Source organism: Tetrao urogallus (genome assembly GCF_951394365.1).
Source record: "Tetrao urogallus genome assembly, chromosome: 4".
Classification (NCBI taxonomy): domain Eukaryota; kingdom Metazoa; phylum Chordata; class Aves; order Galliformes; family Phasianidae; genus Tetrao; species Tetrao urogallus.
The window spans coordinates 48,806,088-48,950,266 of record NC_136817.1 but is presented as its reverse complement, the minus strand read 5'-3'; the positions used below and the strand labels follow the sequence as shown (position 1 = coordinate 48,950,266).

Below are 144,179 nucleotides of genomic sequence, written 5' to 3'. Positions count from 1 at the left end.
AGTGAGTGGTGCTAGAAAAGATGTCAAGGGGTTGAAGAAATGTCCTTTACAGAGACAGAAGTTCGAGTGAGGGAGAGCAGGAAAGGAAGGAAGGTGAAGTGGCTTACTCAGCTTCTTCAGCTGTTTTGGATAAAAACAGTATTTTCCTCACATCAAGTCAGCAAAAGTATTTCCTGACAAGTTACTCTCTCCACTGTTTTTTTTTAATAAGCCAAAGAAGCTTTCAAAAAACATGTGAAAATGTTGATGCTGGTCAGGAAACAAGCAACCTCCAGGTCTCACACTGACTCCATTACCAGCGTCCTGGCACTTCCCTTAGGAATGCTCCCTGTGCAGAGGCAGAGCTCTGCTGGTGCCAAGCACTGGTGTGGGGAGTGGGAACACAGGGAAGGAGGAGATGCAGCCTCAGAGGCCCAGCAAAGCTGGGAGCAGGAATCTGCCTCGAGTTCCTGGTTTAAATCTGACACTTAGGCAGTTTTCATAGTAGCACAGAACAGCTGAGTCTGGCAGAGTCCTTCTGGCCCAGCTGTAGCTCCAGCAGGGACATCAGAGCAGGTGCCTAGGCAGCTTCTGAAGATCTCCAAGGAAGAGACCCCACAGCCCATAACAGAAGGGTACAGACTGTCTACATGGCTCAGTTGTTTCCTTCTTCCCTTCCAGGCCAGCAGAGACACAGGACATTGCCCAGCAGCTGCTCAACAGAATGTTTTGAACTCATTATGTCTACACGCAGTGGGCTGAGGAAATATTTCTGGGAGTGCACTGAGCAGCAAGGGAGGGCAGGGCATGAGGCAGGATTTCCCTCTGCTGAGCCTGAGGTGGGAAAGGCAAACGGGGATGTCTCCAGTGCCGTGCTGGGCATGGAACACCTTAACACTTAGAGGTGATTTCTCTTTGACAGCATGAGTAGCAAATCATCTCAGATCTTTCCTGATTATGTCTTTTATAATGTTTTTAGTGAGAACAGGTGAACTTTTGCAGTGTGGCTACCCAAACTGAAAAAATCTGCACGTTTCCTGGAACTCTAAGAAAACAAGCATTAAGAAAAAATGATACATACTTTTAATTAATGTGAACAACTTCACTCACTGTAAGACTCAGGCCCAGAACTCATGCTTATGTCATGGGTCACCAGAAGTTGAGGCCAGCACTGGCAGGAGGCTGCATGTCACCAGGCGGCCATGGGTGCCAGCAAGCAGACACAGTGCTACTCAGTACTGCTCAGCACTGCCAGCATGCTGTTGGGAAATGGCTAGCACTGCCACACCTTTACAGATTTGCAATGAAACCGTTGTCCCTGCATGCCCTGAGCCAGAGCAGTATTTTGAGTCTGGATTGCTAAGTGGTGAACATCCTCTTTCCCTCCTCCACACAACAATTTATGCAATTATGTTCTATTAGGACACTCCAAACAGACAAATTATTATGAGCACACGCAGTGCCCTGGATGACCTGAGTGAAATCATCACAGCAGGCTTTTATTTTATTACTCAGGGATGCTTAATACTTCTTTTAACACTAGACAGCAAATGGGAGATGCAGCAGTTTTCACCTTGCTGATGAAATACAGCATTGCTAATGTGTGATGTACCACGCAAACCTTACCAGGCTGATTTTGAACTTGGAGTGAACCTGGTTCGGCTGCATCTTCACGCTCTGCGTTATAAAAAAATGCCAGGCAGCAGTGCCATGTGATCTGATGTTTTAAGCAGATGCCTATCAATGAAAAAGTCTAAGGAAGAAAATAGACTTTTCCAAATCTGTTCACTATGTGTTGATTCTTTTATATGTTCTCAAACTAATTTTTTTCCCCTTCTGTTGCTAATGAGCACTTGAGAATTTGATTTAGCTCTCTGGAATGACTGCCACTCACTGCTAGAATGTTAATCTGCCTAAACCCATTCAGCTCCACTTACTTGGAAGTCAATCACCTGGAGCCTGCATTTCAAAGAGGTGCTGGCTAATGCACTCACAACAGAAGAGGTGTTCTGGGACAACTCCCACGACTGGTTGTAATCTTGGAGAGTTGAGGCTACTAGATGGCAAATAGATTGGTGTTGATTCCCCACGATAAACAGGATAGGAGTCACTGCGGATGGAGATTGGGAGCGTGAATGTCAGGCGGACAGGAGGTTGGTTAACTGCAAACACAATGCTGCAGATCACAGAAGGGATGCAGCACTTGCATGATGCACTGGGCAAACAAGCACAGTAGGTATGGCCGGAGCTGAAGCTTTAAGGTGCTGGAGGAGTCTGGCTGTCCAGAAGTAATTAAAGAACTGATCTATTTAGTTTGGTAATATCTGTTTTTTTGTTTCTTTTGTTTGTTTGTTTGGTTGGTTTTTAATTTTGTTTTTTTGTTTTCAATCCCTGTTTAGAGCTGAAGAAAATGCTACCTTGAGTAAAATCTGATCACCTGAGACAATGAATGACATGTGGGTTCTGGAACAGCATATCTGCAAATTATTCCTGTGCTCTCTCCTGGAAACAGTTCTCTTTTAGATTCTTTAGCATGCTCAGAAGCTCTGAGGTGTCAGATGGTGTTGCCCTGGTCAGAGAGATGGCCACAGCCAGGGGTGAGAGGGAGAGTCAGGGCCTGGGTGCTGCACTGAGCTGGCTTGCTAGCAGAGAGGACCATGCAGTCCACTGCTGTCAGAATTGCTCCTGGGCACCACTCTGCATCCATTACATAGGGAGAAAGGTTTTTTTCTCTGCCACTGTCTCCTAATTCTCTGGTGGCAAACTGTACAAGTGCTATTGAGTGTGAATAGATTTTCCACCAAAGTCTATACTGAAATATATATGCTTTATTTTTAATTTTTTTAGCATGAGTTTTTCCAGGTGCTCAGTTACAAGTGAGCTAAACCAAGGGAAAAGATTTCCTGATAAAGAGACAAAAATCAGTTGTGGCGATATAATAGGAATTGGTTGCTTTTCTGCTGTTGTGGAGAAGCAGACTGGACCTGTGATCTGCAATGAAAAAGCACATCTGGGGAAAAAGGCAAATATTCAAAGTTGCTAATTGCTTTAGGAACAAAACTTTTAGTTTTAATCTAAATTAGGGGTGTATCTATAGAATGCATTTCTAGAAACTTTGAAAATGCAAAATGTGTGAGGAGGTCAGCCTGTGTTCTGTCAGCATATAGCATTCTTTGCAAAGACAGAGAGGAAGATGCGATGTCATATTTCTAAAATGGGAGAACATATAAAATTAAAAGTAGAAAGAAATATTATTGTAGATTTGTAAGCAGAATGAAAGATTAAGTCCATAATGCTTAGAAACAGCACCTATATTGTGGTCTACTGTGACGTCTTACTAAAGATCTTGGAAAAGAAACAAAAAATGGCCTCATACACTCATGAAGTGTGACCAAAAGTATACGTTAGCTGTAGCCTATAAGCTTGAAGTATGTAGGTACTGTAATATCCAGGTACCTAAATTTTGAAATAAACTTTCTTAATGTTACTTATTAGTTAACAAAAGCGGTTTGAATTAGGATTAATTGCAGGAATGGCAACATGAATTTAAATCTTACTCTAGAAGTTTCCTTCTTTCTGAGAATAAAAGCTGCATTTGCGAACTTAATTTTCCATCAAATTAATGAGGAAAAACTGGGAGAAGAACAGTGCTTTTCCCTGCTGACAATTCAAAGAGAAATGATGGATTCAAGACTCAGGAGTTACCAAAGCCATCAGCACTTCCAGTCCCCAGAGGAAGGCCGTGTAAATGGTAGCACCGGTGGCCCGCTAAGGTCAAGAACGTCAGGGACACCAGCCAGCAGGCAGCCATTTTTGTCTCCTTGGCTGCCGGGATTATTCTAAGAACAAGACGTTTCCAGGAACGATATGTTGCTGGAAAAGAGAAAAAAAAAAAAAACATGAAGTGCAGCCACTACCTTCAACTAATGTGGATTGCTGGCTTTCTTTTGTGAAGGCAGAAACATCCACCCTTTGTTGTGCTGAGGATGTATTTACACCATAGCAAACAATCGGTTTTTGCAAAGAAATGAATGCTTTCTCTATTTATATCAGTGCTTGCTGAAGAGACAGAAGGATTGTAGCTGCATAAAGACATAAAGCTTTCTAAATTCTGACATATAGAATTTTTTTTTTTTAATTTATTAATATGCCCCTGGTTTATCTTGGCCCCTCACTGCAAGAAAGACATCAAGGCACTGGAGCGTGTCCAGAGAGGGGCAATGAAGCTGTTGAGAGGTCTGTAGAACAAGGCTTATGAGGAGCAGCTGAGGGAGCTGGGGTTGTTTAGTCTGAAGAAAAGGAGACTCAGGGGTGACCTTATCGCTCTCTACAACTGTCTGAAGGTAGGTTGTCGTGAGGTGGGTGTCAGCCTCTTCTCCCAAGTAATAGTGATAAAATGAGAGGTGAAAGTCTTAAATTTTACCAGGAAGATTCAGGTTGGATATTATGAAATGTTTCTTCTCAAAAAGAGTGGTAATACTTTGAAATAAGGTGGTCAGGAAAGTGGTGGAGTCACCGCTCCTGGAGGTGTTCAAGAAATGCAAACGTGCCACTGAGGGTCATGGTTAGTGGCCATGGTGGGCATGGGCTGACAGTTGCACTTGGTGCAAGATGATCTTGGAGGCCTTTTCCAATCTTAATGATTTTATGATTCAGCCCCAGATCCCTCCCCAGCAGTTCCTCTTCCAGCTACACTGCCAAGCAATGATCCCACCACAAATGTGGTACTGCTGTCAGAATAAGAGTAGAAAGAACATCTACATTTCAGTTATCCAAAACATCACAATACTACATTCTGCTTTAGCCAAATCATTCGTTTCAATGTGAAAATGAGGCCTATATGCCTACATTTTTCTTGATTGTGAGGGAAGACATACAAGTAAAAGGCAAAGGAAAGGCTATTAGATATTTTAAATCTATTTTTTTCATATTCTTAGGATTTTCTGATGCTTCTGCTTTATCTTTTAAGTAAGTACAAGCACAGATGGTGCTTAAAGATCTTGCCAATTTAGCTATGTTTTAAGAAGTGTAAAATTAATGACTTAGCCTGCTCAAGTAAAAGCCAGTGAGTTAGCAATACTACCAGCAAAAGAATTCTTTATTGTCTATTAGACTATATACTATCAATAGGTTGTTTTCCTCAGGTCATAAACTATACCAGCAAAGAAATACTCAGCTACTTCAAACTACATTCATAAGAGGATCTGCAACTCAACAGATGTTTCCTTCCTAATGCAAGCTCAGAGAGGACACTTGAAGTACCTAATTTTTAAGACCTTTACAAAGTATGTCAGTCACAGACTTGATCTTTCAATATTATGCACATTCTCTGAAAAGCAGTCATTGTTGTTAATGAGGGTTGTCAATGACTGCGGTTAAGCTGTAAGCTGAACTGGAATTTTTTTAATAAAGTGCCTATTATTTGTGGAAAACTGCTGAGTAATGCTGTTCGCTTATATAATGCTACCTTATATTTGAAAACATCACAAAAATGAAGAGTGATCCATGCATTTAACTGTGAGGTCTTGCAAGGGGCATGCACCAAACTCCAGCAAGTGGTTCTGGTATTCTACTCTTCTTACATGGGGCTGGTATGAGAAATGCAGTCAAACCTGACCACTTGCAATTTGCATGTATATTCTACAACGTCAGCAGCGTCCATTGACTTGAAAATCAGAAAGAGCCAGCAATGCTATCTGAACTTCAAGCATCTCAAAATTTTTGTATTGGGAAGTTGTCCTGAGTCTCCGCTGATTTACACATCCATTTGCAAACTCCTTCCAGCTGAACTTGATGTCTCCAGTACACACATTTCATCTGGGCCTGTTGTCTTATACAAACCTCATGTTTGGAATCTGATCTCATTTGAATTACCTAAAGAGAAAGGCATTCTGAAAAAAAAAGTTCTGTAATTTTTTCCATGCATTCTGGCCTGGTGTTTTGAATCCACAGGCCAAATCCCAGCCATTACCTTAGGAAAAAGCAGAAAACCAGTGCCTTTGTGAAAATTCTTATATTCTTCTCCACATTGCTCACCAAATTATTACTAGCAGACACTAATGACACTCATATTGGGATGCAAAACTTTTGCAGGACAGAAGCACAAACAGATGCTGGCAAAATCAAGAGAAAATGGATAAGGCTTAGGGGGAAATATAAAAGCCTGGAAATTTTTTTATTCTAAATATTTCTTGCAGTGAGAGCATGGGCATGTTTGCGTTCAAACATACCCTGGAGAAGGAATGGTAGTCACAGCCCTGCCAGAGCAAGCTGAGATCCCAAGTCTCCAGTCTGATGGGCAGTTGAGATTTCTACCACATCCAGGTGTTATGCCACACCCAGGAGCCCAGTGCCTTGTCTTGGGAAAGACCTCTTGCATCACAGCCCAGAGATGTGAGATGATAAGTTTTGGATGCAGCCCAGAGCCAACAAGATTCCCTGTGCAGCCTTTTCCTGTTGGAGGCACGTGTGAACAACTTGGCCAGGGCCAGGAGGAACTGTTCAGGAGTATCCTGCAGTGATACAGCTGCCAGGTGCTGGCTCCTTCTGCCCCTTAAACCAGGATGATGATGGCTTTTTGTTTTTAAGGACCTAAATGTACCTTCAAACCCTTTGGCAGGCTGCCCAGTGGTCCTTCTGCAGTGATGCTATCCCAGATGAACTCTCATGGTGTCATCCCACAAACTCTGTTTTATGACTATATGAAACAACAAGACAGGCCTTTTGTTTTCTTTCTCTGAGCTAAAAAATTCTATCTGGGGAGAAACAGAAGAGAGAGCGGAAGGCTCTCTTTTCCTTTTCCTTTCACTTTTTCTTACCTCATCTGGTTTTCAGAGTGAATATTAGCGCTGTTTTATTAACTAGTTGGCATGGCAGAGCTGCTCAGAATATGAACTCAGACAATGTAATGAAGAGGCCAGAGAACACCTATCAAATTTAAATCCTGTGTAAAAACAAAACAAAACAAACCCATAAGCATCCATTAATAATTATTTACATTACTTTTAAAGGCAAACTTATTAAATCAGACTTATGTTTTGCAGAAACAACGTAACTCACAAGCTTCAGTTTACATAGAAGTGACCTTGTTTTCCTCAAAATGGGCCACATCACATAAAAATGATATAACTCATTAGAGTGTCAGGGCAATCAAAACCAAGAGTGGTGTGTTCCTTTGCCATTGCAGGTGTTATGTTGTATATGCAATGTCCTTACTCAGTTCAGCTTTCCTGCAAGACCTCTGTGGATAGTTGTCACTGGTAGATTATTATTCTTTGGGGAAACGGGGAGCAGAGGGAGCTGCAGGCACTCGAGCCTTCCTGCATTCCAGAAACACTTCGGGAGCAGAACAATACACACTAAGCCTTGCAAGGCCTCCTGCACCCCATACCATTAACTAGATGGAGGGGAAAAAAGAAAACCAACAAAACACCAAGCTTAATATTGCCTTTACAAATGCCTTTAAAATGACCATTCTTCACTTTTCTGCGGGCATTCAGCACACCCATAAGCAGGTAGCCATTCTCATAAAGTGTATGAATGACAGATCTCAGAAATATGGCTCTCATGAAGGACTACAGAAAAACAGAACAGGTGAATAAAAGCTCAGTAGGGCCATTTTTGGCTTGATAGTTCTGTTTATAGACAGCCTTTTGTTTAGGCTCCTGGCATTTTGCAAAGGAGTAAAAGGGATCTGCTATATAGGAAATGTAGAAGATGGGGTTTTGTTTCTTTCTTTCTTTTTTTTATTTAAACATTTTTTAAAAGCATTCCAAAGCATTGACCTGGGTATAGATCATCTCACTCACAGCAAAAAGTGAAAACACAGCCATGCAAAAAAAATCCCTTCCTTGTAGAAAAACATTACTTTCCAGTGTTGCAAGCACATCATTGTATTAAACAATAGTGTCAAATTCCCCAGCTAAAGAAAGTATTTGTGAAGTACTTGGGGAAGCTTCATTGAAAGAAAGACAAAAGACATGCAAGACACACAATACCTTTATTAAATTACTTCTCAGGGCTGTAAAAATTATGCTGTCAATTTTTTTTTTTTTTTTTGAACCTACAGTTTTGCAGACTGTATTCACTCTTCTCAGACCTCTCAGCTGGCTTCAGGCTATGTGCTTGTTTTCACTGAACAGTAAAGAAAACTTCTAACCAGCAGCATTACTCGGCTTCTTCTCTTTTCTGGTGATTGTTGAAAGATAGATGATGAATGCAGACAAGCAAGCTATTCTAAGACGGCTCTAGGATTGATTCCTCTGATCCAGTGGAGTGGCAAAGTCCTTGTCACACGTCCTGCAACATCCTATACAAAAGCGGTGAAGATAAAGTTTAATGGAAGAAGAGCACGTGTTGAGTCTGTCAGTGTCAGGCAAAACGGGTCAAGAAACTCTGTACCTTTCCTCCACAAATACAGTAAAAGAATGAATCCATAAAATGGAAGATTTTGGACATGTTGAACTTCAGAAAACAGATTGGTAATGCCAAGAAATGTCATATGCCTCAGTGTGAGATTCTCACACGCAATTCTTCATGAGCTTTGGAATGTGATTTCTCAGAACAGGATGCTTTTCCTGGAAGCAGTTCTTTTGGTTCAAGGCTAGGTACAGGCTGTCAGTCAGCTTTGGCAGTTCAGCCACAGCTGCCATTCCAAGGAAATGTCCTTGCAGAAGGAGGGACACTACAAAAGAGAAATGAAGTAGGGTGCTGAGTAAGATTCCAGAATAACCCAAAACTCTATCATCACCTCTGTTGTTCTTTACAGATCACCGTGAAGGCCATACGGATTCTCCATTGTGATAGGAGTGTACTATCCTGCATCTTGGAGGCAAGTCAGTGTTCAGAAAACAGAATGTGTAAATGCATCTATAGGGGAATTCCTGAGTCACAGCCTGAACCACTGACTGAGCACCTGGGGAAAAGACCCAATCAGCCCTGGAAGCACAGGTGAAGGCAATTCTCCTGTGTGCCTGGAAGGGGTGGAGCCTGGCTGCACCTCTCTTAGAACTCATTTAAGGGCTGACTGCCACTGAGAAAGGGTTTCTTTCTGGGGATCCCTCCTTGGTGAAGCTTTCCCCTGTGGATCTAGGATCTTCTGGTACAGGTGAGCAATCTTCCTTTCCTTTATAGTACCTTTCTATTGTGCCAGTCCTTTTGTCATCACACCTTTCTTATCGTATGTATCTATTTAGCTATTACTGCATTCAAAGTACACAGGTAAGTGGCAGGTTTTCCCTACCCCAAAGTATCTCTCTGCATCACCTACAGTCAGTGGAAGCTTTGCTATGTGAGTTCCTTCACAGCTCCTTGAGCATGTTACCCTTTTTCATTTCCTACCTACGTACTGGAACTCAAGTACACTAATAGTAGTATAACAGCCTTTCCTTGCTCATGGGATGGTTGTGCTGTCCAGCAAGGCAGAATTCTGCCATAATATAATGCTGACTGAATATTCCTGACTTTTGACTTAAAGTGACTTCATTGTTTTCATGAGCTCGCCACACTTTGATGAACTTGAATGCACTTCAGCATTTTGGGAAACTTTCTGAAGCCTGTCTCATTCCACCTTGTGAAGTTGATAATTTACTAGTCCTATTTGGCATCATTAGCAACTCCTTTATGTACCACAGCTTATCTCAAAGTCGGCATAATGTTAGTTCCAGTCTAAGAGTTTAAAGCAGAGTGAGGGAATGTGAAGGGAAAGAACACAAAGGCAAACAGTTATGGGAAGGATCAGGAACATAGTTTTCTATTATTTCTCTGCATGCATGGTATCAGACAGACATATTTGCTAAAAATTTGTGATCAACAACATAGAAGAATGGGTACACTTAGTGATGATCAAATACACCATAGATGATGATTGACATGGAGATTTTGGAAAGGGTCCAGAGGAGGGCGACTAAGATGATCAGGGGGCTGGAGCACCTCCCCTATGAGGACAGGCTGAGGGAGTTGGGCTTGTTCAGCCTGGAGAAGAGAAGGCTGCGGGGCGACCTCATTGCAGCCTATCAATACCTGAAGGGAACCTACACCCAGGAGGGGAGTAAACTCTTCATAAGGGCTGACAATAGCAGGACTAGGGGAAATGGATCCAAGTTGAAGGAGGGAAGATTTAGGTTGGATGTTAGGGGGAAGTTCTTTACAAGGAGAGTGGTTAGGCCCTGGAACGGGCTGCCCAGGGAGGTTGTGGATGCCCCGTCCTTGGACGTGTTCAAGGCCAGGTTGGACGGGGTCCTGGGCAACCTGATCTAAATGTGTATGTTTGGTGGCCCTGCTAGGCAGGGGGGTTGGAACTACATGATCCTTGAGGTCCCTTCCAACCCGGGTGATTCTGTGATTCTGTGATTCTGTGATTAGCACAGAAAAAGGTTGCACTGATTTCCTGAATCCCTTTCTCTTTAGCTGAAGAGGTTATAGCTGGTTCATGGTGTTGCAACTTCTCAGTGGTTTTTAACCACCTTCTCTTGACTTGGAGAGTAAGAGACTAGGAAGGGTGGGCTCTTCCTTAGGAAATCTCCATTTGTAATGTTACCATTAATGGGGACCTCCAAAGTAAAAAGCTCAACTTATTACAATGTGGGTTACTGTAGTGGTGATTGCAGTTTCAACTTCACATGTTTGAATGTGGAGGAATGGTTGTGTAGCCCACTCAGGCAGCTCAGTAACTTATGCTGTATTGATTCACTCCTGACTACTAATGACTGCTTTGAGAAACAGATCTGAAACCTGCCCATCCAGATTTCGCTGTCCTATAGTGAGCTACCTCCACAGAACCCTCCAAGGCAGTGGTGTGCAATGCCATGCTCTTACACAACCTAGGTGGTTGGGACTTGTGAAGTGAGGAGCTGCTGGCACCCAGCCTTATGCTGGAGGAGGGGGGAGCTGAAGGATTTTCTGAAGGGCAGCAAGTTGCATGGCAACAGGTAGCACGTGTTACCTGTAAACAGAAACAATCTGAGACAGGGGCACTACTGGTGTGAGGATAAGAACTGAGAACAGAGACAGCAGTAGGAAGCTAGTACACTGTACTCTGTGCAGTATGGGAATGAGGAAAAAACCCTTCCATACATCAAGTACATCCGTGGCTTTGCTTTGTTAGGATGAGAAACAAAAGAAAATACCTTGATGCACAGCTTTATAGATCACTAAAAGCTTTCTGGGTGTTACTGTAACTGGTTTCCCCAAATTCCACTAAAAAAAACTTATGTTCTACCTTACCTCCATGTTAAAAAGGTGTGGCTTGCTAATTTTGTGGCAAAAAAAAGAGGAGGCATGTTGATACAGATGATGCATGAAAATGCATCTGGAAGTTCAACAGAGATTACTGTTATTAGGTGCATTTTAAGGCTTTATTTAATAACAAGTGACATTTCAATGGCTCCTACTAAACTAGCAAAGCCTTTGCTCTCCTGAATGTGTATAAGTGTACATGCATGTGTGTATGTAGTGATTTAAGGAATGCACAAGTAATTTTGATAGAATCGTGGAGTCCTCAGAGTTGGAAAGGACCTTTAAAGGTCATCTAGCCCAACTCCCCTGCAATGCACAGGGACAAGCACAGCTAGATCAAGTTGCCCAGGGTCTGATCCAGCCTTGCCTCAAGTCTCCAGGAATCAGCCTTCTCTTCTCTAGGCAATCTGTTCCAGTGCTTCACAACCCTGTAAAAGAATTTTCTTTATATTCATTCTAAATCTGTCCTCTTTGATCTTGAAGCCATTTCCCTTTGTTCTATCAACATAGATCCTGCTAAAGAGTCTGTTCCCTTCTTTCCTGTAGCTCCCCTTTAGATATTGAAAGGCTACAGTCATGATCTCTCAGAGCCTTCTCTTCTCCAGGCTGAACAGCCCCAGTTCTTTCAGCCTGTCCTCGCAGAAGAGGGATTCGATCTCTTGAATTATCCTCTCCTCTGGAAGTGCTCTAACAGGTCTGTTTCTCTCCTGTACTGAGGGCTCCACATGTGGACACAGAACTCCAGGTGAGGCCTCACCAGTGCAGAGTAGAGGGGCAGGATCAGCTCCCTCACACTGCTGGCCATCCTTTTGATACAGTCCAGGATATGGTTGGCTTTCTAGGCTGTGAGGGCACATTGCTGGCTCACATCCAGCTTCTAATCCACCAGTTCCCCACATGTCTTTTTCAGCAGGGCTGCACTCAATCCTTTTATCCCCCAGTTTGTACTGGTAATAATGTTCAAAGACATGACCATATTTTGACAAAGCCACACACTGTTTCTCATTATGTCAGGGCAAAATTGCAAGCGCAAAATGTTATGAGGCCAGATCATAAAACTAACTTCTTTGGTTAGTGTACTGGAGATGCTAAGTCATGGCTTCAAACAGTGACTGAGCACCTGGTGGGAAGCCAACTTAGGGGAGCTCATGTGCATACAAATGGAAGAGGTGCAGTTGGGATCCACCCATTCCCAGACCTAACTTAAGGGCTGGCAGTGGAGGTAGGGGTGTCTCATTTGGAGATCACTGGTTATCTGAGGACCTTATGAATGTAAGTAGTGTCTTTCTTTTATTTCTGGGCTTACTGTTATTATATCTAGGCAGATTCTCACTTGCTGTGGCCTATGTCCTTGCTGCTCAGCCATCTTGTGTTTTCTACTGTGTTACAGTTAGTCACCAGAGAACTCTACTAAACAACATAAACAAGTAAATAAGTGCTAGTAGGGAGGTAATTTATGGCCCTTATTTTGAAATCATTAATGTTCTACTTAGCTTGAGAATTCTAAAGAATAATAACCTTGTTCTCATAATAACTTGGGAAACGTGTCGTCCACATTAGCTATGATCCCTCAAGAGCCATGTTACAAATAAAAATATCTGAAATCCTGATATGTTATTAATTACCTATCAGTGAGCTAAAGGGCACATAGTGAAGAAAATGAAAAACTAGTAAATACTCAGCAGAAATTTACAATTTTCAGGGGAGGAAAGGGAATAGGAACTCTACCACTGAGCAAGCTGTTGTTCTAAATTTTCTTGCTAGAACAAGAGTCATCTTCAAATGGAGATATCTTCTTGCTAACTGAATACATATCAAAAAAGAATATTTGTTATCCTTTCAGTGCTAAATCCAAGCATTTCTGGTTTATTAGGTCTAGGCAGTCTATAGTAAGCTTGAGGAGCATAATGGCAGATATATATACCTGAGAAAACAGTTCTTCAAAAACTTTACACAGACAACTTTGCAAATTCTCCCTATCCACCTGCAGCTTAAAAAAAATTCAGATATCATTTTCTTAGCAATACTACCTGTCAACAATGTTAGTCCATGAACATATACTCTATGGCCTTTGATTTGTGATCCAAGCCAGATTCATAGATCACCTGGTATTTGAAGACATGTGACTTATCTTGTAAATGAAACACCACATAATTCTCATATATACATTTATTTTTGAGTCATGGAAAAAATGCTTCCTGTTTACATCCTGTCAATTTAAATAATTAAAACATCAGTGGTTAAAGTGTTTGTCCAAGCCTTAAGTGGTTTTAGCCTGTAATTTTGTAACCCTTACTTTTTATTAGAATCTTGCAACACAAATAACTATCTTTCAAAGGTAGACAGTTACTGGTCACAAACCTTTAAAACGTACCTATACTGAGCCTAAATTTATGGAGCAGGATCACTGTAGTGTTCTCAGTGGATGCCTGGAGCTATATTTAAATGAAGACAAAACTTACCCCATCTTTCATGCTGGAGATAAGGTGGATAGTTGAAAAAACACAAGTGATGAAAGGGGAAGGAAAATCAAATTCTTTGTAGTCTAAAAAGGATGGCAGATAAGTTCTGTTTTGGGAGTGGGCAAACAAAGGAAGAAAAAGAGTACGAGGGAGATAATGTCTCGCATTAATTCCTGGCTCTCACCTGGACTTTGAGGAACCAAATTCATGCGTTTTCTGATGACTCTTCAGCTTTGTCCTGGTTGCAGCCTAGGATTCTTGAAGATGGTCAGAATAGTTTCTCCAAAAAGATACTCAAAGATACTGGATCTGCAGTTCACATCTTAAAGTCAGTTTAGTGGTATATCTTACATTTATCAGGAACTCAGGAAGGCAGATGTTGAAGAATTCCTATAAGCTACTTAATATGGCATTTGTGTGGCCATGGTCTCCCTACATCAGCTTCTGGTATGAAAGCTTCCTAGTCCTGCCTTGTGAGGCAAAGGCAGCCAGGACCCACCCTCCGTAGTCTTTCTTCAAGGCTTGCACAGCTCTGCAGGCTTTTCTGTGGTTGACCCATGTGGCTGTTTCCCATTTGCACTTGTTTGAATAGCTCTAAACAAATAAGCATGTTCACACTGACACCTGCCAGAAGTTCATCTTTTGGATTAAAGGAAGCCGAGAGTCTAATGTTAAACTTAGTCTGGCTTGAGATGTTTGCAGGATAAGTTTCTGGTCTAGGCTCACCAGTTATTTGAAAAGGAGATTTCTTTTCCGTAATATGAATGAAACAATTCTAGATGGTTACAACTCTCTTGTGGCAAGACCTACACAAATTTATACTCAGTGAAGTGGTTGCTGACATACCTGATGACCATATGATGTAGTAGGCAGATAAGAAGCCAAATTTCATCTCAGCTAGTTCTTAATCTGTGTTTAGGAACATGCCAGGCTGATATACACAGCAGAGGGGAGTGGAAGAGTATTACTGATCTCCTCTCTTTGGTGACAGCAATGGGAACCAAGGTAACAGCATGGAGCAGCATCAGGGGAGGGTCAAGCTGTGTGCTAGGGAAAGGCTTTTCACCAGAGGGTGGCTGGCAACTGGAACAGATTCCTCAGGGCAGTGATTGTGGCCCTGAGCTGCTGGAGTTCATGGAGTGTCTGGACAGTGCTCTTATACAAATGCTCTGATCTCTTGGGTGGTCCTATGGAGCCAGGAGTTTGACTAGATGATTCTCATAGGTCTGTTCTGCCTTGGGGTATTCTATGAATGTATAATACTTTTAGGAGCTGGACAGACATTTTCCTTGTTATTAGGATGCCCATCTTGATGAATATAAGATAAAGTCTTGGTCTTACAAATATTTAGTGAGAGAGGAGGGAAAAAAGACCACTGTAACACTGTGTGCTTAGTCAAGAAGAACAAAGATAACAATCAAACCAGCTGGCAAAACCTAGCCAGAGGGAAGCTGTTGGATAAACCTGATAAGAATAAGGCCGATGTCATACAGAGAGCTTTGCATTTGCTAACTGTAAGCAAGTAAGCTGTCTATTTGCTGCCATTACTTCTTTGGTCTACTTGCATTCCTAATGCTCCAAAAAGTACAAAAGAGTTTGCAGTTACAGGGGTAGGACTGAAATCAAACTCACACAGACATCTTGTTGCAGAATCTGGCAGAGTATTGTGCTGGATAAATGAATAGTAAAACTTCCATGAAAAAGAGCAAGAATATTGGCCAAGATATAAAAACATAATTTCATATGTTTTGAAATGTATGTAATAGAAAATATATAAATAAGGTAGGTGAATATTATGTGCTAACATCTAGACTTTTATCAGTTGTAAGATATCTACTATCATGCACACTCAATGATTTTAAGCTGCCATTTTAATTTCCTTTTCTTCTGTCTCTTTGTTTCAAAATACTTCAATAAATAATTAAGAACTAAGCAAAACTGAGAATAAGATAGCAGATAGTAAATGAGATCCTCATGAATATTCTACATTTGAACTGTTGTCCAGTAACTTACACAGAGGGGAATTTGCCTTATCAGTGAGTGCAGGCATTTTTCTTCAGGATTAAATTTGGAAGAAATTGGCTGCCTTGTTCCTACAACTCCCCTTTGTGGACAAATTGTAGATATGCAGACCTTAAAAAAGTACAGCAGTTGCTCCTTGCACTCTGTGCTGTAACTGCCAAGACAAATCATTTTCCCCAGCTGAATGAAGCCTTTCATCCTTTAGTAAAGGGAGATGCCTGAAAATATATGAAGCCATAATGATAATGCTGAGTTAAAATATTGTGGTTGTACGCCTCAATCCTTCTGGCAGAAAAATACTTCCTTCTGGCTCCTTGCTTGTTATGTATGACAAGAAAAAATAGTACAATGACTTGGTAATAACAGTGGTATACACATTCATCAGTACCAACACAAGTTTCTAGTTTTGCAGGACTCAGGTGACTAGTAACAAAAGTAACAAAAAAAAAAAAGCTTAAAATATAGCTCTGTAAAACAGCTATTGACATGTAAGTTTCTAACTACTGCTAGGACTCAGAATGTATTTACACATTCAGCTCTCTGTAGTTAAATTTTTAGGCTTGTGACCCACATGCAGGAGGAAACAATGTCTGAGACGTTTGCTTCTTAGCTGTGATTACTGCTCTAAATAGCAGACCCATAAGTGTTTCCTACATGAAATGTTTTCTTAATGGAAAGGTGATGAAAGTGCTGAGCTGTCAGTCCTGAAGACTAACATGTACTATTTATCCAGAGGACGAAAGCATTCATGTGCTAGCTTTAGCTATGCCATAATACATCACAAAATCTTTGCTAAGCAAGGCTTTACTTTAGAAAACTGCATATAAAGCTCCTGATGTAGAAATTCTAGAATGATGTTTTCCTAAGGTGTTCAAATATATAAAGAACCTCAGTATGCCTCTTAGAAGTCTTCACACAAGCATTCTTTCTGCAATAGAGCTTGCAATGCTTTTTCCTGCATTGTAGTCAGGCTATAGAAAGTTCTTTTCTACCAGAACGCTGGCAGTGAATGATTTGTTTCTCTGTGATAGGGTATCTTTTGGCCTCTATTTGCCTCAGCCTTCACAGGTCCACAAAATATAATTTAAAAATCTAATTAAAATAGCTTCTCTGCTGCTGTAAAACTGGGCATATTCATCCAACCAGAGGTGGGAAAAGGTCACACAATTGCAACAGAATTATTTTTCTGCTGGTTTTCTTGTATTTATTAGACACCCAGCACTTTAATGTTTTGAAATATTTCTGATACTTAAATAGAAAATGTATCTGTAAAACTACAAGGAGAAATGCATTTTTCTAAACTTCATGCTGAAATGTTATGTTCATGGTAGGTTGAGAAAGATTCAAAATGCAGAGTCCTTCACTCTGCTTTAAATGAGACCAAGCTCCATGAAACAGCTCCATTAAAAACTTGTAGGGAAAGAGGCCGTACTCAAAGACAAGGTAGAAATCAGACAAAATTGTCACAGAAAATAGTATAGGAGATCCACAGTGCTGTGGCTTCCAGCTGTGTGCTGCCCTCTCTGAGCATGTTCTACTGATGAAAGAGAATATATGGGCATTTCCTATAAATCCATGAAAACCTGCAGCTTAGCTTGAACCACTTTCCACGATAGCTGAAGTTAAGCCACCATTTCTTTTCCCAGCTTCACAACAGTGGAACAGAACTCAGTTATCCCTGAGCTAACACTGAGCACTCACTTGACAGATCTCATCAATTCCTGCGAGTTTTCTGAATTGGTAACAGTGCTATTCCATCTGATTGCAGGTGCTGTTATTTCTTAGCAATAGAAATGATAACAGTGGACCAGAAATCTGGAGGGTAGGAGGGGACAACAAACAAGAGATAGGAATGTGGAGCTTGGAGATGCCTTGATTAAATTAATTTCAGCTAGAAAGAAGCTTAAGGCTTTTAATCATACTTTTAAAAATCATTCAAACCTGAATAAGTTAGATCTGCAGTTTTAGTGTGGGGCTGAATGCGAAAACTAATGCCAGGAATTGCATGATTAGTTTAGTTTTGGGAGAAGATCTGGATCTCAGGAGTTGGCCCTAATGCTGTTGTTACCATGTGCTGTATCTCTACTCTCACCAAAATGAGTGTTTTTCTACTCTCAGACCACAGCTGTCACTCATTGCTTTGATCCAAGACTTTCAAAGAGTAGGGGAAATCTTATTATTTGACTCCAGGGCTTGGATTCCAACAGGGAGAGATACAAAGACAACAAGGAGAATTTGGATATATAGCATTAATACAGTCTGATAACGGAGCTGTCTGATGAAACATTATCAGATTAATGGTATCTTCCATTGAATTTATATTCATGTTTTGAGGAGTACATTTAGTGCAGTGTTACAGAATTTAATTGTAAAGTTTATCTAAAACAATCTGTATTAATGTGGGAAAACTAAGTTCTGGAATAATGCTTTTCCTCTGGAATTTCTCGACAAGTGGTGGGAACTTTCACATCAGTGGGGTTTATTGCCAAACATCAGAGCCACCGTATGTTTAAGGAATATGAGAAATTTTGCTCAAAGTTCTGAATCTGTCACCTGGCTGTTTGCACTGTTAACTTGAAAGATAAACTTGAGAGACTAAACCTGGGATCTTTCTCAAGAGTAACTTGATGCCTGTATAGAAGGTTCAGGTTAATCTCAGAAATATCACCAAAATTAGCCTCACTGTAATTATTTGGTATTTCCGCTGGCAGACCCCAAGTTGAGATACGCTAATTAAGTGTCATGAAGCTGCTGGTGAATATCCTCAGGCAAAAGTAAAATGCTTTTCGTTTGCTCTAGAAACTCTTACCAGTTTTCATAAATGTCGGTTGTCTGAATGAATAAATGAAGAAATGTCTCAGCTCTATGGACGTGTTTAATTCAGACTTATAGCTAATAGAGTTTTAGCCTGAACTGAGTGGGCCAGGGTGTTCTGTGTTCATTAATACGCTGCTGAAGCTGAAGGGAGCTGATCTGAAGGAACAAGATGGGGATTCAAAAAACTAGAAAAGAAAGATTACAAAGTAGAGGTCTTGTCCTATAATTTTAGTATAAATTTATTTACAGTTTTGTTTTGAGGGGGGGAAAAAAATCTGGTTTCCCTTTGCATCCATCTATTTTCCTTTCACTGATGCTTCTGTGGGTACAGGGAAATTCAGAGGCACATACAGAACTACTATCAAGAGCAAAACCTCCAAATTAAGTTTATATCAAACCAATAGAGATTCATCTCATCAACAACGTCAAAACTCAGAGCTCCACAGTCTTTCTATTGTCATTAATACTACCACTGAGCTTTATAACAGTCAAAAGAACTCAGCAAATACAGCTTTCTATGTTTTTTTTTTTTCAAGTTCATACAAGTTCATGTTATGATACCCTACACTAGTGAAATAAAATGAGTACTTCAAAAAGAATTTTGTAGTAGATTTGGCAAAAATGAGATGGATGGTAAATGTGACAATATGCTTTTATTATTTTTAATTTGTTGTTTGGTGTTTTCCTTTTAGTTTCTTTGTTGTATTTTGACTAATACTATTTTTTTTCCATCAAAAATACCACATCTAATTTCAACAGCTTCTATTGGATCTCATAATGTCTGAGAGTGATTACTCACTTTTGAAATGCTAATGCACACAAGTCCTTTGACTTGAATCAGATTGGCATACAAATCCAGCATCAGTGAAATTTTGCATGGACTCAATACAATATGGTTGTTTTGATTTAGGGAAGATAAGCACAGTGGTATTCTTATTTAAGTAAGTTGTTTTTTTTTTTTTTTCAGAGAGCCAGTATGATCACAGTGACACACAGTTTGAATTTTGCAGCCCTTGTTATTAAAGCTAATGAATTTAACAGCTCAGGTTATACGCTAACATCAACAAAGTAATACAAAGAAGCAAATAAATCATGAAGTGCGAGATTGAATCCCCAATCCATCTGACAATAAGAACAGTAAGAGCAACTGTAAATCTTTCATGTAAAGTTGCGGGTAAAAAAAAATCTGTCTTTCTCTCTATGTTGACAAACTCAGTACTGAATTGATGCCTTCAGTCTCTGTAGAACAAACTGAAACCTACCAGCAGCCTTAAAAATGATTTTTCTGAGCTTATAGCTTGTATGTCTTTATCTGCTTCAACAATGAGATCACTTACATGAGGCATATGTACTATTTCTTGCCTACAAGGCTGTTACTAGAGGTATGAAAACAATGGAAGGGTTCTTTTCTGATACCTGCCCTATTTTGCACAGTATTTAAACAGTGTGGAATGTTGGCCAGGTAAGTGCCAGATTTTATATCAGGCCACTGATGTTCTTTGTTCCTTAAAAGGTATACAGTGAGGAACATAAAGGAAAGGATGGGCACTGTGAGGACAGGCTCCAAGCCTTAGCAGGATCTGTGCTGTTAGATAATAAAAAGCCAATTTTGAAAGTCATTGAGGTATGCAGGTTATGTGGTTGACAGACAATAGGTCTAAAAAGAGCTACCAATCAGTGTCAAGACAGAAGGCTCCCAGTGACAAGCTTCATCTAATTTCAAGTTATGTCCTGAGCAACACTTAACTCCAGCAAAAGACCAGAATGCAAACTATGATACGAAAAGTCTATGTTTTTCTTTACCTTCCTAACACTGATGAATACTCCTATGGATCCTGTTTGTTGAGTGAATATTTTTCCTCCCTGGCTGGGAGGGCTGTATCACTTTTGTTTGCTCAACAATATGAAAATGTAATTGTGACTTGTCAGGACATTTTCCTTATCTCTGCTGGGTAATGAATGCTGGGTAAAAAAGTACTTTGCAGAATGGAATGGTCATAATAATAAAAAAAAATTGTCAATATGTGTCATTGTCTGACTGATTTGTCATTATTGTTAGGTAGACCATGATAAAGCATTTAGAATAGAAAAACCTCATGCAAAGACACTTCAGTCACCTGCAGATGGTAAAAAGCAACAGCAGTGCAGTGTTTCTTGATCCTTTATGTAGCCATTGGAATAAGCAACCTCATTTCCAGCTGAAGATCCAGTGATGCATGTGTACTGCCACAGTATCCACATTTAAATTATATTGCTCAAAAAGCAGTTCTCATGAACCTGTCTCATATAAAATATATTTCAGATATAATGGGATGGTCTCATGAATAGGGCTGAGTTAAGTTACTTCTGAGGTTTAAAATGGTTGGCTTTATTCCAACAAGAGTTAGAATCACAGCTTTCTCTAAAATGTTCATATCTGCAGAGTAGTGCCTGAGATTTCTGAAGCAGGGCTCATCTTCATCACCAGAGAAAGATATCGTGCAGGCACTGTGAATGCTTTTAATCAGAAAGATGTTCTGTAGCAAAGATGTCCTGCATCTTCAATGGCAAAGTTGGCATGTTGGCGTTCAATTGAGCATTAGCTCTTCAATGAATCATTTTCAGTATGAAAAGAAAGCAGGCAAATAATGACGAAGATAGTAATTTTCTGACTTAGCTTACAGTTAATTGTTTGATCCAGTAAACTCCACAAGATTGCAATAAGACTGCAGTAATATGCACAAGCTGGTGAGAGTTTGAGCCCAGGAAGTAAGAATCTCCATCTTCTCAATTTTCACTTTTTTAACATTGTCTAAACTTTTAAGAGGCACATGAAAATAACCTTGGCTGAAAAATATGTTGCTAGAAGATAGTGAGACACAGGATAGAGAATTGGGATGCAGGGCTCACCTGCTGAATCACCCCAATGCTAGGCACAGGTGCCCTTGTATAAACAGGTAGAGTTGTTTGATCTGGCAGACAGCTCCACTTGGTTTCGTAAGTACAAGGAGCCTCAGCTGGAGACTGAAGGAATTTGAAAACTGGAATTCCCCTCCGGAAAAGGGAGGAAGCCATGTTCAGGAGGATTTTTTGGGCTTATCATTGATTATGCTGACAAAATTAAACCTAGAAAAAATGGGTACTTGTGGACAGTAGGTGTGTGTTCACTTGATTTAGATTTAGAGATATCTTAATGTCTTATTTATAGCTTACCTTCATCTTGACATGACTACTGTAAAAGAAGAAAGACCGGAGGAGAGATGTGGTCAGCAGTTAATTTGGATTTTTGTATGTACCAAACCTGAACCTCTCACTATGAGAGGGATATCAGCAGAAGTGAAAGACTGGAGTGGAGAAATAAATGTGTGTAACCTCCCACTGTCAGTTCTCCTATGCAACCAACTGGATGCTTTACGTTTCCTTGTGAATGGAATGGAAATGGTGACTTGCATAATGTGCTAAGGATCTCAAGCTCGCATCGTTGGAGGATGTTAACTGGGCAGAGGCACAAGGTAACAGTCTTTATCCTGTATCAGTGAACTCAGTAGGAGTATTTAAATTCAGTTTGATGAATACTGATCTCTAGAGGGAGGGCTGCCAGGATCCTACTAGCCAAAATCTGTTCTGACTTCCATTGTTATGTATGCAGAGGTACTGGGGAAGAACAAAGGAGTCCACTCCTGCTCCGGTTGTTGTAGACATTCAAGGATTGTTGTTCAACCTAAATTACAGGAAAAAGGAGGAAAATAGTATTGTTTGCCTCGTTAAACACATTCCACAAAAATCGTTCTAACAAAGAAGATTATAATTTTATTTTCAGTTGTAGTGACATAAATCTTTAAAGCTTCAGTTCTTTAAGTATTTATAGCTTCAGTGATTTCCATTCTGTATAGATATGCTCACCTTTGTACAAGATGAAGATTAAATGAGTTGTTTATGTCACTAAAACCTGAACATGTTGTCCCTGACAGGTAGAAAAAAAAAATCTCCCTTACATATTGGCAAACTGTATGATCGCTACTTTTTTTTCAATGTAAATTGTGTGGTTTACTTTTTTTTACTGGATCTTCTTGGATGTTTCTGGCTAACATCTTTGCAGCTTTATTAGTACATACACAATTCAAAATATTGTCTTGCACAAAGGGTTTTCTATCGCTTGTATACAATTTTGTTTTTCTTAATATACTGCAAATATTGGCAATTGATGTGACACATATCAGATCTTTACATTTGAGCCGTAATTAGATTACAGAAGGAAATATTTGTACTGGTTGCTCTTCTCCTGTTTTGAAATTCAAGGAATATTGTTTTAAATGCTGCTGCATTTATTTTAGCAACATCTTAGAAGATTTTTGTATGGATAAGTCAAACTTTAATCTGTTGAACAGTATTATTCTGAGAATTATCCATTCATGCTAAAAGGAGCTCTTGCCTCTGATGGAAATGTTTATGAAAAGTATCTGTGAATAGAAAATCACTGTTGAATCCTAAGGTTAGCAGTAAAGATTGTTATATTATTTCCAGTTCATAACCATCAGAACCAAAGAACTTAGCCTTGCACTTTTCCTGGTAAATAATAAAAAAGAAATATACATACATAACTTACAAACCAATGAAATTAAAGATAAATAAATACACTGGCTGTGTTTTTACCACAAATTTTAACCATACCATTTGATATCTTGGAAAGCTAAGGTCATTAGTGCCAAAATATATAATCACTACTAATGGTGACCTCTTGCCTTGTTTATTTGCGATAGGAAGCTGCATTTTTCTCTGCTCCTTTTTCTTTGATAGCCTCTGTCTAGCAACTTTTAGCTCTATTTGCTTGCTTCTATTTTCTGGAAGCAGTTAACTTTCCTCTAGTCCAAGCAATCTGCTTTCAAACACCTTTCTCTGCCTAAGCCAATGCAGCAGTGCTTTACAGTGCATACGTTGTGTTACCAGAAGAAGAGAATTTTTAGATCCTCATCAGCATCTCCCTGTTTATTCTGCCATGTCCCATTCCATTATGCTTTAATTTGAACATTTGTAATGATTTCATATAATCATCGGATGTTTGAATAGGAAAACTGTTCTCTAATCCTTTTTCAATTTTCTGCTCATATGAATCTGAAGAAATTATTTCAATATTTAAACTATTCAGATATTTGCAAATGATTTAGTGTCTCAGTAGCATATTTTTGAAGAATTCAGATGTATTCCAGTTAGAGGATTAAGCCCTTTCAGAACTATTTTAGTACAAGAAATTCTTATTGCCTTTAAAAAGGCAACTTGAGATCCATCACTGCACAGGAGATCCTTAGTGCAGAAAAGAAGGGTGAACAAAAAGTGGCAGAAAAAACCAGCAGTAATTGGTAAAATGCCACATGAGCAGAAAGTGAGCGTGGAGTGTGCAGAGTACTGCAGAGGCCAGAGAGCAGCCTGTTGTAGCCAATGGCCAGCAGCACCTGCCCTGGTGAGCAGAAGAGCAGTGGATCACCTGTATGTTTCATAAATAGTACCTTGACTGTGAGAGTAGTACAGAAACAGCTGTGAAATCAGGTAGTCATTTCCAGTCAGGCTTTTAAATAGTCTTGCCCTATCTATTTGGACAAAAGGAAATAGCAGAAAAACCTCATTTCCATCTATGCTGTTGCTGGTGTAGTTCTTCACTGATACGAACAACACAGTCATCATGTACTCCTCCCCTTCATCAGAAGGGATCCAATACTTGTTTGAACTGCTGTATGCAAAGTTTACTCAGCCTACATGATTGCCTTTGCAATTGCTGCTATAGTAACAGCATCACCGTCTCCAGAGCACACAGCAGATCCAAAACAGAGAAAATCAACTGAACTATTAGCAAACTAAGAATAATTCTTGTTTTGCACTTTTCAGCTTCCTTTTTTTTTAGTCTGGAATGTGGATTTTAACCAAATCAATTTTTTTTTTTTTTTTACTGTTTTCCTTTATTCAACAGAATCTCAATTTTGTCCTTAAGAGCAGTGATGTAAAGTGAACAAGGTTTATAGTAGTGAAGTGTATTTTTGGCAAGGTTATGGCTCACTTATTAGGAGTAATTTCAATAAAAGATTCTTGATGTAAACAATTGGAAAGTCTGGCTGCAAATAAAGGCCTGATCTGTCTATGTCCTTCAAGACCAAATCAAAGCAGAGGTTGAGATAGTTAAGACACCTGTGCAATTAACAAAAGCAAGCTGCTAATTTCAAGTACAGATGGATAGTGATAGGGCTGGTAAATGGGGTTACTCCTGTGTATTTCCAGGATTCCCAACCCTGTCCGACACTGTGGTGTTCTAATGCAATTATCTCTCCAAGTGTAGATAAGGTGTGTTTTTTTAAGCAGACACTGAATTTACAGGAATTCATGCTGTTTGGGGATTTAAATGTTAAAAAAAAACAACCGACCACTGACACCACAAAAAAGGGAGAGTGAGAGGCGTTGTCACCACGGAGAGACGGGGACTTCTGCAGAGCTCCTGCCATGGTAACCTTTGGGAAACACAGCTCCCATGGACACACGCATGCCGTTGCCAAGGCGGTTCTTGGCACTGCTTTGTGGCTTTTTGGTGCCTTATGTGAACCACAGAGAGCTCCAGCACGAGCTCTGCCTCTGCAGCCCCTCACATCACGGCCTCGTCCCTGCCACGGCACACCCCCAGAGGGGAGCTGGGGAAGCAGAAGCTGCCAGGAGAAAGCCCAGCTCTGCCCTCCCCACCCAGCCCTGGAGAGTGGTGCAGTCCGGCCTGGCAGCATGAGGCTGGGTTGGCACCTGTAGGTGCGGGCTGTTGGGACCCAGCAGGGCCAGCCGGGTGCTCGCTCCCATGGCTGCTGGAGGAGCCTGTGCCTATTTTTCTCCATTGGTAAGTGTACTAGCTGACAGGGCAGCGTGTCTCTCGTACTGGGAAGTGATGGTTGAAGAATCTTTAAAGGTTTGTACCTGCTGGTCTCAAGGCAGTTGTACAGGGTGGGTGTCCCATGGGGGCAGCAGGCAGGTGTTCAGCAGATCGCTCCTTCCCATGCAGCCTACATACAGCTCTGTGCTCGCTGCTTTCTTCCTGGAAGCCTGCAGCCTTCCTACCTTCCTGCTGCAGTTTGTCCTTGGGTAACAGTAACTGCGGGCAGGGAGGCTGCCTGCTTCTGTCATACCAATGATTTCAGAAGAAATTTTCACATCCCTTTGCACAGATAATGGCCACAACCAACGTCCCTCTTGCTTTGTGATGCTGCGGGTAATACGTGTGGAACTGCTGTGCTAACAGAACTTCCTGATCGTTGTAACTGGGACAGTGGGTTATGCCTTGGAAGCAGAAGGTGAGAAGACTCTTTCCTGTCCTTTTTCACAACCAACGTTGTCCTGAGCTGCATCTTTGGGAACCTGATGTTTGTCTTTATTTTTCCTTTCTCAACTGAGTAATCTGCTTGAGGTTCACTCATTTTTTCCACAGACAAATGGAATGGATCTTTTCTCCCTCCTCTGCTTATTCCCAGCTGTACTTCAGAGTCATTTGCTAGGGAATTATGGGCTGTCCTGGACAGACGCTGACTTGTGCCAGACTTGGAGAGGTTGGGGAGAGATGGCCTGAGCATCACCAATGCTGGGAAAAGAGCTTGAGCTCGGGACTGTTGGCTTAGCCAGGGGTATTTCATGGCTGCCTGCTAGAGAAGGAGCAGTTTACGTTCCGCCTTCTTCCCAGCCAGTGTGTTACTTTCCTCATTCTCTGGTACATTTTGTGTGAATGGGAAGAGTAAAGGGTAGAGGAAAACCGGATGCTAAGCAGGTATTATCACAGGAGAAGAGGCATGTAATTTGTCTCAAATGTTAGGGGAGCTAAAATACACACAGCTATTTTTCTGTGTGACAATTCAGCATGGTTCTGTTGTGTTTCTGTTCTCTAGTATTCTTCCCTAGACAGGTAAACTAATGTATGTATATCTTTGCTCTATCACTAGATTTGTCTTAGCATAGCTAGCCCTGTTCTGAACATTTGACCTGGCTTCTAAGCATTGTCATAAATGCACAGTACAATAACCAAAGCCTGTAGGGTAAATCAGATCTCTGTAATCTCTTTAGGGTTATTTATTATAATGCACTAGATTCTTGGAAACGAGTAACCAGTCTTCCTTGTATCTGTATTAGTGAAAACAAATAAGGTAAGTAAACTACTAAAAGTACTTCTCTAGGGTATGGAAGTTGATAGGCTTACACAAGTATATATGTATTTGCAGGGTTAGTGCCTAAAAACAAATGAATTCTATTGAAAACCTGAAAATGAAGGTAAAAAAGTATTCTAGTGAAAGAAAATTTCACAATTCAATGCAAACTTTTATTTTGTTTTGTTTTTTTTTGCAGGACTGTGACTTGCACTTGCACAATCAACAACTGCAAAAGTGCCGGGTTCTAAAAGTAACTTGGTGTCTTTTCATGAGGATGTTAGAAATTATACTTCAGAAACTTGAGTGAAAAGAAAATTTCAGATGAAAAAGGAGCTGCTGAGAAAAGAACAATGACTCTGATTAAAAAGAATGTCTGTCATGATTCTGTATACATAAACGCAGCTAAGATTTTTCAAGGCATTCATAATAAAAAGCCAAAGGATAGAATGTTAGTGCAATATGGTGATGACTCAGTATCCCCCATGCTGACTCTTAAAGATGAGTATTCCCAGCGTTTATCTTACGAACTCGCTTTCAGTGCTCTGAAATGTAAGTACAAAACTTTTTCAAGAATTGCCAGTAGAAATGATGTGGCAGAGAGAAGTACATGAATAAAACTATGTAGTTTCTGCCTGATGACAGAGATTTGGGCAATCTTTTGTAAATTAAGTAGTAATTTAGTACTAGACTAGTAGTATCCCTCAAATATTTAAATATAACTAAGTGTTGGTTATGTTTTATAGAATCAAACATTTAAAATCTGTACTTCTAAGGTAATTAGAGTTACTGTACATGAGTGAACTTTCACTTAATATTTATGATGTTCAAACTTTCAGATTTTTCTCTACTATTTTGTAAATATTTGCTGTTCTTGCATATAATTTAGTATTTCATAGTACAACTTGTCAATGTTTTCTTCTTCTTTTATTTTTTTTTTTTTTTTTTTTTCCAGATCAAGATCTCCTTGAAGAAATACTGCTAGATAGTCATGTTTACCCATGTCATTCAATAGTAAGTGAACATTTTATTTCAGATGGTTCTTTCCATATGGTAACCTGAGATCAAAATATGTCTATTCTTTTTCATTAGTTGTCCAAACTATGAATCTCCAGTCTTCTAGATGAGCTGTAATGAGATTCTTTGATGTTGCATCCCAATGCGGGGAATTATCTTCAGAAAAAGAAACTAAGAATGAATCATAATGCTTACTGCACTGTATTACTAGCTGTGTAATGTTGTCCATGAGCCAGGAAAAGTCACATAATAGGATACCAGCAACTGTGGTACTTGTCCAGGGAGTCTGACTCCTGGGTTCTGCCTATTTCTTGAACAAGACAAGGTAGTTCAAAATCTTATTTGCAAGCTCTCAGGAGCATCCTAACCAAACCTGCAGGCAAAGATCTTTTTGTCCTCTTCTCTTTCATGTGAAGCTCTCTGTTGAATGCATTGTATGGCTTGTCCGGTTTTAGTGAGTACAAAGAGCAAGGATTGCCCAAGTACAGAGACTGGGGCTTTTGAAGAAGCAAAGTGAAACTTTTGGATTCTATCTTGGTTCCCTTTGTCTTTACACTGAGTGGTGCTTTGGATAAAATAAAGAACAGCACTCAGTGCTTTCCATCCCACTTGAGTCACCTTGTGAGTGGTAAGTGTAGAGTGAACCATATCAGACAAAAGGAAACACTGAACCCAGTTTTCATTTCCTGGGCAAACTGTGTTATGAAAAGAAAATCTGGAGCAGGCAGAATAACCTGTTATTCTATTCTGTGGTGCCTTTGATGCTTTTTGATATTTACAAGATTAATTTGAACTGATGTTAATTGCATAGATTGATGTGATCAGGCAAATGATCCAGCAGTAACATTTGATTTTCAGCTTGTTTTTGCAAGGTGATGAGACTTAGGCAATTACATTTTGTGTTTGATGGTGTGCCTCTAGTAACTTGAGTTTTCTAGCTTGTATCAGTCATACTTGTGAGAAGGTAAGATGTATCCAAGGGTAATGGCAGCGCTGGTAATGCCTGTCTTTAAGAAGGAATTGCTGCCTACGTGTGTGGGAAGGAGATTTTACCATTGTTTTGAATGCTTGTGATGTAATGGCTTGAGCTCATCTGTTACTATATCCAAAGAATCCTATGAAAGAAACTGACAGAAAAAAATGTGTTTCATTGGAGTTGTTCTGTGTCTTACACAGGAGACTACTGCTTGATATGGACTTTTGTTTTCCAGAAATGTGGCAAAGTGCCTTGTTCTCTATTCAGCTGTTCTTCTGTTGCAGCCAGATGAATTAACCAGCCTGCTTCTTGTGATGCTTTATGACCTGCAAAACAGAGAGTTTGAAGCACGAGTGATATCTGATGAGGAGGAACCTATAGCAGAAGTTCAGGAAATAGAGAATTTTCTATTCAGGTACATGTGCTAAGAATTTTGTTGGTGGTGGTGGTATATAATAGCAGAAATACAGAATTTTATAGCAACTGCTTTTTTTCCCCCTGATGTTGAATATTGCAGATACCTTTTATCTTGAAATCTCGCAAAATTTCTTTTAATTTTTGATGAGAAAGTGATTTGAAGGGAAACTTTCTTACTCCTGTAATAAGAAAAACATTGCTAACAGCCTATATTGCAAATTATTTTACTAGAAATAGGTAGCTTATTCTGTAGCTCTTGAAACTACTTTCATATAATTTTAGGAAAAAATAAATGAAATATTTAGCAAACATTCATAAATATATCTACACTCATTCATAAATTGTATAGTTCACCATACATTTGCTAAACATTCATAAATACGTTGCACAAAAGGCATCAATGTGTATCATAAATGTTACACTCAAAAATGTGAATGTAATAGTCAAGTGCCAAAGGGTTATAGAATGGAACAGCGTTCCTTTATTTAGCAATATTGCTATTATGAAAGTTTGTTAAATACATATTAAGTAATTAGAGGGGGAAAAAAAAGACAATAGGTAAAATAAACATTTTAAGGAGTGTTCAAGTGTACATTTCCAAAGTCTCTGCCATTTCTTAGACAGAATTGTACTGCTAGATGTAGAATAGCCCTAAAATTTCAGGAGCACCCTATGTGCAAGGAGGGCAGACAGTGATATATCTTAACACTAATAAATTTTATTTGTTCTGAAGTATCACACATCATAAATAGGCATAAAGTTTTGGGAAGAAAAGGCCAGAAATATTCAGTCTGACGTTTTCATGTAATAACAAAACCACCTCCTGGCTGCCATCACAATTCTGTCATTTCTCTACTGGTTAGAGGTCTCCTTTCTTTATGCTTATATTTCAATCATTGAATCTCCAGCAAAAGTGTGATTATATTCCGTAGATTGCAGTTCTGAATCCATATTTTCTCTCCCCCTCCAATTTTTAATATTTTATTTTTCACAACTTTTGGAGATTTGTTTTGTATTCATCTGCCATAATTCCAGACCTGTGTACTGAAAGGCAGTAGTCTCAGCCATCTGCTCTGCAGTAAAATACCTGCACCTATATATTTTCTCTATGAGCTTGCAAAGCTAAATCTCGCTGTTGATGTCCAAGCAAGAGACTTTTAATAGAAATGTTGCCTGTAAGTAGTCGGTGCCAACATTTAAAAAACATAGTAAGCTTATGACTATATTTTTTAGGTTTAGGATCAAATTGGCAGCCGCACTAGCAAGATGTCGCATCAAGCATGATGCTCTTTCAATTGAACACTTTCTACCAGAAACTATAAGGAAGCACGAACAAAGAGCTTCTGCCTTGCCTTTATGTGCTTGGATAAACACATTGAAGACCAGGTAACATCTTAAAAGTGTCACCTAATATTTTAGTTTTTACATATGTGATCGGATAGTTTGCTGTACTCTTGTAACATTTCCAGGCTAGTTGATTGCTGGTAATTTAAATTTCTTATAAAAGTCCTGCTTAGTAGAACAATGTTAGACTATGCTGGTTGTTTGTTTTAAAGTTTCTATATATTGCAGTAACTGTATTAATGAACTGTAAATGGAAGATATGAACGAGTTTGTTACAGACTATTGCTTACGAGGATATTCACCAAACAAGTAGGTTTTTTTCCTGACTTGATCTCCCTACGAGAGCAAATAAATTCCGTGATGAAAATAAGAGAAAATTTTGTAAAAAGCAGGTGATATTCAAGTTCTTTTCCTACCTAAGCCATTCTGTGCATATTGGTATAAGAAATTATAAGAATTGGCAGAGGGTGCTAAGACAGATAAAATGCTTCAAAGCAGTATTTATTATGTAAAGATTGTGTCAAATACTAATGATTCTTTTAATCATCATTCACTGTGTCATTGAGTGTGTAAGGCTGGTGTTTCCAGTCTCGTTATCCATTCTGTTATTACAAATAATGCATTTTATCGTGTATTCAGGAGTTTTTAATACTTTTGTCTTGGACCAATACTCTGTGCTTATAGGTGGTTATGGTGTTCTTAAGAAAAAGTATCTGATTGCAATCTTTCACCCTTTAGCTCAGATTGAGATTTAAAGGCTGCAGTGTTGACCCTACCTTTGAAACACCACGTAAGCTCATAGCACTGTCTAAAACTGCAATTCAACATTCAAGTTTTGGTATATATGCCTTTAAACCTTCATGATATTTGAATTGCAAACCTCAGCATTTATGCCTTTATTACATTCACACAAGGATTACTTCAGATAGTAATTGTTAAATTCATTGGCAAACTGGGATATGTTAAAAGCAATTAAAAGAACCAAGCTATTCTGGCAGTAAATTTGTTACAGGGTCTCCTGAGCTCAAGGACATCTATATATTGCTGCTTTGAATCATTCTCTGGAGACACACAGCTCCTTCTTCATCTGTGTTATCTCACTTACTAACCTAGGAGTCAAAACAAGAACCTCAAAGCCTGCAGTAGTGTGATTTCCCCTCCTGTGTCAGATAGTACTACTATTTTATGTGTGTGTGTGTAATCTATACAGATGTTTTATACACAGATGCAATATGCCTTATACAGCCACAGGTGTAGGGATGTGTACACCAGTGTAGACATCGAAGAAATAAAAGTCAGTGATCAACATCAGTGTGAGTGATGTTGCTTATGAAGGTGGTGTATATTTAATGGTCAGAACTGTATGTTAACAGCCTTCAAGATGTCTTCAGAGATCTGAAGAGTAAGGGATTCACTGAAGTTGAATCTGTGTCAGACTTGAGCGGTTACACATACTGTTTGGACCAGCATTGCCACAACGTCTTGTTTTTCCCTTCCTCTCTTAAAGACGAACTGCTTAATTTAGATCTATTTGCAGATTGCAAGCTCTTACTGCAGGTGAGTTGGTGCCGCCCTTGAGTGAGTAATATCAACCTGCAAAGCAAAATGATGCTTTGCATTCAAGTAAGGTCATGTGCTGTGTGCCTGCCCTATTACATTAGGCAGGCAGAAACATACTCTGAGAAGTTTTTGGACATGTTTAAAAATCAGAAGTTCAGAAACAGAGTTCATTTATTAAGATTTGCATGACAATATTAGTACTCATAATTCATAATTACAGTTATAATAATAAAACGTTGTAAAATTAATTTTAAAAATGCCAAAAGTGATTGAAAATGTGGCTGCACTTCTGAAAATATGAGGAAAGTTTCTGTGTATCTCAGTGTACATTATCCCCAGTTAGAGGATGACAGTATGCAAATATTCATGTCCTGCAGCTGAAGAGGAATATTATGAATATTTCTGATGGTATAATGATAAACAGAACAGAATAATTCAGGTTAGAAGGATCATAGAATCACAGGAATGATAGAAAGGTTGAAGTTGAAAGGGACCTTTAAAAATGCAGTTCCACCCAACTTGCCATGGGCAGGAGCACCTTCCATGATCACATTGCCCAGAGCCTTCTGATTTAAGTGAAATTTAGTGATTTTGACTTAAGATGCTTGATTTTGTCTTCTTAAAAATTCCATATTAGCCACTGTATGTGATTAGTTTTTTCTCCTCCTCTCTTTTCTATTTATCATGAAAATAGCAAATTAATTTCCTAATTTGGAAAAGATTGATGCTCAGAGAAACCCAAATAGTTGGTAACACTGAATTTTTGCGTCACTGTTTTATAGGATAAGTCTCGCAGCCTTGCTGTACATTCTGTGCAGGCACTGTTGAGTACGGATGATGATGTTATTGTGGCTCACCTGGGTTCCCACCTCACCGTCGCTCATATGTCGGCACTGAGAAATCACAGCACGTCCACAGTTTTTGTTTGTGGTATAAAAACTTCTGCAAAAGCAGCTGAACTGGGAGACTTGTTCAGTCACATGGGATGTAAAAGTATGTGTTGAAACAGTTGGTATGTTGAAGGTATTGTAAATAGATTTTGATGGAGTTTGTGATAACTATAAACGGGTCATAAATCTATCAGAATTTAGAGATCCCTTCTTTGAAGATTTGGGAGGGTAGTAATAGATTATTTTTGTCATAGAGTGAACTGACAACTCCTTAGCTACAATCAGGCTCAACAAGGTTGCAGATTATCCAGATTCCTGAAATGTTACAGTGAAGTTCTCCACATAAGTAGTTCCTGTGTAATGGCTGGGATCTGCAAACTGCGGCATCTGTGTATCTGGTGTCATGTCTGTTGCTTTTCAGGTTGATTTCTACCTGTTTCTGAGATTGCTAATCCAAAATTTATACATTTGTCCAGTTTACCCAGAAGATGTGATCAAACAGTAACAAGATGGCAATGCCAATCAGCAGTCTCTTCAGTGGAAGATGCTAAGGCTTAATCACTCAGTCTGCCTGAAATCAGTGGGATGTTGGGGGGTTTGGTCCAGCAGGCTGTAGCTTTGTGGAATTTTGTGTAACATTGCTGTCTCTTCAACCCCATCACTTTAAAATTAGGCAGGCTTGCTTTAGTGTTGAACTGCTGAGTTAACCACCCCACCTTTTTGTTTTATTTCAGATATTCAGTTGTTGCATGAAGACTTCACTGAGATTGAACCGAAAGATCCCAGGCTTCAAAATGCAAAAGTCATTTTGTTGATACCACAGTGCTCTGGGCTGAGTTTTAGTAATCCAATAGATTTTATTTTGACTGAACATGGAGGTAACTTCTGATACCATAGCTAATGCATGCTTTCTGGTAGAAATATTTCCTTAGCTATTGTGATTTGAACAATACAGCTGCTCTGATAAAATGTAATCTTTTTAAAAGACAAACAACACGCACAAAACTTCCTTTAAACTACTATAAAAGATATATTAATGACTTGCATAATTCTCTGTGTGTGACATATATGCAGACTACAATGGAAAAACAGAAGAGAATAATGTATAATCAATTACTCAGATTTTTCCATATAAAGTGAGCAGGATGTATTTGTCCTATTTTAGAATTCTTAATAAGAAAACAAAATCTTTCTGTGTGGTACTGAAGGGCTAGGAGCATTTTGTGAAGGCAATTTCAAGTCAGTGGCATGAAGTTTGAGGGTTATTCTGGGGAGAAGAGTATATATTTATATTGCCTTCCTTTTCAAGCAAAAAACCAAAATTTATGTCAATATACGAGTACATGATTTTTTATTAATCACACTCCTTTAATGACTATTTGTAATACTCATTGTTCAGCTTTCATTAAACAGAAACAAAGAAGAGGCAGTAGCAATTAGAGGTAAACTTGACAAGGAAAGAATTGCTTAGGCACTCGTAGTATCGTAATCCATAAGGCCTGCCTTCTCACTGTACCAGTGACCATCAGGTCTGCTACCCAAGCCTTTTGTGCAAACTGAATGTTAAGACAAGACCAAGAGCAGCCATGTTAATAAATGACAACTCTTTGTATATAGATGCAGGATTGCTGAAAGACCTCTACCAAGGATCTGTGTCTAAGGACAAGCTCTGTATTCTCGCTGAGAAGCAGCTGAATGAGTTGATGCATGCAATGAAATGTAAGTGTGCTGGCAAGCAGGTTCCTGAAAAGATTTTCTTATACTGTCAATTTGATTGTACTGCAACCAGATTTATATCATTAAAGATACACCGATTAGCCTATGAGTTAACAGTAAATGTTTAACTTCCAAATTATGATTTCTTCAAGCAAGGGTTTTTGTGTTGTGATATTCACCAGCCATTAATACAACAGCATAAACAACTGCCTGAGTCAGGCTCATTTTGGCTAAGTTGTAAATGTAGTCTATCTTCAAACTGCCACTTTCTTCTGCCTTTTCTTTAGCAGATGTGTGAAAAGACAGCCCTGAATTTGTGCTGAAATCTGCTAGTATTTGAAAAGATTTCAATTGTTAAAAAGCTCACATGCAGGAGAGCGTATTTTATTGGTAAAAATAGCATACAAGCATAATTTTCATACTGGTTTTAGTCCTTACTAAACCACTGTGTTTCAAGGATTTTAACATTGAAGTCTCTTAAAATCTTCTTTTGTAGTTCAAGTACAATCTATTGTTTACTGCACTTCTTCAGTTTACCCAGAAGAGAATGAACAAGTAGTGCAAAAAGCACTGGAATTTTGTGTGAAAGGAAAAAAACTAAAAGCATTCAGGCCATTCAGGTATGGTATGAATAGTTTTGTCTATATAAAACTTGAAGTAGCATAGTTCTTAACCTAGTCCAATCTGTGTCTTGTATTAGATTAACAATATCAGCTTCAGCTGTCCCTGATTCCATTCTTTTTGATAAGAGATATGAAGTTGTTCCTAATGTTTTCATTTATTGCTTTCCCCCAATAGAAGAGAACTTATATTTCTTTATATCACAGAATAATTTATTAAAAAAAAAAAAAAAGTTTTTTTTTTCAGGAGGTTTGATTTTTTTTTTTCTTCAGGAAAAAAATTTTGTCTGAGACAAAAAACCTCCCATAAGAAATTTTCTCAGAAATCCTAAAACCTCTTCAGTGTTTTGTAGAAATATCATGAAACTTGTCATAGCACCACATCACACTTTTGCTTTGAAATACTGGATGATCACAGATAATAGGTAATGTAAAAGTGCATTGGAATTTTTTGCAAAACTCAGCAATTTTGTGGCTGAGGATGGGTGGAACTTCATAAATGATGATTCTAGAATTAGCTCATCCTTCACTGTCATGCACAGATCTTGGATTTTTGTCCCAGTACCATGAAGGTGCTGGCAGCCAGTGTAGACAAAGCAGTAACAGAATACCATAAATGAGATACAGTGTGATCATGCTTGTCTTAAGGTGAAAGCTCAAGCTTTCCTTATGTAAGTATTCCTTATCATCGTTCCTCATGCATTTCTCTTAGCATGAGGTAACTCGATTTACTAGAAATACAGAACCCAGTGAAAAATTCTGAGCACCTGTGCTCAGAGTATAGCAGCTCTGAAAGAAACAAGTCGTGCTGATAAAATGTCCTTTGGGATCATCACAGATACTCTTCTGTCTTGTGACAGACTTGTTCTTGGCCTTATGAACCAAATCACTGCCATCTGTTTTGTAACAGCTGGGAATTGCTGGAGTGTAGGGGGAATGTGGGAAAAGGAGACTTCCTTCCTTCCTGCCTTGTTGATGCATCACAAAACAGTAAATTGAAAAAAAAATACAACTGGAGCCCTGGTAGTTGAGTATGGCAAATAGGATATCTAACTTACCTAAATTATTTATTAAGAGCATACAGTTATTGACTCAAAGTCAACCTCTTTATAATTTCTATGTACTGCTGAGTGCCTTCAGAGCATTCCCACGTTCCTGGACAACTCGATTATCCAGCTATGGCAGACTCAAGAAAGAATGCAATTCTTAATTATGTTGATATACATTCATTATTTGGTGGTTAATGTAATTTAATATTGAAAATAACTCTCAAAAGATTAATTATCATGTCTTGATTAGCCCTTCTGTTTAAAAAAGAATGAAGATAGGTTTTATAAAACTTTCATTTGCAAGACATGCTTTACAAATCACTTTTAATGTATCCGTGGTTTTTTTCCTTGTATATTCTTATTTCTTGGTCATTTCTTCCTTTTTGTCAGACTGATTCCTCCTGTTCTTCCTGCTTGCTCCAACCCAGAGTCCTGCACTGATTCTTTTTTCAAAATAGAACCATCAGAAATTTCCAGCGGCTGTTTTCTGGCTGTTATAGCAAGAGAGGTAAGAAAACTAAAATTTAAAATCACAGAAGAGAACAATTATCATTTTCCACAAAAAGAATACATAAATGGAACATGTGAAAATAATTAATTTTTAAGATTTCTTGAAAAAAACGAAGAGTTGGTGAGCAAAGCTACAGCTTTTCTAGAAGTACCTTCAATTGAAATGTGCACAATATTTTAGGCTGAACACAGCTCTTCTACGTGTATTTTCATTTTGGAGCAGTTGTGGTCAGAGCAATCTCTTTATCTAGGTCTGTGCAAGGAATATTTGGAGGAAATGTTTGTTTCAAACCTTGGAATGAGCTAGACAGCTTGGGATTAGATTCGTTCTAAGTGGTGTCTAGTGAAGTTATTGGTTAGGTCTGTATGTATCATCAGAATGTGCCAGTATGCAAGCAGGCAGTGTCACCAGCATGGATTAAGACTGCATTACAACTTGCATTAAATGGATAGGAATGTTTCCTTTCTAAACTAACTAATGCAAATCTGGGCTGAAAGGCAGGGAAACTTTGCTGAGTAAACAGAAAAGCCTTAGCATGATTTCCTGAGGAAAGACCTTAGAAGGATGATTTGCATTTGAGTATCAAGCTTTTCATCTTGTGGCTGAGAGCAGTAGAGCTTTTTCACCAAAAAGGGGGAAGGGGCTTTCGAAGCCCACAAGGTTTAAATAATCATGCTGTGCAGACATTTGTCTACCGAAGTCCAGAACTCATTTTCCCTCTTCTGGCCCGTAGAGGGCAAAGTCTCTGGAAGAGCAAATGTTCAGACAGCACTTAACACAAGTCAGGGCCTTTATTTATTGAGCAGTGATTCTGCCATGCCTTTCTTGTGGAGTAGATATTGAGGAATCTGGGCTTACTGAATTGACTTTACAGCTGTTTCCTCAATTTATTATTCTTTCCTTTGAAATTTGCAGACAGACTCTTCCAAAAATGTGTCCGCTAAAGATATTTTGTCTCAAGCTGCAGCAAAAGGACTACTACTAGACAGCATTCTAGGTAAATCAAAGGAAGAAGAGAAGCAAGGGAAAGTAGCACAACATGGAAGTGATGCTACTCATACTTGCATAGAGCCAAAGACTGCTGCGGTCCCTCACCCTGAAGCTGTATCTAACAGGAAAGCTGCAGTTGTAGTATCCAAAGTTGAAAGCAAACGAAAAAAAAAGAATTCCGACCAACCAAGAGGTCACATTCAGCTGAAGAAACCTACCATCAACCCAGCTTCAGACACAGGTGTTTCTAAAGTGCCAAAGCACACATCTGTTGTCAAGGTGCACAGAAAGCAGACACAAGCTAGAAAGCCACGTGCAGAATGTAAAAAAATGGTCAAGCCACGTGCAGAATGTAAAAAAATGGTCACAGTGAAGCTAGTGGAAATAGTTTTTCCTCCAACGATATCACCATATGGACATCCTCAAGGAAACCAACACAAGATGCCAGCTCATATCTCTCTGCTCCAGTCCAGACAGAGGAATAGAAGTTTGAGGGACAGAGAACCTCCTCAACCCATGTCTAAAGTGGTCAAACCAACAGTGCTCAGAAATTCTAACTCAGGGCTGTAAGAATCTTCAAACTTTCCCCTAACTTTTTAGAAAGGTAAAGATTCCTCTATGTATTTATTCATGCACGTAGATTGCAATATACCTTTATTCATTACAGTCTTACTGTGAGACTAATTCTCAGATATTTGCATGGAAATAGCTATGTTAGCCATTTAAAACCAAAAATTACATTTTAAAGTAAATGCAGCTCAGTTGCGTAAGGCTGGGGGAGTCAGGTGAAAAATACTGCAGCTATAGCTATTTGCTATAGACTTTTAAATGACAAGTTATAGCACACCGTTTTTGTAAATTACCTTTTGGGCTGTGACACACAGAAACTAAGCCTTACATAGTAAGCTGGTTCAGTTTTATCTCTCAAGCTGGATGTGAATTTTTCTACAAACAGCTGGCCAAGTACATTTGAGCCCATGGGCTTTCCAGTATTAATTCCTTTGGTTTCCACTCACAGGTGCTTAAAAATATTATAAAGGGAAACTATATAAATATTACGATGCATTATCATGTCAATTCAGTATTTTTAGTAACATCAACCAAAACATAGCTCTTTTCACATCAGATAAGCAGCTATTATCTAAGTTATTTTTATAAATAGTGTAACTATTTATTTGAATAATGACTTGAACACAAGGACTGAATAAGTTTTCCACTGTTGAGAAATCAGCAGTGGGAACCTAACCTGTTCCCTGTTGCTAACAAATGCAGAATAAATGGTGAATATCTACATTCGTCTGAGCACAATGTAATAAGTGACTTAGTACTAAATATGGGCAGTATGAACAGAAAAAGTAATTCAGGATTTGTTAGCAACTGTTCGTTATGACAGTTGGTAAGAGTTTATTGAATGTAAACACACCAAGTGTCAGCAATATGATATGGAATCTTAAGGATTTAGACCCATGCAGAGAAAATGTTTTAACATCTTTATTTTCTTCCTGTCCACATCAGCCAACGTAGATGAACAAGCTTTAGAAGAAGGGACGTGTTACACCATTGGCACAGAGAACTGCTTCTTCTTCATCAGATAAATATTACTACTCCACTGAATCAGTGAAAAATTCTGTTCATGTTTTTAACCAGAGTCGCCTGTTGTACTCAGAGGTATCACTCACCTGCAGTACATCGCTGTGAGTAACCTACGCTCCTCACCTGGTCCAATAAAAGGAAAAGCTCTGTTTTTGTTTCTGAACATACTTACCTAGACCTGTTTGTTTGCAGTGTATAGAACTGGAACAAAAACTAAGCATCCCACATTCTTTCAAACCACCTTCAAGGAGGATTCTACGTAATAGACAAAAGGAATGGAAAGAAGGGTTTGTTTGTTTTTTTAATATGGTTGTTAAATGCCTAAAAGAAGCTTAAGAGATTCTTAAATTAGAGAAGTGAACTTGCATATTTTTAAAAATAGAGCCCAGGGTCTCTCATTTACTAAATATTGATTAAAATGACTCCAAAATGAACATGCTTTGGGCTTACACGTGATGTTCCACACTTGGCCTTTTATCTTGTTTTGAGGGAGCTGAGTCCTTCAGATGTTACGGAGACCAAACGAGTGGTGACCTTGATATCTTACCTAGAATACAGAAGAGCTAGCAGGGAAGATTTTAGTTCAGCAGGTTTACCAGCTTGCTTGGTGAGCACCGAACATCACCTGCTGGCAACATCTGATACTGACTTCAAATGGCTTGTGGATAGGAGCCTGAATGCTCAATTAAACACTTTTTAAAAATAAAGTGAAGTAAAACTGTATCATACATAACTAGTTCTCAGTATTCCACTAAAGTATTTGTAATTTTCAACTAGAAGCCACTGATTCAGTTTTATACATACAAAAACCTCCATGGCACTGCTACTGTCTCTAAACAGCCATCATATATTTTTCCCTTCCCTCAATTTAGAACAAGAAAAGAAAGAATTTCCCAGTTCCCTGGACCAGCAACAGTTGAGACAATCATTTTATGCAGCCAAATTTATTCTCAGAATAGATTACATTTAGATGTGTAGAAGTGGACAACAGCAGGGGAAATTGCACTTTTCAGCATCAACTGGGTGCTCTATGCAAGGCTGAGCTCTGCTAATAACCAGTAGGTGTGGGTCCACCTACTTCTGCTGACTGTGCAGCACCAGTTTTTAGCAACATATGAATTAACTTGCCCAAGGAAGGAATAATGGCATTTAAGGCTGAACCCACATGAGCTGCTGAAATAAAAAAGCGCTGTTTTGCATGGATGCTTTACCAACAGTTGTACATCACTAATAAAATAATCATCTATGAAATACTTGATAAGACTAAAAATAAAAGAATGCAGAACTCTTAGGAAATGACACAGACCTGACCTGGAATAAGCTGTCAGACACTCCAGAGCCTCTCTTCCTGTCACAAAAGGGCATGTTGCTTCAGCAGGCACAGGTATCTCCACGCACAGTGTTATTGTGAGTTGGTCCCAGGCCGCTTCTGTGCAATTTTTGTTATGCCTATTTAAAGTCCCCATAGTTGTCTCTGTAGCCTTGTACCTCCCACACCACTTCTCTCCCCCCTTCAAGTGAAACAAACAGTGACTTAAAGAAAACCTACAGCCAGCACTGCGGATTTCAAAAGAAAGGCTTTTATCTCTCATTTTTGATGGCGAATGTAAATCTCCTTGCTTCTGCAAGGGAGCGCATTAATGACGTGAGTGATGTGTGATACTTACCTCTAGTTTACTACTTGCATTGAAAAAAATAAGAAATTAGCTTCGCTTTACATGATTTTTCTACAGACTTCAATAAAAATGTGACTACAAATAATTACAAAGCTGCCCTTTTTTAGGCAACCTATAGTATACAGCATAGAGAACGTTACAAGATCACGTCCAGTAAAGACAATACATCGACATCATAATGCAGGATATTTCAGTAAAAATAGAATAAATAAAATAAAAATATTTTAAGCTGTATTTAACAGGTTAATTTAAAATATGGCATCAGACATACAAGGCATAGTGAATGCATGGCTGCCTGCTTACAGAATCGCTGGGTATTATAAAAAATGCATAGATAACTGAAGGGTTGCTACAACATCAAATAAAACAGTGGTAGTTACTCAGACACGTGTATGCCATACACACATTTTTAGCCATGGTTAAAGAGTGCCTCAGTACATTGTTTGATAAAAGACAACGAGCTCTGCAATTTTAGGTGTTGATTCTACAAACACCTGGGTGTATATTTAACACTTTTTAGAAACTCAGGAGTTCTACTGAAGCCAAAAGGCCAAATATTTTGGCCCATTAAGCAAACTACTTAATTATTTGCAAAATCAACAGCATTTTGGTAACAGACAAGAAATTCAGGGGACCTACAGCTTTTCAAATACCTTTCTCTCTCTTTTCCCTCAGCCCTTCCTGCAGTGGCACATTTTTGCCAGTGAAAACTCTGTGTTCAGAGCCTTGTCGACACAGATGTGTAAAGACTCCTGCCACAGCTTCTTACCTTTACACTGCTGTTTCCCAAGTGTTGGTTTGGTTTAAACTTGGACTGTTTCTCTCTTGGGGAAAAGCAGCACTGTGTAGACAACACTACTGAACTTGATTATACTGTTAAACATTCTTTGTTGTAAAGCAAATAAAAATCCTGGAGTTTCCACCTGGAACTTTAAAAAGAAAGACGCTGTCAAAATATTTTCAGTATATAAAACAAAGTTGGATTCAGTAGTTTTCTGATTAACGAGGAAACATCCTTCAAATTCATGATCTTGCTTAGCGACGTTGTGAGACACTGCATTTTGATAGCAGCCATGAGAGGAAGCAGGATTTTTTTTTTTACACTGTTCCCATCAGACTTAAGTGGGATCAGCACTAGAACCTGGAGAAACAGGACTAAGCCAGTACACAAGCTGTCATCTCCACGCTTCAAAATCTGGCTTCATGGGCAGTTCAAAGGTTGCTACTGCTGAAAGGGGAGGGTTTGCCTCACCTCCCCTCCTGCTCTCCCTGTCATCTGCACAGCCACGTGGCCAGCTGGATCAATTTTGGAGTTTACTCACATTATGCAGACTGGCCTTCTCTCCTCCAACTGCACAAGCAATGGAGCTGGTTCCAAGCAGCAGGAACGTGAGACTTGGGATGGGACAGAATTACCTCACTGCCCAGGGTGCAAAAATTCTATTATGCAGAGGTTTGAGATCATAGAACCACCAAGGTTGGAAAGAACCTCTAAGACCATCCAGTCCAACCATCCACCTATCAACATTTCCCACTAAACCATGTCCCTCAGGACAACATCTAAACATTTCTTGAACACAGTGCAGGATCAGCTTCTTAGAAGGTATTCTGAAGAACTCCATTTAGAATATTACAGCTGCATGGCTAGCCTTCACTACATTCGCTCATACATCAGGCTAAATGTGTTTTAATAATTCTTCTACATTTCTAATAAAGGCATTTCCTGAATCATCACTCTTTCCCCTTGTATTCTTAACATGTTTTGCCCAGGTATTGCTGTTGACCTTTTAAAATAAGAAAAAAAAAAATCATTATTTGCTCATAACAATCTTGTTTATAACAATCTCTGGCACAGTAACGTAAAAAAAAAATGGTTCTTGTAAAAACAATGTTGACAATGTCCTTCTAAAATTACAGCATGACCAAATTTGCAGATTTGGGAGACAGATACAGTTTGGAACACATATATAAATGCAGGCAAAACATTTTTAACATTAGTTAAAAATATCTTTCATGTTCCATTTCCAAAATTTGTACCAATCTGCAGGTCTAAACAGAAGATGGCAAAGAGAGAAAGATGAAGCTGCATTTGAAGATCAGTACAAGACAAAATTTTAAAGGGGCATTACTGTGCTGACTTTGTCAGAATCTGCAGTTGTGTGGATCAAGGCTATTACAGGAGACCTTTGGAGCAAAAGCACTGACATGAAGTTGTCCCACTTGCAACAACATCCTGTTAGAAAACAACTCTCATGATTTTGTCACAGACCACTAAAAGAATTTCCATTGAACTTAGTAAATAATCAGAAACATGATTGTTCTTTTTGTGGCATGCTAACAACCATTTAGCAGCAAACTCAGAGGGGGAGTAGTGCAACCCAACACTGAATGGAACATTTGATCAAACACTCATATAGAAAACATCTGTAACATTTTTGCTTCTGTGAGAGTATTAAGACAGTAAAACTGCTGACTAACTCTTTCCTGGTCAGTGTGAGCTCTATGTGGAACAAACAGTATTTTTGATCAATTAATGACAATTTGGGATGACATATTTAGCATCCAACACGTGCATCTGTATGTTTAAAGATGAAAAGCTTCAATGGATCACCCTGTACTCAATTACAGAAAACACTCCCAGATTTTTCAGCATTGGTTTGGTATCAAACAATTTCTGTCTACAACTGTAATGTACAAACAGAGATCAAATGACAACGATTCACATGAGTGTCAGGCAGACCAATGCTGACAAACAATTTAAAATTAACAGGTTAGTTCTGTAAAAAATAAAAAACTTGGTATTTAATCTGCAGTAATTCAATGGTAGCTGATCCTTGGTATCTACTCCAGTGTTGAGAACCAAAGTGCTGTAGGACTTAAGATTGGTTTGTGACAAATCCAGCTCAAGACGGTGAAACTATCAACTCAAGCATCATTCACTCCAAGGACTTTAGCACGAGTTCACTAGGAAGGACGTGGCCATACTCTTTCTTTGTGTGAGTTCAGATAATGTTTACTTATTTACAATCAAACAGACCTTCCATTGCTCATGATGTAACTTACTGACAGGAAAAAAATTATTCATGCTTCTTTTCATATCAAACGATGGTGGCAAGAACGAGATAACATGCTTGTCTAGCATTGTTTTGATACGGATAAATTCTCTTAAGACAAAGCATCAGCAATTTGGAATGGAAGGCCAAACACCATCAGTTCATTTCCCTTAGTGTAGCTACTGTTATCTGCAGTTAAATGTTAGGAGAATCTTCTCTCTTACGCAGCTACGGCATGTCGGTGACTGGGCGTTTCTGTTTCAAAGTGTCAATGAGGGACAGCACTCCTCTCTTTACGTTGGTTGTGACTCTCCTGGTCACCGAATCTGCAGGTGGTGGGGGAGGCCGAACTTTCTGCGAAGGAGGTCTGGCCACTAAGCACTTCTGATACCGTAACTGCAACAAAGCAGAAGCATTCTGCACTCCTTACTGTAGCTATTACCTTCAGTGCATTTAAAATACATTTAAAATTCTTACTCATGAAATACAGTCAAACTTTCATTTTGACTGTGACAAACAACCCTGATCAAATTAATAGGATATTGGTCTGACTTTTAGCAGAAACTGTTCTTTAGCACATGACAAATACTACATCATAGCAACAACTCACTTTGAAAATTGAAAAATAAGTTTTCTTAAAGAAGGACTATTTTTCACTACATTGTCACTGGGTTACATAGAAATATTCTTCCAGTGTTAGATAACTTCTGTAACTACAGAACAGATCTTACACAGGTGTTGAGGAGTTCAGGAGATCAGATGTTAAAGGAGCAGAGTTCACTAAATCAACATTTCAAGCTTATTTTCAATTTACCAGACATATCAGAATCCAAATTGCAAATTATATCTCAGGAAATTAACTGCACATTTGTAAATACATATACTGAAGTAGTAGAAAATCTAAGTACTATTAAATGCCTTTTCAAGAAAGTCACTTACCATACAAGCAGCCTGAACAGCTTCTGATACATTGCCTGCATTTGGTTCACACCAAAACACATGGCACTCAAAATGCTGGTTTCCTGTATCCATAATGAAGGCAAATGTATGAACATCCTTGCCTACTCCCATGAAGGACAGAAACCGCACACGACATTCCACCACGATTTCCTCTTCATTCTGGTTATGAATAAAATGATTGTTCATTACTAACAGATATTCTATGAAATTTCACTTTCAGTGTTAGGTTGATTAAGTAGGGAGAGAACACTGATACAGTGAAATTTCTTCTGCAATCTGTGTATACCTGGTGTGCAAGGGCCTGGGCTGAGTTCTCCCTTCTAGGCTACCAGCAGAACACAATGGCTTTGAGCCTTAGAACTGAAGCATATAATGCATTATAGTACTGCATGTTTAAAATGGATGTGGCAGTTTTGTGAAGAAATGCATGGCTATTGTGACTTCTAAAGATAGTCCCCTATTACTGGTACGTAGAGATGTGGCTTTAGGACCTAATCAACAGATGCAAATGTAGAACATTCTTTGCAAGTTTCATTTTATTCTATGAAAAATGCTCTACTAAAGGACAGTGATATGAAACACAAGTTGTAGTCTTACTCTTGGCTTTCATAGAAAGAATAAAGAAAATACAAGTTAGAACTTGGGATTGCTCCTTACAGCTTAACCTACAACATTTTACACTCAAAATTTCTAGGAAGGATAATACTGTGTTCGTTTTAAGCATCTAAAGGTTACTTATAATTTATGTTTGTGAGGACATGCTTGGAATGGTAAATAAAGCTGAAGCTGACACAAATAGTTGTAAAACAGTGATACAGCCCGGCAAAGAAATAAAATGCAAAAAAAGGTAAATGAAGTCCAGGAAAAATGAACACTCTCTTCTAATGCTCATGAGTTCCTGGTTTTCAGCACTTGTGTTAAACATGTTTTGAACAGGACATTCTGCCTTACTCTTTCACTAATGACTGTGACAGTAGCATCAGCAACATTCATGGTAACTGGCATCCAGTCTTCCTTGCTAGAGGAAGCCATCAGACTTTCAATAGCACTGTTCAGGGTATCCATTCCTAAAACAGAAATAAATGTGTATGAGTAAACAATATTATTTTCACACAGTAGTACACAGTAGTAAATTGTTCTGAACTTGGTAAAATGAATATGGTGATGGATTTTGAAGCTGGTTTTCATCATCTGCAGAAGCAAATCAGGTGCCTCTGGCATACTAAAAAAGCATTAGCATCTTGTTTAACTGCTGCACCATTTCAGTTATCCAAGGCCCTTCTCATTAGTAACAAAGCTCATATTCAGAGAAAGCAGTAAAAAGAAAATGCTTTCTTACCAGCTCCCAGAGTACTCTGGTTGCACAACACACATTTATTTGAAGCGCTGAATGCTAGACATTTTCATCTCTGGCTCTTAAGACTCTGAAGTTCAGGAACTGCTCCCATTCCAAAATCATGCTCTTACACTTGGCTAGTCAGAATCCAGCCCTTAAGAGTTTATGCAAGTTCCCTCTGAAGTCACAAATATATGACACATACCCACAGGTTTAGCTACAGGTAGCATTCCCAGGTACTGGACGTGGAACTTCTGCACCAGCTCTGTCTTTGGTGTTGGGAAATCTACTGCATGGGAACAAATATAGATTTCTATTTATTGCTACTCACAGCTCGGAAAAAGACTTTCATTTCATCAATAACCTAAAACAGTTTATCAAGTAATTATACTCTGAAGGCATTGTACTAATTAAAACAAATCTCTACCCCCTCTGACAAGACTAATACCAAATAATTTCTAAGGGAATTAGAATGCTGCATCATTTAATTCTTCATCTACACTAAAAATAGGGTCACATTATGCTACTGGCATATTTAAAAAAAAACAAAAACAAAAACAAAAAATATAAATGAATGTGCCTTTGAGACATACAGACCTATTTTTCACTGCATAACTATGTAAAATCTGGAACCTTTTTAATATCATCCATTTTAATATGTTCAACACAAGCTATGAGTAATCAATACTGCTGTCTAGCAGAAAATTACACAAGTTGATGTATGGATTAGGAGTTAGGTAATCAGGATGAAGTGCTGCATCTGAAAGCATCTAGTTTCCTGTAAAGCTAACACGTGGTACATTTGTTCTGGAGAATTTTCTAAACAACAGCTAATAACTTTTGACTAATAAAGCATGCAAAGGCAACTTTCTTTTGCCATGCAGTAGTAGAGTGTGCAAAAGCCCCTCAAGGTAGATGACAACCCGCTTGTATCTTTTGCCTTGGAAGCTGCCAAAACCATGCTGAAACCTGGAAGGAGCACTCCTATGTGAATCCATGTGATTAACTGGAGCACATTCTGCTTTTAGGGCAGATTTGGCTGATCTGTGCCATCTCGAGAAGTACTTTGATATGAACTGGACAATATATGCAAGTAGCCACAAGCATGACAAACTGTGTTTGCAAAAGCTGTATTTTAAAATAAAAGACAGTGTGCAAACTGACATAACTTAGCAGGACTGTGTTACTGTGAACAGGATCAATACATTAAAATGTTTAATACAATACCACCTTAGAGTCAGATACAGTGGTTAAAAGACTCTCCAACCAACAGGCACCATTTTGGTCAGAAACAGCATCAGAAATAAAACATATCTGAAATAGCCCCATCCCATGGACATGAGCAGTAATGTATGGTACCTTGCAGAGGAACATCAAGGGTGACGTTTGTCCTCTCCTGCATTGAACTGCAAGCCATAGCTTTAGCATTCTTCCGTTCAGCCATAATCTGAATAAGATAGTGATAATGCAGCATTTTTTTCAAAGATGTTGTAAAATAGTAACTCCAAGTATCAGTCTACTCCTATTAGAACTCTAATTTCCCAAATTAGCCAGAAACTACGTGACTAAACAAGTTATTCTTCATAAATTACTTCAGCTTGCCCATGGCTTATTCACCATTCCTTATCTACATACTAAACTTACGAGCTGTTCAAGACTAGATGAAAGAAGAATGGAAGCGTTAAAAAACTAGCCATTTTTGTCAACAGAAAAATTGTGAGGAGTAATATTGCAAGAAACAAATATTTAACACACAGACAAGTATGTTCATTATTCATATACCTCTCTGATCTATCCTCTGCTGCATGTCATTTTTTTCTTCCATTTTTATGTTTCGTCTGACATTAAAAATTCCATGCAAAATGCAACACGTTCCTCTCCCACAATACTAACAAAAGAGGAAAACACTTCCAAACAATCACTTTGGATGATCATTCTCTACAAATACACATCTGAGGAGGGTCCCAGGGAAGTTAAGGGAGGTTTTCCAAAATATGAAATTGCGATCTGCTTCTTTAACACTGATGACTATTGATAGTAATTAAGCTGTGGAGATGACTAGAGTTCCAGTGAATGACACTTGGTCTGAAGATACTTCTGGCTAATTTATCTTTTCATTTATCTTTGCTTTCTTCCCTTTTATTTATTTATTGCTAGGTTTCATATTTTGGAAGTATTATCTTTTATGGGACACATGGCAGTATTCCCACTTGAGGATGAAAATTGATACTTGCTAGCTTAGGGAGAAGCCCTGGCTCAGCAAAGAGGTCAAGTGTGTCAGATAGCAGATGCTAGGTGCTTTGCTGAATCAGGATTTCATCTACTGCTGAATTATGAAGGAACAACTCTTTGCTCAACAGCACCATTCTCTTTTACTCTCTGTTACTATTAGCTGTAAATGTTCAGTCACTCTGTGATCCAATATTGCCAGGAATTTCATGCCACAATTACATGACAGCTTTCCTGCCTTTCTGACAGCACAAGTCAGATACCCCCTGCATTTACTTGATGTTGTGCTTACTGGACAAAATAAACTTTTGTAGAAATTGTTTTTCCCTGCTAGACTTGCTAGAAAAATCTGTGAGAGCTGAGTTGGAGGAGAAAGATGAGAGACAGCAAGTCCAGGCATCTCCAGTGAACCACTGCTGCAGTGATGCTGTGCAGCATCACCCAGAATGGCCCCTGCCACTCCCAGCCCCACCACCAGCTGGGGCAGCTCGTCAGCACATTCTTAAAAAGGTGAATGCAGCCTCAAATCCATAGCTCAATAAAAGAAATAAAAACAGTTTCAAGCACTCTGGCTTAAGTATCTCCCTATAAAGCCTTTTAAACATTTTTTTCAGCTGTCAAGGATGTGCTGTCACAGCACTACAAGACATTGCTGTACTGAGGACACTCATGAACTGATCACGCAAGAAAATCAAAATTAATAACTAGGGAATGTTGGCAGATTAATGTAAAATGACTGAAGAGAACAGCTGTCTCCAGTATTACAGACAGTGCTGCTACGGGAACGAAGATCCTTCTACTGTTAGTCAGCTTAGCTCTCCCCCTTCTCCCTGATTTATTTTAATTGGGCAGCATAACACTGGCAACTATTTTCATGCCTGTCCTGCTTGAAGCATACCATTCAAACAAGGTCTAATTTATTTACAAAGTTACACACCACCACTGATCATTAATTAAAAGAATGTGTTCTTTTTCCCTTTTCAACACACAACTTCTTTATTATACAAGACGACTCTCTGTATATATGCTTATCAATTAAATACAAGTATCACCATCCTCAAATCTAAATGCACATCCTCCCACTATTCCCATTCCTTTGTATCTTTACAAACTCCCTGTCTCATTTCTGGTTGCCAGAGATACAAAGCTAACAGCAGAGATACAAAGCTAACAGTGTCCAGCAGGTCGAGGGAGGTGATCCTCCCACTCTACTCTGCCCTGGTGAGGCCTCATCTGGAGTACTGCGTCCAGTTCTGGGCTCCCCAGTACAAAAAAGACAAGGATCTCTTGGAAAGAGTCCAGTGGAGGGCCACGAAGATGGTGAAGGGCCTGGAGCATCTCTCCTACGAGGAAAGGCTGAGTGAACTGGGTCTGTTCAGCCTTGAGAAGACTGAGAGGGGACCTGATCCAGGTCTATAAATATCTAAGGTGTGGGGGGCAGAATGGCGAGGACAGACTGTTTTCAGTGGTGAGCGGAGACAGGACAAGGGGAAACGGCCGGAAACTGCAGCATAGGAAGTTCCACACAAACATGCGCAAGAACTTCTTTACAGTGAGGTGACGGAGCACTGGAACAGGCTGCCCAGGGAGGTGGTGGAGTCTCCTTCTCTGGAGATGTTCAAGACCTGCCTGGATGCCTACCTGTGCGACCTGGTGTAGGGAACCTGCTTTGGCAGGGGGGTTGGACTCGATGATCTCTGGAGGTCCCTTCCAACCCCTACAATTCTGTGATTCTGTGAACAGTGTGAGGTGGCTGACTGTATATTATGCTCTGAGGCTCTCAGCAGGCTTGTGTGGATGACTTTACATCCACTTACCTTTGAGCAGATCTCGTGTAAACTTGTGGCGATGGCTTTTGCTGGCGTGTCACATCGAAACACATGACATTTCAGAATTCTGGTGTCTTTGTCTCTTGCCACATATGCAAAGTCTCTGCACAAACAAAATGAATTGACACATTAGAAGCAGTAATACCTGCAGTCATCTGTCCTTTACCATGTGTATGTTTCAGCTATAGAGAATAAAAGACATCTTAGACAATGCAGATCTTCAAATTTAATACATTGCACACCTATGAAAAAATACATAAGCGTTGATGATTAATCTATATAATTAAATAGCTCATTACAGTTTCATAACAATTTATTGAATATAACACCCATAACTCCAAAAGCAATAGTAAATACATAGAAAAATACATACTTACTAAAGGCAAAGGAGAAAGATTTAGAGGATAAGACTAAAAACACATGCAGCTTTTAAATGCTGAAAAAAAATGAAAAATGGCAAATGGTGGTCTAGATAGAAAAAGAATGCATTTAGGACTGTATAAAAGTGTTTAAAACATGCAGATAGTAATTAGAGATCTGGTTGTATAAGGGAGATGTGAACCTGCTGAGTTTTGCTCAAAGTAATTGGCCTAAATAAATGACCTTATTTTTTCAAAAGTTAAATAAGGATTCCCTATGAAAGAGATTTTCTACACTGTTCCAACTAGTCGCCTCAACAGAGTACAGTCTTTGAAAGTCAGTACGGTGCTTCCTCGTTCTCAGGCTGTTGAAGTGCTGATGTGCTTCTTCAGAAGTCAAAGCATGAGCATGGTGTAAAGAAAGCAACAGGGTTGACATGTTCCATTTGGATACTGAATTCAGGGCTGTCTCTGCTCTAAGAGCTCATCACTCTCCCTGTAGTGCTAATTTGTTTCATGGCCCTCCTGGGATGGAGGCTAATTCACCCTTTCACAGAGGAGGAACCCGAAGCTGGTTCTACAGCACAGGAAAGCACGCCAGGATGCTGATGGCTGATGGAGAGCTGGACTTCCAGCCCCACACTGGAAGCAGGAGCACTACCCTGAAGTTCAGTACATTTCCGTACATTTCCTGTATTTAGTGTGGCAGCACTACGTTTTGTCCATGATGAATCCTCACAACAAAGAAGTGGCTGCCCCTCGCCTGGATGCTTACAGACAGGTTGGAGCTCTTCCTCTGCTTTGGTGTGCCTGTATGTGTGACACAGGCACCTACAAAGGGACAGTGCTGGAGTAACAACATAGGCATGTCTTAATCCAATGACTCATGACTTGTGGCAAACCCCACAGCAATAATCCCAGAAGAGGTTGTCTGTTAAGATGCCTGGACGTCTTGCAGCTCCAGCCCCACTCCCAATACTTCAGCCACAATCTACAAGAACCTTTCAGCACTTTCTTCCCTTTTGCTGCACTGCAAGTTCACCGAGACACTGAGCATCCTGGGAATAACTGAAGCACTTTTTCTACACAAGCAAAGCCTTGCTTTAGAAGGGCTCCTTCCTTCCTGAACACTTTGAAAATAAAATAGAGATTTCCATCTGGAATTGCATGCAAAACAAACATGCTGGCTGTGATCTTAGGCACTGGCTAGCGAAGATGCACAAGCAAGCAACCTGCTGCATATACCTCATTGCTGGATCAAGGCCTGTTCTTTTGGAGTGACAATGGCTATTTATCACTATTTGGAAGCATTAACCTCAAATCAATAAAAGCCCTTCAAGGATGTGTAAATGAATGATTTACGGGTTCCTTTACAAGAAGAGTAGTTGTATACCCTGCATTGTTTTGCTGAATTGCTTGTGCTGTGCAGATCCCCATTCAAATAAATAGAAACCTGGAGCCCAAGGAACACTGTGAAGCATCAGGATGAGATCGGGCCATCACATGTGAGGGGCTGCACAGACAGAGCATAACTTGCACCTCCTGGTAGCTTAAAAGCTGTTAGCTAGAAACTTGTCATTAATAAAAATAAGATGGGACAAAGCAAGTATTGGAGGTTTGGATGACATTGCCAGCCAAATCCAAGTTCAAGCAGCCTATGAATGGCTGGTCTGACTTTTGCCTAGCAGTGAAATGACAGAGCTGGTAGGCAAAGCCTTCACACACGTCAGGAAGCACTCTGCACCACAGATGTCTTCATGCTCCTACTGCTTGCTCTGGCATTTGCCCAGGGATACCAGGAAATGCCTTCTTCACCCTGTGAAATCCTACTCAGGCACCATCAGCCTGAAGGAGCAGGAAAAGCAGCCCTTCGCTGAGATGCTGTGTGTACCATGCAGCCAGGAGGCCTCAGCCTCAGACAGTGGTGTCTGTTCCTGCTGCTACAGTAAATATTCCTGAATTAACAGGACACGTGTATAAGCCAGGTTGTGTGAAATTACAGTGCAATTACAGCAGCAAATGAGACACCAGCTAGCACATCAATCTTGACTGCTGAGAGCTAATAAAGCCCGTGCAGTGGTGGTTGAGACACATGCACCAGTGCCTTACTTTAAATACCTGAACAGCTTGAACAAAGTAAATCAGCTAATTACATATGGAAATTGTGAACATGCATAAACCTTTAGATGATCATCTGTAAGCCTGCTGAGGCAGAGAAGGAAATCCAAGCTCCTCAAAACCAATGGCAGTGTATCACACACAACCCTGCCAGCACCAGCTGTTTCCAAGTCATCAATCAAAATTAGCAAGCACATCATCCACTTCAGTTTTGACAGAGCACAAACAATACCACTGATTCCCTTAATTCCTGAAGTCACCTACCTGCCATGCTCTGAGAAGCACCTCAGGAGACAGGCTGGCAGCAGGGACCTGGTGCAGCCTGGTGTTGTGTAGCACAGGGAGAGCAGAGCTCTCTGGGAAGAAGGGCATGGCTTTGATCACTCTGTAGTAGCTGCTCCCAAAACCGTGGCTAACAGAATAAAACTCTGGAGCAACATTTCCCTACACAGGACCAGAAGGCAACAATTTATCTGTCCAAAGCCTTGAATACCAAGTAAGCCCCAAGACTGCTCTCTGATGCTTCTTCTACTTCAGATCCCTTCTGGGTCGCTTACTCTGTAAACCTTCATTCCACAGCAGCTCACTTGAAGCTGATTAACATTTAAGTGAGATTTATGGGCAACCAGTCCCTTCAATAATGAAGAAGTGCTGAGTAACGTGCTTGCAATAGAAATTTATGGAAAAGGGCAAATACCTCCTCACACCGTTCCCTTGCCTTTACTTCTTGCTAGGAAAACAAGAGAAAGAATAAACTGAGAAGCCTTTAAGAAATCCAGGGAAGGATACAAAGCTGCACAGAATGAACAGATCCCCATCTCATCCAGATGGAGTCTTCCCATTTTCCATGGGATGTGGGCACACGTGAAATTAGCAGGATTTAAACCACAGCTCCCAGAAAAATTCCCTTCATGTCAGTGGGGAGAGCAGCATGACGTTTAGTGGAAGAACAGTGTATTGCATCTCTATATTCCCTCAAGTTCACAGCACAAGCAGATCGTTTCTGTTGGTATGGCATTACAGAGAAGGGCCAGGATTTATTTTTTAACCATTTGCACATATAGTACCTTATCCACTAGTACATTTCAGGACATAGGAACTTGTTGTAAATTAGTAGCCTGGAAAAAGCCAGAAAACAGATAGAAAGTGCACTTTGTTGCACAAGCAGGTAAGAATGGCTCTGCTGAATAGTTTAAAATACAACGAGAGACATTTTAAAAAGTGATTAGAGAACCGCAAAGATAATGTAAGGTGCTAAGTGGAATGGAATTTCATTTTTATTTGCTCCCTTACCCTCCTTAATTGGCAAATGTCTACAGTAATTGACTAGAACTTAGATAGCCATACCTATTTAACACCTGGCTAGGCATCACTTAGCTGCTCAACCCTGGATGAATATAATCACACTGAATGTGATTTATGCTAATGCTGTTCTGTTTGAATAGCAGTCATGGCCATTTGCCACTATTAGGCTACAGTCCTAGGAGACATCCCAATTAAGTATGGCCTGAAAAAACATCACATTCTCCACTGCCTTTTCTTACTTTTCCAAAGGACTGTAGAATTGTATTAACCCTTACTAAAAAAAAAAAAAAAAAAAAAAAGCCTTGAATCTGGAAATAAGAAAATTTCTACTTTTAGCAATGATAATTGAATTGCAGGTATTTAGAACAACTGTATTAAAATAATACATATGCAGGAAAATGTAAATTGCTTTGCAGATTTATGTACCACAAATTTTAACAAGAATCCTTGAAGAAGAAAATGATATCCTCTAGGCTCAGCTTAAAACCGATTCAAATTCACCTAAAAGTGCCTCCAGAAAATGACTATTTCTATGTAACAGTGTGCACTGTATGTACATCTTGCTCCTGTGGGGTCAAAGAGCACACCCTGCTGGGCTGCAGTGAAACAGGCTCCTGAGCCCATAATCTTCAGATTTTGCTCTGCTTTACTGCAAACAGATGCCCAGAGATTTGTGGAAAAGAAAGGAGAAAGGGGAGAGGGGAGGGTTGTGGAAAAAAAAGAGAAAGAAGAAAAAAGGGGGAGAGCAGCCGCCATAATGGCAGAGTGGGGTCAGGAGCCGTCTGGCAGGAGGCTGCCATTCACACACAGTGGATAGACAACACAGTGTCCATGAGAGCAGAATAAATGAGCAGACAAGGACAAAAGCAAGGAAATCGAGAGAGGTCATACGGGAAGAAAAGGGGATAAATTTTAACACCAACGAGCTCATTCTTTCAAGAGGCTTTTTCCAAGACACAAGTATTCTAATGTCACAAATGGCAAGCAAGGATAGGTGCAGGAAACCATGCAGCAAAGATACATTACAAAAATTTAAAGATCTTCTGGTAATTCTAAAAATGTACAAAAGCTTTGCAATTCTTTACTCCAACAGCTCCAGCTTGCAGAGCTCTTGCTGCCCAATTCCAACCCAGTATAGCAGGCAGGTCCACCAATACACATCCTGGTCATGAGTTTCTGGCCTAGGTAGTTAAGATCCTCTCTGAAGCAGACAGAGACTTCTAGGAGTCTTTTCTTATTTCAGTCCTCACAGAACTTTAAAAAAAAAAAAAAAAAAAAAAAAAAAAGCGTACCCTTGAAGCAATAAATCAGTTCTGCATTTATTAAATTCTCCTGAAAGGGCACTGGAACAATGTAGCTTGTTTTTCTAATTCATGCATAAAATGCATAGTGCAAATTATCCTCTGCTGAAAGGCTGAGTGTGCTTCATTTCTTGACAACGTCACTTGCTAGCTTTGTGCAATACTCAGAGGCTTTAATCTGGCAACCCTAAAACACACAGCCTCCCGGTTACTCTTTGATGTCTTATCGTTGTCACAGCTCTTTGCACATCCAAGTTAGTTTGTTAAAACCTTCCTCAAACCAATATGTCCAAAACCCAGCCCTCTGGAGCCCAGCACTTCCAGGCTTGAAACTATTTGCACAATTTCCACTCCAATTTCCTTCCAACATCCTGAACCTGACACAGCTGCAGAAGCCATTCCCCATGTACCAAGGCTGGCTGCCACCTCACTATGCAGGGCAGGGGACATGCCTGCTGCCACTGCCTCTCCAGGCACAAGGATGCTACAAACCATGCCCCTTTTTAATACCAAGGTCTACATTCCACCCTTTCAAAGAAACACAGATCTACATGGCCACGTCATGAGTCGAGGTCTTGAGCTATGCCAAGGTATGACTTAATATCCACACTCTCCTGATCTATTCACTGTGTCAACAAAGTGCACCAACAAATACCACGGAGTTAAGATTTTTGTTCCATGCTAGTCTTCCTTGCTAGCCTCATCTCATGATCACATGGCTAAAATACTGTTTTAATGGACAAGACAAGGAGGACAGCCCATCACGTTTGTTGGGATCACCACCAAGACTGCCCTTGACAGTCCATCTCAAAGTGCTGGCAAGGCGCTGGCAAGAGGAAGGCCAGGGGCACAGGCCATCCCCAGTGGAGCACGGCTGCTGCTCAGCTGCTGGGCAGACACGGCAAGGCAACAAGAGGAGCAGCAGCTTAGGCTTCAGCCTGGTTTTTACAAAGACTTAAATGAAGTCAGACCTTCAGCGACAGATCCTATGAAAATCAGCGGAGACAATGACCACTGACATTTTACTGCCACCAATTTTTCACGGTGAATTTTTTTCTGCTTAATTGCTTCACAACATTAATGAAATATGCATGGGCGGGAGGCTACCCTGCGCAGCATGATTTTCAAGGAGAAAACACACAAATGAAGCTACTTGTCAAGTCCACTGCAGCTGCTGCTTCTACTTGGTAGCATCACAGACTGCTGGTTTGACTCCTCAGGATGGCCAGTCTAGCACTCTGTGAATGCTAAATTTCCTAAAAATAGATGAACGTGTTATTATGCCTATGAACCTCTAAACAGCCTCTCTGCAGGAGATCCTGCAAATTTATTTTGACAAATTAGGATTTAGATATTTTTAACAACACTTCTATCTTCCAGATCTAATTGGTAGATATAGGCTTTTGTTTATAGGGAATATTTGAAGATTTAATAAAGAGATACATCAAGTTGAGCTCAAAGCACTACCACACATTTCAGTGAAGAGAGCAGACTGCGCTAGAACAGTTAATCTCTCCACTGAGAATCTCTTTATCAGCAGTGCTCACTAGTTCTCCTTTGCTCTTTATTATGCAGACAAAGAACAAGCAATCATGCACAGACACTACCCACGAATCTGCTTGCAGCACACTTCTGCTAGTGTTAGTCTGGGAGGATCATCACTTCCTACATGCATGAAATCTACATTAGATTGCAAAGCCATAATGAAGGAAGTTCAAACATTTCCCTGGGCCAACTCTGCCTAAAGAACTGATTAAAAACCAGTCAAGCCTGGAAAGCATTCTCATTATATTCCACAAAGCAAACCTGAGCATCTGCCTGCATCTCTCAGCTACATTCTTTCCACGCAGTCTCAGCACCAACTCCTTACAATTTAGAAGAGCAAACAAAACCCGCGCCACATCCGTGAGACATGATTCTATGAGAAGGAGGCCCTGGCGTGGCTGCAGCCCTTGCGCTGCAGAGCGCGGGACTACAATGCCTCGCTGTGTGCGCTCCCACCAGTGGGAAGCGGTGTCAGGAATCCCAAAGGGTTCCTTTGTGCACCCAAACAAATCAAACGTGCTGGTGACAGTTTTTCATCTGACTCCAAGGACAAGTGACCAACCCAGCTGCATTCAAAAATCAAATGCCAAAAATTGGAAGTTAAATGTCAACATTTCCAACTGTTGCTAAAATTAGTTCTTTAAGTCCCCAGCAGGCAGTATAACTTTTTTTTTCTTAAAGAAAAAATTATAATGAATTTTCCTTCATTTCAGAACACACAGAATGATAGTGTCTAAACTCAAACATCAGAAGTCAATATCAAAATCCACTGCATAGCATAAATTTAAATTGTTCTAGTACTTGAGGGCTTGAGATACGGAAAAAAACACACAGTTCAACTTGACAATACTGTTAATAGCAAGCTGAAAAGGTGGCAGAGACATAAATGCACCTCATTGCAGTTAAGTTTCTGAATGACAGTATATGACAGTATTCACAAGCAAACTGATATGAGCACTGTTTGGTGCATGCTGGAAAGATAAACACAAAGAATAATGGGAAAATGAAAATCATTTACCTCTCTCTGAATCCACGAAAGCATGAAGAAAAAGAAAGAGCAAGTTAGAAAACACTCACACAGACAGAGCTCCAGCAAAAGATGAGACAGAGTAGCTGAAATGTGCTGTACATTTAATATTCATTATTTGTTTGTAGCACAGTGTATCTAGGTGTCCTGCAACTATTTGCCTTCAGTGCTTATTTTGGTTGAATCCCGTTGCTCTCAAGCTTGTATTTTTGGCAACATGCAATGAAGCCAACAAGCATCAGCTGAGTTTATCGTGGCAGGACAGACATATCAGCACTGGGAGGTAATCGAGCTTAAAATATCACACACAGAAAAGGGAAGTAGTAAGCAGTAAGCATAAATGGATACACAAAGTGCATGAATCCTCCTTCCAAAATGACACTACTTAAAGCACACAAACAAACAAAGCAAAGAGAAAACAAACAATTCTTCAGACCATGAACACTTTATGTTGTTTAGATTGAAGGAGTATACAGATCTGCATGAGTTTTCTGAATGCCTTTTCCATGAGCTCAGGCTCTGAATTCACTTGTGCTGCTACATGCACTGCAGAAGTCACAGCCCGGTGACCTCCTCATGAAGACACTGAGTTGATATGAAAAGTATAAAATCCTTGGGCACCCTCATCCCTGAAGCACTGCAGCAAACTCAAACTCTCTGTACACCCTTTTCCTGAAGGACAGGGACAGACTCCTCTGCTTGGGGGGGCTGCTGCCCCTTGGCTGGGACACAGCTCCCCACCAGCTGGCCTTGCTTCAGGTGGGGCAAAGGAAAGCACAGGACCACTCGTGTGTGGAGGTGTCAGTTAAAGACAGTACGTGGTTTCGCATGACATTTCCACAAAGGGGTAACCGCACTGGGAAACTAGATAGGCTGCAGCCTGCTTCTCCCCAACCCTCCCTGAAAGCATGACAGCACTTCACACACATGGCAGTGCTGTCCCTATGGAGGTAAACACCATTCTCAAGAGGAGAGCTACTTTCCACAACTTTTAGTATAAGACACGTGCTGAGGAGCCATCTGCTGCAAAGCATATCTGTGCATCCAGCCCTCCAACAGGTCCTTGCAAACAGTATCCTCTACTCCCCTTTCTCCCCATGCACTACAGAAGTCAGCTCTTGTAAGAGCTCACCTCTAGTGACCACCTGAGCATCATTCAGGCACAGTACACAAACCTGTGGGATCCTACATCATCCAACTTAGCTCTGATTGAGAAAAAAGTAGTGAAGCGGAAAAATCACCCTTCCTACTTAAGGGCAGGACTAAAGATGGCATGCTGAAAGAAAGGGAACTGACTCCTGTTAGACATCTCACTTCAATGAGTTTGTAAAGCTTACAGAAATTGATCTGTTGCTTGGAAATGGCTTAATGAGTAGATTCAGAATAAAAGCAGGCTTTCTAAGTCAGATTTTAACTAAATGTGCATATGGTTAGCTAATGCACCCATTCACTGTGGGAGCAGAAGCTGTGCATGGATGCATACGTATACAGTCAAGGGTTTAATTGCTGGATACCAGCTCCATGAGCCTTTTGCAAAATGGTGGCACTTAAATAATGTTTAAAGGAAATGTTGGATTGTATTTTTAAAACACACTTTTTCAACACACAAAAAAACATGTCATAGCCAGGAGCTTGAAACTTCAGGCTTAAGAGAAGCATGTGTCTACTTCAGCAATGACATTTGAGAAGAGCTAGTGACAGTATCTACGCAAAGGAGACCTCTATGGACCTCTAGAAATCCCATTTTTTACACCTGGAAAATATAAAACTGTGAAGTATGGAGTTCTACTAAGATTTCATATTCACACCTTAGAAACATAGCACACACACATACACATACCCCTTAAATTGTTTTAGATCAAAAATAAAGCATTCAGTAAATACGAATATTCAAGCACAGTTAATCCTGTTGTCATATTTGCCTAGAGAACAAATTCACATTTTACTGAGATATTTGCCCTTTTACTACCTAGATTGTAAAGGAAAAACAAACACATTAAATCCCCTTTCAATACCCCGAAACAAAATTAGTAAGCTTGGCAGATACAGTTCATAGTGCATGACATTAAGAACTGCTGAAGCTCTAGATGTTATGATTCTTATCCTCCCTCATTTAACCTTACTTCCATTAAGTTATGCATTTATGTCACAAGAGTAAACATAGGTGGCCAATAGAAATTAACAACCTTGGCAAAAGGATTCTGGTTTTATTAATGCTTTGATCATAAACATCTCCCAGTTTTATCAAGGTAGCACAACAACATACAGATACTTCAGAACATTAACCCTCTCCCAGGTTTCCTTCAAATACTTTTATAGTATTTTTCTTTTGGTACTTCTTGAGCATGTGCATATTATACATTGACCAATCTTGTAGATACTGTGCACAAACTCCAACATACCTAAGCAAACAGATGCCAAATTTTGGGATGCTTTAGAGACTACCAGCAGGCATTAAGAATGCAAATAGCCAATGTGAGCCAGGACTATTCTCAAAAATAGTGTGAAATGTATGCACAAAAAAAAAAGTGTACTCAAGAATCCCCCAGCTTATTTATTTATTAATTTTTTTTGAGGCAAGCAAAAAAGACCACTTTGCTCTTCTGCTCTGGAATCTTGGCTGCCATCCTCCGCTGCCAAAGAGCAGGGTACACAGTTTTCAGCACACAGAAAATGGCCTCAAGTATGAACGTATCTTTCTCTAATGAAACCTTGTGACCAGCTTTTTTTCCTGCCCCTTAATAATTTTTTGTTTGTTTGTTTCTTCATTTGCAGTCTCTAAATTGTGACCTCTGTGTTTAAGAACAAATTCAGGCTTCTTTTTTCTCTTGGACTCACTCATTTGCTCTAAGCAGAAGGCCAAGTTCCCAGTAGAAAGAAAGGCTGCAGCTCCTTAAGCTGCTGGCATACAGTTGCTTTTAGAACACAATTCATCTCTGACCTATTTTCCTTGTCAAAAGAAAACAGAGGTTGCTCCTGAGAGAAGCTGATGACAAATTACTCTATAAAGGCTTGATTCAGCCATTTAAATAATTGTTATAGTTACTTTCTGATCCTGTAATGGTTTTTTTTTCCTACTTAAGGACTCCTTCATCTTAGCGTAACTGTTTTCTGCATTTACAGAGCAGTGGTGTATCTTCATTGCCCAACACACTCTACAAGGTAGCTAGTGAAAGCAGCTAGGTCAGACACAAGAACTGCATCTGTATTTCTGTAATGATCATTCTCAGATATTTTACAATGGAAACATGAGCCTCAGTCTCATTACAAAGAAGAAATAACCCAGGGCCCTCTGCTCTGCTTCCTTCCAGGTGGTGAACTTGGCAGTTTCTCCTTTTCAATATCCAGTGGTGACCTGTAGTGATCTCCTCAACCAAAACCCTGCTCACACCTTCCCTTCAGCTCCATGGGCTTTCTACTGGGCTTTGCAGAATCAGTAAAGATTTCACCATGCCTCTCATGAGCACTTGATAATTTAAGATGCTAAAAGTAGATCTCAATATTGCAAATAGTGAAAGATTTTTTGAGCATGGACAGCCCTGGATTCTGTATTTCAATGCTAATTTGACAATGATAATCATAGTAGCATTATTTTAACTTCCCAGGAGAATATAGTCAGTTTCTCCATGCACTAATCACTGTCTTCATATGAAACTGGACAAACAGTGATTACTTCTCAGAACAAAGCTCATCACTGGAAAAATCTTTCAGCAACTTAGATACAATGTATTTTAGGAGGAAAAGAAAAAAAATAAATAAAAGAGAGAGAAGAAATGTCTTAGCAGATTTTGAACGTAACAGAATAAAATACAAAACATGACCTGTGGGTGCAAACTCTTGAAGGAAAATCTGTTAATTCCTCTACCATTAAGCAATGTACAGTTGTACAGAATAAACAGCATTGTAACTGCAGGAGTAGACACAGAAAAAAAGAGAAGGAAATGCAGAAAGGTGACAGAAAAATATGATCAGTCAGGCTGCTGGGTATTGAGGAATGACTGGGCTGTGGCTGTACGACTTTCACACAGTGGGATGCAAGCACATCAAGCAGGAATGCAGCCTGCTTCTAACCAGTTAATTACAGCTTTCAAATTAATCCAGTAGCTCTTCACAGAGTGCTTTGTAATTAATGAATTAATTTCACACAGAAAACTACTTGCCTGCATTCCCTTTATATTCTGGGAATACAAATAGAGTTGAATGATTTATCTTTAAGCTTAAAAAAAAAAAAAACAACAAACCAAACCAAGCCAAAAAAAAACCCAAAAAACCCCAAACAAAACACTAAAAGAAATGCACCACAAGGCTAAGAAGTAGCCATGGAAAGTTTTCAGTTTCATGACAGATTATACTGATGGCTCAAAGTGCCAGAAATGCCCTAAATGCAGCTGTGTAAGTTCTTCAGTATGGTGCTCTATATTCTTTTCTACACTGATTGAGTTAAAAGGGTCAAGCCAGAGCCTGACAATAATGTGAGGAGATGATATCTAGAGAATCATGTGAGGACTGCTTTGCAGCATTTGAGATTCATTTCTGAGGGAAAAAGACCAAGACCTCTGAGAAAAACAGCCTATGACCTTCCAGCAGCCAGAGATGCAAGAAAGGAGCACCCCTTCCAGGGACAGCCCCAATGGACACTTCCTTCTTATTTATCCCCAAAAACCCTGGGTTTGGCCCAGCAGTAACATGCAAGTTGCACCCCTGGGCAAGCTGAAGCGTAATGCAGGCTCTACTGGCAGGTGAATAATCTGTGTGGCTCAGTGGCAACAGCCTGCTCTGCAAACCACATCCTCCACCTGACACTCATGAGGCCCTACCTAAATTTCTGCAACCTGTTTGGGCTCAGCAATTCAGAAGAGAGACAGACTGGAGCAAAGAGGCTCGATGCTACGCGTGCAAGCATTAGTACTTCCTGAATCTGACAGAGTGAATTTAAACCTATAGCCTGACCACTTCTGTGACACGTTCAGCTAACAGTGTCGAGAGGTTAACACTTTACGTATCTTCATTACTGTAGCTTCCCTTGGAGTCTGGCTAACTGCATGTTCCTCAGTTGGCTTTTTTGAGCAAAAAAATACAGCTACCACATGTCACCCACACCACAAGTCCTACAGTCCCCAGACAGCTCATGTGGGATTGCACACAGCAGTCAGCACTGGCAGCCTCTCTTGTGATAATGACCAACTGAAATTTCTCTGCTTTCAGTTACTGGGGATTTTATTTCTAAACACATTTTACTTGGATAAAAATAATGATGTGTGGCATAAGCCTTTCTTCTTTATCTACAGTTGTGAATACTTGTCCATGCATAGCCGCTGAGGCACAGAAGAGGTGTTACTCTGGTTTCCTGGTTTGTGATTACAAACTACAGTAGCACTCCAAGCAGCAAAAGGTTTATGTAAAATTTACTTACACCTCAACAATGTAACCTGAACAAATAAAGGGAGCAACCTTCATTTTTTGCGTATCTGAAAGTCTCTCTGTTGCTTAGAGAATGATTTTGTTCTCCACTTAGGCATGCCATTAGGGAAATAGATCTGCTTTCACTGAAAGGAAATTGGCAGCGGTTTATAATATTTTGAAGGGTTTATTAAATCCTTAACCTTTTCTATACATGATCCTAAGGACTTTTGCCTTCCAAAGGGTATCAAGACTATTCCAACATGCCTTGTGGCCTTGTGTTTCTGTGTCTCTCACCATAGCACAAAGACAGAGCAAAGCACCCTCTCCAGAAATCCCTTGTTTGCTGGGGGCCAGATTGTGCCATCAATTTTTAAGTAATTCACCACTGGTAGCAAAGAAGATTTCTGCTTAAAAATTGAAGGCTTCATGTAGCCTTCTGTTGCTTCATATATTATGAAGACTGCAATAACCCAGTCGGGTTCTATTTTTAAAGAAGAAAATAAGAGGCAGCCTGCCACATTAAATGAATTCACATTCTGAAAGAATTGAATTCTACTCTTAAGACTAGGGGCTCTGAATTTTTAAATCACACTGATGGTTTGGGTGCTACACATTACATCGATACCTGACAGGCAAGCTGGTTCCTTATTGCTCCTCAAGCCCTCTCCATAAATAATCACAGAGCAATCCCAGGTCACTTCACCATTTCTTCACTGTTTCCCTCACCTGTGCACACTAAATGACAGCAACCGTGATGAAAGAGATGTGTCCTTTATAGCTTCATGCAGCAGATGGCCACCCCAGGCATCTCCTTTCCTGGGGGACTTTCCTAACCCACCGCAGACCATCGCTCTCTCTCTCCTTGGGAAATGTTATGTTTGACTTGTAGGGAAAATGTACATTTTTTTCTGGCAGTAGGAACCGAACTCTGAATGGCAGGCCACCTCTTCCCCAAATTACCAGACCATCATTTGAGATCTACCAGTTGGGTATGAGGTTTTCTGTTTTAATTTTTAAAGAATGATTCAATTCAGACACAAAAATAGTCCAGCATATCAATTTGGAAACTTCCTAAAGCATGTAGAGGAGCCTTTAATATTACAGCACAATACAAGAAAAATGAATGTTATTTTCTTTGGCAGATACCAAACCAAATTCAGCAACACAGCAGCTATTTTCTAATAAGAGGAAATTCAACTGAATGCTTATTAACGAATTGACATTCCCTGATCTAGAATTGTTAAATTTAAGTTTTTGACCTGGATTGACTTCACTCATCTCAACCTATTTTAAACTACAGTAGAGCAAAGTCCGCACTCTGCCACAAATCAAAGCTCCACAGGGCAGCTGAATCAATATCAGGCACTCTGATGTCATTTAGATCAGAATGTTGTCCACAGTAACACAGTTTTACTTCGTGTCATGAAACACAGGCAACTCCAATGGCAAACCAGAACAGCTTGCTGAACAGGACACCCAACAGACTCTTAACAACCCAACAAACAGCAGAGACATCTAATAGGCACACAGCTTCGTTATCTAAAATACTAGCCCCACAACTCATTTGACCTTCATCTGTATTTCGACTGATTGATGTTTAAGATAACTTCATACATAGAGATATCTAATGTATACATCTGTTATTGTAGAAAGGAAAACTAATCTGTACTTAAAAAAAAAAAAAAAAAAAGCCAACTAGTATTACTTAATAAAACCACAGGATCTTTTCCCACTAAATCCTTATGAAAACAAATAAGCCCATTCTTACTGAGAAATGCTCCAGGGCTAAATAATATTATTTTCCTCACTCACAAGTTGTTATAATTATATTAACTGTGAAGCAACAGCTACAAAAACATAATTAAAGCCATAGTTCTAAGAGAATAAACACTTCATATATTTCACTGACAAATATCAGGAGTCAGTAATGTTTAGTATCCTTTAAGAAAGCAAAAACTACTGCACAGGAGAGCAATGAGGTTCCATAAGGTAAGAGAGACCTAATTTAAGAGCAAAGCTGCTGAGTTTAAAGAAAAAGATGAATGTGCTTGTCTCTCTTCCCTTCCCTCAGTATGCAACATAATGAGGATTCAAAGCTATATATCAATTAGCAAATCAATGAAATTTCTCCTGCTGCAAATTCTTTATGAATACAGATAGGATTAAGCAAAGCAGAGACCTCAAGGCAATATATTACATTTAAATAATGAAGTTTCCTCTTTTGCAGAAATGCCATTAACAGTTTCTCCTCAACAAAATATATTTTTACATGCATGCATCCCTACACACTGTGTAACACTTCTGCCCTTAAAAATGTCAAAGACTTTTGGACCTCTACAAAAATTTCAAACTAAACAATCTCCATTGGCAATTATGAGTTTAAAGAAGCCTAGACTAGCTGACTAGAAGTTAGCTGGGAATTACTCAAAAATCATTACGGAGGCACTGTTTGAAGAAAAATACAGGAAGTTTCTTCTTTTGCAGTAAACAAGGTTTCTGCTTTTCATAACAACAGCATCTATTTGGTTATTAATGCAACATTATCAGTAAAAACAGCTGATGATCACTCTCTACAGTATCAGACTGGCCAATATGCAGTCAGTAAATTGCAGCTAGCTTGAGAACATGAAATTTTGAGCTGAATACATAGCACCCCCCACCAAGATCCTTAAGCATCAAGATCCATTAGTTAGCTTCTTGCTCAAATGAGCAGTGTGTGGGGGGATAAAGGAGGGAGAGCAGCATCAAACACTCACCGCTCAGCACACAGCCCAGCCACGGCACTCTCCGAAGGTTTTAAGTGGCAGCTCTTGGAGAAAAGAGATCTGACTTGCCTTTTGTCACACCAGGAGCTGTGATTTGCCTTACAGGCACCCACACAGAGGCTTTAGACTAACGGACCGTAGCTTTGAAAATACAGCAAGAGACAAAGGCTAATCCTACCATGAGACTGTTGTCTGTGGTGGGGGGGGCGGGGAGAGGGCGGGCTGAGGGTTTTTCATGTCACTTTTTAAGTTTCTTACCTCGTTCTTGTAGCCAACAGCAACGCAAGCTACGCAGGTCACACACAGCCCCCCAACTCAAGGCGCTGCCCGGTGCCGTCAGCATGTATCCAGGAGCTGGTTGATGCAGTGTGCTCGATGCAGCCACGCACTCACGTTTCACCCCGAGAACAGCAGCTCATTCATTCTGCATTGAGCCGGAGCGCATCGCGCCAGCTCCCCACTCCTGACGGACTGTGCATGCCTGTGCTCCTGCTCCAGCTGGGAGCCAGCAGGTGCTCCCCGAAGGGCACAGCTCCACCGAGGTGGGTGTGTCTTCTCCTCCCTTCCTGCTGGATTCACCATTTGCACACTCTGACCTGCCAAGCAGGCCCTCTCCTCCCTCTGCAATGTGGTTTCACCGATGCACGGTGTATTTCCAGCCTGCAAACTTCCCAGAGCAATCCACTCCAAAAGAAGCAGTCTTTGGGGGAAGCTAAAGCACACAGGACTCTTCCCCCTCCCAGTTTTCCCCAAGCAGAGCAACGCAACGCGTTTGCAACGTGACTCCAGCTGAGTGCCAGCAGGGAAATCTCTTTAAAAGGCAGACAGGATATACTGCCAAATTCAAGAATTTGGACAGGACTATGACAGTGTTTGCTTCAATGAAATTACACCTGCTTATACTAGAAGGGGGATTTATCCTTGATCTATAAAAAACAAATGCCCCAAATAATTCTGTTTCCCAAACTGCATGACACATGCAGTAACAATAATTTTAATTTAGAGGGGTTGCTTTGCTTTGCTGTAACAGTGACAGTAAAAGCGGTGTTCTCAAGCTCCAGCTTTTATACTTTTGGCAAACATGAAAGAAGAAAGTCGGTGCCCCCAAATACACTTCTGGGGTGCCCCCAAATACACTTCTGGGAACTGAGGGAACAAACAGCACCAACATCATGTGGCAATGCCAACACCGTGGCTGCTGCTGGCTAGCTATGGCAGCAGCCAGGGGATGAGCTGCGTGAGTCCCATGTCCCATCCTGGGGCATTCAGTGAGCATTCCCAGCCACACCACAGCAGCTCCTGAGAGCTTGCCTGCTGGACGTGGGTGGGTCATGTCCCTGCTAAGCACTCTTCTCCATTTAAGAGACTCTCTTTCACAGGTGCCCATGGAGCTGCTCTTGGAATCACACCTTGTCTTGCACATGGACAAGGAGCCAGTATGGCTAATGTACACCACCTGTCTCTTTGCAGTGGCTGAGCTAGCCACTGCAAGCAGGGCAAGGAACACAAACATGGGCTGTTCTACCAGCAGACAGGAGAGAGTGATAGGCAGTCAAGGACAGTTTGCTGGCAGTCAATGCTTCCAGCCATGCAGATGCACTTGGAGCAGGATGTTTGTTCACAGCCTAAATATACCCTGAGAGTCCAGTGAGACTTTTTCCTTCCTTCCTGTGTGCCATGCACAAGATTTGGCAGGATGAATTATGTTCAAGTGGCAACCTGTGCTGTCCTGAAAGCTTTCCATTGATTTCCATGGGACTAACAGGCTGGAATTTAATAAACAAATCTGTTGATGCTGTCTAAGAAGAAACAGATCCAATTCCTTCTTTCCTGGATGTGCTGGATGCCCAGCAGTCACAAGAATTCAAGGCCATGTAGTAATTTTGGCACTGAACTATAAGTTCTTGAAAGGCTTGACTTAAATACAGAACTTCATTTGTGGGGAAGGAAAGTAGCACGGACAAGCAAAGCTGCACTTGAAAGTGGCTAAATGCTGTAAGATATAAGTACTATACACTGTTGGTCCCATTATGCATTCCACATAGCTTTTTAACCTTGAAAATGAAGATAATTAATCTGATAGCTGTTGACAACTACTCTGCTCTCCTCCTTCTTTTTCAATAACCAGAATACTAAAGGATATGGTACTTTTCCAGCTGGCCAAGTGACAGCATTTGTGAGACAATGTTAGACACCAACTTGAAAGCTTCCAAAGAAGGAAGCCAAATTTCACTATTTTAATGTGCTGAAACAGTTTATAGGAGAGAACCACTGCTTCCTGAACCTTCCTTCAGTACAAGAAAGGAGATTCAGTAGAACCTTGGAGATAGGTAAAAATAAAAGAGACAACACTACATCCCAGGCCTGAAGTTTCAAGTTGGCTATCCAGTAAATGAACCTGGGACTAATTTTTAGTCCCAGGTTTTGATGTATTGGTACATTATACTTCCAATCAGTGCACCTTTCAGTAGAGGCATGGCTAGGTGTAACACGCTGGCTTCATTACTGAGCCCCAGAATCAGCTTCCCTTCACCTCATCTCACTCTCTTTTCTCCTCTAAGTTTACTCCTTCTGGAGTAAACTCTCTTCATATATAGTCTTTGGGTGGTAGCTCTCTAAGATGATTCCTTAGATTTCACTTGGTCACATATATGTATTGAGAAAATGAAAGGTGAAGCTGAAATGAAAGTTTTTTTCACAAGCTGGGTTTCTAAGAATACTCATTGGGTACGCAAGTTTTGACACAAGTCAAAGTAGCAGCACTGTGTTTGGCTGACAGGCTTTCCCCTCCAACAACAGTTACCAGAAATTAGGTAGAAAAAACTTCAGCACAAACTCTGTTCCAAGCCACATTCTCCATTGCCAGCCAAGGAAGGAAGCTTGCATCCAAATCCCTTAGAAGGGAACAGGAGGACTGTTGATAGTGCACTATTGTGCTGTGTGTACCTGCACACGGCAGGTAAAGCAAGCTTGCAGCAGGCAATGGGTCCCATTATCAGCTTTGGCAAGGTAGAAACTACCCAAGAGAGCTTTCAGCTGATGAGCACCCAACAAATTCAACTCTTGCACTGCCAAACATGCTGAATTCAAGACAGCAGGGATGTTTTGGGGTAGGCCTGGTATGGAAACACAACATGAGTCATTCCAGCCTCTCCCAGCTGATGCATGCTTGCTCTCCTGGGTCCCCAGCCAGTTTATACATCTCCAGGCTGCTGTGCTCCCCACTGGAGACAAGGTTCAGCCAAGCTAACAATTATGGAACAGAAATTTAACATGACAGAGAAAGTGAGCAGACCTCCACACACTTGGCAGTGATGGCCTGTCTAGGCCCCCCGTTACTCTGGCGGTGAACAGCAGGGTGACCTAGTAAAAGAATTCAGCATATGCTCCAGGTACAGGAAGGGGGCCACGCTTTCCTCAGTTGATCAGCTATTCCTACTGCATGGTCAGAAGCTGATTTATCTCAGAGCAAAACACTACATATCTCATCACACAGCCCTGATTACAGAGCTATGGCCAGACTAAAGAAAGGTAAACATTACCAGCAGCTGACATCCTTGTTGGACCCACCCTAGAGATGCTGGCAGATCTTCAGAAGCATGGCTTTTTGGAACACTGCTTTAACACGAGGCTGCACATCCAAATTACAGCAGAGCTGTAGTCCTATTCTCACACATCCTTCTATGTAATTTCATTCACAAATCATTTATAATCATTAATTATCAAGCAGCAACGGCACTGCCAAATCTTCTAATTTATCTGACCTTTCATTTTGTTTTCAGAAAGATGGAAGAGAATATGAGGGATGAGTGAGGGAACATTTCATAACAGTTAAATCCTGGATTCAGACAGGAACTGAGAATCTCCATATATGCTACAAAACACAACTCCCACATGCCGGGATGGATGAGGGAAGTTAGAAATGCTACCTTGAATCGTAAAGGCTCAAATTTGACAAAACGAATACCCTTTACCATTGCCTTGATTGGCAATATCCCATAGGGGCTTGCTTTGTTTTTTACACTGAGACCCTTGAAGCTATGTATGCACTTCAGAAATGAATAGAGGGCACGAGCAATTGCTCAGTTTGCTTTGTCTAATTCATCTCATCATGTTCATATTAGTAACTGTGCAATAGCAAGATTAAAGGCAACTTTCCTAATAAAATACAGACAATGCAAAAAACATTCTTTCTTAGTGCATCTGTTTTCTTGTGGCTTTGGATATTTATATTAAATGCGCATCTACATTTTTTTGAGACATGCAAATGTAATTAGATTCTTCAGACAGCACCAAAAGGAACGTGCAGAAAATGAACTTCTCAATCAACAAAGACTTCTCTATCAACTACAAATTCAATATATTCTTATTATAGTAAACTGACCTAGACCTACTATCAGCTTGCCAAAAGAAGCACCTTCACTATTAAAAGATTGTTTGCAAATGTGAGGACAAGCCATAAGGACTCAGACAAACCATCCACTTCGGGCTACCAAAAAATTATTCCTTAAGTAATCTGCTGTTCCTCTTTATGCATCTTCTTGACAAGAACAAACACTGACACATGTCAGTATAGGCACCGCAGAATGAAGGCAAGCTCAGTTTTCACAGGTGGCTTGGCTAAAGCAGAAAAATTCACTTATTTCATGTTTGTTAAAGATAAGATCAGCAGGATACCAAATCAAATACTGAAACCAGCCACCCTGCCTGACGTTACAGCCATCAAACCCATTTGTATTCTTCTGAGATTCATCATATGCTCCTCAGTGTCCTGTTCTTTTCTTCTTTTTCTTCTTTGCTCTTCAAAAAGGAAGTCTTAAGGGCGCAGGAGCAGGCAGTCCCCCTGAGCTGCAAAATGAGCCGGCGGGGAAGAAGACCGGCGTGGATGAATAGGGAGCTATTCCTGAGGCTCCGGGAGAAAAAGAGAATCTACCGCCTGTGGAAAGAGGGACAGGCCACTCAAAATGAATACAGGGAAGTTGTTAGGATGTGTAGAGGTGAAATCAGAAAGGCAAAAGCCCAGCTTGAATTTAACCTAGCTGCTGGTGTGAAAAGGAATAAGAAACTCTTTTATAAATACATTAACAGTAAGAGGAGGACAAAGGAGAATATCCACTCTTTGCTGGACGAGGCTGGGAATGTGACCACTGAGGATAAGGAAAAGGCGGAGGTTCTGAATGCCTTCTTTACGTCTGTCTTTAAAAGTCAGACCAGTTATCCTCAGGATACCCCTCTCTCTGACCTGGTAATCTCGGCTGGGGAGCACACTAACCCCCCTGCGATTCTGAAAGAAACAGTCAGAGACCTACTGCTCCAGCTGGACTGTCACAAGTCGATGGGGCCAGATGAGATCCACCCAAGAGTGCTGAGGGAACTGGCGGAGGTGATAGCCGAGCCGCTTTCCATCATCTGTCAGCGCTCCTTGTTGACTGGTGAGGTCCCAGATGACTGGAGGCTTGCCAATGTGACTCCCATTTATAAGAAAGGTCGTAAGGAGGATCCGGGGAACTACAGGCCTGTCAGCCTGACCTCGGTGCCAGGGAAGGTTATGGAGCAGATCGTCTTGAGGGAGATCATGCGGCATGTGCAGGGTGACCGGGGGATCAGGCCTAGCCAGCATGGGTTCATGAAGGGCAGGTCCTGTTTGACCAACCTGATCTCCTTCTATGATCTAGTGACCCATCTGGTGGATGAAGGAAAGGCTGTTGATGTGGTCTACCTAGACTTCAGCAAAGCCTTTGACACTGTCTCCCACAGCATTCTCCTGCAGAAGCTGGCAGTCAGAGGCTTGGATGGGTACACTCTTGGCTGGGTAAGGAGCTGGCTGGAGGGCCGGGCGCAGAGAGTGGTGGTGAATGGAGTCAAATCCAGCTGGCGACCGGTCGTGAGTGGTGTTCCGCAGGGGTCGGTGCTGGGGCCTGTCCTCTTCAATATCTTTATAGATGACCTCGATGAGGGCATTGAGTGCACCCTCAGTAAATTCGCAGATGACACCAAATTGGCTGGAAGCGTGGATCTGCCTGGGGGTAGCGATGCCCTACAGAGGGATCTGGACAGGCTGGAGAGCTGGGCTGGAGCCAATGGGATGAGTTTCAACAAGGCCAAATGCCGGGTCCTGCACTTCGGCCACAACAACCCCAGGCGACGCTACAGGCTTGGGGCGGTGTGGCTGGAGGACTGCGTAGAGGAAATGGACCTGGGGGTATTGATTGATGCTCGGCTGAACATGAGCCGACAGTGTGCCCAGGTGGCCAAGAAGGCCAATGGCATCCTGGCTTGCATCAGAAACAGTGTTGCAAGCAGGAGCAGAGAGGTGATTGTTCCCCTATATTCAGCACTCGTCAGGCCGCACCTCGAGTACTGTGTCCAGTTTTGGGCCCCTCACTGCAAGAAAGATATTGAGGCCCTGGAGCGTGTTCAAAGAAGGGCAACGAAGCTGGTGAGGGGTCTGGAGCACAGGCCATATGAGGAGAGGCTGAAGGAGCTGGGAATGTTCAGCCTGGAGAAGAGGAGGCTCAGGGGAGACCTTATTGCTCTCTATAACTTCCTGAAGGGAGGTTGTAGTGAGCTGGGGGTCGGCCTCTTTTCTCGTGTCATTAGTGATAGGACCAGGGGGAATGGTTTCAAGCTACGCCAGGGGAAATTCAGGCTGGACATGAGGAAGTATTACTTTTCAGAAAGGGTGGTCAGGCACTGGAATGGACTGCCCAGGGAGGTGGTGGAATCACCGACCCTGGGGGTGTTCAAGGAAAGACTGGATGTTGCGTTGAGGGACATGGTTTAGTAGGAGCTATTGGGAATAGGTGAACGGTTGGACTGGGTGATCTTCTAGGTCTTTTCCAACCTTAGTGATTCTATGATTCTATGATTCTACAAGAGAGCCACCCTAGCCCTGCTAAGAAATGATGCTTAAGCTATCCTGGTGCTCCCAGAGGCATTACATTGGTTACACTAAGTAACACCCTGGTTTCCCAAGCTCGCGTCTGTATGTTACTGACAAACCCAACTCACGTTGAAGTTAATGAAAACTTCCCGTTAATTATAATAAGAATCTGGTCAGATTCAGAGGGCACAAGAGCATCCTTTTAGTCAGCTCTGAAATTTATCGGGGTGGGGAAAGGGGAACTTCAGGCAGTAAATTTTAGAGATGATTGAGTTTTGTATTTAATACATCCTTCAAATTATAAATTGAATTTATTTTTATCGCATTACATTAAGATGAATAGAAATTACGTGAAACATCACAATGAACACAGATTTTTCATTGTTATCAAGCACAGTTTTCTTCTTTCAAAAACACAGTCATGTTACACTATCAAAGCATAGAAACGAGTCAACATTTTTTTTTAAGACACTATAATTTTATACTGGAAAAAAATCTTTTAGTTTACTCAAATGAGTGTGCAAGCTTTTGCTAACCAATCTGCATCTATTAAGGAGACTTTAACAGGCTACCTATCTCCATTGCCAGAGGGCAATGAGCTGAACACCACTGCCAAACAAAGGTGCTTTTCTCTGGTGGAGTTAGTATTAGGAAACAAGCCAGTACATCGTTCTCAGAATTGTAAACCTAAAGTGAAAATGCTTTCTAAATACATATAAGACACCACTATACACTGTGATTTGCAGAGGGACATACTGCATATAAATATTTGAATCGCAGTCAGCTAGTAGCAAGCATGGAAAGGAGTCCTGAGGAAGATACACCATTTAAATAATTGAAGTGGTAAGCTGACAGAAAGCACATCTTCTTGTATTTTAGAGGCAAGTTCCAAATTAATGTACTGGGAAGCTCTGTTAAGTTTGTGACAATGCTCAGAAAGAGACAAAAGACAAGATCTTGACCTTAATTTATTGTGGCATATGCCAAATTTCAGAAGACCACTGAAGGTCTAAAAATACGTAGGTATTTCACAGGTTCCCTTGGTATCAGGCATGTAACACTAATGCAAGTTTTAAAACTGTGTTTATGTAGGTGGATATAAATATTTACACAGTGAAGGTAAATACAGAAACATCCCATCTATGACTCTGCAGTACAGTATATGAACTGTTTGTACAGAAATTAAAACTACAGGCAGATCATTTTCTGTCCACATTTTGGCTCTTTAATTTGCTGCATTAGCAAGTCATGAAAGCCCCATGTTTCATTAAGTAGTGTAGTGCAGAGATAATCAAATTAAACCCTTTCCACTGCACAGGAAATTTTCTCATCTGAATTACTTTTACAGAAATGACTTGCCCAGTACAATAATCATTTTAGGAAGTCAAGTTTTTGCCTACAATACAAAACAGATGAAGTAAATAGGTCTTGCAAAACACTGACCTTTCCAAGTAAGCCACAGACAGAAAGCCTGTTAATGCTCATGAAAACATGCTATAATCAAGCTAACAAAGAATTGTATCAAACCTTACAGCCAGCATGGGGCTTGTAAGTGTAACAACATGATTTTTCTTAAAACACTGCTTGTTTTTTCAGCGACTTAAGCTCTCTGTGCCTTTTTTTTCCTCTAAAGGTTTTTATATGCCCACCTTATTAGAAATGGAATGGCTTCAATATAAAATAGACTAGCAAAATGTAAGTCACTGGCCCACTAACGTAGTCTTCCTTTATCTCCTACCAGGACCTAAGTCTTTACATAGTCTTGAGAACAGAAAGAATGCTGTAGGTTCTTCTTGCTTTTTGTTTTGTCTTGCTTTTGGAAGAAAAGTATTATCAAATTGGAAGCATTTTCAAGCTTTCATAAGATGATCAAAACCTAATTCTGCCAGGAAAATTTATTCCATAGGTGACTCCTATATACACAGAGCTGGTCTTCACATATCATCTCAGAGAAGTGCAACTAACAGTGTAAATTCAGTACCACTGCAGGTGAAGGGCAGGCGCCACTCCAAATGGCTTCTGAAAGAGGATGCTACTTTGTGTTGGCATAGTCTCTGCTGAGAGGAAGCAAGTCATTGCACATGCACCCATACACATGACAAGGCAAAGTAAATAAATTAATTTTAAATCACTTAAGGCCCAAGCTCCTATCTGGGTGCTGAAAACAAAAAGGGCAAGCAGAGCGCCTGGCAGTGAGACATTGTCTGCTCACAGCTATGGAGCAGAAAAATAGCTGCTGTCTGCATCACTTGCATCAGTGCTTTGCCATGGAGTTAAAGCAAATAAATAAAGGAATCCAGCCTGGGCACAGCACCTGCTTGATTAACATGCATTGAAAAGAATAACAGAAGGAAGCATCGAATTCCCACATCAAAATGGTAGACAGCAGCTTCACAAGCAGCCCAACTACTATCAGTGGACCTGCAAACTTAATTGGCTATCACACAGATTACCCTGGTTGTATCCTAAAGCCTTTGAGTTTAATAGCTGGAGTCACAGCAAGCGTGTGGATATTCTCTAGCACAAATTTGGAGAAACACAGTAAACCAGGGACTAAGTCAGCATGCCATCATTTTTACTGATTGAGATAACCTGGCTGCATCACTGCAGCTATTTGTAGTCCTGGCATAGATGTGTCATTCAAATTAACTGTGAGAAAGATTAACAGTTTAATAGTTCCCAGCATTATTTCAAGTTTGACTCCCAGAAGAAACACTACATGCAATTCCCAAATTACATACATATTTCCCACTATTTCTAGAAAATACATATAGAACACTAAAGGCACTCTGTAATAAAATACTTAAGCAGGGTTCTGTTTAAGTTGGCTGAACACTATTGGTCACTCTCAGCACTAATGCAGCAAGTGACACTTTTTAAGTGGCTGTTTTTCCTAATGAGAAGAGCAGCCTCCTGCCATTTTTCTCACTTCCTCCCAGTGCAGTGCCACAGCATCATCCTGAGCTCTCCGCACCCCTCTCTCCATTCCCAACCCCTCCCACAGCAATCCTCACAATTTCCCTCTTTGGCGCCTGTCCCAATTCCCTTCCTCTGTGACACTTCACTTTTGCTAATCCACTGTTGCTGTGCTTCTGAGCTGCTGCTCCTGCATTGAAGTTTTTCAAAGGTTACCAAATATCTATAGCTCTGTGGCCAAGATTCTCCCTAAGCACATCCTTTTTCTCAGCTGTTATCAAAGGGTGAGTTCATCAGTCACAAGCACTTCATCCCTAAAAAAGTCTCTTGCTGTCACGTAAAATCATTTCTCATCCCATTAATGAATTAGGCAGAAGGATAGAGGGATGCTCCCCACACACAGCTTAAGACACTATTAATATAAAACTGTCCACTCAGTGCAAAACTACAGGTGCTTATTTCAAGTTAGTATGGCGGTATTTTAACTCACCTTCCATCTACTCTATCAGTTAGGTTAAATCCTGAAATTAAAATAAACTACTTTCATTAATCAAAGAAAGAATGCACACATACAGCTTTTTCACCTGCTTAACTACATCCCCTTCACAGTCATGTTGTATTATCACCCCTTCCTACAAAGCACTGCACTTGCAAATAGTAATGTCAGGCCTTATAGACATTAACTGAAGCTTTGTATAATCACCTACACTATTGTTTAGGAATTAGAAAATGTTATAAAAATATATGGAAAGGAATGTTCAGATACAACTAGCTTAGAGACAAGGAGAAAGGAAAAGATTACTTACAAAACTCAGCAAAGAATATGGGTCAGAAAAGCCAGTACAATCCTTTTCTTCCTGTATAATCCCTCACCTATGCCCTATTACATGATTCCTCACTGTATTTTTTGTCCTTATTCCAAGGTTATACGGACCAAAGGGAATAGGTAGTATTGATTCGTGGTGTCTCTGAGTTTGGAGAGTTCAGCTGGAATAACACATGCTTTGAAGGGTGTTATCTTTTCAGAAGAGCAGGTGCATACACCATCTCAGTTTTAATTTATTTTCAGCTTTTCTTGACTATGTCCCTTTAATGTGGAACAGAAAGTTTATTACTTGTTATCTCTTACAACTCGATAAGCTTCTCTCAAAGAACTGGAGAAAGACTTGACCTCACAATGCATTTAAGGTTTCAATCATCACCTCAAAGGAAAAGCAAACCTTCAGCACCTCCCTGAACAATGCTCTTATAAGCCACATCACTGAATACATCACTGAAGCCTGATATTGTGTTGCTTGCACAATTTTCTGAAAAGGAGAATGATAAATTGCAGATACACCAGGATACTCCAAGCACACTAACTTTACCTTTGTTGTCCATACTAAGCTTTAAATTCTCTCATTAAGGCCAGGTATCTTTCCAAAAATCTCACATCTATACAATGTGATGTGCAGTGGGGCTCAGGCAGTTTGTGTAAACGTGCTGCCTTAGCCAGGAAATATAGATTATAACCCCTTCCTTGCAGCAGTGCACCCCGTTTCCCCATTCAACTGCTTTCTGTCCTTAAACAAACCAGTTCTTGCCCAAACCCATCTCCATCCCTCTTAGCTTGATAATACACTCACTATTCAAAGAAAAATGCTGTTCAAGCAATTTCATATCTGCATGTCTAGAGAAAGATTCCCAGATCTATATTTAGCCACTTGATTTTCAAAGGTACTTAATACACACAAATTCCACTGACACCAATGCACAGTGTAGCTGCTAAACACTTCTAATATCAGGACATTTTTGTTTAGCTGTTGAAAAAACAAAATTTTGCAGATTCTGAGGAATCTGAGCTGTCAGGCCACTTTAGGCCATTCCCTCCTCATCTTTTCACAGGCTTGTCCTGTGCTCTCACGTAACTCCAACAGTTTTCTTAGCTCAGATTCATGGCAGCCTACAGCTGCTCAAGAGGGGAGCAAAGGGGCAGCACTGAGCTCTGTTGACAGCAACGGAACCCAATGGAATGACACTGAGCTGTGCTGGGGAGGGTCAGGTTGGCAGTAGGAAAAGATTCTTCACCAGAGGGATGGGATAGGCTGCCCAGGGCAGAGGTCATGGCCCTGAGCTGCCAGAGATCAAGCATTTGGACAACACTCTCAGACACAGGGTTCGAATTCTGGGTGGTCCTGTGTGGAGCCAGGAGTTGGACTTAAAGATCCCTGTGGGTCCCTTCCAACTTGAGATTTTCCATGATTCTATACCTAGGGAGCAGAAAACCAGCAGCAGTTCAAAGAAGTGGGGCAATGGATTTCCACACAGTTGAAGAGGTCCTCAATACCACCATCTTTGAAAATCTGTGCTTTTAGGGCAGAGTGGGGAACACAACACTTCTGCACTCTCTAACCATTGTTTCTAAGACCGCAAAACATCACTTGAGAACCAAGAGCAATTGCCGTCCCTTCTCAGCCTCCAGGGAAGTACACATACCATACTAGAACAGCAGATGTGAGTTATACTATGACAATGCTGGTGGGTGAACAGAAAAATGTGCCATGTGTTTTGTCCAGCATTCTAAATGCCCACACCACTCACATTTAGGTTTGTGACAGCTGTCTCCCGAGCATGCTGACACCAATCCTGTCAGCAAATGGCTCCATTTTACAGCTGGAGTGAAACACCACCAGAGAAGGCACTGTGCTCTCCCACCAGGCAATTAAAGTCTCAAAGAGATTTTAAAAGTTGAGCTGGACTTTGGATTGGTTGAAAAGTAATGAAGATAAAGGAAGATTCAGGGAAATGTGCTAACAGAAACCCTTGTACAGAATTGATGGCACATTACCTTGTCTCCCTTCCTTGTTAGTGAGTGGCTCAGAGGCAGAAGGCATGCGCCAGCAGTTGAGAAGGGGACACAAAACCCACCCTGAGGCATGATGAATGCACATACCTGCGGCTCACAACTGGAAAGAACAATCTTTCAACAGCGTTAGGAGTCTGATATTCTCCAAGATGCTTTTTCAGAAAAATCCATGCCAACTGATTGTTAAGAAAATGCAGCACTGTCTATTATTCACTGATACACCTGTGGTGCCACAGATTCTTTATGTGGCAATGACATCACTGATCTTGAAATCAAACTATTTAAGCGAGTACTAGGATTTTTCTCTCATTTACAAGTAATATTAAATGAAATGTCATGGCTCTTTTGAAAAACAGAAAAGGGGAGGAAGGCTGTAAAGATAATGAAGTACGATGGCTTTTACTCTTAAAAAGCATCACACCACCTAAGAAATACAGTCTACCAAAAGGATGTTCAGATAAAGTATATGTCTTATCCTTTAATGCCCATATTGCATATGAAACACTGGAGCTTAGAGTCTACGCACATATTTATGCACAACCACCAGCTTCTCTTGCAGAAACCTGCTTTTGCTCACAATTTTACCCTGGTCTCTCTTAAGGTCAAATATACTTTACTAAATGATTAATTGGAAACAAGGGATGCTACCTTTCAAAACAAAATCGCTGCATAGCTTAAGTCAACAAAACAGTGAAGCTTTTGCTTATCACACAACTATTGTAAAAAAAGAAAAAAAGAAACTCTAGAGGTCAAGATAATAGTGTAGCATACAGAGAAAATTATTACAGCCTTCCAGTAGATGTTTCTGCCTGAGGTGAATTACCAGACATATCCTCAGATTAAACTTTCATCAGCACACCGCTTTATTTCATCAATCTTTCATTATGGCACTTCTTAGAAAATCATCTGGTCAGGTGCCATTAGAAAATCTTTTCATCTTCCAAAGCAAAATCTATCCCTATTTTACTACAAGTAAAATGCAGTTCAAAATGAGAGGTGGGGGATCATTATGGGTTTCAGAAAGGTCAAAATAGAGGAAAACATACATTTCTACAGTATTTTACAATTTTAAAACTTCTGTTCAGAACAAATCTAATTAAATTTTATTATATGGGCTCTTGGAATACAAAATGTTGCTAATTAACAACATTCATGAGCAACATCTTCCAGAAGAGTTTCATGACAGAAAGTAGGACTTTTTCAGCTTCCCAGAACAGTAATCCACAAAAAAAGCAGTGCTTTCTTGCTGATATTGCAGCACCCAAACAAGAAAAATTAGAGTTAAGAAGTGTTCAGATTCAATACAAATCGGCCAAATTCCTCTTCTGATGATGAAAATGCGAGAAAAGATTAGTTTATCTGTTCTACAGCTGTTTCACTGTTGATGTCCCAAATAAAATCTCTTTGCTTAAACAGTGGAGGAAACTTTCAAATTTTATGACCAAGAGGCAGAACAGGTTTGATGGGGTTATTTTTTTATTTTTTTTAAACTTGGATGTGTAATTCATATACATATTCCTTACAACCAGGACTTTATTCTTATTAAATAGGTGAGCCTCTACAGAAATCTCAGCAGAATTGGAATTTATTTTCAGTCTCCAGGTCCATTACAAAACTAGGCAGGGATGGAATCAGAGGTGTTATTTACTTGTACATAGCTTTTCATCGGTGTTGGAGGATAACATGGCAAATCTGCAGGTCTGACCTCCACACAAAATGATGCCCACCAGCTCCTGTCCTACTGATGGGGCTTACGTTCACATTTTGGAGGCAAAAGACACATTTCTCTTAGATGCCCCCTTTCAGCACTGATGTTTCTATGTCTAGTTCTGCCTTTAGAAGTAGGAATCCAACCTGGATAAATGTGACACATTATTTTACAGCCGTAACAAAATGGTTTTCCAATTATTTTCAAAAGAAATCTAAGTATTTTGAAATAGAACTGAAAATTCTTCAAAAATATTAATGAAAAGCAAAGCTAACTTCCTAAGCTGCATCACATTCAGATGTTCCTTAAAACACTCTTATTTCCTGACCAAAGCAAGCTGCTACAAAATCTGACTTGAAGGGAAATGTGCTCTCATTTTCTAAAGCAAACAAAGCACTGTAATGGTTTATTCATAAGAAGTAAAAAGCTTTTTACTTCCCACCATTTCAAACTGGATTTGCTCTTCCAGATCTCTCAAAAATCTGCACCAATGGAAGTGAAAAACAGTAAAATAAAGAAATAAATAATAAATGAACACATCCACACCAGTCATTTGTAGTAGTAATAAGTTTAGAAAGACAAAATCAGGTCACAGAAACAATATTTTTCCTTTTAGAAATTTAACCAAAAATATAACCAAAAATAATCAGAAACTTTGTTTTGCCAAATCTCGTACTCAAAAAAAAATTTCAGGGTTTAATTTTAGCCAAAATCAGAGACAAAAATAGATACTTTCATACTGAGCATCCAAATAATCAAACATAGGCACAAAAAACATAAGTTCTTTATTGTGTCTAAATCCTTACTACTTGGAAGGAGCACTGTCTGAAAATTCTGGAATTGCTCTATGTGAATGGAAACATTTTTGATAGACAAAGCACTCATTGGAATAGAGAAACAACTTGCTATCCTGCTCTATATAAGCCACCTTCACAATCCTGCTCCTGCAGCCAGTGTTACATGGAAAGCAAGATTGTTTCCAAAAGACCAGTCAGGAATGAGAACTAGTGGAACACAGGTTCCAGTTCAGGAAAGCCTTGAAGCATGCATTTGGTTGGCATTGTTCCTTATGACAAGAGAATCAATCAAACTTTTCCTTTAGTCGAAGAAACAAACACATAAAAGTCATGGAAAAATGAGGAGTCACGAGAAATATTGGGCCATATTTGAAAACATAGTTCAATGTAAAAAAGCACTGCATACATAAATGAAGTTGCATATGCAGTTTTATGCATACAGCTGAATTCATCTGAAATGCCTGTTCAATACAGGTTTAGTAAAACAGAATATCAGTGATAGACTACGAAAAGTAGAAATTGAAAAAAAAAAGAAAAAAAAAAAGCACAGGTAAGAAAAAGAAGAATTTGCCCATCCTTTCGTTACCTCTGAGTCACAATAGCTCAACAGGTTTGATACGCAACTTATTCCTGGCATATCTGTACTTGATATCAGCAAGTCACAAAAAGCACAAAATCAGTAGGAACAAAGAGAGTGCAGACTCACCGGCCGTTGTCACGACCCACTCCCCAAACTCTGATGCTCACTATGGGCTGTGAATGAAGAACTGTACGATCCATGGGGTCGATCAGGTTCAGCATGTCATTTTCCAATATCAGGTACATGTCTTTGCCCTGCAACTCCAGAAAATGCACAGTTACAGAGCATGTCCTCCCCTCAAACTGATTAGTATTAAGGAGTTATGCCTACATTGTTAAGCCTTGCATCCTCTAAATTGATGCCAAGTTACATTTGTTCCAAAAGCAATTAAGAACACGTTTGCTCAGTTCCAATGTGAAAAAGACCTCACACAGCATTCTGCTACTAATGTATTTTTAAAAGATCCCAATCACAAAAAGCTAACTTTTAAATGCAACTGTTTGACTCATTTAAATGCAAGCTAGTGAGTTATCCAACAAATCATTTGTTTATCCTATCTTCAATGCATTCTTTCAAATATAGAAGAACCATGTTACTAGTAAATGTTTGCATGAATCCCCATCCACACGTAGGGCAGAGCTCCCTCTCTCACACAGTACATGCTTTGTTTCCATAACTTTAGCCAATGGGCCATGGGAACAGACAGCTATTTGTATGCTGTCTTTTACTTATATGATACTCTTTAAAGAAAGATTACTTAAAGAGGAAAACCTGGCAGTGAGGAATGAACAAAAATTCTGCCAGCAAGTGCAGAATCCTGGAGCCAGGGTTTCTCGCTAACTCTTCTGGTGCATAAGAACAAGGAGAATGCTTATTCCCATAGAGGAAACAAATTTAGAAGCAATTTTCCTTTTGATGCTAATTCACAAATGCTAATCTTCCTCCTATTGCTAGCATCTGCAAAAAGTCTGCTGCTTCTTTTGCCACATCTAATAGTTCTCTTCTCAGAGGCTGAAGACTGGAATCTCATGGAAATGATCCTGGACCCACATTTGAGACTTAAGACAAGCTCCTGCTGATAAAAATGAGGGAACTATGAGCTAAATATGGAGTAATTTGTTTCTCCTCTATTGTGCTAGAATCTATAAATGAACAGAAAGAATGGAAAAGCTCTGACTTCCCACTGACAAATGTTTCAGAAATGACCTTTTTCTTCACCTCAGTGACACAGAAACTCTCTCTCTGCCTGCTTACTGTGGTTCAAGTTTTAATGATGTGTGATTTTTGTGTTTTTACATGACATACATTGATGCCACCCTGACCTCAGGGATTCAAGGCCAGTTCAGGGAGAGGCAGACACTGCCCACTGATGGGGGGAAGGTGGTGAACCACAGGTGTTGAATCACAGGTGCCCAGCTTTTGCTTTCTGCCTCTCGTGGGACTGATCACTTCTCCCAGCCCCAAGTCCCCTAATGATCATTCAAAGGGCACTGTGACACAGAGCTTGCAATACAAGTACTCAAGGGGTGCAGGAGGGGAAAGGGATGCAGGCTGGTATGCAGCCTGGTGCCTAAACAAAGATGTTGTTTAGCTGTAGTAACCATGTGTGTAAATGAGACAAAAACATGGGAAACAAAATAAGCTAGGATAGCATAGGTGGATGGGAATGAAACCAAACAGAAAATAGAATAACCACAAAGAAAAAGAGCAAGAAATGTGCTTGGAAGTCAGAAGTAGTAAATGGTTTGTGCAAAGAATATTACCGAGTGTTAAAAAATTGCTTTTTGAACCCATTTTCTACTTATGTATTTATTCCAGAAGGAAATTATTACAAGGAGGTAAAATCTGTTCATCATGTAAAATACATTGGGATTACAGTAATAAAATGAAATCCAAATTAGCTGGAAAAGATTGGAAAATGGGCAGATAAGTAACATAAGTCAATTATCCTTGCAGCGCTCAAGGGATAGATTAGCTGCAGCCAGAAGCAATATATTTTGCTAAGTTTTGTTGCTTTACATACTGAAGCTATTTCATAGATGGAAATACCACACAGGGCATGAAGAAGTGATTCAGACATGTGGGGAGCTCGAACATGACCGTCTCAGATGGCTGAATAGCTGCAGAGACCTGAAGCTGCGTGCTGAGGATGGCTCTCACAGGAAGGATCAGGAAGGGAAAGTGAATATAGGAAAGACTCAGGTCCAAGAGCTTTCAGGGAGGTGCTATGTATGGTGGTATACAGGCCAATAGCAACAGTAAGTCTTGTTTATGTAAGTGACATTATGAGGTAGGAGAATGTAATGCATGGCGAAGTAGCAGTACAAACAAATGAGCTTTTTTTTTGTTTGTTTTTACATCATAGAGAACTGCGGAAGTTAGAAACTTACACAGATCCTCTTTCAAAGGTGACAGGAAATCTTACATTAAAGCCAATGACAAAGCTTCTGTAGGGTCAGAATTTTATTCAGGGTGATTTGCTATTCTATTTCTTGATTTTGTAATCATGAAAACATGGGATGACCCTAGTCTCAATTTCACTTTCATTACATTCTAGCTAAAATAAATCTTGAGGCAATCTTAAAACCCCTATGTGCAGCCATCTGCCCTAGCTCTGTAATAGATTTCTGCTCTATGTGATGTGTCAATGATAACCACATGCTTTTCAGATTCCTCTCTAAACTGTGCCTCTTCCAATCTTGAAATACTACCTTGTCAGCAGAAAAAAAATGCTGTAATGATTTCTTTTAAAAATCAAGATGGCGATTTACTTCAGAGGCCACCAATTCAAGCACAGTGTCTCTACTGTTTCACTGTGCTAATGTTTACTTTTTTAATGAAAATTAAAAATAATTAATTACAAATTCCTTTCAAGAGGACACAACTTTTCACCAGTTTGGCTTGAAAACTAGCAAGAGTTTTGAATAAAGACCAGTGCAATTGATAGAGAAGAATATGGAAAAATGTATTAACTCTTAAACCAAAGTAAAACATGGCTTTGAGCTGATATATTTCAAGTTGATTAAAGTTCTGTCATCTGAAAAATGGATGGAATTACAAACTTGCAAAGAGAGTGGTAAAGAGAATTGAGCTCTCTGTTTTTTCCTCAGTGTGTGGGAATTTGACGTCCATCTAGTTGAGGAACGCTGGTCAACGCTTTCAAGAGTTATTGGAGAGGAAACAACAGAGAAATTAATGAAATTCATTGCCTTCTGAAAGACTGATATGCAATCATCTTAAAATAAGCCATCTGTCCATTATTCTCAATTTCATCAGACATGTTAGAAACACAGTAACAGCAGTCTGGGTTTCCTTAAAGCCCTTTTGTCACTGAGAAGCATGTGACAATGTTTTCCAGAGCATCACTCTAAAACCTCTGTCCAGAAGGATTCCACTGGATTCAACAGTTTTGCTTGCGTGTCCACAACTCTGCTATTACACAGATGTGTACTAGTGAAGATGTAAACATTAAAGGGATATCTCTGGGGGTACCTGTTGTCCTGAGCAGTTTGGAACAAACATGTCAGCACTGTCCTTGAACAGTTCCAACAGAGCTAACTGGGATAGGGAAATCTAAACACAGAATATGGAAATATTTGTCTTAAGGGTTGTTCTTTCAAACTATTTTACAGCACAAGAAGCACATTCCAAGAATTGAAGTTCACGTATTCTTACCTCTCCCCAAATGCCAACGGTGTCTCTGATGTCATTTTTACAGTAAGAGAGCTGTCTGATGCAATTGTTCACAGCAACACTACTTTTTCCAGGAGCAAGATCTTCTTCTGCCATTTCTACCCAGCCCAGAGAGCGCACAGCAAAGCACTAAAAAGAAACAAAAAAAATCTGAACATGGATCATAGCACACAACACACTGACTGTTGTGACAAACACACACACATAGGAATAATGGAAAAACTAGCCATAGATAGAGTACAAAGGAAAGTTAAGCTAGCATCTTGAGCTATTGGAGTATGTATGTTGTGAAAATCACTCACAGTATATCTCTACCTTTAGATACATGTCTACAGCATACCTACGTACACAGACAGTATATGTCTACCTTTTAAGCAGAAAATTATTTTTTTGTAGATTACAACAATCATTTTTATAGTAACCTTAAGTAAGGTAGTTGACAATAAACAATTCAAAGTCCTAACAAAACAATAAAATATCGTAACAGAAAAGCAGGAGGCTTTTTTCCAGAAGAAATTAAAAAATGACCTTTAACACAAAACTAATTATATAGTTCTTTAAGCAGAAGGGTGTTTAGACAACCAGAGCACTGAGTTGGCAGAACAATCCAAGGCAGTATTACTTTGCACATACGGTGCTTTTTGCAAGCAAAACAGAATGGGAGAAATTCAATGGCACTATCTTTACCCTACTGGGGTTTACTGAAGTAAAGAATAAAAAAAATTAATTTTTGAAAAACAAGCACAAACCAAACCACATTTGCTCTCAAGGTTTTACAGTGGGTTAAATACAGGCTTAACGCTAAATCAGTGGGAGCTTGTGTAGGAGACCAAGATTTGACCCAGAGAACACTGTGAGTACCTCATTCTTAAGCTGCCATGCACTGCCAGCAAAAGATGCACAACAGATGTACCTTCCTAACAGGTATGCCACACTTCTGTGATGGTCCCTAAAAAGATCATCAATAATAGTTCCTGAGCCAATATCCAATTTCTGCTACTTTCTAGGTATTTATATGGCAGCAGACCAAAAATCTCATCCCATCTTTTCATTCCAGTTTTGCTGGAGTAACAAAAAGAAGCTTTTTAATTGAGTCAGTGAAGGGGTGGTGTCCCATGCTGACATGAAGCTGCACTCCCTGAATTCAAACCACGATGCTGCCCTGTGGAGGTGCAAGATTTTGGGGCATATATTATAAAAGCAGAACTGAGACAATTTGGAATTAATCACTGAAAATCTGCTGTAGTGTATCTGTTTTTTCATCCTCTGCCTCTCCTTTCCAGAGAGGACCAAGGTTTGAACTTCATTAGTACTGAGCCCTTGGTACTCTGCTTTGACGTGTTTCGTCTGAAATGTAACAGTGTCCTTAAATCCTATGTTGTTCTGGCAAACTAACTCGCAACTGTATCAGGAAATCTGATTCCCTGTTAGGTCTGGGCACAATGCTGACCCTGTGATGGCAGAGGCCAGCGCTCAGTGCCCAGTGCTGCTCAGAGACACAGTAAAGAAATCAGCATGTGGTGCTAAAGTAGATGCTGAATGTTCATTTGTTTTCCCCTAAAAAGTGCTGAGAGGTCAGCACGCAGCCTGCCTCCTGCACCCCTGGAACTGCTCCAAGCACATACAGCAATGCATCTCAACTAAGGCAGCAGCCAACAAAAACCCAAACTCCCATGCTTCTACATTTTTATTAGCTCTCCCTTCCCCCCCTCCCCCCCCCCAAAAAAAAAGGAAAGAAGGGAACTAATAAGCAAATTCTCCTCCTATGCAGCCTGCTGGAAAGCCACAAAAGCACTGACATTCAGGTAAAAAAGAGACGAGGGAGAAGGGAGGAGATAATGGAGAAGTCACTACTGAAGGGTTCTCTTCACTTCAGGGCTATGTAAGGTACTCAGACAACCACTTCTTAGCAATTAGCAGGTCACCCAATCATAAGACTGCAGAATTATTTTTGGCACATCAGATGCTCATGGATCTTGCTAAAAGTGCTGTGATCCCATTGGGGTATTAAATATTTATATTTGCAAGCTTTTTAAATACAGAATTTTTACTGTGCCAGAAGGTTGTTCTGTGTCTTTTTTTCTTTTCTTTTTTTTTTTACATATATTTCAATAGTGCATTGAATCACAGAATATTAGCAGAGTGGATAATGTTCTAAATCAGCTTAGAAGTGAAAAACTAAATAGATGTAATAAACACATTATTTCCTTATTATTTTCCATATCTCAATCTGCAATATGTAAGCCGGTTTCAAACTAGAGATAAAAATAGCTGCACTGAACGGAGTATATCTTAAGCAGTTCAAGTTGACAGCAAGCACACTTCTTATGAGTAAAGATGGTGAACTGTTTGTTTTTGTTGTTTTTTTTCCCCTTGTGCACTTTCATTCTCATGTTGAATTCTCCAGTGCTGGTACCTGCTGTATTTCTTTCCCTTTGCAGCTCACTGTCATGACAGCAGAGCAAGCTGAATGAGACTCTCTGTTGTTCATTTTCCACGTATTCCCCCTTTGCATGAAGGGTTTGGATCCTCTCCTGTCTCCAAGTCCCTCTCAGTGTGTCCAGGCCAGGTACATGAGGGAAAACCAGTTGGTTTCTGGCACCTGGCAAATCTTTGCTTATGTGTTTTATAAGAAGCTCTTATCATTAACTAAATTAAATGTCTCACAACAACTTTATCAGAAAAGCATATTTCCCAACAACTCTCTACAAACAAAAAAGCAGACCTCTTAGTAAAACCCAGAAAGATGCAACACTGTGTATGAAGTAGCATGATGCCTGTGGCTCTAAGCACACACAAACAAATGTGCTTGTTTGCTCCAAACAAACCTGAAGAAGAAAACTCTTCTTAGTTGGCTCCAACACATGTTGGCGTGACTCAGACATAGACTTTCATGCAGATTTCTGCACAAAGTAATATGAGTAATGCGCATTACATACCACAGCTCATTTATTATCAGTCTAGTAGACAACAAAATCATATAACACACACACATATACACAAGGAGGATGGCAGAAAAAGTGGGTGCATGCATGTTGCATTCCCCTCTCTGTGTATTGCTAGTACCTTTAAAAATCTGACAAAAGATCCACTTTGTGTTTTACTCATTTGTTTGTTTTGCAGAGATTTTGCCTGTTTTCTTATTTGGCTTATAGGTACTTTTTAAAACAAAAGAAAACAAAACCCAACATAAACAATCCACCCAGTTTCTCCCTTCAGGTGTGACCTAGTTCTTAAATTAGGGTCAGCTGAGTTAGCGATGACAGCACCATTGCTTTCTTAGCACTGTAACGTGGCACCACAGCTTCTCAGCTCCCATCAGCCACATTTACTAGCCAAGAGAAAAAATGCTGCCTTTGAGCTGAGTGAGCTCAGCTAATGCACCCTCTTTTCTCCTGGAACTAATGCGTGCAGTCACAGCCAGCCACGCTGAAAAGCATTGAGGGCAGCTCTCCTTGGCTAAGAGTTGACAAGCTCATTAAAGCAGCCGTCCCTGATAACTTCAGCTAGTTAACTACCCCTGCTCAATGCTCACAGCTAATTATTGGCAAATTATAATTTCAGGGTAATCCAGAAGCTGTCTTATGGCCTACAGTAGACTCCCTCTTTTTCTCTCACAGGGAGTTAACAAATAGCCTTTATATCACGTTACGTATTTTCACAATTAACTTACAAAATAACATCATATCATTTTCTCTTCCAGGTCAGGACACTCTGCATTATCTTACATTTTGATGTCTAAAAAGAACAATTTGGAAAAATGTATCTGAATAAATAGAACATGATTTTCCTGCCTGCATTAATCCGCTGTCCCCAGACTCTTTCCAAGAGCTGCCAAGAAAACTAGGTCTGAAGCAAACTAAAGAAAGCTGAAGAACAAAGCAGGAAGAAAGGCAGACTTAGGAATGGTGCACTGCATGGGGATCACATGGACATTGCTTTATTCTTGGTTCGGCTGGAAGTGGGCAGAGGATGGATGCAGGGAGAATGCTTGCTCCTCATCCCAACTGTGTCTTTCAGAAATCTTGTCTGATTTTATGAGCACAGCATGTCTGAGGCAGCTAAATGCAAACATTTATACTGTAGTATGACAACAATCTTGTACTCTCATCTCAGGCGGAGACTTCACTTTTCCTGTTAAGCAGTGCATAAGGTGTGCTGCAAGAAAAGACAGGCAAAGAAAGCCACCTGAACATACTCTGCCCCATGAAGAATCAGATGAGCAGAAAGGAAAACACAGAAATCCCCACCCACTTTCCCAGTTTCAGGGAGCATATGTTTGCACAGATGCAAATCTAATTAATGTTCTAATTAATGTTAATGGCCTGTAGTCAAAAAACCAAACTCATAAACGCTGTAATCTAAACTCTGTAAAACACTGTAAACCTCTCTGGCAGTGCAGGTCGCTCTGAAACATCCCCCCAGACTGAGGTTTGAATGAGTTCAGTGAATGGTGGTGGTTCATGCTCCTGTTCTTTGGTGTCACAGACCACTCCACCACCTGGTACGGTTCTGCTCCATGAGAGCTCTTTCAGTGGGAGCACCAGGAAAAGCCAGGAAGAGCTTTTCCAGGTACGGGGAATCATGATGCATCTCTGCACCCAAGCAACAGCACATTCTAGCTGTTGTAGTGCTAAACAGATACTGTTAGAAAAAAATAAATGTATCAGGAAAACTAAAGCAAATACAATCCTCCACTAGGCAGAGGACAAGAGATCAATTTTGCAAGACAGAAGTCAAAGTAATATGGGAAATTGGACAGATCATAAGGGCACAGGAAGACCAGATCAAATGACAAGGAAAAATTACATTAGAACATCAGCTTGAGAACAACAAACTAAAGGACATGCCTAAAACACAGATTAAAAGCAATCTAAATTGCTACTGGTATCCACTGTGAAAAACTATGCTTGAGTGTATATTCCTTGGGGATTTAAATCTATGCTATTAATTTCTTCTCTACTTGCACAGGACTTTAATATGAGCAATTTTCTTTTGTTTCCCTTCATGCTTTTCCTTTTTAAAGGTTATATCTGTCTGCAGATAAACATACGAGTAAATCATTACAGCATCTAATAAGGTCTTCTATCACAGGCCACTGAGCAGACTGGTGCCTGTGCTGCAGCATGTAGGTCACACAATTAACCACTTCTTGTGCAGCCAGCACATTTCTGAAAATTCCACTTACATCATCTTCAACTGTTTAAAAGTAAAGCAAACTAACACATTGCTTTACGCTTTGGAAGATAAAATATAGCTACTGTATCCTGGGAAATAAATGAGTTCCAATATATTTGCCTGCTACACATCAAGAAAACTTGCATTGATTTCAGATGAAAGTATTGGAAATGATCAAAGCTAAACTGAGTAACAAGAGAATAAAGAGATGCTGCTATGCAATTAATGAACAAGCAAGTACTTCAAATAACGTGAACAGATTGCTGCATATCCATTTTCTCATAGAAATATTCAGTTGTTATGTGAAAATTCTTAATTACCAAAAATTCAAACTGCAGAATCAAAACAATACTAGTAAGCATTTTTTAACATTTCTGCTTTTCAGTTCATGATGTATTATCTGAATTGCTGAAAATGTGTGTATCATACAAAACCAAGAGTACATTTTCAAATCACAACAGAATTAAGAAATAATAATTGCTATTGAAAGCAGATGACAATAAACTCAACTTCTGTGGAGCAAAATGGGAGGGCTTTAATAACACTACAAATAAACCTTTTTAATAAATTACATCTCTAGTGCAGGTCAACTGAACTCTCTGCTTTGACAGTCCCTTGCTCATTTCTCCAAGACACTGCAGCCTCATTTTTCTCCAGACACTCAGACTCCAACACGCAGGCTGACAGCAGTGGCTCTCTTCCAGTTTAATATTTGTTTCAGTGATGCCTTCTGGCTCACAGCCAGAGGTCAAATGTGCTCCATCAAGGCAAGAAAGCATTGCAGGGACATTGTACTGGTTCAAGATTTTTATGAATCCCAATTTCTTTTCATTATGGTATTTCTGAATCAAATGAAAAACCTAGCCAGTTGAGCAAAATGGAACAGACATCATTATTCTCTACTAATACCCTTTTGCTAAATACAGTTCTGAAGAAGAAATTAACATCAGCTCAGTGTAGAACAGGCTTAGATTTCAGATGCTCCGCAGTTACCTTGACTTCATACCCTGAAGAGATAGGTTTACAGACTTTGCTTTGAGCAACACACAGTGTTTTGAGTTTCATTGTAATATAGTGAAATAACAGAAACGCTTCCTCTGTAAAGAAAAGGCAGCCACTTTTCACCAGAAACCAACACAGGATGACTGTTAAAAGAAAGCTCAAATTAGGGTCTATCTTGTAGAATAACTGAACTATAGACTAGCTTGAGCACAACTAGAATATTCAACACACAAGAGACCCCAACAAATACACATTTCCTTTGTCTGTAAAGACAAGCCCTGCAGGAATTTGTAGGGTATGGAAGAATATGTGCATTCATTTCTTAAAAACTAATGTTTTGTGTTTGTTATCTTTAACCGTGTTACATATTTACTTTTCTGATGAGAGCTCTCTTCTGCAGGCAGATGGATGTGAGAGGTTTTAATGCAGCTTGAAGCACTTTGCTTAGCACTATTAACTTTCAAAGGTAGAATGCATGATATTCAACTTGAAGAAAAAAGACAAAAAGACAAAAAAAAATAATTAAAAAGAATAAGTCTTTATGTGAACTCTCAAATGTAATGAATCCATAGCAAAAAAACTTGTCTTGAGCTGTCAAGATTTCATGTCTCTGCAGAAACAACATTTTAAAGAGCAATTTTTTTTTTCCCAGCAATTATATGACAGCATCCAAAGTCAATAAGTTAGATCACTTCTGATCCATTCCACTTGTTGAAAGAGACTCAAATGAACGTGAATCTCAAGCTGATGAATCTTGATTCACAAGCCCCTGTGGCCTCCCATGCCTGAGGCCCCATTCACTGTCCCATTGTCTCCCTGCAGCACTGCAGAGCTATGGAATGTTGTACACCCCATGAGGAGTGACATAGTATCACTATGCAATGTATATCTCAAGTTTTTATATTCTTAAGTGATAACTGTTACCTTCCACTCCTCTTTTCTTTGTTGAAATGCAAGAAATACTGGCACTGGAGACTTCCGTTTCTCTACAGTGCAACTGAGAACTACTACCAAAATAAATGTGTGTACTGGTTAGAGCTATCTAAACACTGCTGTGTCATTCAACACCATGTTCCATTTCAATTTATTCTTAGATTAACTTCCTCCATAAATCTAGTTTTCACGACACACAAATAACCCACCAAGTTTTATCATGCTGTTTTTAAATTGGGCATATGTACTACACATCATGTATATGCATAACATGCATAAATACATATACACATCAATACACACTCAGCATTTTTTCATTAAAAATGTTGGCAACAGAATGATAAACTTTGTGACATCAGAGGCAAGCCAAGGCTGCTTCTCCAAGCCACTCTGCACTGGCAAGTTAATATGAATAATTGAAGAGAAACACAAATTTATCTTCTGATCAGTTCATTTTGTAGCAGTAACATGATGAACAGATATTCAAAAGGCAGTTCACAACCAACAGTCTTGCTCTAAAGCTGGAGCTGGCAGAGGCTACATATTGCTTTAGAGGTAAAATAATCAGTCTCCAGTGGGAGTATGAAGGGCTGCAAGCTGTGATTACTTCACCAATGTTTTAGCAAAGAGGCCAGCAATAGCAGCATAGGCTGAGCTAAACTGGGAGCTTCCTGCACTCTGAACCTATTGATCCCAGAACAGCATGAGGAGCTTTCCACTCCTGGGATGTGAATATGAATGAGACTTCTGCTCTCACTTTCTGTCTGCTCCCAGGACTCCTTTTGTAAGTCATACACATAAGTATGCTAGCCCTGAAAGAGCTGATACTGTGCTGCAAAGTACCAAATAAATTATGATTAATTAAAAATAAGAAAATGTAAGAAACACCGTCACCTGGCAGCAGTCCTGCTAGGAGCAGGCGGGAAGCTCCAGCCAGCCTGTGCTGCACTCCCACATAACCTGTGCCACACACAGACGGCACGGCACTTGGAAAAGCATGACCTGAGACAAAAGGATGCTCATATTTCATCTTTTCCCAGTCCTGTAGAAATGCAGCAGCCTGATGTAACCCTTCTGTACAGTGTATCTTAAAAAATAAAATACTGATAATACCCTGAAATTCAAGATGTTATTATTGATCTACAAACCTGGAGATTTATGTTAAATTTTAAAGCACCTTCCATTTTCTTTCCCACAAGGAATGGGCTTTTTTTTTTAATACATTTTTCTGAGAAAGGCTTCAAGAAAATCTTTCCCTATACATCCTTCCTGCTGCTCGGTCATCCATGTCCTGATCCACCAGAATAGGCTCACATGTAATTAGATCCCAAAGATAGATGGGATTTCTAGGAGTGAAGGACATGCAACATACCACAGGATCTTGAAGGACTCATGAAATTAAAATATTTTATCCCAGACCTTTATGCATATATTGTAACAGATAAACTTACTGCAGCTATTTGTATCATTAAAAAGTCAGTTGCTGAGATTTGGGAAAAGCTCTTATTTCTTCCTCTTTCTTGGACTAATCTTTGTATTTGATTATAAGTAAGACTACATTTAGGACAAGGTAGAAGAAAATATCATATAGATGAAAATCTGTATTAGTATATATATATATCACATCATAACATGATTACTTACAGCATCATTTAATGATACAATAGATGTTAGTAGTATGTATCAGTATGGCGAAAGAATGAATACACAGACACATTCTTCAAGGCATCTAATACACAAAATGAAAAAGCATCAAGAAAAAGTTATAGCGATGTATTTTAGTGCTTCAGTCTGCTGTTTCTAAAACTGCTTGTGAAGCAGAGTGTTTTAGCACACCTGCATCATTTATCTGCAGCATCTCCACAGCTGGGAGTGTGCCTTAATGCTCATGGCAGGGAGCCAAATTCATAAGCAACCAACCAGCTCAGGAATTGCTTTCCTCATTGCTCACCTTTTCTACTGAGAGGCTGCAAAGAAGGAGAGACAGATAAAATCTTGCTTTGATATAATGATTGTTGGGACTGACCTCTCTTCAACTATTCACTGGATGTTTCAAACTGAAAATCTGTTTTCATGCAGTTCTAAAAGCTACTGAAATGACTTCCTGAAAAGTGAGAAGGGGAGGTAGCTAAGGGTGCCTTTTTGTGTTTGAAACAAAGGAAAAACCATAACCCCCCAAAACCTCTTCAAATTTCTCTGGAATGTTTATGTTGATTTTACTTATTTAAAATATTTTATTTCCAAATTATCATGCTACCCCCTGAAAGTCTAAAATAAGCCAATAGCAAACAGAAACAAAATTTTGAAACTACTTAACTTGTATTCTATTTCCTCTGTTTTAAAACACACACATTGTTTAAGGAAGATCCACGTGCACTGAATATTATGTTTTCTTCTGAGTATTCAAATCAATGCAAAAAACTGCACTTCTAAAGATGCATTTGGGTGTTCTACTGGCTGAAGTTTAGTCTTGAAAGAACTTTATAAGTACTCTTTGGGCTAATCCCCACAATATATAATTCTGCTGCTCACAAGAAACTTTCAGCTACTGGCAAGATTATTTGGAAGGAATCTCAAGAGGTCATTGAATCCATCCCCACTGCCAAAGCACACACCCTACAATACGTCACACAGGTACATCAAATATTCTATGAATATCTTCATAGAAGGAGACTCCACAACCTCTTTGGGCAAGCAGTTCCACAGCTCCGTCACCCTTGCTGTAAAGAAGTTCTTCCACATGTTTGCACAGAACTTCTTCCTATGCTCAAGATCTAGACCTTTGCTCCTTGTTCTATCACTGCATACCACCAAGAAGAGCCCCGCCTACTCCATTTTCCTCTGACTTTCCTTCAGATATTTATTAAGATTAATCAGATTCCCTCTCAGTCTTCTTTTCCGCAGGCTGAACAGACCCAGGTTACTCAGCCTTCCTCATATGGGAGATGCTCCAGGCCCTTTATCAACTCTGTGGCAATCCTTCTAGAAGATCCCCATCTTTTTTGGGCTGGGGAGCCCAGAACTGGACACAGTATTCTACATGTGGCCTCACCAGGGCAGAGTAGAGGGAGAAGATCACTCCCCCAGTCTGCTGGCCACACTCTTTTTAATGCACACCAACAGATGGATATTTTAGATCTGTTCTATATAATACTGGAAAAAACTCATCTGAAGTAACAAACCTGATCAAACATTGTTAAATATTAAAGCCAGAAAACAGAGCTGCTACAACAGTCAGAGAAACAGGAACTCGTCTTTTAAGAAGGTGGCAACCTCAAATTTTAATTGAGATGGACTGAACTAAAGCTTTCTGTAGAGCTTCATATGCTCATGAGAAAATTAGATGCAATATGAGGCGAACAGTGAAACTACTGGATAAGCATTGACTATTTCCTGTTTGCACCAATAATCCAGAAGCTATTCTGAATGGGAAAGAATTATGCCCTTTAACATGGAAAATTCATCCTTTCTTGTAATTACTAGACATGACAAAAACTACTTGCCTCCGGTTAGCTCTTCACTTGCATCAGAAGTCTGAATCATCCGCAGCCCACCACCATCATCATGGGGACAGACCGATTATTTGCTAGTGGCCCTGAGTCTACCCAGGATATTTGTTTCTGGAGAAGGTAAGAAACATGCAGAAATGGGATCTCTCCAAAAGACACAACACCTACCTTCATAGCAAAAGACACATCAAAGAGATAATGTTTAACTCTTTGGGAGCTACTTAGTATTATGTAAAAGTTATTTCAATAGTGATATTTACAGGCTACATTCATGACAACCACAAGACAGCCGCGTGTCACTCAAAACACCCAAGTATGCTTAACAATTCATCACCACGTTCATCACTTTCCATGCCTTCAGCTTCTTTCCATTCACTTACAGGTAAATCATCACATTCAAGTACCTGTTAGCAGCATCTTGTACCTCTACAAAATGTAGAAATTATCTCTTCTTCCTTTCAAGATCCTAAATATTTACTGGCTTTTAAATTAGAAAACAGACTTTTGAAGCAATTGCCCAGTACGTCAGCAGGTATAGATACTTTTTCACAATTCTTAGATATCAATATATAGCTACTTTAAAATGGTAAGGGTGAAAAGTAGAGCCCTGCTGAACAAGCTAATATGGAAGCAGGAAATTAGAAAATCCATACAGAACTACATTAAGCCTATGCACAAAACCACACCTAAATTGAAAGAATACAGGCAGCTTCAAATGTCCAGTCAAATAGGCTGATTCTGTATAGAATTAGGAGAAACTGAGCCGCACGACTCCTCTATTTATCATCCCATCCCTAGGGACGGAGACAGATATCCCAAGAGGTTCAGTTTGTTTGTACCTGCACAGGGAAAAAAGCCAAGACATAGCCCGGATGAGTTTATAGTCCAGGATTGGTAAAAGCATCTTTTTACCTTCCTTGAGACTCAAGTAGGAATGCATGTTTCTCAATAAATTAACCAGGAAAGTTATGATCTGTCTCCTAGGACCAATTCAAAACTCATTTCCAGTCGCGCATGTTTCACATGCAGAATTAGTATCCCTGTCAAGTGCAACGAGCCACCTCTTCAAGAAATTCCTACAAAAATGAATCACTGAAATGGAGAAGCTCAATCTAGTCATCCTCCTCTTTCTTGTCCTTTCCCTTCCCTTTTACGGTCCTGTGCAGAAAACCTGCACCGACTTGCCAAGGATGCGCAGCTCAAAGCTGAGTAAATAACTTTTCTTACAGGAACTACATGAATTCTATGACACGCTTTTCACAACATTGACTTGTTTACAACACTACAGTCCTTTCAGAAGCAGACCACCTTTGGGGAAGGGAACTACTAGAGACTTCCACATGGTGGCACAGTTCCCTTTACTGAAAGACAGCACTGATCTGTGTGCCTAAAGACATTTTTACTTTCATTTTTCTTTTAACGTACTGGCCACTATCGTGGATAGGCTTAAACAGATTTAAAGTCTCTAGCATCTCTCTAACAAGGCCCACTTTGACAAATTCTTCTAACACACAGTTTAATGAGTTACAAAGCTTCCTTCTCTGAGGCTGTGCTTGCTGCCACACAGAAGCAAGCATTAAACCAATGCAGTAAGGCAAGTAACGTGGCAGAGAAGCTGAAGAAGCTAGAAATCTGATTTATCCAAGCATCAGGTCATCTGTTTTAAATCCTATTGCACTTCTTTTACTCTCACAATAAGTTGGATAAAATGGACTAACAAGGAACCCTCCTACCACATCTGCCTTTCCCTGACTTTTTTCCAGAGGCAAAGATTTTCCTGGTGTTCCCAGACCCACCTCCCATCTCTGCAAGGTATAGCCATACAGCAGCTGGAAGCTCTGCCCTCAGCCTCTGCAGCTGCAGGGTAAGGCCCAAGCTGCTGAACTGTACCACAACAGCCCTGCCAGGCAGTGACAGATAGCACATCAGTGCTCAAGTGATGCAATAAACATAAAACACTTGTATAATTCCTACTCCATTTCTTGTCCTGCTCCTTTCAGCCACTTCAGCGAATGTTTCAGTGCTCAGCTACGATTACTCATGTAAGCATCATCAGCACAATTTGGCCTACACAGGAGAAAAAAAGCCAGTTGCTGTGGACAAGCTATTGGCTTCATCTCATTTTGCTGATACTGGATAAGTATCAGCTCCATAAATTGTGTAGCTTAACAGCTAGTCATACAGGAGGGAGATGATGACCAGTGTTCTTTGTCCACACAAACACTCCACACAAGGACTCCCCCAGTGCTAATTATCCAGTAAAGGGTGAAACCTACCAAAATGTCAGCTACTCGCAATGCTTTCCACACTGTAAGACATTTGAAAGGAACAGCTTTCTGAAGACTGGTACCTAATGCTCATCACTCCCCCACTCCATTTACTGTGCCTGTCATTATAACGAGAGCAGCTGAAGCCTCGCTTTTTATCTGCCAGCCTGCCAAGCGAAACAAACTTATTTACATCTGATTTAAACATCACAAGCCAAATAATCAAGACGACAAAGTACCCTGATCAGTCTGTTTTCTCTCCTAAAATATATCATTAATGCTATTATAATTATTAAATCTGTTTCATACTGTCTTTCTGCATGTAAGTAGCTTCTGCTCCTGTCAGTCACTGCAGGTGTATGGCAGCAAAGGCGCTCATTTAAACTAGTTGGATTTCCAATTTTAGAGATTCACATACATTCTTAAAAATGGATGCAAGCACATGGCAAAATTGTCAACAAGACCAATCTGGAGACATGTGCACAAGCTTTCAAAACCTCCTGCTGCTTCCTTCTCCTCAGAAAGTTTAGATTACATCACTGAAGGCCCTAATTTAATTATGGTGCTTGTTCACATAGTAGTCTCATTTTTTACCGATAAATTTTATCCTTAAACTAGACTGCATTCTCCGTTCTCTGAAATACAAAGTTCCTTTTTCAAAAAAGCAGCTTCCTTGTTAGTATCTGAGAGTTGAAGCAGCCACTTGAGCAAAGAGCATTTAAAGAGGGGACAAACTTGAGAATAAAGAGCCACTGCCATCAATGAAAGCCCCAGGAAGCTGTCCAGCCATAACAAAAAACAAGCCTCTCTCTTACTTAGAACAGAAAACTCGCTTGGTTGTGCAAGGGGTCAGTTATTACCACTTACTCTTCAGCTGTAACAAGCAAATTCTTGGCTCTTGGTCACACTATCCTGACCAAATGGAATAAAACTTTAAATTGCAAATTCCTTTGAAAAAATTAGTCTTGCATGGTCAACCCTATATTGTGCCAAAAGGAGGAGTATATTAAACTTCACAACCTAGGAGACATTCTGCAGCTTGCAAGTTATGTTCACAATTGCAAATTTTAACTGTTATCTCACAGTGTATTTTCTTACAGACCTTGGCTTCTGGATCACTGTTGATGCTACAAGAATCATCATCATCAGACTGTGGAGCATTTCTGTTAAAAAAACAAACAAACAAACAAACATCAACTTGAAAATAAGGTAAAAATTAAGGAAAACACCATATGAAACTGGTTACTCCATGGGAACTTCTGACGTCATCGTACCTGAGCTTCAAGGAGGCATAGCGCAATGTGGCTCCTTCAAACTCTTTCAGACTTGGGTCTGGGTTCACAGTGGCTGCATGCAGGTCCTACAGATAAAGGCAGTTTGGTCAATGCAGTATTAAGGACACCGCCGTGTTATTTCTTATTTCAAAGGGAAATTAAATCCTCCCTGCAAAGAAGCGACAGTATTTCTGGCTGAAGTTGAAAAGAGGCATGCATATGTATTCTCAAGCTGCATTTCATTCAGTGCAGGCATCTTATTTGTTATATCATGGCAGTTGCCCTGCAAGTTTAGACTGAATCCATTCCACGTGGAAAGATCAGAAAAGGCAGCATGTTTGTGAGCTACACATCCTTAGCAGTACCCCCATTCACTTCGGCCTAAGTTATGAATGACATTCATGGAGAAATAAAAGGGAAAAAAACAGCCACTGCCATGCAAAAAACAAGGGTAACAGTATTAAAGGTTCTAAAATCTGACAATATACTTGCCTTCCAAATGTCACTATTAATCTTTCCCCCATTCAGTACAGCAAAATCACTCCATGGCTGTTTCTAGACACATAATTATTCACACAGGAAGAAGCACATTGATAAAAAAAAAAAAAAAAGAAAAAGAAAAAGAAAAAGAAAAAGAAAAAGAAAAAGAAAAAAAAACACAAGACACTGTTGTTAGCATTGATATTTACAGGATGGGTTAGGGAACAGATCACCTCAAACTTCAGCTAATTACTATACCATGGCATTTGGAGGAAAGGGAAGAGAAGACATGCTTCTAACAGTTACTTACCAAAACAAATGATTGAAACAAGGAAAGTTAATATAAATTAGGAACGAACAATGAAATTATTCTTTAACTATGATCTTAAAAGCGAGCAAAATAAATCTGAATATGAATGTTGGCCACAGCTGCTACAGCCTGGTAAACAGCAGTTTAGGGGAAACACAAGGATTTCCATTTGATTGCCACATTTGTTAAGGGACTAATACTACTGGAACTAGAACTGCAACACAATGATATACACAAGGAGAAGATACATACAAGGTAAAGATCAAATATTTTCTAGGGAAAAAGCACGAGGAACAAAGTGAAGGGAAGAAGGATTAATAAGGAGTGCAGAGAGATTTTTTGTTGAGAAAGTACTTTTGTAAAATCTAGGAACTTTTTTTTTTTTTTTTAAGAAAACAAAACAAACCATCCACTCTCTCATTTTCCATTTAGCTTTCTAATAGCTCTGATGCATTCAGTGGTGCAATTAATAAGGTAATAGTGCATTTAACACTATGGCAATCTGAGTTTTGTCCTTCCCTGCAAAGCCTAGGAGGAGCAACTAATGTTGGAGCTGTCCTCTCTCCTTCCCCACAGGGAAGCCCGCCAAATAGCTCCCCAAATCATCAAGATTTCCCATAATTAATAATAATAATAGCCCCTCCCAAGACAAGCTGTGCACTAAGGCCAAGCAGAACCCACATACTCAGTACATTAATTCACAGTATGGATCTCACATCTCAGCTGTGTTCTCAGGAAATCTCGCCTGGAGTAATTATTGGTTAAAAACAACTCCCACAGTAACTCCTCCCAAACATGCCTCTGACTTAATTAATAGTTGTTAGCTTTTGCTACTAAGCCCCTCATTTTTAAATTATTAGCTGTTGGCAATTATGTTACCTATGGAATAACATCTAGAGGTGATCCAGGTGTGTGATGAATCAGACTTTAAGAAGACAACTACCATCACCACGTTCTACTGGGACCTCAAAGAAGTTCTTATTGAAAATTAAGCCCCTTCTCTCTGCACAGGAAATGGGAAAAAGGCAGTAATTTCTCTAAAATTTGGAAGAAAACATACAAAACATGAGGATTTACAAAGGAAGTCAGTCATCAATGCAGAGAAGAAAAGAGCCAACTAAGTGGAACTTTAACCACCTGTCCATGTGGTTTTGGTTTTGTGCTTTTGCTAGTAGTAGCTTTTGGAGTAGAAAGGGAAAGAATAATCCAGGTTAGCCATACTTAGTGTTTATTAGCACTTCTGCTAAATGTGCAGAATTTTCACATAATGTGTAACCTGCAATTGGTATAGAATACCACTAGAAATAGATTATTAATAATAATTATTAATAATAATTATATATATTATATATTATATTAATAATAATATATATATATTATATATATTAATATATATATTTTATATTATATATAATTATATTATATATAATATATATATTATATATATAATATATATATTATATTAATAATAATAATAGAATAGAAATTATATTATATATAATATATATATTATATATATAATATATATATTATATTAATAATAATAATAGAATAGAAATTGGTATAGAATACCACTAGAAATAGAAATTCACTAATTATCTTGAAAAGTAAAACTGTCTCACAGCCTGAGCAAGAGTAAGATGTTTTTGTATTTTTCATTTTTTAAAGCCCTTTGTGCCATTTGTGCACATTAAAGCACCATTTTTCCATGCTCATTTTCTCGTAACTTGCTGTTCAATGCTAAGTATCTGCTGTACTTCATGCTAACTGCCTACAACCAGGCATGGAATAAAACTGGCTATCTTTGTTGACTGCTCTCAGCTGTGAGCCACATTCTACCAAATGAAGCAAAGTTTCTGTATGTCACATCATTTAAGAGACAGGGACACAAAGCTAAAATAAATAACAAACAAATTAATAAAGAAGGAACAAGACAAAGGGTAAAAATAGCATTACTCAGGGAACAAAAAAAAAATATCTATAATTCTATATGTTTATTTGACTAACCTAAAAGCTGGAATAGCCCAAACAAACTCAAGACTAGCACTTAATGCTTCACAAACAAAAGTGATAAAATAATTGTTATGGAGTGACAAAAGCCCATTAAGACAAATAAGAAATGCTACCCACACCAATCTTCAATCCTAAATTGCCCTTTCATCCATCAAAAAGATTTTCAGAAGAAAACAATACAAATTCCTGCCCATGGGGTTGAACTAAAGCAGCCCTTCAAAGCCAGATCAGTTTGGAAGCCTGTACTCTGAGCAGCTCTATGGGAACCAGCAGTACACAGCTCAAAGTGTTCCAGCCTCAAACTGGAACCTGTCCACCACAACCACTGCTGCCAATGGCAGCACTAGGGTACAGACATTTGGGAGCCTCATTCTAGATCAAATTCCACATCTTTTTTGTCAGACTGACAGACACAGATTTCCAAATTAATTCTATCAATGTGCTGGTATTTTATTGCAGTGCTTTCTTAGCAATGATAGTCAAAAAATCAGTATTATTTAAATAGTAGCATGTTAGAAGCTTATTGGTGAACATAGAAACCTTCAAGAGATGAATTCCTCAGTTTATATCTACAATTAAAATAGGCATATAATATTAATATATTAATAAAAGTATCAGGAACTTGTTTATTTTCGATATAATCTTTTAAGATACAGTATATTGTATTGATCCTGCCATAGAAATGCATATGCTTGACTGGATCTAATTCTTCAGTGCATTAGCACATCCACATCAAAATCTAAGTTTAATTTGAGTTATATATATGGCATATATATGGCATTTTAGAATAGCTCTTCAAGTATTCTTATTTTATACATTCACATTGTACTAAGATCTGTGCTGCTATAATTATTCTCTGTTTAAATGAAAATTATAAAAGATTAAAGGTCCATATGCCACATTACCAGCAGGTCTAACATTTTCACTGCAAAGACATTTTAAACAGAGGCAGAAAAATAATTCAAAAGAATATATGCATTCTCTTGCAATTCACTAACCTAACTGATTTCTGGGTGGTCATGAAGGACATCTACAACTTCCCTATTGAAGCCCATATGTTGTCCATATTCTAGAGAAATACTTAATGTTGAAGTTACATATCCCTCACTTATACAATCCAGACATTTGAAGTTGGAAGAATTTGCAGGAATTTATATGGAGCATTTCTGACTTCTTTTTTCTTATTTTCTACATGATTGATACCAATTGATGTTCTTTCTGCATGAACCTCTCTCAGAAATGATTTCCAGTGTGTTTGGTGAACAGGCACCTTACTGATGTGAACCGTAACTAAAATGGTGTGGTCAAGTTTGGCAACCTTATGAGTAGCAGTTGTGAACACGTGGGAGCAATCTTTCTGAAATAATAAATAAGAATGTGTATGTTTAAGCCTACACAGGATAAAAGTTTCAGGGTCAAAACTGTAACACATATTTGAATGTCCTTAACTCCCCTTGCTTTTCACCTATGTTATTTTGGAGCATGTATCAATAAAGTCAAGAACACAAAAAATGTCATACCTAAATACATTAAGAAAATAATAACCAAATACTGCCTGATACAAAAATCAAAGCTAGTACAAAGATTTCAATTGATTCCATAAAGCTGTAGACATTCTTCTGGAAAGTCAGAACAAAAAAGGATTACGTTTCAAAATCATCTGTTATCGTGTTAATGGTTCATTCCACAGAAGTCAAGTCTACATTAAAAACCAATGTGATTCCATTTTTGAAGCATACTCTTCCTTCTCAGTATTTATTTTACATTTCTATGTATACAACATTCAATCAACCTTCTCAAGTGTGCCTTCAAGGATTATTTTAAAAGGCAGTATCATATATTGCTCTTTCAGCCCATGTAGAAAGAGAGAACATCTTTCTGTTTCTAGTTAAAGACTGACTGCAACACAGTGATCTACTCACGCAGATATTTTGCACTGACAAGATGTTAAGAGGCTTACTCTTGAGAATACTTGATATTTATTTAATAGCAACTACCCTGTAAAGCAGCTGCTGTCTCAAATGAATTCTTTGTGTGATACTCCCTCCTACTATGTGAACCAAAAAGAAGATGCAATTACAAATAGTCTAGCAAAAAGATAGCTATAATGTGCAGAAATTTTATGTACCCATATAATGGAGTAACGCTTCAGCACATACTGCAGTCATTTCACATCAATCACGCACTGACTTATTTATGCGAGATATGATGTTTGATTTCATCCTACACATCCCAAGTTTAGGATGCTTTATGAGGCATAGCCATTAGAAAATACACATGAAAAGTAGGCAATTACAATATATTGTCAACAAGAAGCTCTACTTCGGAATAGCATCAGGCCTCATATTCTAAAGCTTACTTTAGGTAACATTCAAACATGTCAAGAAGGTATGTCTTCTTATTTTTATTTTTTTTAATGGTACACAGCACACATCAGGACAGCGTGTTACCTCAGTTTCTGGAGTAGGAGATGGAGTAATGGAACCAAGTGAGCCTTTCCTTGAGCCCTGAAGATCTGTTTGAACAGACACAGGACGTTGCCACTGAGTTGTTCCCGTAGGTATATGCCAGTAATAGATTCCAGCAATATCATTGATTTTTTTCCATCCAGGTGGTAAGTCTGGGTCTGTCTGAAATGATTGATCACTCCATATATCTGCTGGGAACAGGAAAAAAAAAAAAAAGAAAGAAAGAAAAAAACAGAAAATGAATCAATGTTAAAAAGATATGAATGTTCTTTTTTTCATAGGTCTTCACCTGATGCAAACAAAACACAGCAAGTACTACTATTCCTAGGGACAGGAACACCAAGAAAAACTTGACTGATCTCAAAATAAGGCACGAAAGCCTTTGTGGTTTGAATTAGCCTATAAAGAGAGGGAAAACTTAACAAAGAGCCATTCCAATATGGCTGTTACCCAATACCATCAGATAAACTAGTTTTTCTAATAGCGTTTAGCTTTAGGTACATTAAAACACAACATACAAAGAAATATCTGGAATTATGATGTAACCTGTTCTGCTCCCTTCATCACACTACTTTCCTTTGTCAATGCACGCTAGCAGAGCATGCATTTCTGCTCATCAAAATCAGCTTATCAAAAGAAAGAAATAATAACAGAAAACCAGAACCTGCAATGGCTCTACTTGCAACATCCATACTTGCTCAAAACAATGCAAATAAAAGAACATAATGAACATTTTGCATACAACCCTGGCTGTCAGAAGTAACATTATTTTGAACTGGTTTTATAATAGGGTAGGAAAAAAAAGCCCAACCTCATCAACAGTGCCAACACAGGGATAAAATGCTGGCTCTGCTGACAAATCTATTATGAACTGAAGAATGTGCCAACAATTCATATCATAATTAGAGACGCTCCCAAATTTATATGAGATTACAAATACGTATAAGAAATGTCACCAGTGGAAAAAAAAAAAACCAGTACTTTTTATAAAGGCAGAGGAATCTCTGTGAAAAACAGCTGTACCTCAGCAAGGGCACTTTTCTCCTGGGGAATATATACTTTCCTGAGGCTGGGAAGAGAGCCAGTGCTCTTTAAAACTTCCCAGCTAAAAGTGCTTTGGAAGTGTCATTATGTTATGTGTTGTTAACCAGGTGCTATGCTCCAAGGGCTGTCAGCTTGCAATAACCTCCTGGACTGACGTTTCGCCAGCACTCAAGCAGACATGAGGGGCTGACACTGGCATACAAATTGTTCTAGCAAAAAAAGAAAAAGACAACACTGAAAAGGAAGGAAGCACTGTACCAATGAGCAGGAGCTCATCTATTCTAGCAACTCACTCACAGCTTTCAGATACAGGCTTCAAAACACCGACAATGGAGGGTAGATGAACTGCAGAACCAGATGAGTTGGAAGGGACCCTTAATGGCCATCTAGTTCAACTGTGCTGCAATGAACAGGGATACCTACAGCTAGCTCAGGTCGATCAGAGCCCTGTCCAGCCTGGCCTTAAACATCTCTAGGGACAGGACATCTACCACCTCTACAGACAGCCTGTTCCAGATCAACCTGATCATGGGAAGAAATCCACTCCATCAGAAGAAGCACTGGAGTTTGTTTAGGAAACTGTTATGAAGCTGATATGGTGAGAATTCCATACTTTTCCCATTAAATTAGTGGAAGATAGTAGAAGGTCAGTTATTTGAAACTGTTGGACAACGTATTTATGGAATATTTTATTTCACTTGTCATGAAAAAAACGCAGAAAAAGATAATAGGTTAAAACAATTTCCTGATTTATACTGTCAGTTGCTTTATATCTTCCTTCTTCACATCTTTACTGAATTAAAAGTTTATTGTTAGCCCAACTAACATTTCTTACTAGGTGCTTCAGCACTTCTATTACCTGTTTCTCAATACTTCTCACTTCTGCTGTTGTCACTTAGGCACATGCAAACTCACACACAAATGGAATGATAATTTGATTGACTCTTAAACTTTACGGCACAAACCAGACAACTTTTCTCACAATGCCATTTTCAGTTCTTAAGTTACTGATTTACAATTTCAGGGTTAATCTGAGAAAGTTCTACAGAAAAGAAACCTAACTTTATCATTACGCTTAAATTCAATAAAGTGCTTTAAGGATCGCCCCCCAATATCATGGATCGGATGCAATTATATAATCAATTTAAAAAATTCCCAAGTATACTAAATATTCACGTCAACATGTCCTCTATAGCCTCTCCTGCATTCACTTACATAGTTCCTGACTCTAAGCTTTTATAAGTCTTGAAGTGGATTCATATTTGTATAATGCCTCAGGTTGGAAGGGTCCTACCCTCTGTGCACAGGGTTACCGCTCACTAATTCTGGTTGCCTAGGCTCGCATCAAGCTTTTTGTCCAACAGGACCCCCTAGTCCTAGTCCTTAGAGCTGCTCTCAATGAGTTCTTGTCCTAATTCATACACATATCTGTGATTGCTCTAACAACCTGGCCTATTTTTATTTTCAAAACAAACAACTTACCTGCACTTTTCCCAACCAGGTAAAAAGAAAACAAAACTTTCAATAACTTAACTGCATCATGCAAAATACTGGTATGTACAAAGATTAATTATCTCAGTATCACAGTGAAGTATGCACAGCACAAGACCAAATGCACACGAGTAAGTTTAAATAAGTGGTTCATGAATTCCAAAATATCACAATAATGCTGGTGTTCATAAAATATACATATTGGGCCTCTCAGTGTATGCTGGAACAGAAAAATGATAAGCCTTTATTACACAATGAGGAACAGTTTCACATTAGTTCAGGTTCATATAGTTTACAGAATTGTATGGTAACAACCATACCTCAACAGCGTCGTGACATGAAATGTCACTGTGCTCATTTTAAGAAGACAGACACTGTTTCTGTCCTTGTCGTATAAACATACATATGTATGCATATATATTTGCATATGCTGTTTGTGAGGTACTATGATGTGGCTGAATTATTTCTTTTAAACAAACCAACCAAAGATACAGAGGAAACAACACAATTATTTATTGCAACAATATACTACCAGAAATACCTAATCTGAAGTGACCTTGAAGGGTAACTGTACAGAACTAGCAGCAGAGGAAAACTGTCAATCTAGAGACTAAAAACAGCAATATTTGTGTAACATTTAGCCAGAATATAATAAATTCGTTTGTGCATGAACGAGCACTTGGAAAGAAATCAGGTAAAACAGCTGGGTGCATTCTGGGGGTAGAAAATATCACCTGGCTGAGTACTAATTATTTACTAGAAAAATTACGCATTAACAAAAAAACATACAAAAATATGCTTGCGTATGTTCTCAGATAAAACAGGGAGTTAAATTTAATCATCAACTGATTAATGCAGCTGAACAGGAGGAAGCCAGATCACAGGTGTTACCAGTTACTGATCCAGCCAATTAAGGAAACGAAAGTCAGCTGTGCAAACCTACTTGAAATAAATGCAACCTTGCCCCACCTACAACTAATTTGCAAACACACCTCAACATCCACAGGGCTAACCTGCTCACAGGCTGTGACTTCCTACCAGCACAGACTGGAAAACCAACCTAGCTTGCCCTCTTCTGTAACAAGTGAAAGCATTCACCATGCACATGGAAGGTAACGACCCATCACAAGATACAGAACACAGGAAGATGTAAGTAAAAGCCAATGTACAAAATCTGACAGGATAGATGAATGCTCTGCAGTGGAAACATACTACAGGAGACAAATTATTTGACTATAGAATGATGGGTAGTAAAATACTTTTCCTCTGAATTCCGAAGATCTTGCTAAACAGTATGATATTGAGTCAAAATGTCTACTTGCTATACAGTCCACAGTAATAACAGCCACTTAGCAGAGCAGAGGAAAAAAAAATGGGGCCACACTGATACTCTGTTACATTCAACAGTCTTTTCAGTTCTAATCTTCTGGAAAAAGGGGACAACCACAAAACGGGGGAGAAAGGGAACAAGTATCTGTACTGCTGCTGTAGCATCTTACAACCTGCGTGCAACAAAACCAAATGATTTATGACCATTGGGAACCTTTCTGCTGCACCTCCCTACCCAGAGGTGAAGTTCTACACTGCAACTCATGGTCTTTTCCATGCTTTTCACTGATTTGCAGATGAAAGGTTTTGTTTTGACTTCATACACCAATAATTGCAGGCTGCTGGTGCAGCATTGTGTGATATCCTGATGACATGTGCGTTCCAAAAGGCAGATGTGAGGCTATGCCAGGTGGATATACACCCCTAGAAAGAATCATAGTGAAACTAATAATTGCAAACTACTGTGCAAAAGAAGTATGTCAAACAGAATTAGAAGCCAAAAGCACATATATGCTGTAAGAAACAGGATCACATTCTTATATTCTGTTTTTGGAAATGAACCAAGTTCTCTTTGAAATGATGATAAACAAGGTGCTAGGGACAGAGTAGTCAGTGCCTCTCCACTGAAGTTTTTGAGCATGGCTTTTTTTGTTTGTTTGTTTGTTTTAAAGATTCATTTCTGTAAGCATAATTTCTTGTACTTGGAAGCAGCTGATGATGTAAATGCAGTTTCTAGCTGATGCAAATGCAGCTTACCTGGAATTGTAGAAGCGTCTGGTTTCCAGTCCCTCTTTTCAGCAAAGAAGGGCTCCTTTCACTGTGTGGTGGCTGAATGACCAAGTGAGACCATTTGCCTGCAAGACTCAACAATGCTTCTAAGCACTTGATCCAAATTATCTAAATAGGTTAGGAAATAAAATACCCATTCTGTACAAAGATGAGAGATCTCACTTTTCTCCTTTCAGAAAGTAGTTACTTCTCATTTACCTCTCTCAGTTCTTCAGTCTGTTTTATATCTGTTCTACCTATAACGATTCTCAAAAGAAAAGAGAGACCATCCAAATGCAGGATTTGATCTAGACTTTGATTATCTACCACTCTTAGGAGCATATTTCCACACTGGAAACATTGGAATGTTTGGTGTTCAGGCTGGGAGCACAATGGTCCACCCGAGACATATTCAGAGTTCTCCAAATCTACAAAAAATAGTCCGGCCAATATTAAATTCAGAAATCCGTTTTTCAGTCTCTGGCTCTTCCATTGCTCACATTCCAGCAGCTGGTACACATACAACATCCACAGAGAAATTAAAAAAAAAAAACAAAAACAACAGCATAGCCTCATTAGTAAAGTAAAAGTTTCTAACAGCACAAAGAAAGGGATGCTGACAGGATCCAACAGCATGTTGTTGGTAGTGTTCTGGCAGCAGTGGGAAGCAACTAGCTTAAAATTTGATGGCATTTTTCATTGCTGGGTGAAAGCCCCAGGAAACTGCTGGCTGATAACAGAATATGCATGTTGCAGATGCTATATTTCTGGGCACAATGGATAGGAACTGGGAAGAGAAGGGGATAAAGAGGTTTTATTAAAAGTGAAAGAGGTGGAGGAAAGCATTTCTTACTCTTCAGAACTTCCAAGATATTTGAAATAAAAAAGTTTTCCTTCTATCTCCTGGACCTAAAGAAAAATCAGGCTAAAAGGGAAGAAAAGATCTGAAACGAAATCATCTGTAAGATCCCACTGATTTCAACAGAACTGGACTTTTATCCTAAAGGGAGCACATTACTTCCTCCACCTACCTTCATATGCACACTGAACAGCAAGAAAGTCATAAGAAAGGAAAGGAAGATATGTTGAGCTACTGAATGAAGGAAAAGATAAGCCAGCATTCGCTATGAAACAGCAAAACAGTAAGAACATGGACCCTGAGTATTTTTATAACATTTATTGCCTCAAGTAGGCTCAATGTGCAAATGTAGGCTGCTCAGGAAAATACACTCAAAAAGACAAATTTTCTTCTCACTTTGCTCTATAGCATAACTGACAATAGCACTCGTAATTCACAGTAATGATGGCCAGTAGGTAGCCTCTCCCAAGCATTCATGCTTCTTGCAGTGACGCTATCTCAGACGTAAGTGCAGCAAAAACACAAGTTACTAGGACAAATAGTTATAAATCAGAAAAACCTGTCTAATCTGGGGAACATTACTCAACAAGGAGAGACAAACAGCCAGAAGCTGGTCATTTGGTGCAATCTTTCCTCGCAGCATGCAACGGATTGTCATGCCAACCCAGTCCTCCTCCTCAAACTGCTGAAGCAGTTGCTTGCATTTTGGGAACTCAGAAGAGGAAGATTTCCAAACAGGTTCCAGGAAGAAGTGCTGAAATGCAGAATTTACAGACATGCCTGCCATCAGGCACAATCTGTGCCAAGATGAGCTGCCATTTTGACCACCACCAACATAAACCATAATTAGAAGAGCCTGACAACTTAAAAATCCTAAAGAAGCTCAGGATTAAGTACCTGTGCTATTCTTTCCTTCTTTAAAACATGGTGTGCTCTTTATCCTGCTGTATGAGTTCTTACAGGCATACAGGGGCTTCAAGCAGACATGACTAATCTCAAGGAAGAGAGGAAAGCAGATTAGTCAACATTAAGGGAAAGAAAAACAAAACAAAACAGAACATTCAACCCATTTGTTTCCATGCCCTGGTATCTTCTCCCTTTCAGCTACCAAAATCCTGATGCAAGAACCAAAGAACTAGCACAGTAACAGAAGAAAACCAAGGGCCTTTGTAGAAGAAAGCTTTGGTGTCCTTTAAGTGTTGGTTGATGGTGGCTCTAGTGAGCATCCAGGACAGCACTGCCTGTTCTGTGTAAGATGAAGAATTCTGGGGCAATACAGCCTGCAGACCAGAGGTGAAGCTACAAGAAACTAGCTCTTCTGCACTTGTAATAGTTGTTACTAATAGCAGGGGCAGGAAAAAGTATCTCAGAAACTTTGTGAAGAAAGCTCCGCATGCTCCATCTAGGAAAATGGGCCCAAATAGGTAAGAAAGGACTAACCCATCTGCTAACTAAAAAACATCCAGTCACAAAATAAGCAGAATCTGACAAAGCTAGGAAATAAGACTTGCAGGTGCCCCCAAAAGGTTGCTGTGGGCCAAGGAGATGCTCTGGTAAGGTGCATCCCATCTGGATGGAGAAGAGCACAATGATGACAGCACAGCCCCATGCCTCTGGGGCACCAGGAAATGATGACATGGAGGAAGGAGCACCTCAGCAAAGGCTGAGGAATCGCTGCCTGAAGGCACAGTAGTGCCTTCTACACATTCTACAGCTCTTACAAAAGCTTTATATAATGTCACAAGAGATTGCTTTCTTTTGATAAATGAGCTGGTAACAGTCAGCTGTGAGGGTATCTGGCTGGGGTGGAATTAATTTCCTATATTTACTGTGAAGGTGACAGGGCACTGGAACAGCTTGCTCAGAGAGGCTGCAGAGTCTCCTTCTCTGGAAATAGTCAAAACCTGCCAGGATGTTCCTGTACGACCTGCTGTAGGGAACCTGCTTTAGCAGGGAGTTGGACTAGGTGATCTCCAGAGTTCCCTTCCAACTCTTGTGATTCTGTGACTCATAGCAGCCCATATGGTACTATATTTAAAGTTTGCATCCAGTACAGTACTGGTAACATACCTATGCTTCAGCAGCTGCTGAACAGAGCTTGCACAGGATCAAGGCCTTCTCTGCTTCTCTTGGGGTGTTGGCAGCTAGAGACGGGTTGGGCATTGGTCTGCTAGTGGGAGGTGAGGAGTGACTGCTTTTGCATCACTCGTTTCATTGCTTTTCTTAACTCATTAAACTATCTTTGACTATTCCGCACTTTGCCTTTGAGTCTCTTCCCCATCCTGCTGGGGGGCAAATGAGCAGCTTAGCTGCCAGCTGGGGTCAACCTACTGCTGAGGAACTCAGCACAGTGGCTGAACCCAGAATCCAGGGAAGAACAGACAGATACCTCTGCAGTGGGGTAAAAAAGAGACCCAAACAAAAGAGCATCACACAAATGAATGCCCTGTTAAGAACTCTGTGCTTAAATGAGATACAGCCTCAAACAGCATGTGAACAAAGTGCACCATTCCCCTTGGAAGATTTCTTCTACACTCTGCAGGAAATCAGAATAATTTGTGTTAGAAAGCTATTTCTGCTAGTAAATCTATGTTGTATGGGACCAGCATTATGTGTTTCTTGCTTAATTGAAGTACTAGTTCATTCCACCAGGTGGCAAAAGTTTTTAATTAAAAATAACAATTGTTCAACATAGCAGTCTAATATACTCTAAATCCATGGTGAGTGTGCATGGTGCAGTATATTGAGGCATTCTTCAGCACAAAATTCAATCAGATCAATATTTTCTTTCCTCATCAACAAACCAGTAGAAGTGGTCTTGTAAATTAGCTTTCAGGACTAAAATGATCCAGCAGTATTTTGCATCTCTTTTCTGATTTTTGCATAGTACCTCTTTTTCCTATGACATTGCCATAGGGAGCAAGACTGAAGCATGTGCTCTTTAACTACTTTGTACTGTTTCAGAAGGGTTTTTTGTCTGATCTAATGACAAAAAATGGACAAGACATCAGACCAGGGACTGCAGGACTCATGCAGCTGCCTGCACATGCACTATCTGCAGCATACTTCATGTGCACAGGAAAATCAATTTGCACAGGAGCCCAGCCTTCCCAATGCAAACCCCTCCCACCCTGAGTCCTATCCCAGAAAATTCATGTCTTAGCAACAGCTGCCAATTATTTGGAAGAAAAGCAGCGAAAAATCAGTTTGGTGGCTCCTCTGAATTCATGTATTTCTCTACTAAAATATGGAGCCTGACTCTGTCTAATCAATGCAAATCAATACGTGTCAAGCCACTCACAGAAGAGACTATAATAGAATAGAATAATATAAAGAATTCATTTGGGGCAGTGAGTAAAAATAAACTGTAAAAATAAAAACAATAAAGTAAAAATAAAACAATCAAACCAAACAGCAAGATTCAGCCTATAAATGCTGACACAAGAAGCAGTTAAACTCAGACATCCTGACATGAAGATGCCTGCAGAGCAGAGGGGAGGTCTGTGTCAGAAGCACTCTGTGTTGCCAGCATCACCTTCTGCAGCAGTGCCTGTGTGCAAAATAGAGCTGTGCTAGCACCTCAGCAGCCTTGACTCTCCACACAGGAGTCAATGTACCATAAGGCTTCGTGTCCACATAGAAGCCTGTTTTACAAGTACCAGACATTACCAAGCTGAGCACTTCCTGACCAACAACTCTCTGCTTGACTTGGACTGAGTGAAGACACGAGGCGTTCTGGGGTCTCCCTCAGACCTTCAGCTCTTTGCTGGTGCTACTGAACCAGACAGACATCATGAAGGACAGATCTGGGGAGGGTCTCAATGATCTCTAGAGGTCCCTTCCAACTCCTACAATTTTGTGATTCTGTGATTTTATTCCCTTACCTCACTACCGTACACCTGCTGTCACGTACTGAAATGATGGAGTCCAGTGTACTGCCACAGATAACAGATTTGTTCCAGTGGAGAAATAGAAGAAGTTTAAATTTGCTGGCTTTAGTGAATCTTTTTAACCTGAATGAAAGAAATGGTAAAATAGAGCGTGGAATAAGGAATTCAGAGTCAGCATTTTCTTTTCCCTTCAGAATACAAACCTTAGGAAAAAGAAAAAAAAAAACCTGCATAAGAAGCGAGGTACCAGGAAGCTGATAATTTTCTTAATGTGAAATACGATGAAGCCTACCAAATTCAGTAGGGAACAGTGTACAGAATCAAAGGCAAGACAGCATTGCTCTGGAGAATGTATTGCATAAATACACTGATATAGCCTGAAGATTTAAAGAAGTTCTCATAAGTGGGTTTTGTGCATGTGGTTGGCTAATTAAGAGCCACTGAAGTTGGCCAGTGGCACAGACATACAGTTCCAGTGATGGCTTGGCTGAAACTGATCTTCTTTGATAGTTTCATTCACAGAACTGTGCAAATGCACTCAGAAAAAGACCTTCTTCTGAATTTAATGATTCAATGAAAACAGAACATAAAATTGAATTACAACTGAGTTACTCTCTGAAATTAAATGTTTCACTTGGAGAATAAGTAAAAACTCCAAGAAGAGCTGTTTCCTATCTCCTGCACAAGCTCTGCACATCCCTCAGACAATGTGGATGCATGGCACAGTGTGGCAGCTGTTCTAGAACACCACAAAACCAATGGATTTATCCACACAGCAGGAGGGTTTGGAACCCAATTTTAAACACAGTGGGACAGGGGAAGGAAGAGAGGTGTGAGATGCCTGAAACTGTTTGCCCAGAGCCAGGGCCAAGCTCCCCAAACCCAAGTATAAGATAAGGGCACAAAGACAGACCCATCATTGTCCCTCCCAGCATGTAGAAGCACTAGGTTCCCTTCTGTCCCACATAAAGGGCTGCTCTTCAAACTTAGTCCTCCCTTGTACAGCAAAACAAGTATTCCTACCACATTCTATCCAATTTAGTACCATCATTAAGAGGATTCTAATGATCTATATACTGCACTACTTAGCAACTTTAAGGCTATAGTCAAATGCGCGTTAGAGAACAACCTGACGGGTTCCTTTTTTCAACACAAAATCCAGAAACCCAGTGTTTCCACATCTCCTTATTTTATGTATCTATTACTCCAAAGAAAAAGGCAGTAGAAGTTATGACAAAACTCTCTTAGAATTGGAGGCATATGAACACAAAATAATGCACGAGCACAGGAAGCAGTGCATTATAGACCTCATGTCCTACAGCTCATCTCTACAAAGATGTTCTGGAAAAACTCAGGCACACTAGGAGCTCAGCCTCTGCTGAAGCTTCTAAACTCACCTGATTCCAATTATTCTAGCTTCGAGACTTTTTTCTCCTCCTTTTAAACTATGACCTTTTCAAAAGGAATCTTGCCTCAGGTGAACTAAGTCTTATTGAGAGATTGTTCAGTCTGGAAAAGAGGCTCAGGGGAGACCTTATCACTCTCTACAACTGTGTGAAAGAAGGTTGTGGTGATGTGGGGGTCAAACTTTTTTCCCAGGTAACAACAATAGGATGAGAAGTAATGGCCTCAAGTTGTGCCACAGGAGGTTCGGGTAGGAAATTAGGACATATTTCTTCTCAGGAAGAATGGCAATGAATTGAACAGGTTGGCCAGGGAGGTACTGAAGTCACCGTCCCTTGAGGTGCTTAAGAAACATGGAAATGTGATGCTGGTGAACATGGGTTAGTAGGCATAGTAAATGATCTGAGATCTTTCCCAAGCTTAATGATTCTGTGATTCGCATCTCACGGGAGAGGGAAGCATGATGATAGAGCAAAGGGGCCACCATAGCATAGAGGCTTCTGTAACTATTTCCCATCTCTACATCGTTATAAGCTTTCTATTAAAGCTTTATTCTTAACATACAGATATCTTTGGCATTAATCAAACTCAGAAATATAAATAATGTCTTGAAAACACAATCCATCCAGCACAAGTCATTATTTGCATTCTTCTATTACATGTCACACCAGCTTTAGAACTTTGTGCTTATTTTTCATAGGGATGGATTTACGAACATAACTGAAGATAGATTCAGAAATTTAGAAGACAACTAATAGTGGTGAAATAACCACTAACAAGAATCAAAAGAAAATTCAAAAATAGCTTGTGTCACAGACTATAGTGGCAAATTGAACTTAAATAAGCATTAGCTAGAATCAAAACTAACAGTCTTTAGCTGGAGCCTCATATTGGATAAGCATTTGAAAGGAAAAAAAGGATGAATTCTTCAGTTCTGCAGAATCACAACAGAATCTCACTTGCAATTTGCATCTCCTGCTTTCTTATTTGATGTCAAGTATATTATCTAAACAGCTACTTGCTTTGAAAAACTCTGCACAAGCTCTCCCTAAAGTTGCATATGCCAGAAACATAAGAACAAAAGTTTTCTTTATTCTGAAACCTGAATCTCCCTCAAACCAAACACTTTCTTCGCGGAAATGTAAATCTGACAACATACAGTAAAAACAATACACAAAAGTCTCCAGCAGAGGACATACCTCAAGGCATCCAGACCAATTAACATTATGGAAAAAACATGGCAACCCATCATCACAAAATGTTACAAACAGTGTAATGTTTTGTAATGCACAGCCTTCAGTTTCCTGGCCACACACATTTCCGAGTCCTGGTTTTTATTAATTTCTTAAAGTTCCTTTACTGCTACTTAAAACACTCACACAAAGTGACAGGCAATCAATTACTTTCTGTTACTCTGGAAGGAACAAGGTCATAGTGAATTCTGAAAATAACAGCTTGACTTTATGTTAGAAACTAAGATCAAGACAGAACCCCTTATGCCTGCAGCTTTAACATGCATTGGCACTACCATGGGACTAGTGCATGCACATCCGTTCACCCTATTATAAAAACAGATGTAGCTCAACTAGAAGAAGCATAAAAACAGATAACACAAATATAAAAGTGCTTCTTCAGAAGGAGCCATTGAGTGTGGTAGAGCCAGGAGGAAGAGTGAAAAGGGAAGGAGGGATGAATGTCACCGATCTGTAGTCACAAAGGGTGTGAAGAAGGCAAGGATGGAAAGGAAATGAACATTCACTGTTATTTACTGCTTCCTATAGCAGTAAAGCAAGGGGCACCTAACAAAATTATCAGAGAGCAATTTTATAACAAAGGGAAGTACTTTCTCATGCATCACATAATTAAATTGTGGAACTCATGGTCACAGGATATTGTGGATGCCAGAAGTACAAATGAGATCGAAAATGATTAAATAAATTCATGTTAGAAAAGTCTATCTATAGCAATTAAAAGATAATGTGAACGACATACCAGGTTTGAAAGCCCAAAACCACCAACTGCTGAAAGAGAAATGATGTAAGGAGGAGAACCACTCGCTGTACACTAGCTCTGTTTTTGGTTATGTTTTTAATTTACTTCTATTCCACCCATAAGTTTTTACCACTGACTCCTTTAATGGATTTTTTCTGACAGAACGGCCATCCTTAAAAGCTGATGAACTACCCAGTGAGGTACAAAACTGAACTGCAGTCCCTGTAGCCCACAGTTGCAAGCTTGAACTTTGAGTCAGTATAGTGTTTGCACTGGAAAAGCGGACAATAGAAATGCAGGAGTTATGGGACTGAATATTATTATCCCTCTACATTTTTTTAACCTTCAATTTTCTATTAGCACTTATTTAAAAGGATGACATTTTTACTTTTACACTATATTGTATGGAACAATTTAATAGATGGACATTTTTTCACAGGCAAGCATATATACCTGGTTTAAATATGTTGATGAACAAAAAAAAGACTGTGTCAGAAATGCCTGGAGGAACAGGCACCATGAGCAGATACGATCTAGTGGTTACTGCAGAACCCATTGCTTAAGAAATACATTTAGGTGTTTCGGTGGAGAGGGGGAGATTAACTTCACCTATTTCCCCTTACGTGATTGCAGCTAATGTCATTAACTGCTTAAAATACAGGCTACTGCTGAAGACCATTATTATGGTTCAAGAGAGCTACATCAGTAAGTTTTTATAGGCTTGCTTCTCATCTTATTTGTGTTTTGCAAAAATTAATAGAAAGGAGATCACAGCAACATACTGGATGCAAGACGCAGTTAGGAATTCACTGTTTCTTCACTGATGGTGATTTCCCAGTTAATCTTGTCACCTTCTGAACAGGATTAGCCCAGATAAAAGACCGTGGGCAGTACAACATGCAATCCTGGCATAGTATCTGTACCCTGATAAGCCAAAAGAAAAAAGAACTGAAGGCACAATAACCTCAGTTGCTTGACTTTAAACTGACCCATTTGCAACAGCTTTACCAGAATGAGTCTTTTTCTCTCTTCTAAATTCAGACCACTACATTACCCATCAGTAAGTCATAAAATAAACCATGCTCCACAGAAAGCCTTTAGCCTATTACAGCATGAGGTATTACATTTGTTCCTCACTGCAGAATTAAAGCTGCAAGTTTCCTTTTAAAACACCAAACAATGAACAGAAAAAAAATAATAATACTCTTATAAATGCATGTTTACTTTCAGCACTGACAAATTTTTAGAGTTTCATATTGTATCACAATATTTGATACTTAAGTCCCCAACTCCTGAGTTTAAGAGAAAAATCTCAAGACAGTCCACAAAAAAAAAAAAAAAAAAAAAAAAAAAATATCACTAGAAACCGTAGAATCTCGTATGCCTACCGAAAAAAGATGAAAGAATTAAATAAGAATAGTACCTTAATGCTAAAAGATGCACAATGACCTAAATGGAGTCTTGTTTCGGAAGACACACACTTGTCAGACTACTGCTTGGTGTCAGGGTGTTTTTTTTTCAAGGGAAATGTCACAGCTCTGTTTTCATTTTGGTTCTTTGGTGTAAATGAAACAACCATTCTTATTCCCCAGTACTAACAAACAGCCTTTATAAATGCAAGATACCTATAAGCATTCTTCTGTGATTAAAAAGAGGATATAAAATAAATGTGCTGTTAATAAAAAGAGCAGCATTTGAGGGAAACAAAACAGACCCGCTTTGCAAAAGCTCAGTGTAATCCCTCACCTACAGCAAAGCTGTATGCCTGAATAGAACCAGAAATTACTATTACTAGGCTGGTTTTGGTGTGTTCTGCAGGGAGTGCAGCTTTTAAATCAGGGGTAGATTGTCATCTTTTTTAAAAACACTGGTAAATAATGATTATACCGAAGTAAATGAGATTTGGAAGAAGTGGTTGGTCAAACATAGCATCTCAATCTACTTCTGGCAGAGACTTCAGAAAGAGCCCTCCCCCTCCACCCTATTCCTGGGAAACCACTACTCTTTTTGAGTCCCAGCCCATCCATTCATTTGACATTGTTGCTGCTGAAGCTTGTCAAAGATTAAAAAGAATTGCTTCCAGGTTAGGAGCACCTCAACACCCAGAACAGGCAGCTTTCCACTGGGAAACATTAAGCATGCTGAACTGTGCTCTGCTGTTCTCTGGATCAGCTCCTTGAAACTAAAACCTTGTGAAGCTGAAGTGGACAAAAGTCACAGAGGAATAGAGAATGGGGTAAAACTTCAATGGGGCACAATGGGGCTACTCCCTATGTAATCATCTTAAGAAATTGCACTTTTCCCTATAAAGCAATCTTGGGGTTAGTTAATCTAAGGATAGAGGAACTTCCCATAAAGTTAAACACTGGGTATAGTGAATGTACAAAAATCCAGAGTACAATTATTCAGGAGAACTCCACTATGATATAGAATCAAGAGAAATACAGAAAAAATATTTTCTGTTAATGATCAAAAATTCACTTTCATAATTGCAAAGGAACGTTATTTCTTATACATAGAACAGAATTTCATGAAGCCCAGCACATCCAGTTCTGAAAAAAAGACAAAACCATCCATCCCACCATCCAAAATGCCCCAGCAAACCACAAGTTCTGCATGAATGACTAAATAAATAAAAATCAAACTTTTTATTCTATGCAAGTGGAAGCTCAGTCTTGAAATCTCTGTTCTTCTTATGTATTTTTCCTATTCTTCATGTGCCTTTGTTAAAAAAGTGTTGGTTATGTTTGAACACAGTTAACGAAGGGAAATTTGTGTAGTCAGGAGACTAAAGTTGCTTGTTAATATGCTGACAGGCTCCAGAGGGGGAAAAAGAAAAAAAAAAAAAAGGGGAGACTCATTATCTCATTATTCTAGTTTAGTTAAGCATGAAGGAAAACAAGGTAATTTAACACAAAATATTACCTTGAAAACCTGCTATGGCTACAGTGTGTGATAAATTATATTGGCTTGCCTATAGAGAAAGAATGAGAAGCATTTTAATTTTTGTTTTATTATTTTTCTAAATACAAAAGCCAACACAGATCACTATTTCTTACTATTCCTTTGGAGTGAATACAGATGAAAACAGAAAGTTGTGTATAGTAAGGTTTTGTGTAGACCAAAGATCATTCTTCTGACCAAGTTCAACTGATTGGTTTAGGACTGGCTAAAGTGGTGTCCATTAAAAATCAGCAGAAACATGTCCAAGATACTAGTCAACACTTGTTGAGAGATACCAATCAAGTACTGACTGTAAAACACCTCAGCTTTCTAACCCCCAAACCTCGCTCTGTATACCATAAGTTGCATTACCTTGAACTGCAGGGAATGCACAGAGGTGCTGCACTTTATCTAGCCAGATTCCCCTCTGACCCTGGGCTGCATTAAATAAAGAAGCCCCACGGGAACTATTTGGGACGCGTAAGAGAAAACAGAAATCCATTTCATCATGGATTTTAAACCTACGTAAAAACCTTTAAGTCCTACAGAACACAAGCCTAAAACATCACTTGTCAATTCACTACTTAAATGACAAGCAGCTGGAAACACACCTTTACAGTATTTATCTTGCAGCTTAAGCCTTGTCAGGTATCAACCGATCTTATGTTACATTTTTATTAACAAATAACTATCCATCACCTAGAGCTAAGAGACATTATAACCCAGAGCTTTGATTAAGTAGAAGAGAATGTTACTTACAGTTACCAGATGCTCCCATACAGTTCAACATGTACTTATCTGCTACCAGCATCCTTAAAGTTTGCTCTGTACACATCCCAACAGCTTCATATTCTCCTTCTGTGTAGCACCTCCAAATCGGTCTCCAGATCAAATATGGAAAATATGCTGCTATGCTTAACCAAACCCTTACTTAATTAGTCTAACAAGAAACAGTGCTTTGGGTGGGAGAAAAGAAAAGCCACCTCAGTCAATTGAAGATAGAAATAATAGAGGAAACACCACATGTTGACCATTTAAATGACTGCGTTTTCTAGTAAGCCAGGAAAACCTGAGAGAGTCTCCTCCAGAGAAACTGCAGCAGCGCATGCATTCAGGGTACTCTCCACTGAATTGATTCCAGCCTGCAAGACAGTGATGTATTTTCTGACCGACTCTGCTCAGGAGACAAGCTTTTGAAACAGTACTTTCAGCCCACAAGCACTCAGATATCAATCACATCAAGATTTAATCAGCTCAACTTTGGACCAGAACAGCCCCTCACCCTGCAAACCAACCCTGGTAATGTATTTATGGTGCTTTTTTTCCCTTAGTTGCCGGTATAAATGTGAAAAGGAAAGGTTTAGAAAAACGTATGGCAAAGATCCACTCATTGAGGACAAAATTCTTCTTAAGGCTGATAACCTCCAACTCCCTGAAGGTGCACTGCAGCAATGGTAGAAATTGATTTAGTGAAAAGCTTCTATTAGCAAGAGCACTGTTCTCATCAGAAAGTCCCTCCCCTTGCTATAATCAATAATTTAAGCAAAGCCAAGAATCATATCAGCCAAAATGACCAGGGCAACTGACTTTCTTGCCGAGTAAAGGGAAAATTAAATTAAAGTCTGAGTGGGAATATATTCTAATTTAAAAACTAATTTGGGCAATCTGAGTTGTGCATTTATTTTGAGAAGGGAAAGAGGGAAGGGCTCTTTTGTTCATTGCTGAAAACTTCTCAGGTTCACAGAAAGGCCAAAATCCACTTCTAAAACATGAAAGCAGCTATAGCCTTTGATTTAAAGCACCTTATCCTGCAATGCTCACCTATACACAAACAAGAAACAAATGAACTCCATAGATTTACAACTATTACTTCAATGTAGTGCTACTGTACCTGTTAGTGTATCGCAACCATATCTGAATAATTGAGGAAGTGTTTAATTTTTAAATTTAACCCTGTAAAATCTCGACTGAAAATCCACTAAGAAAATAGGAGGATGAATTTAGTTAAATTACAACACTGAACAACTTGGGGGAAAAAAAAAAAAAAAGTAGCTTCGTTAAGACACTTTATTGAATAGTTCTGAGACTGTGTACTACATATTGAGTAATAAATTAGTCCAGGATATGAAATGATATAAGCATAACACTAACAACATAATACACAGTGGTTAGAAACAATCCTAATAACATAATATCATATAAAAATGGATTTAAGTTCCAAATGCCCCAGAGACAGCAAGCAGACAGCAAAAATACGTGCCTGCGATGTGGGGCTGTTATCCCCCACAGCTCGAGAATTTCTCATCTCTAAAGTATCAAGGATAAATCTACCATGCAAACAGAAGGACATGCTCTGCTAGGCTTTAGAAATCCAGATCTCAGACAGTACAGGAAGCCTTCTTAATGTCATTATCTTGAGTTCTGTGGCATTCTGGTATTGGACATTTACAGCCTAATGTTGAGCTCCCAGGGGCTTCACACATATTGATATCAAGCAATTGAGTCTTAATTGCAAATGTATGTGCTTTCATAGAATTGCATGAAAAAGGCTTCATGTCCCTTAAGGCAGGGACCAAATACCAATTTTAAGAAAGGGCTGCGTTCAAACCAAGTTTTGGACCATCCTTTTTATTACCACTGTCTTTGTGTAGCCCCATTTGCCTAATTTAATAAATACCAACACTCCTGCTTCTGATTCTTGGTTTGTCCAGCTTTTCCCAGCTACTGCCGGGCTCTCATTCATCTCTCTAACTGCAGTAATTCTTCGGCCTTCTCCCCCACCCCCCAACCTTCTCTCATCAGCCTCCAGGCCACATTCTCATCTTTCAGCTTTCTACTTTTTTCCCTACCCCACAACTCCTCCTCCACCAAGAACAGAGAGAGACAGACCCACCATTGCTACTGGGGCCCAATGCTGGCATTGCTGCATCAGCTTAGAGAAGCTCAGGCTCTGATCTGCACTCAACAAGGGTTTTGGCAGTGAGGCTTCCAAAGAACTGCTTCCAAGCTGGGAGACTCACAAAATTATACCTGCCCCCTGCAGCACTCCTGAACTTGAATGTGATCAGCTGCATGATCTTCCATAAAACAGGCACAACGTAATGATGAGGGACTCCTGCTGCATGGCAGTACTATTCCTCTATCACATCTGCTGTAGCACTAGAGACAAACAAGCACCAAGCCAGATCTGGTGCATCTGGTCAGCATGCAAAACCCAAGCAGCCCACCTGTTTCTACTGCCAGCTACTCTCAAACGTTCAGCTTGCCCTAAGGAACAGCAGTCCAGAAGCTGAGAGTCCTTCCAAAGGTAACAACAGGCTTTCCTTCCCTCCCGTATAGATTTTTACACTCAGTTCTAAAGCATCAATCAGGTGGATTGAAACTTGGCTTGAGTTCTATGCACCATTAAAAAGTGCTGAGACAGAGATTTGCTGGATCAATTTTGGTCATAATTTGTGATCACTTTCACAACTTCATGAATTGAAAACTTTTTTTCCCCCCTAAGGAGGGACTGTTAGTCTGCTATTAGTTACTGGCGGATTTTCTTCTGTGCGCCTTCCTTAACACCCTCTGAAAGGGCTATTAGGATCCTGACTTTTCCCATTAGCTTCTCTGATTTCCCTTCCTTAGTTTGTTTTCCTTTTTCTTTTTGCTTGGTCATGTGTCTGCCCGAAACCCAACTCTTCCCATGGTCTCAGAGGAGACCTGGAAAAGAAACACAGCCCTAGGCACAGAAGAACTTCAGCAAGAAGATGCATTCATACCGTAAGAGGACACACAGGGTCTGGGATTACACTTCTGCATTTCTGTAACAACAGAAGCTTGAAAAGCTTCTGAAAATAGTTTATCAAGTAAAGCATGAGACATTAAGCAGCTCACCTTTTCTAAATCTCAAGTTTTCCCTATAGACACTTAAAACAGTCTTCTGCATTGTTGAAAGATACAATAAGCCCTGCTTGAAAAGCATGTTAGACTATTCCTCAACATTACAAAACAATGTAAACTACACTACAGAGACACTATGCTACTTTTAGTGCCCTGAAAATCTTGCAAACTACTCCACAGCTTTCACTCCAGTGGCGATGCAATTCCAGCAATCCCTTTCCTGTGTTGTCTCACCAACTCTAGCTCTAGCTACACAAGTAACAGTTCACGCCATAACATTAATTCAATTTATATGTCTATTTTTATTAGCTATTCAAATTCAAAAGGGTGCTCATCACCCGTTTTTATCACAGAAACTTTGGGTTTCAAGCCAGAGCACTTACTTGAGCACTGAAGCCAAGGATTCAACTACTGCATTAAGAAGGGAATCACAGAATGGCCAGGGTTGGAAGTGACCACAAGGACCATGAATCTCCAACTCCCCTGCCACATGCAGGGCCAACCTCCACATTTAATAACAGACCAGGCTGCCCAGGGCCCCATCCATACTGGCCTTGAACACCTCCTGGGACGGGGCATCCAGAACCTCTCTGGGCAGCCTGTTCCAGCACCTCACCACTCTCTCTGTAAAGAACTTCCCCCTGACATCCAACCTAAATCTTCCCTCCCTCAACTTGAAACCATTTCCCCTTGTCCTGCTGTTATCAACCATTTCAAAGAGTTGATTCCCCTCCTGTTAGTGGGTTCCCTTTAGGTACTGAAAGGCTGTAATGAGGTCACCCCGCAGCCTTCTTTACTCCAGGCTGAACAAGCCCAGCTCCCTCAGCCTGTCTTCATAGGGGAGGTGCTCCAACCCCCTGATCATCTTTGTGGCTCTCCTCTGGACCCTCTCCAACAGCTCTCTGTCTTTCTTACTGGGGGCTCCAGACGTGGACACAGTACTCCAAGGGAAGGTTGACCTCAACATCCGAGAGCAGCAAGTGGCTTCTGTGCCACCAACAGCCTGTACCCAGGAGATCACCTCTCAAGTTCAGTTTCCCCTCTACCAGTAGACCCTGGATGCTGGTCATTATTTTGAACACTGTGTAAATAACCACATGGCCCTTTAGGTATTTTTTTCCTCTTGAACTGACTTGCCTTTTCTTCCCCAAAATCCTCTCACAGGAACAGCTAAGAGGAATATAAACATGTAACTAGTTACTCCCTATATAGAATGGTACCTGTACAAATACTGATATGCAGCAATAGTCACCTTTACTATTTTGCAAGCAGTCAGCAAATGGTCAAGGTCTGTGACTATAAAACCTGTGTTCTTGATACACAGCTATCAGCAACATTCAGGATTAAAAAAAAAAACAAAAAAAACAACAAGAGAACAAGGACTACCTGCTATTAAATTTGTGGGCTATTAGGATGCACAGTGGGTATGAACCAAAACCTCTTATTCCTTAAAGTCAGATGTTTACTTGGAATCCTACAATTGTTCAAATGATAGTATATTTTGTCCCCTGTATTACAGGACTTGTGCTTATCTACACTATAATTGACTGTATTTCTATTACCATAAATCATTTTCTACACTCAGGAACACAGAAAACATGTTCTGTACTAAATAACATCCTTGTTGTCTCTATCAGATACGTTCCGCAAAGGAAAACTGAAGCTTTTAAAGGGCATTCATTTTAATTTGGTCCAAGATGCAGGTTAAAATCAGGGGCAGAACTCACCCTTGGTATAAATCTTTCTGACTAGTTCCTGATTTGCTGCAATTTTTATTGTATTAGAGGGCTGTTCTACCCACACACACTACTGTTTCAGAATAGCAGGCTCCATTTGCAAGATCCCAACTCTCCCTCCCCAAGGGCCAGTCTCACTGCTGCCATTTTTGTGCTGAGCTGAACTTGTTTATTTGTAACCAGCCATTAAACTGACATCCTGGATTTGTTGAGAGAGCAGCAGCAGGCAAGCATGTGCTCAATAGCAGTCACATTCAGCAGCAGTGCTGCCCGAAAGGAGGAGGATTGCCCTTTTGACTCCTCTCTTTGATTCATATTCTCATTTCGAGATACAAATCCATCTGCCAAGGGCCTTCCCCCTTGAGTGGGAAGGTTGAATTGGTTGTCTCATTTTTTCCTCCCCAATCAGAAGTGTCAAATCTTTCAAAAGCATCTTTCCATTAGATCACAAAGAAGTTTCCTGCCTTGGATTTTGTCTGAACAGTAATGATGTGTTCCTAGTGCACACAGAAAATAATAACTAATTCTTCAGGGTCTTTGAGTAACATACTTCCAGAAACAAAGCAAGCAAACCCTCAATCACTCAGTTATCCAAGATTTGAACAGTGAGTTGTTCACAGAGGGAGGAGGAAGATGAAGCAATTTAAAATACATAAAAGCAGACTATTGCAATTTTCAACCATGTACTGTGAGGTAAATGGTATTTCTATCACATTCCTATGTATGCTAAAGTGCTAAATACAATCTCTGGACTGAACATTAATAATTCTCCACGCATCTGCTGCATTGCACTATTTAACAGATTAACTGTCCTTGAAACTCTATATTTTTTTCCTTCCCAGAAGCCATATAAACTAAAGCTGTCTGCTTTTGCAGATTTTTCTCCTGGATGCCTTTCTCCCTTTGGCTGCTGGCATTTACTGCAGAAGCACAAGGACTGAAGACCATACATGATGCTTTCCTTCTGCCCAGGTGCAGTGGCAGCGAAGAGCCCAGTGGTGCCCGTCCTATGAAGCCCAAGCACAACTGAAAGACCCTAAAGAGCTCAGAAAATTCTCTTTTCCGAGTGCCAAAACAGCTCAGATGTCACACAATGGTAACATACAGCTTGGAAGGAAGAAATTAAACACGTTAATTAAGAGTAAAAGAGACAAAACTTGTAGTAGCTCATCCTGAGTGACCCTTATTTAATTAAGTTACTTGGAATTATGCTAATTTAATTTTCACTGAACATAAATTCTCTATCCACATTTTTCCGTTGTCAAGCCTTGGGCAAGTTGTTGCCAGAGCTAACAAACTTGGCACTGTTATCTAAAACATACTGATGTTTTCTCCAGAAAATGTTAATCAGTGACGGCATGCATATCATATATCTTGAGAAATAATACTAACACAAACAGCAATCTCAGTAAATGGAAAACACGTTCAGTTTTCACAGGAAGAGATGACTATACAAAACATTCTACAGTTGCAAAGGTTTGTCACACATCAAAACAGATCGAAAGATCCATTATTTGCCACACAGCAGTAGGGACCTTCTGCTGTGACTGAACTCTCACACTAAAACCCAAACTCACTGTTATTACAATCACATCCAAAGTACACTGTCACAAATGCTACAGACAGATAAGGAAGCTGTGAATTTGGAACACTATAGCCTCCAAACAGCACAAAACTTATATACAGTAATAATGAAATCATTTTAAATACAAACAACTTAAGATAAATTTGTTTAGCTCCACATCACCCTCAAGAATTACACTGCCTCCCCTCATTTTGATGAAGTTGTATCATTAAAGATTGGCTTGGATATTAAAAAAACGCTAAATGATGAAGCCTATTAACTAGGGTAAATGAGAGCTCTGCAGTTTTAAAAATAATAAAGACACATTGTAAATGGGCCCAGTCTTTCAAAATATGCCATGATTTCAACTTCTGAATTACTGCGTGAAACTGCTTTGCAAAAAAAAAAAAAACAAAAAAAAAAACCAAACAAAAAAAAAAAAAAAAAAAAACCAACAATGAAACGCATTAATTAAATGACCCAAATTAAGTTTCTTTCCCTTTTAAATAAAAACATATAATCAAATGACTGAGGGCTCAAAAAGATTTTAATTAGAAAACTAAAATCTCTACCAAACCTGAAAATATTTGCTCAAAAGCAACACTTCATACTCAGAAAAGCTTTTCCTTGCTATCCATAGGCAAATAGCAATAGTTGAACATCTCCAAGCAATTGTGTACATCTCAGAACACAGACTCACTGAGCACTGGGATGATTATTAATAAAATGGCAGTTGTGAAGTTTGCATATTACTGACATTTTTGAAGCAGTTTGGAGTTACAGTGAAACTTCAGGTCTCACAGCTTTTAGGATCCTATCTAAAGCATTTGATGGTGCCTTTTCCAAACCAAACTGTAAGGCACTAGGACCAAACAGGAAGGGACCTGTGTGCTGGCCAAGCAGCATCCACGTTTGGATGCAACTCACACCCCTGTAAAAACACAGCAGAACTGCCCTAGTCCTTCCTTTTGCCAGCTGGGAAGGCTCAGCCCCATGTTCCGAAAACTAAGCAGGTGCTGCTGCCTACCTGTTTCATCAGGAGAGCTCGGCGAAGCGCTGTCCTGGGACAGTGTAGTCCAGCTGGAGTCCTCATCACTTGGAGCCAGGTTCTGAATCCTATGCAGTGCGCAGTCTGTTTTGGCCCCCGTTTTGGGATGGTCCTTCTTAGTCTCAGGACTCGAGGACACTGTGGCAGTTTGGCCATCCTCTGGGCTTGATTGCTTGTTTTGCTTCCGGGGCAAGACTTCCCCATTGACAATAATGGTGGAAGCCTGGCTGTTGTTTTGTGCAGATTTATCTTCCATCGCAGCAAAGCTCTGCTCCAGCTCTCTGGTAGATGTCTCCAGGTCTGCATAGTAATTCAGGAAGCTCTTGGTCCTCCTGGGCTGTGAGGGCAATATTTCACAGCTGGAGGAGTCCTGTGGGATCGGCTCTTTGCCTTCAAACTTCTCAGAAGTCACACTGACGCCGGCCGTGGTGCTGAGGTTCTTGTTGGGATCCTGCTGGCCTTGCTCGGCAGCTTTCCTCAGCTGGTTTTCTCCGTTCTTCACCAGCTTCATATTGGCAGAGCTGCTCCCCAGGAGGGGCTGCGCTGCCGGGTCTGAGAGGCCCATGGCTGTCTGGATGTTAGTCAGCGCGTACTTCTTCCTGCATTTCGGAGGAGTGCTGTTCTTGCTCTCGGTGTGCCGGATCTCAGCGTTCAGCAGCTCGTTGTGAGAGGAGCGCAGGCTGAGGGTGTTGGGCGGCGTGGCAGGGCCGTTGCGATTCACCACGTCCGTCGTGCTGCTGCTTGCCATAAACACCGCCAGCGCGTCCACACCGGAATCGACTAGGAAAGCAACAGAGGCAGCAATGAAACAGTTGTGTTATGTAGTATTTTGGCTTCTGCTAGAATCACTGTAATCTACGTGGGTAAGAGAACAAAAAAACAGCTTAGCTTATTAAATAGAGAAAAACAGGCAGAGAAATACAAAGAGATCATCACCATGGAGCTGAGAAGACAAGCAGAAGGCTTGACCCCGTATCAGTGAGGTGTTTCTTCATGTCTGAGCTCCTTCATGCCCAGCAGGCTGGGGACAAGGAGAACAGCCCTCAGCAAATGCATCAAGGCCCAGGAGCTGTCCCCTGCTCTCATCTCATTCCAGGACTTCACCACTACCTCAGGGGTGCAAGAGGGGAACAACTTCTCTGGTGCCCATTACTAGGAAGCAGTAAATCAGAGACATTTCTCAATAGATTGTGCACAGATGTTGCTCCTTATTCAGTTTCTGTCAGTGTGATTGCCCACTCAGCCCTTGCCTCCTCACCTGAAATTTTACTTTTTTTTTTTTTCTTCTTCCCCTTTATGGGAAAGGGTAATGAAAGTTCTGAGCATTGCAGGCTCTTAGTGAGGGTGTTTATTGGGTCCCTTATGGCAGGAAGGGCTACTCATAATACAGAGATTCCTCAGTAACCCTGTAATTATTTTATATATTTGAGGGCCTGGTGGTGATGGGTTGATGGTTGGACTGAATGATCTTAAAGGTCTTCTCCAACCTTAATGATTCTCTGCTTCTACGGCAGAAGAGTGACAAGGAAGATAGAAAGATGAGGAAACAACTGGTGCCCCTTGTTTGACACAGCACTGTATTACACAAAACTGTACTTGAGTCCAGGGTGGGGTAGAGTGCTTTGGATCCCTCCATAAAATACCCTGCTCTAGTTCAATCAGCTTAAAGAAGGAAAAGAAAAAAAAGGTCCACTTCAGAGATGAAGTTGGCTCACTATTTCTACAGCTTGCAAGCTTCAAACTTAAGTATACAACGTGCATCCTAAGAGGCAGTACATGTATTTCAGTGTTAAATAGAAACCATTTTTTGCCTACTTATAGTCAAGTTTCTGATTTTGATCAGCTAAGGTACAGTTCACATATCAAAAAATATGAAGTTTCTTCAGGGAATAGATTTTTAGACTATGTTTTAGACTATGAAGAAATACTTTTCTTTTTGGTTTAAACCATCATTTGTTACTTTACTGCTTATTTGTGGCTCCCACTAATTCATACAAATACTCCATGAGCACCTCAACTTACACACACAGTAGTAGTGACTGTTTTTGACACCTGCCAACCAAGTAAGACACCAATTAATAAATCACTCCCATCTGCTGCAGCATGAAGCACCCTTTCTGTCGCTCCTAATTCTCAAGTATCACCGACTGCTTATACTGCACACAAAAATATGTCTGAGGCTTATTTAGGAATGTAAAATTATCACTGGAGCTAGCTGATGACAGATCATTCCAGCTGAGCTGTGCTGCATCCTTGTACATCTGACAAGACAGAATAGACTGCTGTATAGATTTGCGAGAGATTAAACATTCAGGTTTTAAAAGCATATCAGCATAAACACACAGAGCAAAAAGGAGCACTTCACAATGTTAACAAACGAGTACACGGTTACCCATATTGCCTGCTCTGTATTCAACTGCAAAAGCTTCAGAACTGCCCATGCACACTGCAACAACCTGTGTTTAGGTAATGGTTAAACAACGGTTAAACATCCTATTGCCAATTTCAGTCCTAGCCACAAAGGACTTCTAAAACACAGCCATCATAAAGCTGAAAGAAATTCTCTCAGTGCACATCTCAAATGCATCAGTACACGTTGCTTCCTGCATCTCACCTTAAAACAATGTAGACTAGTGCAAATAGAAAGTTCACACCTGATCCAGCGTAGTTTTATCAGAGGACATGTTTTAATCTAAAAGCATGGAGAAGCCTATGTTTGCAGACTGACTGTTTTATATTCTTGTCCTGAATCAGTTAAAATCTGACATTCTGGAAATAATATATAAGAACAAATTTTTAAGGCAGAATAATTTTGATCTGCTGCACTCACGGAATTGCACAGTACCTATTTGTGCTAGATTATGTTTTCTTTTGCATTCCAGAGGTGTTTTTTCCATCAGTAAATAAAACAGCCTCAATCTGAAACATTTATTCTCATCCTCTGCTACAAGCGATTTGTTGTATAAAATGTTTGCCACTATTTTCCACCACTGAACAAGTTACTTTAAAAATAATCTTCCTAGATAAAGTTTAAGTATCTGCCTGTCAGATTATCTTTCGTTGGCCTCCTGCAGCTAGCATTTCACATATCAAAATATACCCTAAGTATAAGCTCACTGAGACACTGAAGCAGCATGTACTATCTTCTGCTTATCTGATTGATGAAGCTCCCCTGCTGGCTTATGACAAACACTGGCACGTGGCTCAAGGACTGGAGCAAAGCCTCCAGTCTCCACCTGATGTCTTTTGTTACCAAGCAGTGTTTATAAACGGGGCACTAAATCGGGCTGCTTTCTGATCATAAGCAGAAAAATGTGCACATGAACCTTTTGCTGGACACCAGCTTGCCTCCCAAGCCTGTGCAGACCAGCAGCAGCAGGAGGTGTATGCAGAGAGGAACATCCCACCACCCCCTCCTGTCACTGCACACCAGACCAGGCTTCACAAGAGGCACAGCTGGCACCAACCTCTCTCAATGAGAAATGAAGATGGGAAGAAAGGAAACTACAACAGAGAAGAAAAGAGATGAAATACAAAGTCAGGACTTAGGTCTCAAGGGCAGAAAGTGCTACCAGACCAGGATTAAATAAAGCGTTGGAAAATATTCAAATGCAAGGGAAAGCTTAATCAAAGAAACTCTAACTTGCAGAACAGAACAGCACAAGGAAAAAGAAAGCTAGCTTGCCTCACTTTTCACAGAAGATGTCTATCTCAGCTTTATATTTAAAAGTTTCAAGGAAATGCAACTTCCTCCTGTACTTCTGCCCGTGAGACACATGGGGCAGACAACAGAAACAAGCAGCAGCACCCACCTAGGGCTTTCTGTGACATCTTGGAGTTGTGTTCGTGCAAAACCCTTTCATCCCTGCCTGAGATCTGCCCCTCCACCATCACTGACTTTGATTGGGGTTAGGAGAGGAACAGGGCTCAATCCTGGACTGTCACATCTGCTGGAGCATCTGGCACTATAAACAGATTTTACTTTGCTGCTCACTTCTGAAATGTGTTTCTGTTCCTAGGTTTACGGCGGCTGTTGGTAGTTTATTCCTGTAGAGAGTTCTTCTTTACATCTTCATCAGTAACAGAGCATCCAAAAGGTCCAATATGTGCATTACTATTTTCCCGTCAGTCAGACAACATTGGCTTTTCAGCCAAGATTTCTGGGTGTGGAAACAAACTTCTCAAAAGGAGCACTTGGGAAGGCCTGCACTGCCTTCACTCACTCCTGACCATCTCAGCCGTGCCAGCATTCAAGAGGTCAGTGCTCGACTGCAATGAGATTATGGCTCAACTCTGATGATAAGGAAGGAGCAAAACAAAGGATGGGCACACCATTTCCCTGCCAGACTAGTGGGTGCTTCCAATTGCCCCAACCTGGTTTTATTGCACTCTATTTTATAGATGTACAAATTGCACCCCAGACAATTTGAGCAACAGCTCCCATCAGAGCCTCAGTAATCAACTTTCTTTAAGCTAAAACACAAGCGAAAATGGGCAAGCAGATCAAGCATGACTGCGTCGATACATACTGCAGCAAGAGCACATTTACAGTAGTAAGTTATAAGCAAGGAAAACAGTGCATCTCAAGAAGATAAAGACTGGACTCTGGTACAGAACGAAGAACAGAAAAAATATTATCAACATTAAAGTGCTTTAAGACAGCATTTTGGTAGGTTGAGGATCTACCATAGCAATTCATTGATTGTTCTGGCTTGCTATACATAAGATATCAGTCCCAGAAATATACTTTTAATGTATGGAAGCATAACTATAAACTTTCACCAGTGTCATGTGCTTAATAGGAAGAAGTCCCAATTCATTAAGCATAACAATAATATAAATAACACTATTACTTGAATGACTTTTATTTATTTTGTTTCTCAATCACGTAATGAGACTTACAGAGCTTGAAGAAAGAGACAGAAAATGCCATTACGAACAGAAAAAAACTGATTTGCCTTTAACTGAAATAAGGCTTTTTTGTATAGCAATTATTTTTAAACAGCCAAACTGAGAGTTTATTCAAAAAGGTGCTGTCAAAAATAAATGAAAGGCTTTGCTCTTTTTCATTTGTAAATGCAGAATGAAAGCAAAAGATGGGCCTGGGAAGAAGAAGAAAAATGAGAAAGTTTTATATATTTGCAAAGCAGTATCTTTTAAAGGGGATCTGACCTGGAAGTACTTCTGACATGGCTCACGGGGGCGTCAGCAATGCATCAGGAAATAGATTATAATTTGAAATCTGAAAAGAGGGACCATGTAAGAATTAAAAACAAAGGAAAATACAAAATAATCCACATTTCAGAAGCTCCTGAAAGGCTAAGTATTCTAAACAAACTCTGGTAACATAGCAGTGATGATTTCTGGAGTTTTCAAAGCTATTTGCAAAGCATTAAAGTATGGGAGATACTAACAAGACCAGGTAATTAAAACTAACACAAACATCACTTTTCTTAATTTATGCTTTAGAATCGTCTCCAGTTTTACACAACACATTGCAAGGGAAAAAAAAGGTTAGAAAATCGGGGGTTTTCCCCAGTAATTCTTCCCTTGCTTACTCAGGAAACTACTCCAGCACTGTAAGATAAACCTAGCAGTAAGACATCAACACATGAACAACTTGCACAATAAGACCCAGCACATGAAGCTAGTGAGCACAGCCTGCAGGGCAGATCCAACAGGAGAGAATTCTAACAAGCAACTGGGTAGCAGCCTCCCGTGTGGGTCTGGCATGGCCATCTCTCTGGAGGTAAGCTATTTTTGCCTTAGGGTCTTTGGTTTGGATTCAAACAATGCATACACTGGAAGCCAGGGCATTTCTATACACCTGCAACTATTTCTATAGTTGCATCAAGGAAATCCTATCTGCAAGGATATCCGCTGAAGGCAAAACATTCAATGACAGAATGAAGCAGTGGGGCTATGGCCTCACGTCCTATGGACTTTACCTCATTAAAGCCTGATCAGGTGGAGAGAACAATTCCAACTCAGTATTAGCTAATCCTTGAGTTTCAAAGAGTAAATACCAAGTTAAAACACCAATTTAAATTAAGTATCCTACTGCAATCTTCTTGCATCTTCTGCATTTTTCCTCAAGTAGAACCAGCAAAATAGTAAAAGCTAGATATCAGCTGAAAACCTCCTTGTGAAGTCCAGACTTACACTAATGAAGCTGAAATCAGAACGGGGACTAGCAGCCTCCTTCCTGTCAAGCGTCACCATGTTCCTTTTTGCCTACACAAAAATGTCAATATCCAGGGGATACTGAATGTTTTCAGAAGGAAAAAGGAGAAAGAAAAACACTTGGATGAAGAGTTACGGTAGAGGAGAGCAACTGAAGATGCTCCTATGGGCAGGGATTCTCTTCCCGCTGCTCACTGCAGCACCACTTCTCTGCTGGGCCCAGCTGGGAATGGGAGAAGGAAGCTCAGCACAGCCAGCAAACTGAGCCCAGCCCCACAGCCTGACCCCACAGCACAGCTGGGGAACACAAGAGCAGGGCAGGAGCTGAGCTGCAAGCAGCTTGCTCATGCCCTCTCACTTGTCTGCAGGCTGCTCCATGCAGATCGCAGAGCTGCTGAGGACAGGAGGGTCTGTCAAGACCATGTACTCCATTCCCATCATTGAAGCAGGGCATCCCCTGGGCTGCCTTCCCTGCCCCACCCTGGTGGCTGTCCTCGCCCCTCCAGTCCTTGCTAATGCAGGAACCAGCTTCCTGCCTTGCTCCCACTTCCCCATGAGGCTCGCTGCCAGCCTCTGCTGCCTCAGAATCACACTTCTCCTGTTGGAACAGATCACGTTGCCAACAGCCTGGCAGTGGTATATGTTCCTGTGATGCTCTTATTAACAGAAACCCATAATGCTGATCCATCTTTAAATGCTATTTTTAAGGAAAAGACAATTTAAAGTCCTGCCATTAGTTCTGGCACTGCCTTTTGTCTTTTTTTCCCTTCCTCTTCCCATCCTTCCAGTCAAATTCCTCATGTCACAAGAATTAAGGGCAAGATGCCTTTCACTGACAGATTCTATCTAACACCTACAAAGAGAAAAAAAATAATATCAAGAAAAATGCTAGATTTATTGCTCACATCCTCATAATTTTATGAAGACCGACAGATGTAAATAATCAGCATATATCTGTGTGCCTGAAGCATAGTGCTGTGGACTCCCTGGGCAAACTCATGCTGCTCACAGTGCTCCTGAGTCGAGTGATCACTCGCAGAAACAAAGAGCAGCACTTTCATTTATATACTGCATATCCACGGCATGCAATCAGGATTAAGCCTGCATTTAGTGCTGCAAAAACAAGACACCAAGTCTTCTTCAAATTCGATTTTCTTCCTTTAATCAGATTTCCTCTCCCCCTCCACCCCCTGCAGAATAGAATAGTCTGGCAGGCACAATCAGTGCTGTCACTGCAAGGAGACGGAGTGTGCGTTATCTGTTGGCTATGGCAAGCACTGCTATCAGGACCTTCTGCCATCTGAGCTATGTGGTTACAGGCACATCTGCTAACTAAACCTGTCTTTTTTTAAATCCCGGTGTGTAAATTAAAACCCAGAGCCTTAATATTCTCTCTTTAAAGCAAACAAACAAACAATGTATTTATCACTCAATTTCTGTAATCAAGATCATACCTCAGACTTTATTAGTTACAAAGAGCTCTACTTTAAATGCATGCTTTACTCTAGAGAACAAGCTTACATGAATGAACACACATTCATTTCCTCTTACACAGAAACAAACTCAGAAATTGTAACTTAGGTTTCAGAAGCTGAGATCAATAAACCAAGATAGATTTAATCTTCTGCATTCTGACACTTCAGTACTGAGTGCCACACAAAAATAGCATTCACTGACCCTTAAGCTAAACAACATGCAGTTAAATCTGACTGGAATTACCAAAACTGAAGCATGATAACATACAAAAAAGAAAGCTACAATAAATCTGTCTCTAGGGAAACAAAGCAACCAACATGCTCTGTAGAATACACAGAGTACGCAGGTGCTTCATGAAACAGTGGAAAAGAATCGGTGGTCACGAGCTGAGCACATAAACTGACTTACAGTGATTCAGATCAAATTCAGAGCAAGGAATTTTCAGCCTCCACATCAGTGTAACTTGGATCATTTGACTACTCCTAAATCAGGAAGTAAAACTATTAAAGAGATGATTGATTCCCAAACTGGGCTGAAGAACTGGCAGCATCCAGTACCAGTGTTCCAACTGTTCTCAATGGCACAAGTCCAACACCAAGCCCTTTGGTCAGGAGGGGCAGGCAGTGAAAGTAGAGATGTGACTGAGCATAGATCACAGCATTATTAACAAAAGCAAGAAAGGGAAAAAAACCCACAAACTGACACGCTACCAGATCAGATGGATGAGCTAAGTTGTGTTGAACAAAATTAAAAAAAAAATTTAAGAATGCTCATCCTTAACCACCTCCTACACATCTTGTTTGTGGCCATGCTGTTGCAGCCTGCAAACACTCTGTAGTTCCCACAAAGCCCACAAACAGCACTGCATACACGTGAGCACCATCAGCTTCTAATCGCATGCATATGAATGCAAACACTTCAGGTTCTCTTTTTAAATTAATGCATATTGCTAATTAAATTCCTGATGGCCTGTGTTCAGGATTTCACCTGCAACAACTTCAGCTGGCCCCTGAATTACAGATAATAAGTTTATGGCTAGTTATACATTATGCTGTTATCAAGGTTAACCAGAAACATTTTTTACCCTCAAACTACCCAGACTGGCAGTAATAGCTTTGAACCAGCAATTACCACTATTCTCAAAGCTGAGATCCCAAAATACATTTGAATTTTTTTTTCTTATTACCACAAGATTGTACTTACTGTTAAGTTGATCTCTAAAAATGCAAATCAGAAAACTAAATTAATGGGCCAATTTTCAGAAGATTCTGCAACTCTATACGAAAAGAAACAAGAATAAAAATACAGATATATCAAAAGTCTAAATATGACGAATCAAAACTCCTCATTTCAATCACAGTGTTTGCAAATAACTTCAAATCACTAACAGTAAGTTGAGACAAGTGAGCAAAATTAAAGTCCAAGTCTTACTAACAGAAAAGAGCACTGATCGCCAGGTTCCATAAAATAAGATGATATGACTATCAGGAAGAAAGAATTACAGATTTATGGAATTCTGCTCCATGTATTAAAAACATTCTGTATCTCACCTAAGCAAGGCTATTGCATCATATATTTTTGCATCGTTGTTAAATACATTTGCTGAAACCATCTTCAAGTTGGGCTCATACATCCTTGCCACATTTCCCTTGCTCTTAGTAACGGAATGCATTTCAGAGCAGAGGTTTCACCAAACATGAAAACATACCCACATTTCTAGTTCATAATTTGTTCTTCCATTAAAAGCCAAGCTACAGTAAAGTTTATCATACAAAGAACAATTTCAGCCAGGCTCAACATTTGCCAATAAGGCTACGCACCGTCTTCAACAAAACCTTAATGGGACAAATAGGAAAACAGTTTATGAACCAATTGCTGCAGTTCTTCTAAAGCTGTCGGACATCTGAGAGATTGTTTAGGGGGCCATACCCTGTAGTAACTCTCCTAAATGTTATTATGGCACTAGAATATAGGAATAACTTTAATCTCAGGCTATTGAAGCAAGCAGAGTTCCTTGAGAATGTTGTTGTACTGCAATGAGAAACTTCTACCCACAGAGCTCATATATAAAACAAAACACGTGCTCATAAATAAAATCAAAGTGTACTTGCTTTATGATCCCCATAAACTAAATGGATCAATCCATAATAAAGTGGAAGGAGAACATAAAAAAGCAACGGCTCTGACTGACATTTATATTCCTCTAAAGCATGGCTAAAAGTGTGCTCAGTTTCTACAAACTTAGCTGTAAAAGCCTTCAAATGAGTGGAAAAAGAACAAGCTAGTAGCATTTCAATGGGTTTCAATGAGTCTTAAGGTATTAATGTCCTAACCAGAATACTCCTTTCTTTTGTGCTGTCACTACCCACACACTCATTGAGCCTCACAGGGTGCTTTTACAGTAAGGGAACTGAAGTTCTTGTGACGGGACAAGCACACAGCATACAACTCCATAACGTGTGGTCCTACAGAAAACCTTCAGCTTTAGAACAGTTCTGTTGTCAAAAAGAAATGGAACTGCCAGAGGTGTACTGCAGTGACTTAGTACAGTATTTAAAACCACGCTAAGAAACAAAAAAAACAGAAGTGACACTATGCATCCAGGGCACCATGTGGCTCATAAAAGAACCTCTTTCTCTCTGTAGACTCCAAGTCAAAGGAGGTCAGTGCAGCAGACCTAACTTCCTATCTGTGGGATCCAGAACATCTTCAGGTTTTGTCAGGACTTCTCAAGAGGCAAAGAAATTGTCATACAAGTCTCCAGACAGATTCTTACAAATGGTAGAAAGTCAAATGAGAGAGGCATTAACTGGGAGAGCAATGTATATGCCATTGAGTGCTTTTGTAAATTTTACACCTTTAATTGTCTGTATTTCTGTCTTTTCCACATCTCAGCGATGATTCTTTGCAGCTTTTCAACAACCTTATGAAAACTGCCCTTCCTGAGCATGAGCTCAGGTGACACTCACTCAAGTGCTTTTTAGACCAAGGCCTGGAAATACCAAGACATACACGGCAGGTCTTTGCTGACAGAGTGGTACCAGGACACCTCTACCAGGAACTGTACACTTCTACAGTCAGGCTACCTTCCTTGGGTGGTTTACTATTGTTTCAGTAGGGGTTCCACACCAAATGTGCAAAGCCACTCCAGGGAAGTTCTCACCCCAGCTTGTGTACATCACTATAGCGATGTAATTGCTGAGACTGGCTGTAAGACTGTAAGCTTGAGGTTTTATCCAGAGTTTTATTGCTATTTATGTTGTCATCACAGCATCTGTTTCCTTACTTTACTACAACAAAGCTAAAGCTTTTCAGTATTTTGATTCACTAATATTCCTTTGGAAGACTAGCAGTGGGAGATCACCTCAGTGCAAAACAGGCTGCAGCTGGGCACTCCCTGGCAAAGTTGAAGAGAAATAGAAAGAACAGGATTTTGAGTATTCCTGGAGGAAAACCAAATCCGAGGTTTATGAAATCAGTCCTGCTCTCTCTGCCCTGAAGTATTTTGAATTGTTTGTAAGAGCTGTAGCATGGGAGACAGTCAAGAAGAACCAATACCCAAACGTCTCTCCTCCACAGTCCAGGTAGTGCCATCCCACAGGGGATGCTTCCTTTCATTCTCATCCTTGATTTATGAATACTTCATTAAAAAGTTATTTCCCCCAAAAGGTTTTCTATCAGAAGTTTCTGAAATACAACCTCTTTCAACTCTACTAATTGTATTGGCTGAATGTTATCAATAAATCATTTTACATGGACACTAGTCTGAGCAGTTTTTAAATAAAATATGCCTAATAATTTGGAAAAAAATTCCACCTCTGCCCTCCATGGTGACTTGTGCAAGGCAGACATGGTGCTCTCTTCTGCAGAAGCAAAGGCTGAAGACAGAGCTGCAGAAGTGAGCAGGTCCTTGCCACTATGGGACTGTGCCTCCACCCAGCACGTTCCAGAGGTCAGCGACTACCAAAACTACCACCCAGAAATTCCTGCCTTTCCTCACTTGTCCTCTGAGAAAACAAAAAAGGAGGGCTTTTTTTTTTTTTAATTTGCATTTTCATATCACTCTAAGAAAATATAACTGCTGTGCATTTAATTATGTTTTATACTGTGCCCGTGCCTTTGAGGGCATGCAGGACAGCAAAGTGGAACTGCAACCAATTCCAACAAAATTCTTTGCTTCGATTCCAGTATCATATAAAATACTACAAGCAAATAAAGCTAAGTTATTGTGCTGGGGGCAGAATATGCAGACATCCCATTAGAAAATTCTTCCAGTTATACAGAAGACTTTAACAGAGTGCACAGAACCAAGATTTTAGCCATAGTATGAAAGTAAATTTGAAGCCACATAACACAATTCCTGTCTTTTCAGGAGAGTTACTGCAACCGATGCAGAAAAGTCGTTTTATGAGTAAATATTAGAAGAGAGAAAAATATGAACGAAGCTCAGGAAAATTCGTGAAGGGGAACTTTTTTTTTTTTTTTTTTTTTTTTTTTTTCAAAGCCAGGCTTCTCCATGCTGGAGACTTTCCAGTCTTACGTCCATAATTTTCATAAGAAAAACAAGAACAGAACAGCAAGGAGGGAGGCTCCCTGTTGAGCATGAAGTCAAGACAAGCAGTGTTAAGGACAGCCAGGGATACACCCAAGACTGTTTTCTTCATGGCCAGTAATCAGGCAACATCACTGCTCTTTAACTAGACATTTAAAAACCCAAAATTAGCAGGTACCTGTTAAATTCACTACTTTCAGTTCTACATTTTAAACATTTCGCTTCTTCTGTACCTTCAGCATCTGCATTTCAACTATATTTTCTAGCACTAGGCTTCAAATAAGCTGTTTTCTATTTAAATTGTTGTATTTCTTTGCATATAAAACCTTCTGTTACTCTTCTAAGAGTATGCAATGCTCTATATTCATTACAGTTATGAAATCATTTAACAAAACAGTCAATGTCATAAATGGCCAAGAGTGCCCTACTCCACACGGGCCTAATTCTTCCCTATTTATTTACAGAATGGTAGCAGTATGCCTATGCACATATGTATAGACAAAATAGAAAGCCATTTATTAAGGTTTAAAACTGCCCCAATTCCTTAACACTACATAATAAACATCAGAAAGCGAGAGTAATGTTCTTCCTTTAATGGAAACAACTGTGATTCCTGAAATACAATAACTGAGATGCCGCCATTACTCATTATTTATGCAAAGAAAGCAAAAGCAAAATGATACATTTTACTAGTACTTTCACCAGGATCTAACCTGCTACCATAAATCTAATTCTCCAAAGACTGGTCAGTTTCAATGCTCTTACTGCTGGATGCCCAAAGCATTTACTATGCTAGGCACCAGGAAGTTGCACAACTCGTATAGCAGCAAAACAAAAAAAAGAAAACAAGTGAGACTTAATAACTGCGACAGGTTAAGAGAAGGGAAAACCTGGATAAACAAAAGAATAAAGCTATAATGAAGTAGATATTTTTGTATCCTTGCCCTCAAACAAGGAGTTCTGACATCAGTCGTTCCTGATGCAAATTTCTGAACTTTGCCAGTTCTTCACTGCCTGCAGGTGGTAAAATAGACAACAAGAAACATATTGTAGGCTCTTCTGGCAATAATTAAATGCCATTTATTGAAGGTAGAAATAGGAAAGACCCTACTACCTGTTGCTACAAAGGACCATTTCAAAGCTGAACTTCAGCTTAGGCTGAGATGTAGATTTCATGCCTTGCAGGATACTTGGAAGGCCAGGTTTAAAAGGCCTAGAGATAACATCAAGGATTTCAAACAGATCTGCAGGTGACCACCAGAGATGTCTCAAAACTGTAACAGCCATTTATTCTCCCAGTGTTAGCGTTTACAGTATCTGAACATTAATACCCAACGTAAACATAATCCAGAAGGACATAATTCAGAGGAAATTTAGCGTGAATAAGATTGACCTCAAGTACATAAATAATCTGAACTGGAGCTGTTAGTCGAAGTTGTAAGCAGTTAAAGCAATTGTGCACAGTGATGGCTCAAGCTGTTTGCCAATCTGAAGATATCTGGTACTGAACACTTGGGTTGGGAGCAAGAAGAAACAGCAGCTAAGTTTCTGAATGCTACAATAAATGAAATTAGAGACCTTGATCACAAAACACAGCAAAATGCAACAGGCTCAGTCAAGTCAAGCTGGTTGGTTTTTTTAAAGTTCTCAAAGACACCTCTGCAATTTGAACATTAATCAGTATACTTACCATTTGGGTATACACAGAGGAGAGCTGGCATCGATTACAATATGTCAGCATCCTTTGATAAATACTTCTTCAAAATTTATGAACGTAGCCTTCAAAAGCAATCAAGTGACCAATAAATGAGAGCAATTGCATACATACACGAGTTGCTTGGCCGATAGTGAGCCCCTGGGTAGCGCCTGCCCATAATGCCGTCAGCACATCCCCGCGCTGTCAGCTGCTCCCAGCACAGATCGAAAAGCTCAGCTGGGGGAGGAGGAAAGCACAGATTTAGTACAACAGCTGTATCTTTTTCATTAAAATGCTAATGACCCTCACAAATTTCAGGCTAACTACATTCATAAATTATTCATGGCCATGCTGTCAGAGTAGATGAACTGTTGTGCTATACATACAGCATAAATTTATTATTAGCGCTTGGCCTCCATTAATAAGCTTATATAAATTTGAAGGCAGAGAAGTCTCAGGTCATACAGCAACTTAATACGGCCCACAGTGCCATCCGAACAAAACACTGCAAGACAGAATTTGCTTTTAGCTATAAACACAGCCAGACAGCAGGTGAAATTTAACAACACTGTCATTTTAATTATCATGCAGCAATCAGTAAGCAACAAGTTTATCAACATTCTGAATTTACTATGGAAGCAAAACTTATCCATGCCACACAACATCAGTTGCTTTGAATCTGTTTCTGAAAACCATTCTTGTCTTTACAGCAATGTAGTCCAACACTACTGCATCAGTTTTCCCACAGTAACAAAATCCCCAAGTGACCGAAAAATGCATGGCATGTGTTGGGGTCAGCCCAGAGTAACATAGTGCAAACCCTAAACCTCAATCAAAATGCTTCTGAGCCAATAAAATACTAAGCATAAAATTTTTTAGTCTGAAGAGAAGAAATCCCATGGCTTCTTTTTCATGCCTTATGACTTTTACATCTTTGCAGTTAAATGAATTTTACAACTATCTATCTACTACCTACTCAATGCCAAGATCTTCCTAAGAGCTGAGAGACAAAACTTCCAGCCATTCATCCTGTGCAGCCAAGGGCACACATCACAAAGCAGGCTGCCCCAACTTTCATCTCAGGCTGCCACCTTAAGCCACCAAAAATATATATTTTTTTTTACAGAGTTTGTTGCAGCTCTTATTACTGCTATATAAGAGTTCACTTTAGTCTGGCTCTTCCAACACCAGTGGGGAACAACAAAAAAAAGTGTTCTCTCTCTT

General features: G+C 39.8%; 2 protein-coding genes across 4 annotated transcripts; one reads left to right on the top strand and one right to left on the bottom strand.

Moving 5' to 3' along the window:
- Nucleotides 1–25,320: 25,320 nt before the first annotated feature.
- On the top strand, nt 25,321–38,310 carry NSUN7 (NOP2/Sun RNA methyltransferase family member 7; the record flags this gene model as incomplete). Its single annotated transcript, XM_079534140.1, is given in 14 exon segments — nt 25,321–25,359; nt 25,759–25,810; nt 26,889–26,950; nt 26,953–27,202; nt 27,606–27,664; nt 28,928–29,058; nt 30,294–30,446; nt 31,778–31,961; nt 32,747–32,957; nt 33,589–33,732; nt 34,472–34,573; nt 35,067–35,190; nt 36,630–36,747; nt 37,666–38,310. Coding segments are annotated over 14 exon segments (2,274 nt in total).
- A 5,980-nt stretch (nt 38,311–44,290) lies between these two features.
- On the bottom strand, nt 44,291–143,133 carry APBB2 (amyloid beta precursor protein binding family B member 2; the record flags this gene model as incomplete). Of its 3 annotated transcripts, none has more annotated exons than XM_079534268.1 (14): nt 44,291–44,458; nt 45,002–45,181; nt 45,974–46,089; nt 46,564–46,647; nt 47,718–47,805; nt 50,405–50,519; nt 82,095–82,228; nt 85,644–85,790; nt 99,653–99,713; nt 99,825–99,910; nt 100,317–100,379; nt 105,078–105,286; nt 129,028–129,828; nt 143,088–143,133. In XM_079534268.1, the coding sequence occupies 14 exons, from the start codon at nt 143,131–143,133 to the stop codon at nt 44,291–44,293; spliced, it is 2,298 nt and encodes a 765-aa protein (XP_079390394.1). The 3 variants fall into 3 exon arrangements, with proteins under 3 accessions (XP_079390394.1, XP_079390395.1, XP_079390396.1); XM_079534269.1 differs by having other exon boundaries at nt 82,095–82,222; XM_079534270.1 differs by having other exon boundaries at nt 82,095–82,222; nt 105,078–105,283.
- Between the last annotated feature and the right edge of the window lie 1,046 nt (nt 143,134–144,179).